Here is a 136,965-nt window from a genome sequence, read left to right as displayed (position 1 = left end):
ATTTTTTCATCTTGCAAATCGGATTCAACACCACCTCCCCCTCCCTCCTGCCCCCAGCCCCTGACACCTGCCACGCTGCTTTCTGTCTCTAAGCTTGGCCTCTTTAAATACCTTCATGAGTAGGTTGTGCAGTGTCTCTCTTTTTGTGCCTGGCCTGTTGCGTTTAGCATAACATTCTCAAGGTTTGTCTGTGTGGTAGCATGTGTCAGAACTTACTTTCTTAAGGCTGGATAATAGCCCACTGTGTGGATGGTCAGTAAGCTTATCCGCTCACCTGTCACTCTTGGCTGTTGTGACTAGTGCTGCTGTGTGCACGGGTGTGCAAGGGCGTCCCTCAGACACCGCTTTAAATTCTTCTGGACGAATGCCCAGAAGTGGGATTGATGGGTCATACGGTAGTTCTGACACGGACAGGGAAAAGGGACGATGTAGGTGATTAAATAGTTAATCCCACTAGGAGACTGCAAACAGAAAAAATACGGGGGACCCCTGTGAGTTAATGATTACTCAAGAAGGCAGGTTTGCTCAGCCACAAAACGAGCAGCCTGGCTTCGCAACAAAACCATTCCCCAAAAGAGCGGGACATGCCCCCAGACAATAAAACAATGGGGGCAGGAGACGCGCATCCTGCCCGTGAGCCAACTGAGGTAGCACAGGCTCTCTGCACGTATGAAAAACAATACCTTGTGGCCCTGACAGCTGATGATGGAAGCGTGACGTCTCCTCAACAATGAGGAAGAAAGCAGCCTTTTCTCCGTCCCCACATTTCCTCTGATTATAACTGTACCTGCTCGGTTCTCCGGGCACGGCATCCTCTTGCCTGCCTGCTTGTCAGCCTCACAAGCATCCTATTCTGATAAATCACTTGTCTATCGCTTTGCCTCTTGATGAATTTTTTATGCGCTGAGACATGGAGGACTGGAGCCTTCTGTGCGTGCTTGCTCAGTCGCTCAGTTGTGCCCGGCTCTTCGCGACCCCGTGGACCGCAGCCCTGTAGCCTCCTCTATCCCTGGAATTGTCCAGGCAAGAAGGCTGGAGTGGGTCACCATGCCCTTCTCCAGGGGATCTTCCTGACCCAGGGGCCCCACAAAACCCCACCAAATGGCTTCAGCTCAAGTTTTACTTTTTTGAGGGCCCTCCACACTGGTTTCTGTAGTGGCTGCCCCATTTTAAAATCCTACCAGCAGCACACAAAGCTTCCAGCTTCTTTACTGTCTCACCGATATTGGATGTTTTCTGGTTTTATTTTTATTTTTAATTTGGCTGTGTCCCATCTTTTGCTGTGGGCTGTGGGTTCCTCTCCGGAGGAGAGGGGGGCTGTGGGGGCTCCAGAGCAAGCCTGGGCTGGTTGTTGCGGCCTGTGGGGTGAGCTGCCCTACAGCATGTGGGATCTTAGTTCCCCAACCAGGGATCGAACCTGGGTCCCCTGTGCTGGAAGACAGGTTCTTAATCACTGGACCACTAGGGTGCCTTTTTTCCACCCCCACACCATTGGGTGTAGGGGGATATTTCATTGTGGATTTATTTACATTTCTCTAATGGTTAGTGAGTAGGTGCCCAATATACTACTGGAGATCAGTGGAGAAATAACTGCAGAAAGAATGAAGGGATGGAGCCAAAGCAAAAACAACACCCAGCTGTGGATGTGACTGGTGATAGAAGCAAGGTCCGATGCTGTAAAGAGCAATATTGCATAGGAACCTGGAATGTCAGGTCCATGAATCAAGGTAAGTTGGAAGTGGTCAAACAAGAGATGGCAAGAGTGAATGTCGACATTCTAGGAATCAGCGAACTGAAATGGACTGGAATGGGTGAATTTAACTCAGATGACCATTATATCTACTACTGCGGGCAGGAATCCCTCAGAAGAAATGGAGTGGCCATCATGGTCAACAAAAGAGTCTGAAATGCAGTACTTGAATGCAATCTCAAAAATGACAGAATGATCTCTGTTCGTTTCCAAGGCAAACCATTCAATATCACAGTAATCCAAGTCTATGCCCCAACCAGTAATGCTGAAGAAGCTGAAGTTGAACGGTTCTATGAAGACCTACAAGAACTTTTAGAACTAACACCCAAAAAAGATGTCCTTTTCATTATAGGGGACTGGAATGCAAAAGTAGGAAGTCAAGAAACACTTGGAGTAACAGGCAAATTTGGCCTTGGAATACAGAATGAAGCAGGGCAAAGACTAATAGAGTTTTGCCAAGAAAATGCACTGGTCATAACAAACACCCTCTTCCAACAACACAAGAGAAGACTGTATACATGGACATCACCAGATGGTCAACACCAAAATCAGATTGATTATATTCTTTGCAGCCAAAGATGGAGAAGCTCTATACAGACAGACCATGAACTCCTTATTGCCAAATTCAGACTTAAATTGAAGAAAGTAGGGAAAACCACTAGACCATTCAGGTATGACCTAAATCAAACCCCTTATGATTATACAGTGGAAGTGAGAAATAGATTTAAGGGCCTAGATCTGATAGATAGAGTGCCTGATGAACTATGGACTGAGGTTCGTGACATTGTACAGGAGACAGGGATCAAGACCATCTCCATGGAAAAGAAATTCGAAAAAGCAAAATGGCTGACTGGGGAGGCCTTACAAATAGCTGTGAAAAGAAGAGAAGTGAAAAGCAAAGGAGAAAAGGAAAGATATAAACATCTGAATTCAGAGTTCCAAAGAATAGCAAGAAGAGATAAGAAAGCCTTCTTCAGCGATCAATGCAAAGAAATAGAGGAAAACAACAGAATGGGAAAGACTAGGGATCTCTTCAAGAAAATCAGAGATACCAAAGGAACATTTCATGCAAAGATGGGCTCGATAAAGGACAGAAATGGTATGGACCTAACAGAAGTAGACGATATTAAGAAGAGATGGCAACAATACACAGAAGAACTGTACAAAAAAGATCTTCATGACCCAGATAATCACGATGGTGTGATCACTCACCTACAGCCAGACATCCTGGAATGTGAAGTCAAGTGGGCCTTAGAAAGCATCACTACCAACAAAGCTAGTGGAGGTGATGGAATTCCAGTTGAGCTATTCCAAATCCTGAAAGATGATGCTGTGAAAGTGCGGCACTCAATATGCCAGCAAATGTGGAAAACTCAGCAGTGGCCACAGGACTGGAAAAGGTCAGTTTTCATTCCAATCCCAAAGAAAGGCAATGCCAAAGAATGCTCAAACGACCGCACAATTGCACTCATCTCACACGCTAGTAAAGAAATGCTCAAAATTCTCCAAGCCAGGCTTCAGCAATATGTGAACCATGAACTTCCTGATGTTCAAGCTGGTTTTAGAAAAGGCAGAGGAACCAGAGATCAAATTGCCAACATCCGCTGGATCATGGAAAAAGCAAGTTCCAGAAAAACATCTATTTCTGCTTTATTGACTATGCCAAAGCCTTTGACTGTGTGGATCACAAGGAACTGTGGAAAATTCTGAAAGAGTTGGGAATACCAGACCACCTGACCTGCCTCTTGAGAAACCTATATGCAGGTCAGGAAGCAACAGTTAGAACTGAACGTGGAACAACAGACTGGATCCAAATAGGAAAAGGAGTTCGTCAAGGCTGTATATTGTCACCCTGCTTATTTAACTTATATGCAGAGTACATCATGAGAAATGGTGGACTGGAAGACGCACAAGCTGGAATCAAGATTGCTGGGAGAAATATCAATAACCTCAGATATGCAGATGACATCACCCTTATGGCAGAAAGTGAAGAGGAACTAAAAAGCCTCTTGATGAAAGTGAAAGTGAAAGTGGAGAGTGAAAAAGTTGGCTTAAAGCTCAACATTCAGAAAATGAAGATCATGGCATCTGGTCCCATCACTTCATGGGAAATAGATGGGGAAACAGTGGAAACAGTGTCAGACTGTTTATTTTTGGGGGCTCCAAAATCACTGCAGATGGTGATTGCAGCCATGAAATTAAAAGACGCTTACTCCTTGGAAGGAAAGTTATGACCAACCTAGATAGCATGTTCAAAAGCAGAGACATTACTTTGCCAACAAAGGTTCATCTAGTCAAGGCTATGGTTTTTCCTGTGGTCATGTATGGATGTGAGAGTTGGACTGTGAAGAAGGCTGAGTGCCGAAGAATTGATGCTTTTGAACTGTGGTGTTGGAGAAGACTCTTGAGAGTCCCTTGGACTGCAAGGAGATCCAACCAGTCTGTTCTGAAGGAGATTAGCCGTGGGATTTCTTTGGAAGGAATGATGCTAAAGCTGAAACTCCAGTACTTTGGCCACCTAATGTGAAGAGTTGACTCATTGGAAAAGACTCTGATGCTGGGAGGGATTGGGGGCAGGAGGAGAAGGGGACGACAGAGGATGAGATGGCTGGATGGCATCACTGACTCGATGGACGTGAGTCTGAGTGAACTCTGGGAGTTGATGATGGACAGGGAGGCCTGGCGTGCTGTGATTCATGGGGTCGCAAAGAGTAGAACACGACTGAGTGACTGAACTGAACTGAACTGAATGGTTAGTGAGGTTGAGCATCGTTTCAGGTCACTTGTGTATAATCTGGAAAAACGTCTATCCAAGTCCTTTGCGTGTTTTGTAATAGAGTTACTTGACTTTTGTTGAGTTGTAGGAATCTGCTACATAGTGTTACTGTTAACCCCTTATCAGATAGGCGATATGCGAGCGTTCCCTTTGTTTCCGAGGGCACTTTTCCACTCTGTCGACGGTCTCCTTTGATGCACAGAAGGTAAGTGTAATTAGTCCTGTTGGTCTGCTTTTTCTTTTGTCGCCTGTACTTTGGTGTTATGTCCAAGAAACCATTGTCGAGTCCAGCATCATGAAGCTTGCCCCCATGTTCTCTTCTAGGAGATTTTTAAAAAATTATGTATTTGTTCACTTGGCTGTGCCAGGTCTCAGCTGCAGCCCCCGCGGTCGTCGGCCTTCCTTGCTCCAGGCGGGCTTGTCCTCGTTGTGGCCCCTGAGCTCTTAGGTGCTGCAAGTGGGGTCCAGTTCCCCGACCAGGGGGTCAGACCTGAGCCCCCTGAACTGGGAACACAAGAGTTTTGGCCGCTGAACCACCAGGGAAGTTCTTCTTCTAGGAATTTTATAATTTTAGGTCTTATGAACCCATTTTGAGTTATTCTTTGTATGTAGTCTATTCATTTTTTTTAACAGTGTCTTGAGATGAACAGCAGTTTGGGATTTTGATGTTTATTTTATAATTTAAGATTTTTATGTTATGGTTAGTTCCTTTGAGTTTCCTAAGAAACCTTTGTCTAACCCCAAGTCACAAAGAGGCCCCATCTGTGTTTCCTTCTGGAAAAGTTACAGGTGGAGTGTTCGAATGACCCGCATCAGGGTGACTTCCGAGCGTGGTGAGATCGGGGCGGGGGGATGTCTTCTGGGGCGGGGGGATATCTTCCGGGCTGGGGGATGTTCTCCTTGGTGAGCTTCTGGTACAGCAAGCCACAGGGTCCGCTGTCCTGCCGGGCAGTGCTGAGAACGCCGTGAGGCTGCCCTGGCATCCTCTCCAGAGGACACACGTCCCATCCAACTGGCAAGGCCTTGGCTCTCAGTCCTCTTTGGGTATTGTTTTCTTTTGCTGAAAAAGCACTGCCTGCCCCAAGATCAGGCTTCCCTCCAGAGGCAGTGTGCGTGCAGTTGACCGGCCCACACAGGCTTGAGGGCACCTCCCTCTGACTCTGGACAGCAGCGCCCGCTGCCCCGAGGCCCTGGGGTCCTGGCGGCCACAGTCTTACGAGGTTGGGCCCCTCCCTGCAGGGTGGTGTCCCCAGAGGGCACCCCCCCAGCTGCCTCCCGGCCCCCAGCCAGCTGCCTGGTGGCCTCTGAGGGCCAGGCTACACCCCATGCCTCCTCCACGTGCAGAGGCACCTGCAGGGGCCAGACCCCCAGAAGGCAGCGGGGACGGCATTCCTCTCTGTCCAGAGCCCCCAGTCATGTGGGTGGCGCAGTCGTGTGTGAGATCCATCTGTCTGCTCTCTCTCTGCCCTCTCTCGGGTCCCTGTCCCAGTTCAAGCTCCCCCTCACCCCCAAAAGCGATCCTGGGCCCCAGCCCCAGCAGGTACCTGGAGGGATCCCTCCAGCCACCTGCATCTCAGAGCCCAGCTGCAAGGCCAGGTTGTCACCTGGGCCTCTGACCATCTGTAGGTCAGAGGGTCCACGACCCCCTCCTCGGGGTCACTGAATTTGCTCAAGTGGCCCACAGATCTCTGGGAAACTCTGTACTTCTGGGATGGGCAGGCCAGTACGGAAGGGGTGAGGAAAAGATGGGGGAACCTCACTGACGTGAGCCAAGGGGCCGGAGGAGCCCTCGCCTCGGGCCACTCGGGTCACGGCCGCCCCACAGTGGGGCTGGAGGGGGACCCTGCCTCGCTGCCCTTTGCGGGCGTGTGTTTTTCACAAATGGAAGGCCCGTGAGCCCCCGTGTTGACATCCGTCTGAACCGTGGTTCCGACAGCGTGCGCGCTCTGTGTCACATCCTGGGGACCCTCTCTCAACCTTCAAGCTGTATCACTGTCCCCACGGTGATGCTCACGGCGCCCCGCGATCTCAGAAGTTACATTCTCATTGCCTGGGGGCACCTCGAGCTGCCCGCACAAAGCCAGCACCTTGATGGGCACACAAGCGTGTGTTCTGACCGCCCCCCTGGCCGGCTGGCCCCCGACCCCACGCCGCGGGCCTCCCCGTCCCCTGCGATGCAGCAGCAGGAAAACGGTCCGACTCAGGCCTCCGAGCGCTCATGTGAGGGGAGGAGTCCCATGTCCCTGCAAGGCTGACGGAGCGTCCCGCACCCCACATCCTCCTGAGGCCTGCCCTGAGGGTGGGCACGCCCCCCTCTCAGGACTCAGAGAGGCTGGCCTCATGCCCGGCCCCCAGGTCCTTTCTGTGTGTCCTGTGCCCTCCAGGCTGCCCTTTGTCCGTGGACAGTGGACTGGCCGGCCACAGCTCAGAGAGCCCTGGCGCGGCAAAGCCAGCATCTGGTGCCGAGTTTGCCTCGCCAGCTCTGCCCTGGAGCCTGCAGCCTCCCTGCGGGGCGAGCCCCTGGTGACCAGCAGCTGCTCCCCAGTCAGTGGGCTCAGCGGGGAGCAGGGAGGCGCTGGGGTGCAGGGCCAGCATTCAGAGAGGCGAGGCTGAGCCGGGACCAGAGGCCTGCCCCGGGGTGGACCGAGGGGCGGGTGCCATCTGCCCCCAGAAAGCCAGCTGCCCTGGGGCCGCGGCTCTCTCCCAGCTTCTCCCCACCCCTCAGGGGACATCAGTGTGAGGGTGAGACGGCCCGGTCACATTCATTTAGGAGAACAGCCGAGTCCTGGTTTGCTGACCCCTGGTCCGTGCCCGTGGTCCACAGACTTGTGCCAGCATTCCCGACCCCCCCTACGATCAGTGCGCGGACTGTCGGGGCCCCTTCCCAGGATTTCTGAGCCAGGCGTCTGGGAAGCTTGCGTTCCCGGGGTTCAGGAGAGGCTCTAGGCCTGGACCGCGCTGGGAGAATGCTCTGGTAGATGCCTATGAGAGTGGAGGGGGCGGGAGCAGGTCAACCAGGTGGTGGGGGCCCTGGGAGGGGCACGCAGGGCTTTCAGGTCTCACAGCACCCTCCCCCAGCTGGCATGAGTGGGCGGGCATGTAAGGGGTGAGCTCCTGTGAGTGAAGGGTGAGCGGGGTGCTTGTGTTGTGAGGCGTGTCTGGGGGAAGCCGTGTGGGCATCTGATGAGTCACTATGTGACAAGACAGACAGATAGGCGTGTGGCAAGTCTGGGTAGGGTGAAGGGATAGGTGTGTGGTGGGATGGACATGCAGCAGCCAGAAAAAAAGAAATGACCATAAAGGAAATCAGTCCTGAATATTCATTGGAAGGACTGATGCTGAAGCTGACACTCCAATACTTTGGCCACCTGATGCGAAGAACTGACTCATTGGAAAAGACCCTGATGCTGGGAAAGACTGAAGGAAAGAGGAGAAGGGGACGACAGAGGATGAGATGGTTGGATAGCATCACCAACTCGATGGACATGAGTTTGACCAAGCTTCAGGGGTTGGTGATGGACGGGAGGCCTGGCGTGCTGCAGTCCCTGGGGTCGCAAAGAGTCGGACATGACTGAGTGACTGAACTGAACTGAGGATGGGTCCTAATGCAGTCTGTGTATTTTTTAATGTTATTTGTTTATTTTGGGCTGTGCATGGTCTTCACTGCTGCTGGGGCTGGTTTTGGAGCACGGGCGTCTCCTCGCAGTGGCTGGTCTTCTCGCAGAGCACCGGTCTAGGCGTGCGGGCTTCGGTGGCTGGGGCTCCTGGTCTCCAGAGCGCAGACCCAGCGGTCGCAGTGCACACACGTAGTTGCTGTGTGGCAGGTAGGATCCTCCCAAATCAGGATCAAACCCACGTTTCCTGCTTTGACTGGTGGATTCTTGATCACTGAGCCACCACGGAGACCCCTGACTGGTGTGTCCTTAAGAAGAGGAAGTGTATTTGCACAGAAGGAAAAAAGAGATGCATGTGCACAGAGACCCTCCTGAAGTCTACCACTGTCCCTCATGTCTCCCCTAAACTGGGGAGACGGTCATTCAGAGCTGAGATTTGATTCTTACATGTGTCATAAGATGAATTATGTTAGAAGAGGAATCAGGTATAAAAACCCAATATTCGGTATCATAACACCAGCATCGTAATACCAGTGCCCCCGCGGGAAGCAGTTAGAGCGCATTTAGGGCCACTTGCTTCTATACAGTGGGTTTTTTCATCATGAAGACTTCTGAACCAGACAAGCTAATGGTGTGATTACTGTCATTCAAAGCTTGCTGAGTAAATTTTGTTAAAGCCCCTGTGGTTAATCAACCTTGAATATTCAGTGGAAGGACTGATGTTGAATCTGAAGCTCCAGTACTCTGGCCACCTGATATGAAGAGCTGACTTATTGGAAAAGACCCTAATGCTGGGAAAGATTGACGGTGGGAGAAGAAGGGGACGACAGAGGATGAGATGGTTGGATGGTATCACCGACACAATGGACATGAGTCTGAGCAAGCTCCGGGAGATAGTGAAGCACAAGGAAGCCTGGAGTGCTGCAGTCCACGGGGTCGCGAAGAGTCAGACACGACTGAGCGACTGAGCAAAATTCCAAGCGAAGGAACAAAACTGCCACCAAATGGTCATACCATGGGAAAAATGATTAAGCCCGGTGCGCTCACATTAAAGGCAGATTGGCAGGGACTGATTCCAAAACTACCCATAGGTGGCCTTGAACCCGAGGGAGAAATACATTTGGTTCCTAAGCAAAAGTGTGAACAATAAGAAAGTAACCAGTACACACGCCTGGTTGAGCGTCTTGGGCCAGGTCTCCACTTCAGATGTTGCTGTCTTCTCGTCCTGGTCTGGAGGTGCTGGTCCTGGTTAGTTGAAGTGGGGCGTCAGAAACAGGAGTTGCGGTTCATTCAAGAGAGGAAGACTGGTAGATTCCTTCCAACCTGGTGCCTTTATCTGATGCCTTTTCCAGCAAGCATCATCTCCTGATTGCAGGTCATAGGGCCTCTAGTCTTCATCCAAAGATAGATTGCTGTGGTGTGCGTCATGTATTTTTATTTATTTACTTGGCTGCTCTGGACCTTAGTTGCAGCGCGGGATCGGTACTTGCAGCACGGGAACTCGTAGTTGTGGCATGAAGGGTCTAGTTCCTTGGTCAGGGATCAAACCTGGGCCCCCTGCATTGGGAGTGTGGAGTCTTAGCCACTGGACCACCAGGAAAGTCCCCTGATTGGCAAATTTAAGAACATCATGTAGAACCTAATTTCTTTCCTCAATAGGATACATGACCAGTCCAGTGAACAAAAATATCTTTAGCTTTTCTGTAGTAAGAAGATAAGAGTAGGTAAACTTAGACTTATTATCAATGAATGTTCCAGTATCTTGTTTAGAAATTATATTCAATGAATTCCCACCATTTATCTTAATTTAGCAGTTTCAAGTTACCAACAATCTGGAGGAACTATTTTTGATCATCCGTTATGTTATTTTTCTTGCTGTCAAATTTTGCAACAGGAATAAAATCTTAATTGATTTTTAGGTATAATAAAAGTTTTATACTTAATGTTGATGACCCTAAAGATATGCCTGTATTAATTATACCAACAAGATTAAACTTGGTTTCATTCATTAAAAATCAATCCTGGATAATTGCAACGGTTGCATGGCATCACCGGCTCAGTGCACATGAGTCTGAGCAAACTCCGGAGATGGTGAGGGACGGGGAGGCCTGGCGTGCTGCAGTCCATGGGATTGCAGAGAGTCGGACACAGCTCTGTGACCGAAAAACAGCACGTGTGAGCCTGAAATTCATTTGAGCTTGTTTTATATTTCTGAGCACTTACAGAGCTGCTCGATTCCCTTGAAGTCACTTAAATACAGTGCTCTTACAGGTTGGGTTCGGCAGTACCGCACACCGACAGCGTACACACGCATATAGAGACAAGACGCAGACACAGACCCCACGGTGCCCATCCCAAAATGGCAGCCATGAACCAGGCGCAACAGTACAAGACCCCACAAGTACATACAACACAGGGAATACAGCCGACATTTTATAATGACTGTCAGTTAAAAAATAATGAGTTGATCTAGGAAAGAAATGGAAATTTTTCTTCAAGCCAAACTTAAGGATTATAACTCAGGAAGAGCATTTCAGAGAGCTCTGAGAACTGTTCCTCCCGGTTAGAAGCCAAGGCACAGTTATAGAAACTGTTTGAGACAGAAGTTGTTGTTCAGTCCCTCAGTCGTTGTTGTCTGAGTCTTTGCGATCCCATGGACACCAGGCATGCCAGGCTTCCTGGTCCTTCACCAGAAGGCTGTACATCAAATGATGTATTATTGAAACAGTTTACATTATCCTATCTAGGCATCATACTGATGGGTGGCATGACCCCCCCTTACAAGATCAAGAAGGAATGAAATCATTTAAGGAGTTGTCTTGCTGATGCAATATCACGGTAATCCAAGTCTATGCCCCAACCAGTAATGCTGAAAAAGCTGAAGTTGAACAGTTCTATGAAGATCTACAAGATCTTTTAGAACTAACACCCAAAAGAGATGTCCTTTTCATTATAGGGGACTGGAATGCAAAAGTAGGAAGTCAAGAAACACCTGGGGTAACAGGCAAATTTGGCCTTGGAGTACAGAATGAAGCAAGGCAAAGACTAATAGAGTTTTGCCAAGAGAACACACTGGTCATAGCAAACACCCTCTTCCAACAACACAAGAGAGACTCTGCCATGGACATCACCAGATGGTCAACACCAAAATCAGATTGATTATATTCTTTGCAGCTGAAGATGGAGAAGCTCTATACAATCAGCAAAACAAGACCAGGAGCTGACTGTGGCTCCGATCATGGACTCCTTATTGCCAAATTCAGACTTAAATTGAAGAAAGTGGGGAAAACCACTAGACCATTCAGGTATGACCTAAATCAAATCCCTTATGATTATACAGTGGAAGTGAGAAATAGATTTAAGGGACTAGATCTGATAGAGTGCCTGATGAACTATGGATGGAGTTTCGTGACATTATACAGGAGACAGGGATCAAGACCATCCCCATGGAAAAGAAATGCAGAAAAGCAAAATGGCTGTCTGGGGAGGGCTTACAAATGGCTGTGAAAAGAAGAGAAGTGAAAAGCAAAGAAGAAAAAGAAAGATATAGGCATCTGAATGCAGAGTTCCAAAGAATAGCAAGGAGAGATAAGCCTTCCTCAGCTATCAATGCAAAGAAATAGAGGAAAACAATAGAATGGGAAAGACTAGAGACTTCTTCCAGAAAATTAGAGATACCAAGGGAACATTTCACTCAAAGATGGGCTCAATAAAGGACAGAAATGGTATGGATCTAACAGAAGCAGAAGATATTAAGAAGAGGTGGCAAGAATACACAGAAGAACTGTACAAAAAAGATCTTCATGACCCAGATAATCACGATGGTGTGATCACTGACCTAGAGCCACACATCCTGGAATGTGAAGTCAAATGGGCGTTAGAAAGCATCACTATGAACAAAGCTAGTGGAGGTGATGGAATTCCAGTTGAGCTATTTCAAATCCTGAAAGATGATGCTGTGAAAGTGCTGTACTCAATATGCCAGCAAATTTGGAAAACTCCACAGTGGCCACAGGACTGGAAAAGGTCAGTTTTCATTCCAATTCCAAAGAAAGGCAATGCCAAAGAATGCTCAAACTACTGCACAATTGCACTCATCTCACACACTAGTAAAGTAATGCTCAAAATTCTCCAAGCCAGGCTTCAGCAATACGTGAACCATGAACTTCCAGACGTTCAAGCTTGTTTTAGAAAAGGCAGAGGAACCAGAGATCAAATTGCCAACATCCGCTGGATCATAGAAAAAGCAAGAGTTCCAGAAAAACATCTATTTCTGCTTCATTGACTATGCCAAAGCCTTTGACTGTGTGGATCACAATAAACTGGAAAATTCTGAAAGAGATGGGAATACCAGACCACCTGACCTGCCTCTTGAGAAATCTATATGCAGGTCAGGAAGCAACAGTTAGAACTGGCCATGGAACAACAGACTGGTTCCAAATAGGAAAAGGAGTATGTCAAGGCTGTATATTGTCACCCTGCTTATTTAACTTATATGCAGAGTACATCGTGAGAAACGCTGGACTGGAAGAAACACAAGCTGGAATCAAGATTGATGAGAGAAATATCAATAACCTCAGATATGCAGATGACACCACCCTTATGGCAGAAAGTGAAGAACTAAAGAGCCTCTTGATGAAAGTGAAAGAAGAGAGTGAAAAAGTTGGCTTAAAGCTCAACATTCATAAAACTAAGATCATGGCATCCGGTCCCATTACTTCATGGCAAATAGATGGGGAAACAGTGGAAACAGTGGCTGACTTTATCTTGGGGGGCTCCAAAATCACTACAGATGGTGACTGCAGCCATGAAATTAAAAGACGCTTATTCCTTGGAAGGAAAGTTATGACCAACCTAAACAGCATATGAAAAAGCAGAGATATTACTTTGCTAACAAAGGTCCATCTAGTCAAGGCTATGGTTTTTCCAGTAGTCATGTATGGATGTGAGAGTTGGACTATAAAGAAAGCTGAGTGCCGAAGAATTGATGCTTTTGAACTGTGGTGTTGGAGAAGACTCTTGAGAGTCCCTTGGACAGCAAGGAGATCCAACCAGTCCATCCTAAAGGAGATCAGTCCTGGGTATTCATTGGAAGGACTGATCCTAAAGCTGAAACTCCAATACTTTGTCCACCTGATGGGAAGAGCTGACTCATTGGAAAAGACCCTGATGCTGGGAAAGATTGAGGTCAGGAGGAGAAGGGGATGACCTAGGATGAGATGGTTGGATGGCATCACCGACTCAATGGACACGAGTTTGGGTGGACTCTGGGAGTTGGTGATGGACAGGGAGGCCTGGCATGCTGCAGTCCATGGGGTCGCAAAGAGTCGGACATGACTGAATGACTGAACTCAACTGAACTGAACTTGTTGATGCTGGGAGGACATTGGTCTTCCTGCTATGGCAGAAGTCTTGATGCCCAGCAGGGCCCTCTGGGGCTCCCAGGCTCAGAGGCCTTTTTGTCCCCCATTTCTTATAGGCAAGACTCCAGCTTCCCTGACCTTCCCTTTGTTCCAAACAGCAGGTTCTAATAGTTGCTAATCAGGGAAGGAGCAGCCATGAAACCACCTACTGCTGCTGCTGCTAAGTCACTTCAGTCGTGTCCGACTCTGTGGGACCCCATAGCTGGTAGCCCACCAGGCTCCCCCGTCCCTGGGATTCTCCAAGCAAGAACACTGAAGTGGGTTGCCATTTCCTTCTCCAATGCATGAAAGTGAAAAGTGAAAGTGAAATCTCTCAGTCATGTCTGACTGCACGTGGCCCCATGGACTGCAGCCTACCAGGTTCCTCCGTCCATGGGATTTTCCACCTGAGGCAAGACTAAAGGGCGAGAGAAGTTCATTCAGATTAGGAGACTCACCACCTGAGACCTTGCACACACCTTGTCAGCCACCCGACCCTTCTGAAACTTTGCAGAAGGAAGAATGCAAGACTGTTACCGCCTTGATCCTTATCACATACCCCTTTGTTGTTGCTGTTAAATGCTGTGTCCTGTTAGACTCTTCGCAACCCACTGCACTGCAGCCTTCCAGGCTCCCCTGGCCTTCACTATCTCCATGGGTTTGCTCACACTCATGTTCATAGAGTCAGTGATGCCATCCAACCATTTCATCCTCTGTCGTCCCCTTCTCCTCCTGCCCTCAATCTTTCCCAGCGTCAGGGTCTTTTCCAATGAGTCAGGTGGAAAAAGTATTAGAGCTTCAGCTTCAGCATCAGTCCTTCCAATGAATATTCAGGGTTGATTTCTTTCAGGATAGACTGATTTGATCTCCTTGCTGTCCAAGGGACTCTCAAGAGTCGTCTCCAGCACCACAATTTGAAAACACCAATTCTTCAGCACTCGGCCTTCTTTATGGTCCAACTCACATCCATACACGACTACTAGAAAAACCATCGTTTTGACTGACTCTAGGGGCCTTTGTCAGCAAAGCGGTGGCTCTGGTTTGTGATATGCTGTCTCGGTTTGTCACAGCTTTTCTTTCAAGGAACAGCATCTTTTAATTTCCTGGCTGCAGTCACCATCTGCAGTGATTTTGTTGTTTTTGTTCAGTTCATCAGTCGTGTCCGACTCTCTGCGATCTCATGGACTGCAGCATTCTAGGCTTCCCTGTCCTTCACCATCTCCCGGAGGAGTTTGTTCAAACTAATGTCCACTGAATCAGTGATGCCGTCCTACTGTTAGGTAGGTAGAATAGGGAAAAGGAGTCCAAAATGGCGGTGGCTAAAAGACAAGGAAGGTCCGAGGACCAGAGTGAAGACTTCAGGCAGAACAAACAGAACAAACAGCACTCCTGGCTAAGCCCAATTTGCATAGGGCAGGCCCAGGTGGTGGAAAAAACATATAAAAGAAGGAGCCAAAGTGCTTTCTCTCGGACTCGCTTTCCTGCTTGCATGTGCGCGCTCTCTCTCTTTCTCTCTCTTTCTCTCTCTCTCTCTCTTTCTCCCTCCCCATGCACTCCTCCACTCTCTTCTCTTCGAGTCTTGGATTCTCCTGCTATCTTATAAATAAAATGGAGCTGTAACACTGATTTGCCTAAGAGCTGTAGCACAGTTTGTCCAAGACCCAAGAGCTGTGACTCGCCGAGGGCTTTAATGTCTGTTGCTCCAAATCTTTGTTGTGACGAGACAAAGAACCGAGGAACATACACTCGCGTGACACTACCATCTCATCCTCTGTTGCCCCCTTCTCCTCTTGCCTTCAATCTTTCCCAGCATCAGGGTCTTTTCCAATGAGTTTGCTCTTCACAAACTCATTGGCCATCTCTGATGGCCAACATATTGGAGCTTCATTTTGGAGTCCAAGAAAATAAACTCTGTCACTGCTTCCACTTTTTCTCCTTCTATTTGCCATGAAGTGATGTGATAGGATAGGATGCCATGATCTTAGTTTTCTTAATGTTGAGTTTCAAGACGGCTTTTTCACTCTCCTTTTTTACCCTCATCAAGAGGCTCTTTAGTTCCTCTTCACTTTCTGCCTTAAGGGTGGTGCATGCATAAGATAAAGACAAAGTTGCCCACCCCTAAAACCTGTCAGTTACAAGAGGGATTGGATTTAAACTGGGGTTCTGGCAGATGGAACAAGTCAACATCACTTGTTTAGATGGTTAGGCCCTTTTTACTACTATACAGGGAGAAGACACTTAAGATTTGTATTTGTCTGTGGTTCAGAAGGCAAGATGCAACCCACTCCAGTACTCTTTCCTGGAAAATCCCATGGACGGAGGAGCCTGGGAGGCTGCAGTCCATGGGGTCGCTAAGAGTCGGGCACGAATGAGCGACTTCACTTTCACTCTCATGCATTGGAGAAGGAAAGGGCAACCCACTCCAGTGTTCTTGCCTGGAGGATCCCAGGGACGGGGGAGCCTGGTGGGCTGTGGTCTATAGGGTTGCACAGAGTTGGACACGACTGACGAGACTTAGCAGCAGCAGCAGCAGCAGCGGTTCGGACGGTAAAGAATCTGCCTCCAGTGCAGGAGACGGGGCTCAATCCCTGGGTGGGGAAGACCCCCGGAGAAGGGAACGGCAACCCACTCCAGTGTTCTTGCCTGGAGAATCCCACGGACAGAGGAGCCTGGTGGGCTACAGTCCTATGGGTTGCAAAGAATCAGGCCTGAATGATTAACGCTGACAAGTCAAGTTCCAAATTAACCAACCTTTTGTTTTGTCTTAGGATAGGAGTTGGGCTTCCCTGGTGGCTCAGAATCTGCCTGCAATCCAGGAGACCAGAGTTCAATCCCTGGCTGGGAAGATCCCCTGGAGAAGGGAATGGTGGAATTTGCATTTTTAAAAGAGGGCCTAGATAAGGGTTCCTAGAAAGGACCAAGTAGAACATTTACATCTGAAAGACAGAGGAGGAGAAAAGCAAGACTCTCCCAAGAAGACTTTGATCCCTTAAGGCCAGACTTTTTTTTCCTCACTCTGTCTGGCCATAAAATAGAAATTTTATCTCATCACTTCCAGGAATCAGAATCAAATCCAGAAGGGCTCTCTCTGGAGAGGAATCAGTTTTCCACCCTGTGTGGTTCCCCCACAGGCCTTGGTGTGCTGCCCCCAGGGAGGGCTACAGAGACTGACTCCACTTGAGGGGAGTTCTTCCTGGTACTCCCCATCCTCCTCCTCCTTCTCCTGGACCAAAAGGCGTGTGTGTGTGTGTGTGTGTGTGTGTGTGTGTGTGTTCACACTCCGTTGTGTCTGACTCTTGGCAACCCCAAGGACTGTAGCCCGCCAGACTCCTCTGTCCGCGGGATTTCCCAGGCAAGAATAATGGAGCAGGTTGCCATTTCCTTCTCCAGGGGATCTTCCCAACCCAGGGATGAAACCCATGTCTCTGGAGATTCCAGCCTTGGCAGGCAGGTTCTTTACCACCAGCGCCCCCTGGGAAGCCGGGACTGTGAAGGGTGGGCTCTATTTAGCCCTGGAGGGGGTTCCCTCGGGCTCCTGGACAGTGTGAGTGGACCGGCTGGGTCTGTCTCTGCCTGCCCCACCTTCCAGGGCAGAAGACCCCAGGCATGGTCTACGGTGCTGGGTCGGGGGAGCGCCAGGGCCTGTGGGGAGGGCCACACGCCGTCCGCTTGGGGGTCCTCGGGCGCCGCCGTCGGTGAGGCCCATGGCCTTCGTGCCACAAGCCTACAGCCACTCAAAACGCCCGGGGCCACTGGGGCCGTAGGGACCTGGCCCCAGGACCGCCCCCTTGGGGGCCTGCCCCGCCACTCCCCGCGGGGACAGGTACAGGCCCGACCCTGCGGCGAGTGCCCGCCCCCCAGGCCCCGCCCCGCCGGCCCGCCAGTCCCCTCGGAGCCTGGGCGGCGGGCATGGCGCGCGCGGCGGGGCCGGAGCGGCGGCTCCTGGCCGTCTACACCGGCGGCACCATCGGCATGCGGAGCGAGCGCGGCGGTGAGTGGGGCGGGCGCCCGGCTCCAGGTGGGGGGTGGGGTGGGGTCGTGCTCCCGCCGGCCGGCATTTGACCCGTCCTGACCCCCGCTCCAGTGGGCACCCAGCGCCTCCCCCCGCGCTGCCGCCGGCTCCTCTCTGCCTGAGCCCGGGGGGCGTCGCTCCTGTCGGACCCCATCCCTGCATAGATGAGCTGGTGGGCAGGTGTTCAAGGGCTGCCCCGGCCTCTCACTCCGGACACCAGGGGCTGCGGGGCGACCCCGGCCACTCCCCGCTGTCCCTGGCCGGTCCGCTGGCTCTGGGCAGTGCTCACTGGCACCAGAAGACCCGGCGGTCGCGTTCCCTCTCCCCTGCCCTGGGGCTCTGACGGGATTTGGGTCAGGGAGGGGTGACTGCTGGGCAGGGGCGGGCCTGAGTGGGGGGGCGCCGGGCCCGCATGACCCCGGGGCAGGGGTGCCCCCAGGCCGGGCAGAGCACCTCGGGCAGGAACCTGGTCCGGGGAGCCTTCAGGGGTGGGCAGGGCACCGCACTCACCCCTGGAGTGTTGTAGCGTGGCCTCCACGTGGGCCCTGGGTCCTGGCTGTGGGGGTGCTCGCCCTCCAGGAGGGGCCCAGACAGCCCCTCAGCCTCAGTCTGGAAACTTGCTGCGCACTCTGGAGAGGGGGCGCTGGCCCTCTTCCACCTATGTCCCTCGGGCCCCCTCCCCAGCCCTCGGCTGCTCCCTGTGCCCCCAGGTCCCCTGCGGGCCTCACTCCTGGGGCCGCCCCACCCTGCCCTGGGGTGTCCTCCCACTTGGAGCTCTCCCAGCTCCCCAGGGCCCTCCCCTTCCCTCAGAACCAGCTGTGCCCCGCCACAACCCCCCGGGCCAACAGAGCATCCTCCACGCCCCCCACCCCGGCCACCACGCAGTTCCCCTGAAGCAGCTACTCAGATGCCACGAGCCCTTTCTCGCCAGCAACTGCTTCCTGTCCTCTGTCCCTGTTAATGCTTCCCTCCCCCAGCCCCGCCAGTTCACAGATGGTTCCAGGCACCATCTATGCTGGGTCCCAGGGCTCAGACCCCCAGAGAGCCCTGTCCAGGGGGGCTTTCCACATCCCTCCATACCCTGGGGGTCACTCCTCCTGGGCTGCAGGGCTGGGGCAGAGAGAGGGGAGCGGGCAGACTCTGCCGGCGTCCTCAGATGGCCCTGACCCATCCCGGTCGCTGCCCAACCCCCCAGGCTTGGCACTTGGCCAGCTGTGATGCCTGTGATCCCATTGAGCTCAGCTCATGGGTATCGAGGGTCCGGGCTGAAGGGACTAGGGGGACTCTGACCGTGACCCCATCTGCACTGTGTTGTGTGCCCTCCATCACCGCCCCCGCCACCCGGACGCCCACGGCTCACTCCCACAGGCCCTGCATTTGCCAAAGAGCTTACAAATCCCCGTGTCTGGAAGGGGCTCTAGAAGGATGGAGTGTGGTGGCAGTAATTTCCAGGCAGGCCAGTCTCCCAGGATCCCGCAGGGCAGCCCCCAAGCCGGAAAGTCTCCCAGGATCCCGCAGGGCGGCGCCCGAGCCGGGAAGTCTCCCAGGATCCCGCAGGGCAGCCCCCGAGGCCGGAAGCAGCGGGCGGGGGAAGAAGGGCAAAGGGGGCGCGCGGAGGACGCAGGCCTGGGGTGTGGAGACCCCGCTCCGAGCCCCGCTGGAGGCCGAGGCCGCCCAGCTGCTCCAGGCCCTGCCTGCCTGGGGATTCCGGTCGCGGGGTCAATAATTAACCCGCCTGGCTCTGCGGGTGCGGGCCGCCGGCTCCCGTGGCTGTTTGGATTCTCACTGTTGGGAGCATTTCAAGCGCCTGCTGGTAAACAGTGGCCCTCCAGGCACGCGAGCCCTGCCAAAGGTCAGGATGCTGAGGGGAGGGCAAGGCCGCAGCAGCCAGGGACAGCCCTCGCCCTCCCCCTCTCTGAGATCAGACATGGTGTCACTGGTCAAGGGGCATCGTGAATCTGAGATCAGCTGATGAGGCAAGCCCAGGGTCAGCAGCACCCCGGCCGGAGACCCTGATGCCCCGTGCGCCCTCTGTGGGCCCCGCTCCCAGCGGGCGGAGCCTCGGGGTCTGCAGGGGCCAGGACCTCCCAGGAGGCCACAGGATGAGGCCAGCGTCATCCTGAGAGGCAATGCCCACGGCTTCTCCTGCCCTTGGCCTGGACGCCCTTCACAGAACAGGCTGCCATGCGCCTGTCCTTGGGGCAGACTGGCCCTTACAGGGGAACCTGTCTGTGGGGCCGCTGCCGTGACCAGCTGCCCGCCTGTACAGCAGGGAGACGAGGCCCGGTGCGGCTGCTTCTGCTTGCGGAGGGCCTGAAGCTTGGGGGCTCTTGTTAAGAAAAAGAATCTGAATCAGAATTAGATGTGAAAGCAGGTGTTTGCTTACTAGCTGTTTTGTTTTTGCTGCGCTGCGTGGCAGGTGGGATCTTAGTCCCCTGACCGGGAATCGAACCTGAGCCCCCTGCAGGGGAAGTCTTAACCTTTGGACAGCCAGGGAAGTTTCCCAACCCCCAACCCCCTCCCGGCTTTTTTTTTTTTTTTTTTTTGGTAACAGGTGTTTACTTCGATTGATGAAGGAAATAACTTCCCGTTCTTAAAAGCCAATAATATTACAAAATCCAAAAATATATTTTTTATTTGTTGACTTCCTGACACTCTCACCACCGTTTCCCCCACCTTTTTGGCTGCTTTGTATGATGATGTGTCCGCAGAGTTTTGCCCCGGGAGAATAGAATGGAAGCAGAGTATGGCCTCCTCTTGGGCCATCCCGCTGGCCCTGGGGTGGGAGGTTCCCGGAAGTCAGGGCCCCCTGCGCCCACCCCCCCGAGTCCACCAGCAGTGGCCTGGCTCTGGGGTGGTAGTGACCATGCGCACCACCCGCCCCGTTCGTGGATCCTCAGATTTCCACGGCCATCCCCAAAGGCCACCCACTGCAGAGGAGCTGGCCCAGACAGTGGTGGGGGAGCCTCCTGCGCCTTCCCTGACCCAGGACCCCAAACCAGGGCCTCAGACAGCAGGAGGGCCCTCTGGAGACCTCCCGCATCCGGGCCAGCTCTGCTCTATCCTTCCTCCGCCCTCCCCTCGGGGCATCGAGCCCTCTCACAAGGACGCAGGTGGAGGCCAGGAGCTGGCATCATCTCCTGAACTCACGCCCACAGAGGGTTGCCTCTTGGTCCTGGGGCTCAGGTGGGGACATCCGCCGGCCATCTTGTCCCCTGCTGCAGGTGGGTGGGTGGCCCTGGGCCTCCCTCAACTCCCAGGTCTGAACTCGGGGCCTCCCCCCAGCAGCAGGGCCAGTGAGTCCAGAGCTTTGTGCAGCAGCTGTGTGTCCCGGCCAGCCTCCAGCATCTTGGGAGGGTGGGCTGCCGGCGGTCTCACACTGATGTTCCCTGAGCCACATTGCTTCTGCAGCAAAGCGTATGGAGCCCCCACGGAGGCTTTCTGGGTGGAAGAGGGGGTGGCTATTCAAGGTGCACCTTCCCCGAGGTATCCTTCTCTGGCTGGGGAGACAGCACCCTGAACTCTGAGGCTGTGCTCCCTGCAGGGCTGGCAGGAGCTGGGCCTGGGGTTTAGCAGGTGGACGTGTGGAGAGGGTGCTGGGGCGGGAAGCCCAGCCTGCCGCCCAGAGTCTGTGGCTTCTGGCCTGCAAACACTGCTGCTTTGGTTCCCTGGGTTTGTTCAGATTTGTTACTTGGCAGGCGAGGCACAGGGAAGCTGAGCCCTGCCCCGAGCTGCAGGGTAGGGACGGGGCATCAGTGAGCTGGGGGCGGGGGTTGGGGGGAGGGTCTGATGCTGGGCCCACAACCCCAGGGAGAGGAGCGCGTGGCCAGACTCACATCTGGGGAGGGATCCTGGCCGCCAGCCTGAGGAGGAGACACATGCCCAAGAAGGGGCTGGGGTGGGCGCGTGGGGTGAGGGTCGGGGGTGCAGGCGGGGCAGCTGTCGGGCTCCGCAGAGGGGAAGAGGCACAGGCGAGGTCAGAGAGGTTCAGTGTCAGGACCAACCGGCCGTTGCGGGGTCCCCCAGCCGGGGGTGTGGGCTGGGAAGGCTCCTGGTTGTTACTGGCATGAACCTGAGTTCTGCCAGCCGCCGGGTGAGCCTGGACCAGACCTGCTCCAGCACCTCCAGGAAGATCACGATCCCCAGCACCCGAGCTCACCCCACGCCCCACCTCCGGACTGAGATAATGAAGGGTGCTGTTTAAGCTGCTAAGCTTGGGGCAGCTTGTTACACAGCAGCAGGAGGCTGCTACACCTGACAGAGGGTGAAGACTGGGAGCAAGGTCTCCACCAACATGCCCGTTGCCCCTGGTCCTGGAGGTCTTAGGCGTTTCAGCCAAAGAAGCTTTTCTGGAATGGGGGGGGGTCAGGGTGCGTGTTGTCCTTGCTGCTGCGTCCAGGTGTCCAGCACGGCCAGGCATGTGGGCGATGCCCAGCAGAACCTCAGTGAGGAGGACTCAGCCCACCTGCCCCAGGTCGCAGAGCTTGCAGGGAGCAGGATGGGACAAGAGGCCAGGGCCTGGATGCAGATATTCCTCTGGGAGCCTCTGCTGAAGAAGTGGTTTGTTTCCAGGAGACACTTGGGGCTTCTTAGGCTTTTCTTAGGACATGTGCCGTTTCTGCCCAGTGCCTCCTTAGACGCGTGCTTCTGGCCAGGGAAGGAGAAGGGGTAACCTGCATGTGTGTGGCAAGGGCGCCAGGACCTGGACATCAAGGAGGGCTTCCTGGAGGTGGTGCCCTGTGCCTGGAGGGGGAGCATCTGCAGGGTGAGAAGGGGTGCGGAGCGGAGGCAGAGGCCTGTGTCCTGGGCAAAATGGTGCGGATGTTCTGGGAAGTCGGGGAGAGGGGTGCTGTGTGTGTGTGTGTTGTGAGCCTCGCTGGGGCCTTGGGCTCGTCTGGAGGTGGAGGTGTTAGCCAGGACGTGGCCGGAGCCCCTGGCAGACCCCTGGGCTGTCTGGCGGAGAGTGGTGACCCAGGCTCCGGGCAGTGGTCCACACTTGCCAGGGCCCTGGGATGGCTGCAGCCTGAGCACCCAGTCTGACTCCCTCAGGGCCAGAGCTCATCCACAGTGCCCAGCCCCCATCCTGCTTGGGGCCTGGCCCCCAGCGAGGAGCAGCGAGGGGGCCCTGGTGGTGGCTGCCAGCCCCTGACCCCCACCCGCTTCCCCGCAGTGCTCGTCCCCGGGAGGGGCCTGGCCGCAGTTCTGAAGATGCTGCCCATGTTCCATGACGAGGAGTACGCCCGGGCCCGCGGCCTCCCCGAGGACACCCTGGTGCTGCCGTGAGTGGGCGCTCCGCTGGGTCCTGGGCACGGACGACAGCCAGCTGTCACGGGGTGGGGGGCGCACCCTGAGCCTGGCCCCTGCCAGGCCAGCTTAGCGGGCTGTGGCTTCTTGGGGTGTCCACAGCGAGTTGCTGGAGGGCACAGCCCCACTTTGGTGGCTTTAGAACTGACTGCAGTCCCCTTTAAAGTCCCTCAGGGGTGGCAGGGGCTGGCCCTGGGGTCCCCCCACCCCCAGAAAGGTTCTGCTTCCCAGGTCGGGGCCCAGGCTGCCCGGTGCTCTTCCCTGCTGGGTGCTGACCCCTCCTGCCAGTGGCCCTGCTCCTGGGGGTGTCCTGGTTCACTTCCTGCCTTGGAGCAGCCCTTCCCGGGGACCATGGTCCTTGTTCCTGCAGCCTCAGGCGGAAGTGGGGGCCGTGGAGGTGCAGGGTCCAAGGCCACGGCCCTGGGTGCCCGACTGGGCGGAGGGAACTGGACTGCCGATGGAGGGGGTGCTGAGTGCGAGCCTGCTGTCCGCACCCCCTCAGGCCGGCCAGCCCCGAACAGAGGGTCGTCTACACAGTGCTGGAGTGCCAGCCCCTCTTTGACTCCAGTGACATGACCATCACTGAGTGGGTGCAGATCGCCCAGACCATCGAGGTGACCAGGGAGGGCGGGGAGGGCTGGGGGGAGGGGCGGGGGGCCTGGTGGTGAAGGTGGGGCTGGGAGGAGGTGCATGGGGGGGTCCCACCTCAGCCGTGCAGCTCCCACGACCCTCTTTCCTGCACCCTGGAGGGGGCGCATCGAGGCCCACGCCCACCTGTCCGGTGAGGAAGTGGCCCAGGTGGCTGTCTCAATTTGAAAACTTAGCTTGTCCCAGTCTGTGTCCTGGGCGGAGATGTGATTCACCTCTGCAGACTGACAGCTCCATGCCTGGCCCCCGCCCGCTCTGTCTGCCCCAAGCCCACCCTGGAGTGCAGTCTTAGTGGGTTTAGGGCTCGTGGTTTAGAGTACCGAGCAGACATCTTACCTGCAGCCAGAGCGTCCCACCCACATCAGCCCTCCTCTCCATCCTCCCACCCCACCAGCGCTGGCCCCAGCTACTGCCTCCCGGGGCGGGGGGCCCTCCTGGCCCATTTCTTACCTTCCCCCCGTAAGAAACCCTGCTCCCCAGAGAGAGGCTCGTTACTGAGGCACCCTTCCTGGCCGCCGGGGGCTGGCCCCAGGGGCCCTAGGCCTGGCCCCTGTCTCTGGATGTTTGCAGCTGTGTCTGGGGAAGTCTCCCTGGTCTCTGGCCAGCAGCACCCACAGTTGGGGCCTGACGGCTTTTCTGAGCACCTAGGACTGCTGTTCAGTTCAGTTCAGTTCAGTCGTTCAGTCGTGTCTGACTCTTTGTGACCCCATGAACCGCAGCACACCAGGCCTTCCTGTCCTTCACCAACTCCCGGAGTTTACTCAAACCCATGTCCATCAAATCAGTGATGCCATCCAACCATCTCATCCTCTGTCGTCCCCTTCTCCCGCCTTCAATCTTTTTCAGCATCAGGGGCTTTTCCAATGAGTCAGTTTTTCGCATCAGGTGGGCAAAGTGTTGGAGTTTCAGCTTCAGCATCAGTCCCTCCAGTGAATTTTCAGGACTGATTTCCTTTAGGATGGACTGGTTGGACCTCCTTGCAGTCCAAGGGACTCTCAAGAGTCTTTTCCAACCACTGTTCAAAAGCATCAATTCTTCGTCCTGCTGTCCAGCCATGCGCAATTTCCCGGTGTGGCCGGCAGAGGGCGGGCCAGTCCACCACGCGTCTCTGCTCCCATACAGCTCTGAGCCCCGCCTGGCTTGGTCTCTTGATAGGCTTCAAGAGAGGTCCCGGGGCCCCATGGTTCCCGGTGCTGTGCTCCTCGCAACCACAGCCCAGGCCAACTGCCCCCTGAGGCCTTGGCTGCTCCCATGGAGGCGGTGGCTGGGGGGTGTCCCTGCAGAGCTGGCCTGCGTGCCAGGGGGGCCTTCTGACTCCCTGGAGGGGCTGTGCCCGTGCCTGCTGTCCGCACCCTGCCCACCTCCGACATCTCATCTTCCAGCGCGGGCTGTGCCTCGTGTCTGTTGCTTGTGCGCATGCCTGGCCCTCCCACTGGACCGAGAGGCTGGTGGGCTTCCTCGCCCCACAGCCCCTGCTGCCCTCGGGGGCAGTGGTCATTCAGCAAGGGGCCCTCCGGAGCACTGAGCTGGGCCTGGCGCTGTCGTCCAGCTGACGGTGTGCTCAGGAGCCCAGGTCGGGCATTGCTCGGGGAATCTTCCCACCCCGGCATCAAAGTGCCTGGAGACCCCCGCCAAGATCTCTCGGGGCCCAGGGGTGTCACTAGGAGACCCCCAGGGGTTCAGGGGAGGAGGCTGTCCTGGAAGAGAGCAGAGCACAGGGGCAGGGGCTCCGTTCCCTGTGGGCCTCCCCGGCTGGCAGTGACCGGGGCCCGCCCGCGCGTCCCTGAGTTCCGCCAGCCGTGCGTGGGGGCACCAGCACCTGCTCCCAGGAGCTGGGCCGCCTGAGCTGGCTGCCGCCCCTGCAGAGCCACTACGCGCGGTACGACGGCTTTGTGGTCATCCACGGCACCGACACCATGGCCTTCGCCGCCTCCGTGCTCTCCTTCGTGCTGGAGAACCTGCAGAAAACCGTCATCCTCACCGGGGCCCAGGTACCTCCCCGGGCGCCCGCTGGGCAGAGGCCGCATGGATCGGGGCCTTTCCCAGGCCACAGGGCCACTGAGAGGGCAGGTGGGTCCCCGGCTCCATGCCCGGTCCTGCGGGTCCTGGTGGTTCCGCTTGGCCAGTGCCCGATCAGCGCCGGGATCCTGCCCGCTGCCAGCCTGCGGCCCTGCTGTGTCCTCTCCTCCCCCCACACTGGCCCCGGTGGGACGCTCCTGCTATCACCAGGGCAGATGAGGCGCAGAAGCCGGGCAGCCGGCCCACGTCCACAGGCCTTATGAGCGCCCAGGACAGTGGCTCAGCCCAGGGTGGTTCCATTGGAGGCCTTGGGGGCCCCTCCCCAGCCGACCCCTCTGCCCATGCCATGGCAGTCCAGCCCTTTTCCGCCTTCCTGGGTAGGTGTGGGGGAACTGGGTACAGGCCAGTCACCGCTGGGGCATTGGCCCCACAGCAGATACAGGGCAGGTCTGTGACCCGGTGCTCGGAGGCCCCGCCTGAAGCTGCTTGCCCTCGCTTGCACCTGCGGTCGGCCCCCAGCTCCCCTCTGCCTGCCCGGCCCAGGCACTGGCTTGGGCAGCGTGAGGGCCTGGCCTCGGTGCCCTGGGGGCCAGGGGGCTGGGCTGGGCAGTGACGGGTCCCAGGGCATCGTGTGCTCCCTGAGCGTGGGGACTGGCCAGCACCCGGCAGGGGGCATGGGGGTCTGGGGGGAGCAGAGGGGGCTGGGCCGGGCTGGAGGAGCGTGGTCAGCAGGTGCGGCCCCCTAGTGGCAGCACCCGCCGGCCCGAGCCTGCCCCGGCTTCTCCCCAGGTGCCCATCCACGCCCTGTGGAACGACGGCCGGGAGAACCTGCTGGGCGCCCTGCTGCTGGCCGGCCAGTACGTGATCCCCGAGGTACCGCCTCCTCCTGTGGGCGGGGCGGGTCTGGGTGCAGCGCGGGGTGGGGGCTGGCACCTGCCCTGGGGGATGCAGGTGAGGGGGTCGGCAGGGCTAAAGCTCCGTCTTTCACCTTGAGCGTGAGCTACACCCTCACCATAGAGAAAATGGGAAAGCAGCAGGCAGCGGGAGCCTGTGCCCGCATCCCACGCCAGACACCTGGGGCTGGCGGTGCGGAGGGCTTTCCCGGGCTCTGCGTGTGTGTGATGTGCATCTGTCTAACCTGTCCCGTGCCGAGGGCGTGGTGTGTGTGTCCATCTACATCACATACACGTGAACGTGCGTGAGCTTCCATAGAAACAGGCCATTCGGGGTGTGGTTTTGGGACCCCCCTCTGGTCCCTCTGCACCTTGCTCTGCCGCGTGTTGGCACAGAGACATTTCCCAGACTCTCCCTCACATCTCAGGGGAGGGGAGGAACCCTGGGAGGCGGGCCCGCTGTGGGGAGGAGCTTCACGAGTGCCATTCAGAGCCCCCGCCCCAGGAACAGCTCCAGAGTGGGGTGGGGGTTGCCTGCTGGGTGAGGGGAAGCTTGGGGGTGGCCCGGGCTCCCCGGTGCTGAGCTGCGGCCCCCTCCCGTCCCGCAGGTCTGCCTGTTCTTCCAGAATCAGCTGTTTCGGGGCAACCGGGTGACCAAAGTGGACGCGCGCAGGTTCGCGGCCTTCTGCTCCCCCAACCTGCCGCCTCTGGCCACCGTGGGCGCTGACGTCACGAGTAAGCGAGCAGGGCCCACAGCGGGGGCCTCCGCCTGGGGTCGTGTCCTGCCGTAGCTGCTGTGGGGCCTGTGGGCGGCCCTGGGTTGGGGAGCGCAGCCCTCAACTCTGCGGAGAACCCGGGATGGGGGGCCGCTCAGAATGCGGACATCCCCAGATCACCCCGGCTCAGAGCCAGGCTGTGTGGGGGCCAGCCTCTCGGGTGCCCCGCCCCAGCCACAGGGCCCCAGGCCCAGGAGTCCCTCAGTGGCCTCATGGGGACGTGGTTCCAGTGGAGTGACTGCATCCTGGGGACTTTCAGGGGAGTCTCTGCCCCAGCACCCCCTCCTGGGACTGTCTGATGCCTCCAGCTGTGGGTGGGTCCTGAGAACTCCCCCCGAGGCCCCCCACGCTTGCCCTGGGGAGGAGAGGATCTCTGCCAAGTGGCTGTGGGCCACAGCGGGTGGGGCGGGGAGGCCACTGGATCAGAACCGCACACCAAGAGGGAAGGGACATGCCGGGAGGTGTTGCAGCCCGAGACCTGAGTCCATTCCGGGGTCTTAGCCTGCATTTCCCTCCCCCTGCCCACCCACCCTGCTTGTCCACATGCCCTGGAGGTTGGGGAGGCCCAGAACACGTCTGTGTGTCTGAGGTGTGTGTAGCATGGCCGGGGTCTGGGGGTCAGGCAGGGGGCACGTGCTTGCTGAGGGTGAGAGTCAGGAAGGCTTCCTGGAGGAGGTGGCGCGTGGGCTGGTGCGGGTGGATGGATCCGCCTCCGGGCTGTGCTGAGTGGTGGCGCTCAGCCCCTCCTGCCTCAGTGCCAGCCAGCTGAGGAAGGAAGAACGGGCACGAAGGTGGGGTGGCCGCTGTGCAGGCCTGCCTGCCCCGTGGGGCTGAGTCACTCCTGGTCTGGGGCTCAGAGGGGAGCTTCCGGGATGTGGCCTGCTAAAGGGTGCAGAGGAGTTCACCCTGGATCCCGGGCCCCTGCTGGGGCCACGCCAAGCCCACGCCAGCCTTGAAGCACAGGGCACATTGGTGCAAGTGGCTGGGTGGGTGAGTGGCTGATGCTGGCCCTGAGGGGTGAGACGTGGACCCCCCACGCCTGTGATCCCGGGAGGAGCGTGTCCTCTGGCCCGGTGCAAGGGTGCCCATGTGGTATCAAGGGCCCCAGGCCAGTCCCAGTACAGGTGCTGAGAAACGCCAGGCTTTGCCCGGACCATGCCCAGTGGAGCCCCTCACTGCTTACTGCTGCATTTCCCGGCCCTCTGTGAGGCCGGGGCTTGGGAGAGGCTGAGCTGTGCCGGGAGGGGAGCACGGGGTGCTGCCCCCCACGCTGGTCCCGACACCCCCCCGCCAAGTGGCCGCAGCACGTGTGGTCACTGGGGTCTCCAGGAGCCCTACGTCCTCTCGGAGCAGAAACCCCGGCCCTGAGGAGGGGGAGTCAGGCCTCCAGGCTCTGGCCAGTGGGGGCCCGGTGGCTGCAGGGGACTCGGAACCACCGTCCCCCAGTGCACTGGGTTTGGCCGCATCAGCCTGAGGCCACGGTCAGGACTGAGCGGGAGCCCGCCCGGCCGCGGTGGGCCTCACACCGCCTCCCTTCCCTCTCGGCCCCTCTGCACGTGGGGCAGCATCCCTCGGTGTTTGGCAGGCCCAAGTGGAAGGACTCGGGGTCCCGTGGGCTCTCAGGGTATGGGCTAGTCGTGTGGTGGGTGTGGGCCCTCTTTGTCTCTGCAAACCCTCCTCTGCAGCCAGAACTCCTGGGCCCGGCCCTAAAATAAAGGACACCACTCCCTGCTGCTACCGCAGCCACCCTTCTTCTGAGCCCACCCCCAGCTCCCCCCCAACACTCAGCTCCCTCCTCTCCCACCCCCAGCTCCCCCCCACTCCCAGCTCTCTGTGAAAGGGCAGTGTGTCTCTGGAATGTTCCTTGGTTTATTATCACCTATTACTTTTGATTTACAAAGATGGGCACAATAAAGGACAGAAATGGTATGGACCTAACAGAAGCAGAAGATATTAAGAGGTGGCAAGAATACACAGAAGAACTCTACATGACCCAGATAATCACGACAGTGTGATCGTCCACCTAGAGCCAGACATCCTGGAATGTGAAGTCAAGTGGGCCTTAGGAAGCATCACTACCGACAAAGCTAGTGGAGGTGATGGCATTCCAGTTGAGCTATTTCAAATCCTAAAAGATGATGATGTTAAAATGTTACACTCAATATGTTAGCAATTTTGGAAAATTCAGCAGTGGCCATAGGACTGGAAAAGGTCAGTTTTCATTCCAATCCCGAAGAAAAGCAATGCCAAAGAATGATCAAACTACCACACAATTGCACTCCGCTCACATGCTAGCAAAGTAAAGCTCAAAATTCTCCAAGTCAGCCTTCAACAGTACATGAACCGAGAACTTTCACAGGTTCAAGCTGGATTTAGAAAAGGCAGAGGAACTAGAGATCAAATTGCCAACATCTGGTGGATCATTGAAAAGGCAAGAGAGTTCCAGAAAAACATCTACTTCTGCTTTATTAACTATGCCAAAGCCTTTGACTGTGTGGATCACAATAAACTGTGGAAAATTCTGAAAGAGATGGGAATACCAGAACACCTGACCTGCCTCTTGAGAAATCTGTATGCAGGTCAGGAAGCAACAGAACCGGACGTGGGACAACGGATTGGTTGTTCCCTATTGGTTCCAAATTGGGAAAGGAGTACGTCAAGGCTGTATATTGTCACCCTACTTATTTAACCTCTATGCAGAGTACATTATGTGAAATGCTGGGCTGGCTGAAGCACAGGCTGGAATCAAGATTGCCGGGAGAAATATCAATAACCTCAGATATGCAGATGACACCACCCTTATGGCAGAGATTGAAGAGGAACTAAAGAGCCTCTTGAAGAAAATGAAAGAGGAGAGTGAAAAAGCTGGCTTAAAACTCAACATTCAAAAAACAAGGATCATGGCATCCAGTCCCAATCCCTGCATGGCAAATAGATGGAGAAACAATGGAAACAGTGACAGACTTTATTTTTGGGGGCTCCAAAATCACTGCAGATGGTGACTGCAGCCATGAAATTAAAAGATGCTTGCTCATTGGAAGAAAAGTTATGACCAACCTAGATAGCATATTAAAAAGCAGAGACATTACTTAGCCAACAAAGGTCCATCTAGTCAAAGCTATGGTTTTTCCAGTAGTCATCTATGGATTGGAGAGTTGGACTATAAAGAAAGCTGAGCACCGATGAATTGATGCTTTCGAGCTGTGGTGTTGGGAGAAGACTCTTTAGGGTCCCTTGGACTGCAAGGAGACCCAACCAGTCCATCCTAAAGGAAATCAGTCCTGAATATTCATTGGAAGCACTGATGCTGAAGCTGAAACTCCAATACTTTGGCCACCTGAAGCGAAGAACCGACTCATTGGGAAAGACCCTGATGCTGGGAAAGACTGAAGGCGGGAGAAGGGGACGACAGAGGATGAGATGGTTGGATGGCATCACCGACTCAACGGACATGAGTTTGAGCAAGCTCCGGGAGTAGTTGGTGATGGACAGGGAGGCCTGGAGTGCTGCAATCTGTGGGGTGGCAAAGAGTCAGACACAATGGAGCGACTGAACTGACTGAGCATTCCTCTGGTGGAAACAGCAGGAGGCAGGCAGGCTTACCCCCACCACAGGACGGGCTGTTGGAGGAGCCCTGGTGGGGGTCCTGGAGCCCCTATTCCCCTCTGAGCTCTGCACCTGGCTCTGGGAAGCCTCTCAAGGCCCTGCCCCTCTGGGCCTGATTTCCCTGGGCTGGATGAAGGGGTCTCCTTGGCACCTGCTTCCTCCACAGCCTCTCGAGGGGTCTTGGCACCCACCCTCTGCCCGCTTGAGGGGCCAAGAGGATGGGACTCGGGCTCAATGCCATGCTCCTGAGGGTCAAAGGCCAGGCCTGCTGCCCAGATCCCCGCCCCGTCCCCCGCCCGTGGGTGCAGCAGGAGGGCTGGGCGGCTCTGGCGATGTGGTCCCTACAGAGCTGCCGCCTCTGGGCCCACGGCGAGCTGAAGGCCTGGGGCTTCCCTGGGGGGCGGGCACTGACCCCCAGGCGCTGCTGCTCCACTCTCCTCGGGGCTCAGGAGCCAGGAACCTGCCCTGGGCGTGGGGAGCGGGCCGGGCTCACGTTACCCCTGAGACTTTGGGGTGAATGACATGGAGGTTTCCCCAGAGGTGCGGGATCCTGAAGACTCACTCGTTCATTCATGGACCTGCTGGGCTCGGGGCCCAGCGGTCACCCTGCAAGGGGCCCATGAGTTTGGCTGGTCAGAGGCTGCTGCCCAGACTGCTCGTGGGACCCAGGACCCCGGATCCTGGGGCCCCACGCCCTGCCCTCTTGCCATTGCAGCCGCCGTGCCCTCGCCTGGGAGGCCCTACCCCCGAGCCACCCCCCCCCCCCAACTCCCCTGCAGGGTCCTCCTGCCCCCTGGATCCCATCCCACCACTGGGCTGGCTCGGGCTGGGTTGCGCCCATTGGCTGAGAGAGCTGAGAGGGGGAGGGGGCGCCAGGGGGGGCGGGGCCTGGCTGTGGCCCCAGATGGCCTACAGTCTACTCTTGGTCCGTCTGTCCCTGCAGTCAACCAGGAGCTGGTGCGCAGAGTCCGTGGGCAGGGCCGGTTGGTGGTGCACAGCAGCATGGAGCAGAACGTGGGCCTGCTGCGCCTCTACCCCGGGATCCCCGCCTCCCTGGTAGGGGCCCCGCCTCCCTGGTAGGGACCCCGCCTCCCTGGTGGCACCCCAGCGCTTCACTCCATGGGGGCTATTGGGCCGTCAGGGCAGGAACAGCATCGTCCAGCAGTGGGCCCCAGACTCCAGTCTGCTGGTTCCTGGGAGCTGCCAGGAATAGGTGAACTTTTACCTTTGGCTTCTACCTGGAGAGGAGGAGGGAGCTGATGGCGGTTCTGATGAGGGCTGAAGGCTATGGGAAGACCCTTCAGAGTCCCTTGAACAGCAAGGAGATCCAACCAGTACATCCTCAAGGAAATCAGTCCTGAATATTCATTGGAAGGACTGCTGCTGAAGCTGAAACTCCAATATCTTGGCCACCTGATGTGAAGAGCTGACTCATTGGAAAAGGCCCTGATGCTGGGAAGGATTGAAGGCGGGAGGAGAAGGGGACGATAGAGGATGAGATAGCTGAATGGCATCACTGACTCGATGGCCATGAGTTTGAACAAGCTCCGGGAGTTGGTGAAGGACAGGGAGGCCTGGTGTGCTGCAGTCCATGGGGTCGCAAAGAATCGGACACGATTGAGCGACTGGGCTGAACTGAAGGCTCTGAAGGGGACACAGCCAGGGGGCTGGACCCTTAGCACAGGCCAACAGCTCAGCCTCAGCGTGCCCTGAGCTCAGTGTGTCCAGCTGCAGGGCCCGTCCCCGCCCGCCGGCTTGCTGGGAACATCACCTGTCGTGTGTCAGAGCTTCGGGCCGGATGGAGGTCCAGGAGGGCGGTGGGTGGCCCAGCTGGGATGGGATCCCTGCCCTCGGCGAGGCCCCTGACGGCCCTTTCTCATGTCTGGCCGGCTCCCTGTGACCTCTGACCTGTCTCCACAGTGTTCATGGCCCTAACGCTCAGGAGGGGACGGGGGTCACTCAGGGAAGATGTGGAGGGGAGCGAGGTGGACAGTCCCTGCTGCCCGTGTTTGGTGGAAGCGAGTCCCCGCCTCCTGTCCCCACAGGTCCGGGCCTTCCTGCAGCCCCCCATGAAGGGCGTGGTCATGGAGACCTTCGGCTCCGGGAACGGGCCCACCAAGCCCGACCTGCTTCAGGAGCTGCGGGCGGCGGCCGAGCGTGGCCTGGTCATCGTCAACTGCACCCACTGCCTCCAAGGTGCCGTCACCTCTGACTACGGAGCCGGCATGGTGGGCGCAGGGGGTGCCAGGGCCTGGGGCGGGGGCGGGGGCGAGCCCTGGCCACCCGCCTCCTTCACGGTCCACCCGCACCCCTGCCCCTCCAGGCCTTGAGCGGCGCCGGGACCATGTCAGGCTTCGACATGACGTCCGAGGCGGCACTGGCCAAGCTGTCCTATGTGCTGGGCCTGCCGGGGCTGAGCCTGGACGGCAGGAAGGAGGTGCGTGTGCCTCTGGCGGCGACTGCGCCCCTTGGCTCGCGTGTGGTGGGTGGGCCCAGCCCGGGGAGTATGTGCCTGGGCTTTGCGGGGGGCTAGAAGTGGCCTCCCCGTCACCTCCCCCAAGCCCCACACCGCCCCACACCCCCACACTCTCTTGGGGAGCCCCACACCCCACACTCTTTCTCGGGGAGCCCCAGGTCCGCCCTGCTCTCAGGGTATCCCCACCCCGGTGCTTCCCCGGCTGGCCCCTCCGGCTGGGCAGAGGCCACCAGGGCCCAGGGAGACCCTAAGCTGGAGGCTGGAGAGTGGGCTGAGCTGCTGTGGGGACCTGGCTGGGTGAGGCTCTGGGCCCCAGGACGGAGCCTGATGGAGGCATTTCAGGTCTGGGGGCACCCTCTACTGGGGGCTGGGGGTGCCTGGCCCGCCTGGTGGGTCTGGACTGCTGGGTCCAGGCTCTGGTGAGCTGCCCGGCTCTCTCTGTGTGTATCCCCCTTCCCCACCCCGTGCGCCCCAGCTGCTGGCCAGGGACCTGCGCGGGGAGATGACGCCGCCTGCCGTGGACAAGCCCCGGCCCTCTCTGCGGGGCGGTGTGCTGGGGCGCGGGGTCGCCCAGCTCCTCAGTCTGAGACAGGTGCAGTGTGGGTAGGGGCCCAGGGGGACGGGAGTGGAACACCCCCAGGCACAGCCTGCTTCTGGGCTGAGAGCTGGGGGCAGGCAGGGCTCAGGGCAGCAGCCGGGAAGGCTGGCAGGGACTCGCCGGTGGGCATCCAGAGGGGGCTGGAAGGGGCTGGGCGGTCCAGAGGGGCGCTTGCAGCGTGTATGCAGTGTGCAGACTGTGGCGCTCACCTGGTGGAACAGCCCAGGGCTGGCAGGGTCAGCTGGGGCGAGAGGGCGGTCTGCTCCGAGGTCTCCCCAGAGGAGGGGCCAGACCGGGGCCCCTTCCCTTCTCGGCCAGGGTGCCTGGGCCCAGGAAGGGGCTGAGGGCTGGCTTTTGGGCCTGGGTTGTGGGATTCAAGCTGAGCCAGGCTCCCGGCGGTGACTGGGACCTCCTGGTGACCCTCCTCACCGCCCTGCCTCGGGGCAGTGTCCAGACCCGGCACGGGGGCACCCCGTCTGGTTGCTGCCCTGGGGCCCACCATGTGCCTCAGTGTCCCCCCTGTGGAGTGAGCGTGGGGACAGGACTGTCCGGGAGGGCGGTGGGGGAATGGGCAGCAGCCACGTGGGTACAGCGGAGGCCTCGGGGAGGGGGCAGGGGTCCAAGGTGTTGCTGCCCGCCTCTGCAGGAGGCCGACGAGGCCTGGGATGCCCTGGTGCCCAGCCTGGCCTGTGCCGCGGCCTACGTGGGTGACCTGGAGGCCCTGCAGGTGCTGGTAGAGCTGGTGAGTCTCTCATCCACCCTTGGGGACCAGCCCGGCCACACAGGGCCCTGGGGTGGGCTGGATCTCCCCTCCCGGGGTCTGCTCCCCTTATTGCAGTCGACGGGGCCTCGTGGCTCCGCTGGGATGTCCCTTCCCCGTGGCCTTTCCTCGGTGGGTGACGGGCCCCTATGTCCCCCCAGGGCAGTGGCCGGAGCCTAGAGGACTTCAGTGGCCAAACCCCACTGCATGCGGCCGCCCGGGCTGGCCAGGCTGGGGCTGTCACCATGCTGCTGCAGAGAGGGCTGGACGTGAACGCCCGGGACAAGGGCGGCCTCAGCCCCCTGCTGCTGGCCGTGGGGGGCAGGTATTTGACGGTGGGCACTGTGGTGGGGGCGCAGGCACGGGTGCTGCCCGGGGCCGGGCCCGGACAGAGCTGCCTCCGGGGGGCCTTCGGTGTGTCCGTGGTCACATGGCTTCCCCGGGCAGAGCCGGGGGGCACCAAAGACACCTGCTTCCCGGAGCCTCAGCCCCTTCCGGCCTGGGCCCTCGGTACCAACAGTGACCCTGCCGGTCGTGGGCAGGGCCCAGACTGCGAGGACTGCTTGGGGCAGGGTGGTTAGGGAGGGCTTCCTGGAGGTGACTTCCAAGCTGAGCACGCCAGGTCTAGCAAGACCCTGGCAGGGAATTTCTAACAAGAAAAGCAGAAGAGGCCTCGTGTGTTCCCTGCACCCTCTGCCTGAGGGGCTGGGGCGAGGGCGAAGGGGGAAGCCCTCCGCCCAGCACTGGGGCGAAGCAAGCTGCAGAGCAGCTTGCATAGTGCCAGGTGGGCAGGGTGGGCACAGGTGCCCTAGGGAGTGGACTCAGCATGCCTGGTATTCGGGGGGTGGTCCCCCAAGCTGGCCCTGTCTGACAAACCCTGGCTTTTTAAGGCAGGTCCCCAACCTGAGTGTTTCTGGGGAGGTTTCCCACCTCCCCTCCACAGGTAGAGACTTGCCGAGCCGAGTCCTTACTGAGGCCCTGGCGCCCTGAGCAGTGGGTTTGGGCACTTGATGCCCAGTTCCTTCTGAGGGTCAGAGGGCACCAAGGCCAGAGGTCAGGGCCACCCGGAGGGGTCACGCGTGCTGCGGGATGGCCCCTGGCAGGGCTGGCTGTGTGAGGATCAGCACGAGCTGGAGGTCACCCCTCAGGAGCCAGGGCCTCGGGCGCTGAGCCCAGCCCCTGGGGCAAGCAGGGGCCAGCATGAGGGCAGAGGTGCGGGCATCCGGCTGGCGAACACGTGTCCTGTGTCCTCTGCTGGGGTGGGGGTCTCCTCGCCTCCTCCCAGGCCCGCCTGGCCTCTCTCCGAGGGTCAGCCTCACCTGCTCTGCTGGCCCATGGGGACTCGCAGCGGCCAGGCACGTGGGGGGCCTGGAGGCCACCTGGCCTCTCCCTCTAGGGGCTTAGGTCCCTCGGAGGCCGGGCAGTGCTGCCCTGCCCTCCCCTCCCTCTGTCCAGCCGCCCAGAGCCGCGTCACGCACGTGATGCTGAACGCCTGTGTGAGTGTGTGTCTGGGAACTTTCCTTCCCGGCGTCTTTGCTGTTGATGAGTCGCTCAGTCGTGTCCAACTCTTGGCGACCCCATGGACTGCATGCCCACCTTCCCTGTCCTTCACCCCCGTCCTGCTTAGTCTGCCCCTTCTGAGAGCTGAGCTCCGTGTGGCGTCTGTGGCAGGCCCCGCGCCCCTCCCCAGGGGCTCTCAGCCTGTGGGAACCCGGCTTGTTGCTGGGGATTTTCTGAGTCTCATGGAGACTCCAAGCCACCAACCGCTTCAGGTTGGCCCTGGGCTGGGGTGCCTCGTAGCAACCCCCGCTTCCTGGGGGCATCAAAGGTTCTCAGAACAGGCCTGGCAGTGGGCAGAGGGGTGGGGTGCCTGTGGGGTGTGCCCGCGGCACCCAGGCCAGGCTGATTTGGCTGCAGACTCCAGGCTGCCCGTCCTGGGGCGTGGGTGGGTAGTGCGGTGAGCTCACCCCGTCCTGGCCCCACCCCCTCGTCCCGGCCTCTGTCACAACACCTCCCCTGCTTCCCAAACCGGTCTCACCCCCAAGAGGGCCCTGCTGTGCCTGGGCTGGGGGGTGGCCCCACCCTGGAAGGTTCTGGGCTGGTGGGGGAGGGGGGCCAAGCCTGTGGGACTCCCCTTCCTCCCCAGGCTCCCCAGAAGTGGGGTGACTGCAGTTGATGGTCCTCCCCCGGCCCCGGCTCTCTGTTCTCCTGCCTCACTGAGCTTCACCCCCACCCCACGAACCCCATGGAGGCTCACCCCGCACGTGGGGTTCAGGCTAGGTGCCCCTGGATGCCTGCAGTCATCTGGGCCCCGCTGAGGGCCAGCCTGTCCCCGCGTTCTCTGTTGGTATCTCCTCACCACCCCGCCCTCAAGGGCAGAGCCCGGGCCCAGTGGACTCAGTCTCTGCAGACTCGGCCCGAGCGTGCGCGAGCTCCACAAGGGCGGTCTCCCAGGCTGGGCCTTCCCGGTGCCCACAGCCGTGCCCTTGGGTGGGCCTGGGCCTTGAGCTGCTCGGCCCGGGCTGAGCCCCAGCGTGGTTCTGGGTGCGTTTGGTGAGGGTGGGCTCCTGGTCCTGGCCTGCTGGCGTCTGGCGGATGCTGCCTCGGGCAGGCGGTCACCCTGCTGTTTCTCACGGCAGGCATAGGGATGTCATTGGGCTGCTGCGGGCAGCTGGGGCCTGCCTGTCCCCCCAGGAGCTGGAGGACTCGGGGACGGAGCTGTGCCGGTGAGGCTCACAGGCGCACCTGTGCTTCCTGGGATGTGGCGGGGCCTGGGGCTCCGAGGTGGAAACCAAGCAGTGGGGAGGGATGGTGGGCTTGGGGGGGGCTTCACACGGGGAGAGCCCGCCCTGCCCTCTGTCTGCACCAGCTGGGCCCTTGGAGCCCTTGGGGGTAGGGGGTGGGCAGGCGGCAGCCCAAGGTCCTCTGCCCCCCAGGCCCTCCCTGTGGGGTGGCCTCCCCAGTGCCCACCAGCTCCTCCCGTGTCCAGCCTAGGGTGTGACGGGCCAGGCCCGAGGCCTCTAGGTAGGGAGGAAGCAAGGAGGGTCGTGGGGAAAGGGAGGTGGAGGCAGGAGAGGCTGGAGCACCAGCAGAAGCCAGGTCGGGGGGCTGGGAGCGGCACTGAAGTCAGAGCCCCCAGGGTGGGTGACCGGGGTTGCGTCTCAGGCTGAGTAGGTGGTTGGTGGGGGGTGGCTGCCTGCTCACCAGGACGAGGACCTGAAGCTCCGGCCCCCCGGGTCCCCGCCAGCCAGCCTCTCCCCAGCCCCCCTGCCTTGGTTCCAGAGAGGTCTCACCCAGCCCGGGGGGTCCCCATCCTGTACAGAGTAGGGTGCACAGACCCCACAGGTCCCCAGTCTTGGCCCCTCCTCCCTGGAGTTCAGTGTCCCCGAGTGGACGGATCCTGCTGACTTTTCAGCGATGACAGGGCTGGGGGTGGGGGGGTGGGGGTGTGACCTGCGGTGACGGGACTCAGGCAGGAAGGGCTTGGCTCCGGAGGGACTCCTAGGGTGACCCGGCTCGTGTGGGCCTCGACGGCTCCTCGATTGACAGCCGGGGAGGCAGGCGGAGGGGCAGGGACAGGTCCCATGGGAGCAGGTCACCTAACCTGAGCTGCTTGGCTGGCTTGAGGGGGCCCTTGACCAGCTCCCCAAGAAGCGAGTGTGTGTGGGAACCAGTGCGAGAGGCCTGGGGCCAGGTCCGAGGGCTGCTGGCGGTGCCTCAGCCTGATTCACCTTAGAGACGACCCTGTGCCCTGTTGTGGGGGGGCTGCTGCTGCGGGCTCCTGACTCAGAGGAAGTACCGGGGGTCGGCCCTGCCCTCCCCGCAGCCAGCTGGCTCCTGGTCCTAGGCTGGGGCGGGGGGGTGCCTCTGAGAGCAGGGGGAAGGTAGAGGGCCGCCCCTCGGTGCCCCCACCTCTCCAGGGTGGGCAGGCCCAGACCCGCTCCTGGCCAGCCTGCTGGTCCAGAGTCCCCCACCCCGGGCCCCCGTATGACCCTCTTTCCACCACTGGGCTGCCTCTGACTTTCCTCCCGCCCCCACGGGCCCCGCCTGGGGAGAGCTATGTTGTGAAAGATGAAACTGGCAGGCGGTGCTCAGCCGGTGGGGTGTGTGTGCACGTGCACCCGTGTGTGAGCACCCGTGTGTGTGTGTGTGTGTGTGTGTGTGCCCTCGACCTGAGTCACAGCCACCCCCACGGGTGACAGACACCAGAGTCCAGGCTGCTGGCCGGCCCCGGGGACCCTGGTCACTGCTGGGTCAGCTGTTCGGGGCTGGCTTTGCAAGAGAGCCGGTGGGCAGATGGCCGGGCACCCAGGAGTCCCCAACGGCTCCCCCTCCTCCCCTCCCAGGCTGGCATCCAGGGCGGACTGCGAGGGCCTGCGGGTGTGGGGGCAGGCAGGGGCCGACCTGAGGCAGCCCGGGTATGATGGGCGCAGCGCGCTGCACGTCGTGAGTGCCCCTGGTGCCCTCTCTGGGACCACCTCCTCCAGGAAGCCCTCCCTGACTGTGCCACCGGCTCCCCCTTCCCAAATGCCCAACCCCTGCCCTCCTTGCGGAGGCATTCCATATGCGGGAACCGTGGGTTGGGGAGGGGGCTATCCCTTCTCCTGTCCCAGGTCCCCCCCCCCCCCCACCAGGGTCCAGAGCTGTGGGAACAAGGAGGGGTGGAGGAGACACAGGGTCCTCGATGCATAGGTGGGAGCCCACCCTGGTGCAGGGGTGTTCAGGGCCAGCCTCCTGGTCCACCCGCCTGAGGCAGCCCCCCAACACCCCCCACAGGCAGAGGCAGCTGGGAACCTGGAAGTGGTGGCCCTCCTGCAGAACCTTCGGGGTGGGGCTGGTGACCAGGCCCCGGGCCCAGTAAGTCCCCTACTCGCTGTGGTCAGGCGCTGGTGGGGACGGTGTCCTGGGGGCAGGGCTCACCCTGTGAGGGGAGCTGCAGTCTCTGGATGGAGGGCTTCCCAGAGGGATGGCCAAGCTCAGACCCACACTCCATCTGGCCAGGCCACCCCACAGGGCAGCCGGCTGCAGCCCTGGAGGCCCGGCCATGGCCAGGAATCTCCCAAGCCTGGAGGGACCCTGCTGTGCCCGTCCTGCCCAACCCGCACCCGCCCGGACCCCAGCACCCACTGGGCCAGGTGGACTGTGCTCCCAGCTGGCTCCCCGCCCCCACCGTGTCAGCTGGCCTACTGGAAGACTCTCCCTCTGGTTGGCTTTGCTCAGGTCCTTGGGTCCCTCCCTCGTGAAAGGCTGGGCCCCACTGACAGGTGCCCGGGCTTGTCTGTCTGCCCTGCCCCCATGCAGTACCTGGGCCTCCACTCCTTCTCCAGAGACCTCCCTTTTCCAGGAAGTGCTGCCTGGTGTCTAACCTGAAGCCCTCCTGCTGCGGCGTGAGCTGTTCCTTCCTGTTGAGACCTGCTGGAGGGACGGAGCTACCCGGCACCCCCGGCCCTGACCATGCTGTGCACCCCCGGCCTCTGCCCCCCGCCCCCCACCCTGCTGCGGAAGCTGCTTCCCATTCTGTGTCCAGGACGCAGCCTGAAGGACATGGTTGGGGAGAGTGGCCATAAAGTCCTTCTGAGGACCGTTCTCCCCCACCAGCCTGGCTCCAGTGGGTCTGTCTGGTCCCGGGACCATGGGGATGTGTGTGGGGTGTCAGGCCTCAGGCTCTGCGTCAAAGGGCAGTGTTTTCGGCACCCTGGGGGTGAGGGAATCACTGCCAATCCTGCCTGAAGAGGTGGCAGGGTGAGCAAGTATGGGCCCCGCGAGGGGTGGGCAGGCCAGGCTCTCTGGCCCACACAGCCTCTGCCCCAGGCCCTTCCCTCCCAGTCCTCGTCTGGGAGCTTGGGGTCACCCCTGCAGGCACACCCCACCCATGTCCGCTCTGCCAAGCGCTCCACGCAGAGATTATCTCTCTGGTCCTCCCCGGCCCTCCTGTCTGGCTTTCATGGGGGCTTCTGCCGCCCACAGGCCCCTTGGCTGCGCTCATTCCAGGCCCACCCTGGGGAGGCAGAGAGGGCGGCCTGCGCCGGTCCTCGCTGTGACAGCCTGGGTGGGAGGCAGCTCCCAGCCTGTGGGCCAGGCGGGGCGGGCCACGGTGGGGTGCGGCTCTCCGAGGCCCGGCCAGGGCTGAAGTCAGGTGTCTGGACCTCAGGCCTCCTCTCTGGCCCTCGGTCTGGTGGGACAAGGACGCACCCTTGATCCTGGGCCGGCCCGAGGTCTCACTTCCCCACTCCAGCCCCCGAGCCCCTCCTGCTGAGCCTGAGGAACCGTGGAGGCCACCCTGGCCCACTCTAAGCACCCACGTTGTCTGTGTGGGCCCTGGGCTAGGGGCTCAGGAAGCCGCTGAGCCCAGCCCGTGGGCATGTGCTCTGTAGTTTTGGGGTAAAAGTGTGACCCCAAAGGGCTTTCCCTTGGCACCCACCACGCAGCCTTCTCTCGGTGGGGCCGGGCTGGGGGCGGCTCCACCCGCACCCCCAGGCTTCTCAGCCCGGTTCCCAGGCCCGGGCTGGCACCGCGGTTGGCACCATTCCAGATCTCGCCCAGACACGGGTGTGCCTGAGCCTTGCACAACCAGGTGACACCACATGAGGAGCGCGGTGGCCGGAACCCCTGCCCCCCCAACACCCTGACGAGGGCCGGGGGCGGGGTGGCCGGGAGCCTCTGCCCCACAGCCTGACGAGGGCCGGGGTGTGGTGGCCGGGAGCCTCTGCCCGCCCCCCACACCCTGATGAAGGCTGGGGCAGGGCTTCGGAGGGCCTGGGGGGCCCTGCAGTGGCCCGGGGGCTGGGACCCTCAGAAGGCTGGGGGCGGGCGGCAGGACCACTGCACAAGAGCTTGGAGGCCCCCTTCCACGTCCCAGGGCTGCTGGCGCCCGGCACACAGCCGCCGCTTTGACTGCTTCCAAGGGGACTGGAACGGCTCAGAGCCTTTGCTTCTCCCAGGCCCCGAGGAGCTGGGCTGTGAGAGCTGTGGTTGGATCCCCATGGTGCCTCGGTCCCTGAGCAGGAGCCACCTTGCCCCATAGAAATGCCCACGGAGCCTGGGGCCCCAGGGGGAGTCGCTGCGCGGGCTTCTCGCCAGGTGGGTCACTGAGGGCCGGGGAGAGGCTTCCGCCTGCTGGGAGGCTGCCCGCCGCTCTGCACTCCCAGTCCTGTGGGACGAGGGGGTTGCCCTGAAGGTCAAGTGCCTGGGGGCACCGGCCCACCTTCCCTATTTACAGCAAGAAAGCAAGGCCCAGGCCTGTGTTCAGGGTCCCAGGCTGGCACGTGGCGGAGCTGGGCTATGAGCTTGCTGGCACCTCTTGTGGGTGGTGGGAGGTGAGGGGGTCGGGGTACCCGTGGGAGGCGCTGGAGCCCCTCGGGGTCTCAGAGCTGCATGGCTCATGTCGGTAATTTCACTGGTGGGGCTCCAGCTCCTGACAGCGCTTCCCCAGTCACCGCGATCTCAGCGTTATCGCTGGACAACATCTCGCTCTCATTTAGGCCATTATCCACATTTACCCAGCGTCTGCCATCCTAAAATCAGGCTCGGCAGGCAGGAAGTACCCCCTCCCCTTTGCGGTTCACACCTCAACACCTCCTGCGGCAGGTGGGGGTCTCAGGTTGCCGCTTGTCACCGCTTCCTCCTCCGCACGCACTCATACCGGCCCCCTCTGGCGCTGCAGCAGGTGGACGGAGGGGTCCGCCCTGGACCGGGCTGGTCCCAAGTTCCTCGTCTGGGTCACACGCACGTCTCTGCCCCCCTGCCCCCAGGTTCCGCACACCCCACCCCGGTAACTGACACTCAGGCCTGTGGACTCAGCAGAGACGCCAGATGTGGAGTCCCAGCTCCGCTGTTTGACCTCTGAGAAGTCACGGCCTCTCTCTGAGCCTCGGTTTCCCCAACTGCAAATGGAAACAGTGAAACCTTTGCTGCTCCCTTCACAGGGCAGTGGTGCAGGAAAACACACACACAGCCTGTGTGAGAACGCCTGCAGGGCCCGGCCCAGCTTGGCGTCTGTGTCCCGGCCTGGGACCAGTGTCCAGCTGGTAGTGTGGCCGTGGGGGCTGCCCTGGACTCAGCCCAAAGAGGATGACCACCCTCTGCCTCCCACCCATCCTGAGGACTTCAGGGGTCACCTCCCGATTTTCTCTTTCCTAAAGCTTAAGCTCCCCCACTAGCCCCCAATGGGCAGCTCTGCTGTAAGGGAGTCTCTGGAGGCTGGCTAACCCCAACCTCCCCAGGTGACTCAAGTGGTCAGGCCTGAGCGCAGCGGGGAGGGGGGCGATAGGGGGAGGGGCAGTGCTGGGGTGGGGAGGGGGCGATGGGGGGAGGGGCGGTGCTGGGGTGGGGAGGGGGGCGATGGGGGGAGAGACGGTGCTGGGGTGGGGAGGGGGCGATGGGGGGAGGGGCGGTGCTGGGGTGGGGAGGGGGGCGATGGGCGGAGGGGCGGTGCTGGGGTTGGGGGGGATGGGGGGAGGGGCGGTGCTTTGGTGGGGTTGGGGGTGGAGCGGTGTGTGCCGGGAGGGGCCCGGGCTCTTGGCTGGTGTGGAGCAGAGCAGAGCAGATCGAGGGTAGGGTGTGTGGCGTCAGGATGAGGCCCCCCGACGTGAGCTCGGAGGAGGGCGGGGCTCTGGGAGGAGACCCACGGGGTCTGAGAACCAGAAACCTGCCTGCGCGTCCTCGCCCGCCCTCTGGTTTCACTTTCCTTTCGTTCGCCTCCTCCCCCTCCCACGACGCTCCCTTTGAAGTGAGAGGGACACTGTTGGGCGTGTCCAGCCCGGCCCTCCCGCCACCCATGAGCCGAACCGGCCGGGACCTCTGGCGGCTCCGGTCCTCATCTGGGCGCCAACTCGGCCCAGGGTCTCCCCACCCTCCCCGCCGTGAGCCTAGCGCCCCGGGTCCCTGGCAGGGCGGTGCCGCTGTGGGCTCCCCCCACCTCGGCCCGGGCGGAGCGCGGACCACAGGAACGCCGGGGACGCCAGGCCGGGCGCTGGAGGCGGGGGCGCCGGGCGGGGCCGGGAGGCCGGTGAGTCAGGGCCACCCCCGCGTGGGCGCGCCGAGCAGGTATCCGCGCCGCGGACGACCAGCAGCGCGACCTGCGGGCCCAGGAGCCGCCCCGCCCGGAAAAACCGGTCGGGCCGGCGCGGCGCGAACGCATTCCGGCGGCGGGGGAGGGCGGCTGCCCCGCTTAAAAGGCGCCGCCGCGCTGGCCGCCGCCAAACGGACGCACCGCCGGGCTTCGTGGAGGGGGCGCGTCGCCGGGACGGCTGGGCTCGCGGGGCTCGGCGGCTGCGGGCGGGCGGGGGGCTGGGTCCGGCGGCCGCGCTTCCCTGGCACGTCGTGGCTCGGGACCGAGCTCCGGGGCGGCGGGGCTCCTCTCTACAGAGCGCGGCGGACGAGGATCGCGCGCTGGGTCCAGTGGTTCTTAACAGTTCAACAGTTCTGTAGCGCAATTGTGAAATGTTTAGGACCACTAGACCCGGCGGGCCTGGCGCCGGCGACAACGACGGGGCGCCCCACGCGCGGCCCGGGAGCGCGGGCATGGGCAGGGCCGCGCCGGGACCGCCGAGGAGGAGCCCGCGGACCCGGCGCCGCGCACCTCGGGCCGGCCGTTCCCTGCGCGCCGCGCCCCGCAGACCCCGAGGCCGGGCCCCGGGCCGACAGCCGCAGGAGGCGGCCGGGCGCGGCGGCGCCGAGCGCAGGGGACGGCCGGGATGGGCTCGGGTGCGGGGAATGCCAGGCCCACGCTCCTGGCGCGTTGCCGGCGCAGAGACGCCACCACCGCCCGCCAGTGCCCCGGGGGCTCCCACCCTCTCGAAACTCCGCCGGCTTCCCAGCGCGGCCCTGGCGGTGGCCCCGCGGGATGGAGGCGCGCTCCTTGCCTCGGGCCTCCCGGGAGTTGGTGATGCGGCGGCCGCGCCCTCGAGCTGGGGGCAGAGGGTCGTGGGCTCGCGAGGGGAGAGCTGGAGCCTTCGCTTCGCAGGGGGCCGTGGGGGTCGAGCGCAGGGGCCGATGAGACCGTGGGGAATGAATGAAGGACCCGGCCGAGGAACTCGGACTCGCTGGGGTTGGGGGGAAGCTGGGAGCCCGCGCTCCAGGTAGGGGTTAGGCCCGCGGACTCGGTGGGCCGGGCCGCCCGGGCCAGAGTGTCACCCCCGCAGCCTCAGGCTCCGCTCTGCAATGGGACCCGGGAGCGCCGCCCGTGATCCCCGGGGACGGGGGCGCTGGGAGGGGCTCAGGGAAGTGCCGTCCATTCCCACCTCGCGCCAAGGGCGACGCTGCTCCTGCTCAGGATGACTGACCTGCTCCGGAGCCTGCCTGGCCCGGGTCTGGCCACACCCTCTGGGAGGAAAGGTCCCTGCCGCACGGCCCCCTTGGAAGGGAAACGCCGCAGGGCGGCCTGGCTGCTGGGTCCCACAGGCCTGGGTTTGGGGCCAGCGTCGCACCGAGCTGCCAGGTAGCTTAAGGGCCAGTCACGGCTCATGAGTCTGGTGGTGGCTAGGGGGCGGTCGACCGGAGAGGCGGTGCGGAGGGAGAGAGTGGGCTGCGAAGGATGCGGCCCCAGCCCGGGCGGTGGACCCCTCGCGGCCTGGGGGAGGGCGCCGTGTTCCCTGGAGGCGTGTCCACCTGCCAGAGGGCTCCTTCCCCCTTTTAACCAGCAACCCCCGCTGCAACCGCCGCAGGGCCGGGTCGGGTGCCCCAGGCTCCGAGGGGCCCAGAGGGTTTGGGCCGCGGTCCTGCCTCAGCCCTCGGGCAGCCAGCGCCGCTCTGCGGTGGTTCCCTTCCACCATGCTCCTGGGCGGTCCACGCCACCCCCCAGCAGCCCAGGGACAGCGCCCCCCGCGCTGGGGCTCAGGTGAGGGGTCCCGGGCTTCCCCAGTCTGTGGCTTGGCATCATTTTGTACAATGTGAACATGTATGCATCGCAGATCGATGACAATAAACTTTTGTCCTAAAGCGTCCCCGTGTCCGGCCGTCCTCTCTCCCCCGCTGCTCACTCATCTCAGCCTCCCCATCTTCCTTCCGACCCCAGAGGAGGAGGAAGGGGGACAGTCCCCCTGGGCCTGGCTGCCAGCCTCCCCTTGCCTCAGACACTGCTCTCTCATCCAGCCCCTCTCTTGGGGGGGGCGGGGAGAAGGGCCACCTCCTGAAACCTTCCCCTGCCCTGCTGCCCCACCTTCTGCCGTCTCAGGGAGCAGGCTGGGGAGAGGACTTGGTCTTGGGGCCCAGGTTTTGGATGCTTCCAGCTCACCCCATCCTGGCCCCCTGGCCAGCGGCTGCCATGCCCAGCCTGGCCGGGCTCCTGCTCTGGGGAGGGGCAAGCTTGGGGGGCTTAGGGGCTGAAGTGATGGAAGCCCCTCCTCTGCTGTCCCCTGCATCCCGGCCCAGACTGAGAGTCGGCCATGGTACAGCCTGTAGCTGTACAGCAAGTCTCAGCCCTGCGGGCCATGAGCAAGGGACCCTGGCACGCTTCCCCTCAGGGAGCCCATTTCTTCCTCTTGCAGAGGGGGGTGCTAGTACCCACCTCGCAGGGGCTTGCTGGAGGGGCCGTGCCCTGAGTGGTGATGCGGGCCAGTTAGACCTCATCCCAGGACCTGTAATACCTGGTTGGTGGTGGGGAGGTGCTGGGGGAGGATGCAGGTGGCAGTGGGGTGGGTCTCATCACAGGCCCCCTCAGCCCCTGGGCTTCCTGAGGACAGGCAGCTCCTCCTCCGTGACAAGCCTGTCCTTGCCGACAGATGGTTCCCCCACCCCACGCCCGGGTCAGGCCTCTGCTCTCTGGCTGCTGTCTCTGGCAAGTGGTGCTCAGGGTCCCCAAGACCCATTCTCTTTAGCAGTGGAAACCCCTGGCTGCACGTGGCCCCCTGAGCTGCTAGTGGGGGGCTCTGGCCTGCCCCTACTTTTTCCCACTTCCAGTGGAACCAGCCCTCCATGGTGCTGAGCCCACCCTGGCCTTGCAGGCAGGACCACCCTGGGCCAGAGCAGAGCATCCTGGATGAGGCTGGCCAACCTGTCAAGGTTTGCCTGGGACTGTCCAGTTTTAACACTAGAAATCTCATGTTCTGGGAACCCTCTTTGTTCTGGGCAAACTGGGGCCTGATCACCCTACCCTGGACTGGCTCAGGGGACCTGCCACTCTGGATCCTTGGACCACGTATCAACTTTTCTTTCCCACAAGAGAAATTAACCTTCTGTCTTTTTAAAGCTGCAGTTCTTTTGGTCTCTATTAAAGTAGCTAAACTGGTCTTCTGAGTGAGTGGTTCTCCAGATTGCTGTGTGGCTGTCACCAGGAGGGGTGGCAAAGACCCCCAGACCAGGCTCAGAGGGGTGGGGTGGGCACCTCGCGTCACCCTGGCCAAGCCCCCGGCCCGAGGCTGAGGATCACCAGCTTAAGTGGTAGATCTCGGCAAGAGAAAAGAAGTGAGCGGAGACAGACCCCTGAACCTGTGGCTTTTGGCGATGTCTGAAGCCTCTAATCCCCAGGGCAGCAAGAGCCCAGAATAGGCACAGCCTGTCAGCCCCTCTGTCCCCAGCACCCCTACTGCACTGGCAACCTCCTGGGGGCCCCCCGCCAGGCTGCAAGAGCCCAACTCCAAGTGCCTCTGAGGTTGAGAGGGGGAGGGTCCCGCCAGGCTGCAAGAGCCCAACTCCAAGTGCCTCTGAGGTTGAGAGGGGGAGGGACACTTTACACGCTTGGCGACTTGGTGAATGTCCACTCTGGGAGGACTTGGGGGCTGCTGTGACGGGCTGTCAGAGCACCTGCTGGGGTCCGTAGAGGCTGCGGGGGGCACGGATGGGGCACATGTCCAAGTGAGTTTTCTTCGAGCCCTCCAGTTGGGGATCACCCTCTCCTTCACTTCTCCAGTTTTTAGAGGTATGCTTAAGGTATAGTAAAAAGTGCAACAGGTGTTTAAAGTGCATGATCTGATGACTTCTGCCATATGCCTACATCCGTGAAACCCGCACCCTTAACAAGATAAGAAGCAGACCCACCACCCAATGGGTTTTGCCTGGCCCTTGGCAATTCCTTCCTCCCTTCCCCAACATCCCTAAGCCCCCTCCCTCACCCCAGCCCGCTCTGACATTTTCTTTCTTGGAAGGTTTTCAAATGCAAATACAGTATCTTTAATGGACATAAGACTATTCAGGTTATCTGTTTCTTCTGGAGTGAGTTTTATCAGTTTGTATCTTTCAAGAAATCTGCTTATTTAAACTAAGTTGTCAGATTTTTTGGTGTAAAGTTAAGTGTGACGCTCCATTATTATTCTTTCGGCATCTGTAGAATCTGTAGCAAAGTTCCATCTTCCCTTCTTTTCAAAAATTTTTTTTAAATTTATTTTTTGGCCATGCCTTGTGGCATGTCAGATCTCAGTTCTCTGACCGGGGATGGAACCCAAGCCCTCTGCAGTGGAGCTTCAGAGTCCTAACCACAGGACCACCAGGGAAGCAGCCCCTCACCTCCTAATATTGATGATTTGTGTTCTCTCAGTCTGCTAGAGCTTTGTTGTTTTATTGATCGTCTCAAAGAAGCCATTTGTCCCGTCTTCATTTGCTGTAGGTTTCGTTTGTTCTGCTTTTCTCGCTTCTTAAGGTGGTGTCTATAGGCCACTCTTAGGACGATCCAAAGCTGCCTGAGGCTCTGCTCACCGTTCAGTCTTATTTCTTGGTTTCGTTTTGGGTAGTTTCTATTTCTAGCTAAATATTGTTTCTTCTGAAGCGTCCAGTTGGCTGTTAATCCCGTCAGTGTGATTGTCGTCCTAGTTAGTCAGTTCAGTCGCTCAGTCGTGTCCGACTCTGCGACCCCATCAACTGCAGCACACAGGCCTCCCCGTCCATCACTGTCTCCTGGAGCTGGCTCAGACTCATGTCCATTGAGTCGGTGATGCCATCCAACCAGCTCATCCTCTGTCATCCCCTTCTCCTCCTGCCCTCAATGTTTCCCAACATCTGGGTCTTTTCCAATGAGCCAGTTCTTGGCATCAGGTGGCCAAAGTATTGGAGTTTGAGCTTCAGCATCAGTCCTTCCAATGAACACCCAGGACTGATCTCTAGGATAGACTGGTTGGATCTCCTTGCAGTCTGAGGGACTCTCAAGAATCTTCTCCAACACCACAGTTCAAAAGCATCAGTTCTTCGGCGCTCATCTTTCTTTATAGTCCAACCTCACATCCATACACGACCACTGGAAAAACCATAGCTTTGATAAGACAGACCTTTGTCGGCAAAGTGATGTCTCTGCTTTTTAATGTTTGTCGTCCTGGACGTTAGATTTTCCATCTGTGAAGTTTGATGGGGTCTGTTTAATAGTGTCCATATTGCTGCTTAATGCATTCAAGCATTCCTAGATCTTCTTGAACATATTGAAATAAAGTTACAAAAATAGTTAAAGTTCTTGTCAACAGATTTTATCATCTGCATCATTGCTGAGTCTGTTTCTTTTTGTGTTTTTGTGGTATTTATTGGGCTTCCCTGGTGGCTCAGATGGTAAAGAATCTGCCTGCAATACTGGAGATTTATTTACTGAAGTAGAATTGATTTGCGGTATTGTGTTAGTTTCAGGTGTACAGTAAAGTGATTTGGTATATATATATATATTCTTTTCCAGATTCTTTTGCATTATATATAGGTTATTACAAGAGATATTAAATATAGTTCCCCGTATCATTTAGTAAATCCTTGTTGTTTATCTATTCCATACAGAATGTATCTGTTAATCCTAAACTTCTAGTTTATCCCCACTTTCTCCTTTGTAACCATGAGTTTGTTTTCTATGTCTATGAGTCTGTGTCTGCTTTCTAAATAAGTTAACTTGTATTCTTTTTTTCAGATTTAAGATTTTGGATACCACACTTATGTGATATCATATAATATCTATCTTTGTCTGACTTACTTCACCTAGTATGACAATCTCAAGGTCCATCTATGTTGCTGCAGATGCCACTCTTTTATTCTTCTTTATGGCTGAGTACTATCCCTTTATATATATTATGTATAACACACACACACACACACATCTTAATCCAGCCATGTGTCAATAGGCACATTGCCTCCATGTCTTGGCTACTGTGAATAGGCTTCTGTGAACACTGGGGTGCGTGTATCTTTTCAAATTAGAGTTTTCACCTTTTCCGGATATATGCCCAGGAGTGTGATTGCGGGATCATATGATGTTGGGTTGGCCAAAAGTTCGTTTGTAAGATGTTACAGAAAAACCCAAATGAACTTTTTGGCCAACCTAATAGCTTTAGTTTTAGTTTTTTAGAGAAACTCCATAGCGGCTGCATCAGTTTACATCCATCGAAGGTGTAGGAGGGTTCTCTGGGCCTGTTTCTACTGACTGATTTTTCTCCCCATTTTACAGTTTTCTATTTCTTTTCAAGCCTGGTCATTTTTGATTGGCTGCCAAACATTGTGGCTTTCATGGTTGGCTGCTGGATGGGTTTGTAACTTACAGACGTTGTGAGCCTTGTTTTGGGATGCGGTTGAGCTACTAGCAGAGAGTTTTGATTCTTCCGAGTGTTGCTTTCAGTTTCGTAGGTAGGATCCGTTAAACGTTTATTCTGTCTCCCCAGCAGTGAAGCAGTCCCCTTGTGAGTCCTCTACTGCACGTCTTGCAAACGACTGAGGCTGTCCATTCTGCTTGCTGGGAACACGCATCGTGTCAACCATATTTAAAAGACTTTTTTTTTAATTATGGGAAAATATACAATAAGTAAAGTTTATTCCTTTAACCATTTTTTAAACATATAGTTCTGTGGCATTAAGTACACTCGCGTGACTGTGGAAACATCACTGTCATCCATCTCCAGAACTTTTTCATCTTATAAAGCTGAGACTCTGTCTCCATCAAACAACAGTGTCCTGTCTCCCCTCCTCCCAGCCCTCAGCACCACCCTTCTTCTTTCTGTCTGTAAGAACTACGACAGTTACCCCAAATGAGCAGAACTGTACAGTATTTCTCTCTTCTGTGACTGGCTCATTTCACTGAACAAAAGTCCTCAAGGTTCATCCATATTGCAGCAGGTGCCAGAATGTCCTTCATTTATTTAAGGCTGAACAATGTTCCTCTGGGGCTTCCCATGTGGCGAAATGGTAGAGTCCACATGCCAGTGCAGGAGACACAAGAGACATGGGTTCGATCCCTGGGTCTGGAAGATCTCCTGGAGGAGGACACGGCAACCCACTCCAATATTCTTGCCCGGAAAATCCCATGGACTGGCGGGCGACAGTCTGTGGGTTGCAAAGAGTCCAACATGACTGAGAGACTGGGCACGCATGCATGCGCATGTGTGCGTGTGCACACACACACACACACACACACGAGGTTCCACTGTGTGACTGGACCACAGCCTGCTGACCCGTTCCTCCCGGCCACTGTGAGCGATGCTGCTGTGGACGCGATTCGCGTGTGTCTGTTTCAGCTTTGGGGCGTCCTTTCTTGCACACAATGAGGGGCTCTTGGCTAGAGGCTCAGGGGTCTCCGTTGCCCACCAGGACCATGGAGGTTCTGGCCGCTCTCCTCTCCGAGACTCTGCCCTGTAGCCTTGACTTCCCCAGGCTTCCGACAGGACCACTCTTTCCAGCAATGCCCGGGAGCGCCTCCTGTGCCTCCTTCCTGTGAGGATGCCAGTCAGCCATTGCTGGGCAGTGGGTGGGGCCGGTGCAGGTCCAGGGATCTCTGTCCTGGCGGGCCTGAGACTACATGTCCCCGTGAACTGTTGTTTCATCTATGTTCTCCCTTTAAGGACGTTTCTTGTGGAGGTGTGAATCTGGTCCCTGATGCTTTATCTTGGCTCAAAATCACCCCCTCCTCTGGTTTCCCCAAGAACACCAGCTCAAATCTCCCCCAGCAACTGTTGACACTCTGCCACGGTCCTTTCCCAGAAATGCTTCTGGCTGTCCCTGAGGGATGACGGGTTATTTCAGACACACCCCAGCGGTCTCCAGCCTGCCCTCACCTGGAGCTCCATCTCTTCTGGGCTCCTCCTGCTGACCACCCCCAATGCTGGATTCTGCCGGCTCAGGCTGGAGCCTGGAGGACTCCATCACAGATAACCTAAATCCACATGTAGGTCATCACACATACACACAACTTCCCTGAGGGCCTGACCTCCGCAGAAGCGTGTGAGACGGCCACCCCCAGGAGTAACTCCTTGGGGGTGGGGTTGTCTAAGGGGCAGAGCCAGCTCAGTCCTGGGAGAGGGGACTCTCCAGGTACTTGGTCTTCCTCCCTCCAAGATTCAGCCTTTCTTTAGCTCTGGGCTAAATCTCCACCATGCCTGAAGAGTGCCTTGGGAGGACACCCCAGCATACAGCCCCAAGTGACATGCCACGGGCAAGGTGACACTTGGCCTTTTTGCAAAAGCTTTTATTTATTTATTCGGCCATGCAGTGCAGCATGCAGAACCTAAGTTACCTGACCAGGGACCAAACCCGTGCCACCTGCATTGAGAACATGGAGCCCTAACCACTGGACCACCAGGCAAGCACCTTCCTTGTTTTGGACACATTCAGATAAGGATTCAAGCTTCTTTGACGTCCCTTTGGCCTCAGCCCACGGGTGGTGACAGAAAGCCCTCCACTGCTTTTGGTGTAGTTTCCTTCAGGGTTTTCCTCTAGAGTTGTTCAGGAGTGTGTTTTCACTTTCATTTACATTTCTAAATTAAAAATGAACCCCAAGCATTTATATAATTTAAAAAGTCAAATAATAATTATCAATGTAAAGCTTGTTAGGAAAAAACAGGAGCCTCCTGCCCTACATATTCTCGCCCCACGTTAGCATGCTGTTGCCTAGTCACTCATTCGTGTCTGACACGTTGTGACCCCATGGTATGTACTGTGCCAGGCTCCTCTGTCTGTGGGATTTCCCATCAAGAATACGGGGGTGGGTTACCATTTCCTTCTCCAGGGGATCGTCCCAACCCAGGGATCAAACCCCTGTCTTCTACTTGGCAGGTGGGTTCTTTACCACTGAACTACCTGGGAGGTCCCAAGTTAGCATGCTATGTCACCATTCCTTTCTGCTACAGCTTTCTAATTAAAAAATAATTGCCTCATTTTATTAATTCCTCATTTTTAAAATTTGCATAGTTTTCTACACAATAGTGACTAACTCCATCCTCTGTGATGAAAGTTTAAATCTTTCCTAAATGTGTCCAAATACATTACATAATTTATTTCCCTCCCTCCCTCTCTTTTCTTTAAGGCCTTCGTGTAGATGCTGTGAATGCCTGCTCCAATCTGGATCCTCACGACTCAACAGACACCTGTGAACCTCTGCTCACCATCCTGGAAATGCCTTTCATCTCTTTCCTGGGTTGGGGTCCCACTTCCCTGATCCCATGTTCCCGTTATCCTTAGTTTAGCTCCTTATTTGTGGGGAGTCCATCTGCCGGGAACTTGGAGAAAGGGGAAAATCAAGTTTTTTTTGTTTTTATTCTACTTTTTCTGGGGTCTTTATTCTAGTTTTCCACTCAGTTGATAGTTTAGCTGGGTATAGAAATCTATATAGGGAATTATCTTTCCTCAGAGTTTTGGAAACTTTGCTCCATTCTCTCTCAATTTCCACTGCTGCTGCTGAGAAGGTGGAGGCCAATCTGCAACTTGTTTGCCGTGTGGGTCCCTCCCACAAGCTTTTAATATCTTGTGGTTTTTCCTGGTGTTGTTTTGAAATTTCACAAAGATGTTGATCTTTCTTTCTTTCTATCTTGGAAGCCATCAAATCCTCAGTCTTTAGTTTTGTTTTTCGTTTTTCACTATTTCCTTACCCATACTTTTTCTGTTCTTTTTTCCCCTGCAATTACTATTATTCAGGCATTGAACTTCTCACCTCAACCCTGAAATTTTTTTCTTTTTTCCCACTCTTATTTTTCTATTTCTTTTCCCTCTACTTTCTGGGCTATTTCCTTGACTTTATCTTTCAGTCTTTCTTTTGAATTTTGTCTCATATTCTTATTTTCCAAGAGCTTCATTTTATGTTATCTGAATTTCATCTGTACTTTAGTTCATGGAACTCAGCGTCTTTTCTGCTTTCTCTGAGGAACCCCCATGCCACACCCAGGTGGGCTATGGGGTGGGGCTCCTGAGGCATGAACTAGACATGGTCAGTGGTGCTGCCTGGACCCCAGGGTCTGGGGGGTATGGCTCCTTCAGTGTCCCTGTCTTTATTCATTCAGCACACTGGCTCGTGATGCTTTCATTCTCAGTATATGTAATACATCATACTGTACACACACACACACACACACACACACAGAGCCTGTACTCACAAGGCCACCACCTTTGTGTCCAGTCCTGGTTTCTACAGATCCAGTGCTGAGCTGGACTCTGCCCAGGTGATGTCCCAGGGCTCTTTGTGTGGGACAGTCACCCAGACAGTTTCCTCAGGAAGCAGCAAGCCCTTTTCTGGCACGTTGGCACAGCGGTGATACGCCTGCACTAGGGGGTTCCCAGAGCTTTCCAGCTTTCCCCCCTGACCTCCGGGTCCCTCTGCCTCGGTCATTGCCTGCCCTTGAGCTAGAGGCTGAGTCCAGGTCTCTGAGGGTTAGGGGGAGAGGGCGCAAGAACTGGGGGATGGGGAAGAGAGAGTTGGGGGTTGGGGGAGGCCTGGGGGGTTGGCAGGCCTTAGTGAGCAGCAGGTGGGCAGGGGACACCAGAAGGCACACGGAGGGGAGGGCTCGGGACTGGCATCTCTCACTCTCTGGGATGCTGCGGCCCCTCTTGGGGCCTCAGTTATCCCGTCTGTATAAGAGGGAAACCAGTTTCTTAAATCCAAGTCTTTTTCATCAGAGACTGCGGCCAAGAGGCGCCCTCTGCTGGCCGTGAGTGGCAGTGTCCCTGTTGCATCCGTGGCTGTGCCTTCGCAGGAGATTGGTTTCCCCGAGTCCTGCTTTCTCCTGTCTCACCCCACCAACCCAGGGAGCCTGGGAAGCGGGGCTCCACTCCTGCTACGTGGTGACCTTTCGGGCTGATTTCCCGCCTCCCTTAAACATTCACTGACACCCGGGAGTCTGTGCCATGTGAGGCAGGAGTGCCAGGACTGGTTCTGCCTAGGCTGGAAGCCTTCCTGGAAGAGGTGGCATCTGCTTGTGACCCGAAGCTGGAGTTGGCCAGCTGTGAAGGGGAAATCTAGGCAAAGAGGACAAAAGAAGCAAAGGAGCTGAGCCCCGAAGAGGAGGAGGAGGTCCTGGCTGGGCACCTTGTGGGCTCACTGGCTGAGAGGCTGCCACTTTAAGTGGGGCACCGTGGAAGGGCCCAGGATTTCTAGCAGGGCTGGGAGCCCTGGCTGGCTGAGATGGTGGGCCAGAGTGCACCTGTCACAGTGAGGCCACTGGTTACAGGTTTTAGGGACCTCTCAGTGTCACGCACACCCCCTCTCAGGAGCTGGAGAGGTGCAGACAGATCAGAAAGGCTTCCATCTGGGCCAGGACGTGTCCTCAGGCTGGTCAACTCAGGGCTGGGCTGGGTGGGTCTGGTCAAATCATCCCAGGGTCAGTGTCTGGCCCTGTGACCTTGTTCTGGATGGGGTGGGAGGGAGGGAGGAACCAGTGAGGGGCCAGTGAGGAGGCCAGAGCAGGCATGCAGGCAGGGGGCTGGCAGGGGCTGCAGCTAGGTGGGGGTGGAGGGCAGGGACCCTCTGCAATAGGAAATCACCCAGAATTGGCAACAAAAACCACGCCTGGGAATCACTCAGGCCTTTGTTTCTTCAACAGCTATCAGTGTGTTTCCACTCTGTGTCAGGTGTGGGAGGAACAGCTGCTATTCTAATAAGGATTGTTGTTCAGTTGCTCAGTCATGTCTGACTCTTTGTGACCCCATGGACTGCAGCAGGCCAGGCTTCCCAGTCCTTCACTGTCTCCTGGAGCTTGCTCAAACTCATGTCCACTGAGTCGGTGATGCCATCCAACCATCTCATCCTCTGTCGTCCCTGTCTCCTCCTGTCCTCCTCTTTCCCAGCATCAGGGTCTTTTCCAATGAGTCGGCTCCTCGCATCAGGTGGCCCAAGTATTGAAGCTTCAGTGTCAGTCTTTCCAATGAATCTAATGGGGATTATAGACCATAAACAAAACAAAAAAGAAACATTCACAGTAAGCATGGTAGGTGCTGAGGAGGAAAATTAGAGCATTGGAGTGCTGGAGAAAGTTGGGAGGGGTTGGGGATTTAGGTAAGGTGGGTAAGGAGGGTTTTGCTGTGAAGATGACCTTCCAGAAAAGAGAGAGAGCAGAGTGGATGTCTGGCGACCAGCGTCCCCTGTGGCGGGAACAGCAGAGTGAGCCCCAGAGCGGGCGTGCCCAGTGACAGCGAGGAGTCTGTGGGATGCGGGGGCTCCCGGGGCATGGGAAGGAAGCAAAAGGTTGTGAGCAGAGGCAGTGTGAGCTCACTCACCTGCTAAAAGCCCCTCCTGGCTGCTGAGTTGAGACCAGATCCAAGGGGATGGCAGTGGTCACAGAGCCTCCAGAGAGAGGCCTCTGCAATAAACGTGAGCATGGCTGAGAGGGAGCCTGGGCAGCGCAGGCTGGGAAAAGCAGTCCGACTCTGGACATTCTGTCAAGGGAGCAGGAAGAGGAAATGCTGATGGATAGGACCCAAGGGTGGTGAGAGCCAGCAAGAGTCAAGGATGGCTCCAGGGTGATTGAACTGAGTGAATGAATGAGCAGGTGGTGATGGAAACCAACACCCAGGACCACCCCCCCCCCCCACCTTGTCCGCTGCCCTTCCCTGAGCCCACCCCACCTGACTTGTAGAGAGAGTGGAGGGGCGGTTCTGGGTCAGCTGGAGCCTCTCTGCTGGTGCTGGCCGAGGTGCTGAACCCACCGTGCCGGAGGGGGTCCCTTTGCTCTGGGCCTGAGGCTCCTCCTGGCCTGGGGTGCTGGGCAGGGGTGCAGGGCGGAGGGTGGGCAGGGGGCAGGGGCTGGCCCCTGTGAGGGTCCTTGTCCTTCAGGGAGCCAGCCCCACCCTGCTGTTCTTGCTCTCCTACTGCTTGACTGCCTTATCCTGCCGTTCACTCTGGCGGGGTGTGGGTGGAGTGGGAGAGGTGACCACCCTCACCTCCTCTTCTGACCGCAGGAGGGGAGCCCCCAGGCCAAGGTCCTGTCCTGCCCCACACAGCGGCACTATTGAGGCCAGGCCCCAGGGGGAAGGGGTTCCCTGCACACATTCTCAAACCAGACTAACCGGGATGCAGACTAACTGGCAACTTCACACTCTGCCTGTTTCCTCTCCTGTGTGGTAGGGGTCGAAACAATGCCTGCTTCTAGGGTTGTTGTAAGAATAAGATGAGTGCCTCCCCCCTCACCCCAAACCCTGTCACACACTCAGCCACCCCAGGAGAACTGGCAAAAAGGCTGACTTGCTCCCAACCTGAAGCCTGCCCCACCCCACCCTGGGAGCTGAGGAGGAGGAGGAGGGACAAAGCCTGGCCAGGGGCCCCTGTCCTGAGCTGAGGTGGGCTTCTCTCACGGACACAATGGGGCTGTCATCATGGGCTGCCCCCTGGAGGCAAAGTTCCCGCTCCAGACATGAGCCCAGCCTTCTGGAGGGGCGCTGATGGGGAGCCTGGGGAGCTGACCAGACGTGGGGAGGCTGGGAGGGTTGCAAGCCCCCTTTTCCTCCCCCACCTTGCCCGTGGAAGGGGGAGGAGGGGCTGCTCCATGCTGACTGTGGTTCTAGGTCTCAGACCTCAGAGCGTTTTATGTCTGGCAGCGTAGGCACTCCAGCCCCTCCTGACCTCTTGATTAAATACCCAGACTCATGGCTAAAAACTGGATGAGGGTTAAGGCCACATGGCCTCTCCCTGGCCCACCCTCTCCTCTGTACTGAAGCAGCAACTCCTACCTGTGTGCAGCATCTCCCCCAGAAAAGGCCTGGGCTTTTATGGGCATAAACGCTCTCCAGAAGCACACACTTGACCACGCAGCGCACACGGGGCATCTTTCCAGGAGCCCCGGTCTCTGACCTGTGTCCACTTTCACCAGGGATCAGCTGTTAGGGTTTGTTGCCCACTGCCCCACTGGTCCAGTTTCCCACCATCACAGAGAAATGGCTGCAGGTGTTCATCTTCTGAAGTGCAATGTGGATGCTGGGCAGGGTGCCTGCACAGCTCTCAGATTGCTGGCTGGAAGGGCTTGGCCCCTCTTTGAAAGGCTGGCTGGGGGTGGACTGGAAACCTCTGGCAGGAACTTGGGTGGCATGTGGCGCTGTGTGTGTGTATGGGGGTGTTTCCAATGTCCCAAGCAGATCATGGTGGCAGTGGTATGGTGAGCTTGGGTTCCCCACATCCAGTTCAGGAATCTGACCACTGCAGCCTGGTGTCCTCCCGCCTTCCTGAAATATTGCCACGTGGGGTCTGATTGGAAGCTGAGTCCCGCAATTAATCCTGTCAGAGCTCTGCTCAGTTGCAGGGGTTTTTCTCTTTTGCTCCCTTGGCCTAGATTTCCCTGGGGACAGCTCTGACTGGCCGCGGCGTGCTTGGTAAATTAAATGTTAAAAAAAATCCCCATGATGGCTTTAATCAATCCGCCGAGATGGTGGTGGCCGCCTCCCAGAAGAGCAGGGCTCACTGGAGGAAGCCCCCTCAGGCTCAGGGTGCTGGAGGACAGGGGAGGCCGGACAGTCCTCTGCAGAGCCTGTCTGAGTGGGAGGGAGGAGGCTGGGAGGTCCCTGGGGTGGCCTTCTGGAGCAGAGAGGAGGGGACTGAGGGGGCTGAAGGGGGAGAGTAGGGGAAGGGGAGGATAGTGGCCCCCTTTACGGCTTGTCCCGATCTCTGCCCCAGGCCAGGGTTGGCCTCAAGGACAGGGAGGCGGGCAGCTCCCCCGGGTGTCTCTCCTGACCCGAGGCCCTGGTGGGGCAGAGCAGTGGTCATGCAGTCCTGTGTCTGGCAGATAAGGCGTTTATGGCAAGCCCATCGGTGTAGTCAGGTGGAGATAAAGTCTTCCGTCTGCCACTAGGAATGTCAGCGGTGGAACTCCGGGAAGCAGGAGGGTCTCCTGGCAGACGAAGAGTGGGGGGCGAGAGATTCATGGTCCTTCCCAGGGCGCAGAGGGGGCTGCGAAGCTGGCCCGGCGACACGTCAGGCCAACAGCACGTCTGCGCCTCTGGAAGGTCCCGGCGCTGAGACCTCCAGGTCCTCGGTGCTTCGTTCGTCTCTCTGCACCTGCTTACCTTCCAGGTCCTGTTCAGGTTCATCTCCCCCTGGCGGGGTCCCTAATACCCCCCTCCCTTGCCTTAACTCCCAAAGACCTCCCCGTGGGCCTAACTTATTTAGTCTACCCTGTCCTGGGGCGCCATCCTCCCCAGGCAGGCGTCCCGCCGCCCGGCCTGCGCCCCTGCGAGGCTGGGGGCTGCGCATAGTAGGAGCGCGGGATTCCGCCCGAGTTGTATCCCGGTAGAATCCACCCCCTGCTCCCAGAGGGTCCTGCTACTGACTCCGACCCTTGGTCACGCCCGGCGAAGAGCAGGGATCCTCCAGCCAGTGGTGCGTCCCAGGATCGGCCGGAGCGGCCCAGGTCAAGGGCAGAGAAGGCTGCAGATGGGTGCGGAATCAGGGTCCCTGGAGTGGAGGCACTCTGAGGTCCTGGCGGGGCGGGCTTTAGGAGTCCGTAGGCTCAGGCTGGGGTGTGGGATGGAGGGCTTCCGAGGAGGGACCCCGGACAGGGTAGCTGTGGGCAGAGGAGGGATCGCAAGGTCACTGGGCTCCCTACACGTGGCCAGGGACTGGGGACCCAAGGTGCGGGGTCCCCTGGGCGGATTGGAGGTCGGTTTGGCGGAATCCCGCTTGGCGCGGCCTCCCGGTCGCTGTGCTTCGCAGTCAGAGCAGCGAGTAGGAGGCGCGTGAAGCAGAGGGGTGCAGACCCAGGCCAGGTCCTGGCCCTCATCCTCGGCCCCATGGCCTGCAGGGTTTTCACCCCTCGCCAGGCTCCTCGAGTCTGCGTGTCCGGGAGTCTAGCTCGCCGCGCGGGCGAAGGGGGCGCTGTCGGCGCGGGCGGGAGGGGCCGGAGCGCGGGGGCGCGCGGCACGGAGCGAGCGCAGGGGCGGCGGGCGCGGGCCGCCGAGGACTGGGGACACGGCGGGCGGTCCCGTGCGGAGCGCGGCGGCGGCGGGAGCGCGGCCAGTGAGCGCGCGGGCGGGAAGGAGGCGGCAGCTGCAGCCGCGGGAGGAGCTCGGGCCAGCTCCCCGCGCTGCGCTCCCCGCGCTCGGCTCCTCCATGGCGCTGCCGGGGCCGCCCGAGCCGCCCCGCGGCGCGCCCCGCAAGGTGCCCAGCCTGCTGGAGATGGGGGCGCTGTGCCTGGACTCGGAGATCATCCTGGGGTTCACCAGCCACCTCCTGCGGCGCCGAACCAAGGTGAGGGCCAGGCAGCAGACCCCCGCGGGCGGCAGCGGCGCCGTCCCGCGACTTCGCGGCGCGGCTCCCACGGCTCGCGGTGCGGGAAAGAGGTGGCAGGTTCCGAGCAGCGTCCAGCAGGCCGGGCCGCACTTTCCCGCGTCAGGGCTGATCTGTCTCCGCTCAGCGGGACCGCCGGCGTCCCACCGCGCGCCTTGCTGGGGAGGGCGAGGCAGAGGGCCGGGGGTCTCGTGGCTGATCCTGAGTCCCGAGGTGGTCCAGATTCCTCGGGGCTGAGTCTGATCACTCCTGGGAACCCGCGTGCAGGGTGCGAGCGTGTGCTTCTGGAAGCGTCGCAACCGTGCGGACAAAGTTGCGGGCGTGGCCGGTCCCGGACACAGGACCGGGGCTCCTGAGCCGACGTATTTCTCGAGGCGCAGGTGGGGAGTGTGCCCGTAGGTGTGCTACGGATAGCCACGCTTCCCGGGCCTGCGTGTGTGTGTGTCCGTGTCCCGGAGCAGTTGCGGGGCGGGGGATGCGGACGGGGTGCTGACGCCCCTTGTCCTTTACGAGGCTTAGAGGAGCTGGGAAAGAGGGGATCTTCGGCCGCCGGGCAGGGTGGAAACGGGCTGGACGGCGTGGGACCGTGGAGTGAGAGTGGGGAGCCTCTGTCCACTTTGTGCGCCCCCCGCCGCGTTGCAGGCCATTAAAGACTCGGAGAGGCGGGAGGGGCATGATCACCGCGCTCCTCTATTTTTGGGGAGTGAGGCCCGTTCAAGCGACAGGGAGGGTGGGGGCAAAACATAAAGGAGGAGTCGCTTTGAGAGGCTCAGGAGAGGCGGGGAGCGGGTGGAATCTGTGTGAGGGTCTCCTTGCGTGCCGGGGAGAGCGCAGCGGCTGAGGTCTCCACCAGGACTACGGTTTTCCTAGGCGCGCCTCTCCGCCCGGGACGCGTGGCGCGCGGTCGGTCTCCCCGGAGCCTGGCGGCGGCGGGGGCGCGGCGACCAGCAGGGGGCGCCCGCGTCACGAGCAGCCGGGCGGCCGCGCCCGCCGACCCGGACCCGGGGCTTCGGGCGGATCCGGACGCCGGACGCCGCGCAGCCCGCCGTCTCGGAGAGCGGCGACCCCGAGGCCCGAGCCGGAGCGGGAGCAACTGGTCGCCGGAGCAGGGCGGGGGGTGCGGGGCGACCTCCCAGCCGGAGACAAACAGGCAATTAATTCCGCAGCTAAGTTCCCATCTGCCAGGCCGGCTGACAACAGGTCCCGCGCGCACCCCCGGGGCCACCTCCTCCCGCTTCCCGGGCGCACGGCGCGCACACTCGCCTTCTTGCACGCGCGCGGCTGCGAAGCCCCGCGTGCTGTCTGCCGACACGCCTAGACACAGCAGATGCACCGGCGTGAGCGGCGCATGTTCCGGGGCGTAGACCGCGGCGACCCTCACCCACGCGCGACAGACCCAGACGCAGAGTGCCCTGGATTTTCGGGGGAAAGCGATCGGGAGTCCGGGAGCCGGGGCTTGTCCCCTTCCACTTCGATGTGTGACCTTGGGCAAGATTTTCCCCACGGCGGTCTCAGTTTCCCCGCTTGTAAAGTGATGAGTGGGTTGGTGTCTCCCAAGGAGACCCCAGTGTCCTGGGAGCGGAACGGCCAGGCGCGCGCGCGCGCGTATACAGGGTATCTCACCGCGGGCCCCCAGCGCCCCTCCCTGGGACTAAGACTCGCCTAACAGGTTGGGGGGCCTTGGAGCGGGTGGGGCCGCGCTGCGATGCGGGACCCCTTCCCCCACGCGCTGCGGAGCGAAGGCCTGCAGGGCAGGGGCGGAGGCGGGGGGGGGTCGCGCTCCCGGAGCCCCGCCCCTCCCCGCCCCGGAGTCCCCGGCCCCGCCCCGGCCCCGCCCTCGCCTCCGTGCGCGCCCGCCGCCGCCGCAGCTGCGGAGCTCTGTTCTCCACTCGCCCGTGCCGCGAACTTCGGAGCGACCGGACGGGCCATGGGGGCGTCTCTGGGCCGGATCACGTAGCCGCGGCGCCCCTGGAGAGCCCGGGTGGCCCCGAAGCGCCCGCCCAGCCCTTCCTGCGTCCGGGCCATGGGCAGCCGCGGCGGCCCCCTGTGCGCTGCGCAACCCGCGGTACGCGCTGAGGGCCCGAGAGGAAGGCGGGCGACTGCGGGCCTCCGGGCGGTGCGGGACCGATCCCGGGACCCCGAGGATGCTGGCGGGCGGGCGGGCGGGGGGCGCGCGGCGTTCCCCTGGGGGCGGGGCCTGGAGCACCGCGCGGGTGGCGCCGGGCCTCCTGCTGGGGTGGGGGCAGCCCCATCAGGATCTCCTGGGATGGAAGAACGCGGTGGGCTGCAGGTCGGCGCCCAGCGCTCCTAACTTTTGTCGAGCGCGCCGCTCTCGGGCCGGGGCGCTCTGAGATCTGGAGTTACCGGGCCTGGGTCCTTGGGGTGGCCCCGCCCAGCGACTCAGGCTCACTGTCCCCTTTCCCCCCGGCAGGTGGCCGAGGGCGGCCCGGCCCGCGAGCCGCTGCAGCTGCTGGAAGTGTCCCCCCGCAAGAGGCTGACCTCCGGGCCGGAGCAGGACCCATGCGGCAGCCGCCCTGCGCCCGAGGGCGCCGGGCCGGGCGCAGAGCAAGGCCACTTGGCCGGTGGAGGCGGATGGTGCCGTCACTGCCACACGAAGCTCGCCGAGCTCAAGCGACAGGCCTGGAAGCTGGTCAGCGGGCCTGGGACACCCCTCCGGGTAAGTGACTCTTCCTCGGGCCGGTCCCCAGGGCAGGGCCCATGCTGGAACTTGGGAGACTCGGGTGCTGGAGGCAGGCGCAAAGCTCCACCGTGGATTTTTGGCCAATCTCCTGCCTCCTCGGTTTCCGTCTGTAACACCCCTGGGGGGCTTCATCCTCAGAGGGTCCTACGGTCTGATTGGAGGGGGCTTGGGCCGGGTTCCTGCTGCAGACAGGCAGCTGGAACCGTCTGTGCGTGGGAGGGGGAGGGGAGAGAGGGAGGTGGGGAGGCCTCCACCCTGGGCGGGACAGCTCCTGCCCTGCCTGCAGAAGAGGTCACCCCGTGCGTTGTTGCCCTTGGGGCACCTGGGCCCCCAGCCAAGTGTCTGGAAACTACACACCTGGGGCAGGAGGGCTTGGAGGGCCGGGGGTGGGCCCCCCGCTGTGAGGGGGCCCTCGATGCTCCCTTCCTGCTTCGTGGGTGAGAGCCGTGTGAGGGACACACTCTGGGGCGCTGCCACTGGGGGCCATGGTCACCCGAGTGCTCTCCCAGGCTCCGGTCCAGCTGCCAAGGTGTTTGCCAGGGGCCTGGGCCCTGCTGAGATCTGCAGCCAATGGGCTCGCCCTGGTCTTGGAAGGAGCGGGGACCATTGTTCCAGGAACAATGCGCCCTGGAAGTTTGCACAGCCTGGGAAGGTGGGGGGGTGGGGGTCTCCAGAGGAAGCCCTTCCCGCCTGACCTGCAGCCTTTCTGAAAGCTGTCCTGGGAAGTAAGGCCGAATAATCCCAATTGAATCTAAATATAGTTCTCCAAGGAGGCCCTGCAGTCTTGGGCGAGACCCTGGCCTCCTGGAGTCCAACTGTGTTCCCTGTAGTGTGGGCGTGGGCAGGGGGCAGGAGGGGAACGTGAGTCTGGTGTGTGTCCGGGGCACCCTTTCTTGGTGGTCAGGGGAGGGAGGGGCCTGTGGCCTGGCCTGGGTTGGGGCTGGAACCTTCCACATCTGCTGTTCTGAGCTGGGGGGGTGGGGGGGTACAGTCTAGCCAAGTTCTGTGCCCCGGATGGCCTTAAGAACACACCACCTTCAGGCCCCAGGAGAGCATGTTTGCGGATATACGCTGGAGACCTGTCAGAGCCACAGGGCCATCTTGCTCCCCCATTAGGGGCAGACGAGGCCATAGAGAGGAGGGGCTTTATTGATGGAGCCAGGCTTTGCCTGGTGGTGCTGGACGTGCGGCTGGCGGGTCGCAGGTGGGCAGCTGATCCTGGTGGCGAGAGCTCCAGGTAACCAGTCGCTGGTGGACTCAGGGTCCCTCACCTGGGAGGTCTCAGCGGTCTCTTCCTGCAGACAAGCTCATCAGGAAAGGCCCCGATCACCCAGAGTGCTCACTTCCACCTCCCGTGGCCTCTCCAAGTTTGAGTTTGGCAACAGGTACCCCTAAGTGCCAGCTGAGGGCTCACCCACTTCCCCAGCTGTCCCTGGCAGCCAGCAGACCAAGGTCCTAAGCTCGGTTCCTCTCTATGGCCCCCTCCCCCCCGTTTCCTCCTTTGTCAGATGGGGGTAGCCTCCAGCGGTCTTTCTTGGGGTGCTGTTCAATCTGGGGGTGCTGTGCCCGGGGGAGGGAAGGCCCTGTTGTTCTCTGTTTCTCCGGAGGGTTTGCAGGCAGGCCCAAGGGGGCTGCAGGCTCTCCAGCGGAGCCTCCCGGGCCCTGGGACAGGCGGTCAGGTCTCGGCGGGTGTTCTTGTCCTGGGTGAGCAGGCCTTTCCTGGCCTGCCCAGAGCTTCCCTTGGGGCAGCGGGGCAGGTGGTGCCTGGATGGCTGCGTCTGCTTTCGGAGTGGGAGGGATGGCGGGGCATCCCTGGGTGATGGCCGGGCTGCTGGAGGGCTGGGTGACCGGCTCTGGCTGAGCACCTGCGGGTCCTCCCAGGAGTCTGGCCCCAGGGTCCAGGGGCACTGGGCTCTGCTCAGAAGTTGAGGTGCTGGAATGCAGAGGTGGTTCCTAGAATTTTCCTGGGGGGCCCTTTCTTGCTTCTGGTCCTGAGGAGATGAGCTTTGTGGGGACAGCGCTCAGCAGTTCACAGAGAGCTTTGTCGGCTGTCATCTCACCCAGTCTCACGCTCGGGGCATCTGGGGATGCCCAGGGCAGGAGGTGGCTTGCTGGGCTCCCGGGGCAGGGGGTGAGTGAGGGTGCAGCTGGGGCCCCCACCTGGCCCAGAGGCCCTCGCCTCAGGGGTCCCTGCTGGGTCTCAGGTGTGGACAGAGGCTGATCTTTCCACCAGCCCGCAGCCACCCCATCCTCTGCCCTCAGAATCCCGGCCAGGACTTGACTCCTTGCTGGCTTCTCATACACCATCCTGCCAGTAGACGGACGGCTCCCTGCTGTGGGACCTCGGGCAGGTTCGCTGAGAGCTTGTGGCCTCGATTTCCCTCTCTGTACCGTGACCAATACTTTGGCCACCTGATGCAAAGACCTGACTCATTGGGAAAGACCGTGATGCTGGGAAAGATAGGAGGGAGGAGAAGGCGGTCGCAGAAGATGAGATGGTTGGATGACATCACCGACTCAATGGACATGAGTTTGAGCAAGCTCCGGGAGGTGGTGAGGGACAGGGAGTGCTGGTGTGCTGCAGTCCATGGGATTGCAAAGAGTCGGACACGACTGGGCGACTGAAGAACAGTGCCCAGGACCACCTTTACACCCCTTCCCCAGGTGTGAGGGGCCATATCTGGCATACGTGTGCCCGCATGCCTTGGCCCTGGCTGCTCTTCCTGGGATGTGGGCTCAGGGTCATTCTGCGTCCGGGTCTTTGATGCCCACCGGAGGTGGGTGGTGGTTGAGGCCTGCCCAGCTGTTGGGTGACCTGGGTGGAGAGCTCGCGTCTCCCTGGCTGCCTGTGCCCCCTTCTCCTCTGCGTGCCTCAGTTTCTCCATCTGGGCAGTGATGGTAACTGAGGTTCCCGTCCAGGGACCTCCTCCCCAGGGTGGATAGGACGTGTCCCCTGTCCCCTCTGAGCCTCAGTGCCCCTGAGGACACGGGGGAGGGGACACGCTCTGCCTGCCCAGGTTGGAGCCCACCCAGAGGCTGTCCGGCCTGGACCCAGACGGGAGGCGGGCCTGGCGGGAAGGGGCCAGGCTGGGGCCCCTGGGCCCCTACAGAGGCACCTCTCCTCTCACAGGTCCTGGGCCTCGTTTCTGAGTGACCCCTGGGGCCCTGCAGGGCCCGGAGCCTGTGGTTTGGACTGTCCCGTGGTCTTCCCGGGCCGCTCCTCCCCAGTGCCCCCACCTCCCCGGGCACTGCTCTGTTCTCCCTGCCCCTGCCTCTGAGTGGCCTCTGCTGGGGGCTCCCAGCGCCCCCCCGCCCTGCAACTAGGGCCCGAAGCTGGGCCTTTCTCCTCAGCCGCAGCCTAGTGCCCTCCAGCTTAGCAGTGGCCGCTCTGTGTCCGGGGTCAGAACTGAGGCCCCGTCCTCCCTTGGCAAATTGGTCCCTGGGTTCCCGCAGACCACTTTCATCATCCCTGTTTCCCACCGCCCCCTTTCCTTCACGTGGCTGCTGTGTGGTCTCTGCGGCCAGTGTCCCTTTCCCAGGCCGGGCGCCGTGTCAGAGCAGACACGGGGCCGGGACCCCAGAGAAGTTTGCTGAATGACGGAGGGCCCCGACTGTCCCTCCCACGCCGGCTGGGTTCGCCTGGAGGGCTGCTGAGCTGGACCCTGGGCCCAGCCCCGCCCCGACGAGCGCCCCAGGGAGGACAGCGGGCCCCGGCTGCCGGAGCGGGGAGGGCTCCTGCTGCCATCCAGATGCGCCATGCTGAGGGGGCGACTCGGGAACCATGACTTCCATGTGTCAGTATCAGCGCTGAATGGATTATCGCCCTGATGGGGAAAAGGGATCAACCCTCCTTTCACGCTCGTGACTCTCTCGCTCACCCGGGCAGGGGGGTTCTTGTCTTCCCTGGCCCTGCGAATTCCAGAACCACTGCCCAGCCCTGCGGGCCCAGCACTGCTTCATGTTTTCCCCGAGCTGGACGTTGAGTCTGAAGGCTGCCAAGGAGGCTGTGGGCTCGTCCCGTGCACGGCCCAGGGTGATGTGGCCAGGTTTCTAAGATTGGAGGCCGGGAGACCCTTCCACCTCCGTCCGGGAAGACCCATCCACCCTGGACAGCGTTCCATGCTGGCTTGGGGGTGGCGGGCCTCTGTGTGCCCTGTCCCCACGGCCCCAGCTGTGACCACACTGGCGTGCAGTGGTGGGCTCTGGGGCGGGCCGGGGCTAGGCCGAGCTGATGCTGAGCCACACTGGCGTGCAGTGGTGGGCTCCGGGGCGGGCCGGGGCTAGGCTGATCTGATGCTGAGCCACACTGGCGTGCAGTGGTGGGCTCCGGGGCGGGCCGGGGCTAGGCCGAGCTGATGCTGAGTGTTTGCTGTCTGCAGTCAGATCCCTGGATCCGGCCCCCCGTGCTGTCGGAAGCCTGGCCAGAGCCCCACCAGCTTCCAGGGGCTCCCTGGGGCGGGGCGCCTGCCGTCAGCAGCTGAGCCGGGTGTTGGCAGGCCCCAGAGCAGCGGGGCGGTGCTCCCTGGGGGTGGCGGCCAGGCATCTTCCCAGCTGGCAAGGGCCTGGTGACTCAGCTGGGGAGGGCGCAGGCCGTGGGACCTGGAGGCTCCTGGCTACTCCGGGGCTCGAGCCTGGGCCGCCCCTGCTCCCTGGATGAATGGCGGTCTGGCTGGTGTCTCCTGCTGTCTCTGGGGGCTTCCTTGGGCCCCGTGATGAAATGACGGGCTCCGTGTGTCCGTCCTGTGTCCTTGCTGGTCTGGGGTTAGGGGGTGAGGCCAGGCTGTGGGGGGCGGGACTGAGCTTTGGGTCATGAGCCCTCTGAAGCAGGGATGGGGCTTCGGGGCCGGGGTCTGGTGAGGGGGCTTTGCGTCTTGCAGGAGGGAGCTTCCTGAGGGAGCCAGCTGCGGTCAGTGGTGGGGCCCAGCAGGGGAGTGTGAGGTGGCTCACTGGCCCTCTGCTGAGCCGGGGAGCCAGCGGTCAGCCCGGCCTCTCAGCTGCTCAGAGCCTCGCGGGGGCTTGTGTTGGTCTGAGATGGGGGTCAGGGGGTGAGTGTATTCTTGCCCACAGAATTTCATGGACAGAGGGGCCAGGCAGGCTCCAGTCCACAGGGTCACAAAGAGTGGGGCACGGCTTGGGGACTGACACTGTCACTGGGGCCTCTTCAAGGCCCCATCAGGTGTCCTGAAGGAATCTTGAATCTGGAAGTCAGAAGAGCTGGTTCTTGTCTTAAATGGTGAGCAAAATCTGGTTTTCTTTTTCCTTTGCCTGCCAGGAAGCTCACAGCAATGTACTCTTCAGCGTCTGCCCGTCACATGGGCCCTTTCTTACTTGTCTGTCAGAACTGGTCGCTCCTGCTTGTTCTAACATGAATGGTCATTAGCCACGTGGTTTTGCTTCCAATTCATGCCGACTAGTTCCTGGAAGCCACTGCAGTTTATGTGGAAGGAGAGGCAGGGTGTGAGTAAATAAACAGGATAGGAGCGGGCCCAGCGTCCCTCAGGTGGGAGCGGGCCCGGCGTCCCTCAGGTGGGAGCGGGCCTGGCGTCCCTCAGGTGGGAGCCGGCCCGACGTCCCTCAGGTAGGAGCGGGCCCGGCGTCCCTTGGACGGAAGCGGGCCCGGCGTCCCTCAGGTAGAAGCAGGCCTGGCATCCACTCATCTGTTCCCTGGGGCTGGGGACCTTGGGCGGTGGTGGTCAGGGCGGGTCGGCTCCTGTCAAGCTTCTGGAAGCAGCCAGGCTGGGAGGCCTGGCCTCTGGGAGCTGCCCCCGGCGTCCACCCCGGAGCTCTGACCTCCGTGGTTCCCCTTCCCGCTGGGTGGACGCGGGGCTGTCGAGACACTCTCCTGGTCTGTGGCGTGGCTGCTCCCGGGCAGACCCTCCCCGTCTGGGGACAGCGTCCTTGGCCGAGTAGCCCTCTGGCCCCTCCGGGTGAGGGGGCGATTTTGCTTCTGGTCTTGTGCGTGAGGGACCGTGTGGACTGGAGGGTTCCTGGCCCTCTGGGAGCTCCCTGGCCTCATCTGGTCTGGCCCCTGCCCTGGGTAGCTTCCCTGGCTTCAGCCGTGGGGGCTGGACTGGCCCAGGGATGGCGGACTTAGAGTCCTCCATGGCACAGTGCCCGCTGCCCAGCACCTGCCGCGCCCGCCTCGGTAGGGGGCTGTCCCGGCCCCGCCGTGCCCGCTCCCCTCTGACCCCATGTGATGGGTGTGGGCCGGCGCTGTTTCTGGGTGGAGCCTGCCAGGCCCTGGGGCTGCTCCTTCCTAACAGTCCCGTCCTAGGCGCCCTGGCCCCGTTCGCCCCCCATGGCCTCGGTGCAAGGCCGCCCCCAACTTTGCCTCCTGGAACCCTCCCGCCAGCCCCACACGCCTGGCCTTTTCGAAACCAACCCAAGGGACTGTCCGGAAGCCCTCTCAGCTTGACCTGCTCGGTGGCTACCCTTGACCCAGACACAGACCCCCCGGTCTCCTCCCTGGGGCCCCTGTCCTTGGCCCCGTCCCTTCCCGTGTGGCCCACCCTCTAGGCCTCAGGTCTGCTCCCCAAACTATGTGGCCTGGCCTCAGGGTCTCAGTGTCTCTGAGCCTCCGTCTGTAAAGCAGCCGCGGGTAGGGTGGTTCCCAGGTGGTGGTGCCTGAGAGGCTAGTCATCCTGGAGCCCCGAGGGCACTCTCCAGCCAGGGCAGGCGGCCTGTGGGAGGCCTGGGCTGCTGGTTGTCGATGTGATGCCAGTCGTCCTGCCGGGCACCTGTCCTCCCTGCGAGGTGGCTGGTGGGAAGGGTCGGGTGCCCAGCCATGGCTCTCAGACCCCCCAAGTGGTGTTGGGGGGCCTGGGCCGTGACTGGGCTTGTGGGGGGCAGCACACCCCACCCTGGGTGGGTCTGGGCAGCCCGTGGAGGTGCTCTATCACCTGGTGGTCCAGATGAGGAGACTGACGTCCATCGCAGTGCCCGAACCCAGGGTGGATGGTTGGACTGAAGGCCGTGTCCAGCTGTGCTCCAGGCACCCTGCCCACTGTGCCCCCGCCCCCAACAGCCGGGGTCCTGACGGAGCTGCTTCTCCATCACCCTTGCCCATCTGGACCCTCCTGCCCGTCTGGCCTCTTGCCCCCTGGGGCACCCGCCGGGAGGAGGACAGGGAGGCCATTGAGGGGAGGAGGTCTCAATGAGCTAGTGTGTACCCCGAGCTGCCCAGCTGGCCGGCGCCTGGCACAGGGCCTTGGGGATGGGTGCCGGGCAGTGCTGGGTGGGCCAGGCTGTGCCCCCCCTGACCCCCCTCCAGCGCCAACTCAGGGCCTCAGAACTGCAGGCTTGCAGGTCGAGGTGGCAAAGGGAGGCTCAGGTCTCCCCTGGGTCTCAGTGGGTGGCAGGGCCCTGGGCTGGGGGCGGGCCCCTGGTGAGGCACCCTGCGGTGGGAGGACCCGGGATGGCTGAGGCAGGTGGCTGGAAAGCTGAGCCCCCGACCCGCAGCCCCAGCCCGCCCGGCTGCACGGGACCTGGGCACGTCCTCGACAGCAGCACCCGGTGGCCTGGGATCCCTTCCTGGACCTGTTGTCAGCTCGGGAAACGGGGGCCGCACAGGGTCATGGCCCAGCTGCTTTGTTTGCGGAGGGAAGGGGGGTGGGCAGGAGGGGTCTGTGGCCGACGGGCTGTGCCCGGTGCCCGCTCGCGGAGCCTGACCAAGCAGCGGCCTCAGGCGCTCATCCAGACCCGGCCTCTGGGCCCTGGGCCTTCTGGCTGCCCCGCCAATGGGGGCCGGGCCCCCTTTTAAAACCCAGCGTGATGGGGGCTCAACAGGGTGGTCTCACAGCCCTGAGTCCTGGGGCTTTTCTGACCTGATCCCCCACCCCTTCCCGTGGGTCGCTCATGGGGGCGGGGGGCAGTTGCTGGTCACTCCCACCCACCTTCTGGGTGGGCCTGGCCGGCCTGGGCGGGGGCAGCCCGTCCTGGCAGTTGTGGTGGGGCAGCGTGACCACCCCCCTGAGGCTCCCTCACAGGAGAGAATGGAAGGATTACTTAAAGCAGCTTGGAGACCCTGGAAACAAGATGAAGAATGGAGAGGCATCATTTTTAAGTGGGGGGAACTCCCCGAAAGCCAGGCAGCGTGCAAGGGTGGGTTATACTATGCTAAATTGAATCAAATGAAGAAAAACATTTTCCACATGCAAGTAAAGTATCTGTTTAATTAGACCATAAGGAGGAAATTAACAGTAATATTTTGTGGTGGGGTAATTACTGTCTTTCTGAAGGTGCAGGGCTCCTGAGGGGAGGGGTGGGTGCCTTGGCTGGGCCTTTCAGGGTGGGGGGTGTTAAAATTGTGCAACTTGAGGCTGTGACCCCTCAGGGGCCTGGGCCCAGGGTGCTGCCCTGAGCTGCCCCAGGGTTAGGGGAGGAGAGCAGGCCCAGGAGGGTGGGCCGCCCCTCCCGTCCGCCCCCAGCTCTCGCTGTGTTGGGCTCTGCTGGGACAGGGGTGTGGCTGAGGACGGGGGAGGGCTTTTGTCTCTCTGGGGGCTGCCCAGCGTCAGCACCTCGCGTTCCTGTGTCCGGGAGGCCCATCTTGGGAGTGGCCAGTGCCAGCCCCCAGGAGAAGCCCCCTCATGGAGTCCCCGAGCCCCAGGCCAGGGTTCTGGGGGCAGGGGGTCTGCTCTAGGTCAGTCCCGCCCGAGGCTCGCTGGTCCGCAGGGGTGGTCTCCAGGGGTGGGCTGTGGGTCCGAGTGAGCGGAGGGCAGTGACTGTCCCGGGATGCTCAGCGGCCCAGCTTCCACCCGAGCCGCCCTCTGGCCCCCGTGGTGGCCCAGCCCACGCTGCCTGGCCTCGGTGAAGGGCTCAGGGCTCCCTGCTCTCTGTGTGGTCATCCCAGACGGGCCTCTCCTCCTTGCTGGTGTCGCGTGTGTTACAGGGCTTGGAGCGGTGGGCCTGCCCCACGCTGGGAGCCCCCCGAGGACTGGGGGGCTCAGTGGGCCCTATGCAGTGATGGTGGTGAGGGTCCCCTAGGGGAGTGGGCTTGGCTGCTGGTGCTAGAAGAGGGGCTTGGCCCCTCACGGGGGCTTTGGCCACAGGATGGGGCCTGAGTAAGTTGTGGCCGGCCCTCCTGGGAACTCCGGGGAGACGTCTGTGGTCTGGGGGGTTTCCACAAGCACGGAAGCCCCTGCAGTTGGCTTGCAGAGCCAGCCTAACGTGGAAGGGGCACCAGGGCATGCTCCCTGGGGGCCAGGCTCCCCACGGCAGGCAGAGGCCCTAGAACAATGGGCGGCTGGGCCTGGGGCGGGCGGGGCGGGGCCGCCTTTCAAGTCGGGTTAATGGCTGTAGCAGGCGGCCCTCCCTTCCCCTCGCCAGCCCACCATTAGCCGCCTCCCGCTGAGTGGAAAAACCAGAGTCATCAGAGTCAGGTCTGGAAAAAACGGGCAGGGGGGTGGTGGGGGGACAGTGACAGCCGCGGCCTGTCTGAGCCCCGTGTGGCTTGGGGATGGGGCGTCTGGCTTCCATCTGTGGCCTGTGGACAACCTGAGTGAAGTCCCCGAAGCGTTTCCAGGGCTCCACGGGGGAGCTGGGGGGCAGGGGTATCTGTTAATTGGGACCAGGCCCGCCAGGCACTTCAGAGGCTCTGGGGCCCGCCAGCCCCGGCCAGAGCAAAGCCAGGCCTTCCGGAACAGCCCGTGGATCAGTCAGCTGGCGAGGCCGGCCTGGCCAGGTCAGCCCTCCTGCGACCTGGTCCCGGGGAGGGTGGGGCGTTCTGAGGGGACAGCTCTGTGGCCCAGCCTGCAGGGAGCGTGGGCGGCACAGGCTCACCTCGTTTCATCGAGCTTTTTGGATACGGCGTTTTTGCACAAACCTGTGGCCACCCTGCGTTGAGGAAGTCTATCAACGCAGTTTTCCTAACGACTTTGTTTTCTAATTCACGTTGGTTTTCAGCCTTGGATTGTTTTTTTAGACTCGATGCTGTTGCACGCCGAAGAACCTGTGGTAGAGTGTGAACATAAAGCTTGTGAAATTGGGAAACTAAAAAAGTCACCTGATTCAATTTATTTCAGTCCTCACTCTATCACAGTGATGTGGACCGAACCGGAACTATTTCTGAGTCTACCTGTCCTGGGGACACAGAGGAGGGCGATCGCCAGCTAATGCTGGACCAGAGACTGTCCCCTCGTGGCGAGGCCACCCGACCTCAGCCGTCACCCCCGTGAAGCCCTCCCAGGTGTCTGTGGACACTGGTCTGGCCGGTCGCAGGTCAGGCTCGGGGGGTCCCAGCTGGGGTGACTGAGGCACCCCCATTTGCACGGTGCCATTGGTCTTTGCATCTGAGGGTTTGAGGAGGTCATAGTGCCTTTTGTGGCCAACTGGGCAGCTGGACTGCAGCCAGAGCCGGTATGATCAGGGACAGGGAGGCCCCCATTCTGCAGACTGGGGGTGACAGGGAGGGCTGAGCCCACCAGCTGCCGGAGTGGAGACCCCGGCCCACATGTGGGTTTGCAGTGTCAGCTGGTGGTGGGAACATCCTGGGTGGTCACGGAGGGAGTGTTCCGACCCTGCACGTGGTTGGGGCTCGTCCCTGGGGAAGGGCACAAATGCTGAGGGGCTGGCCCTGGTGCAGACGCTGAGCCCGGTGGGACTGACCCCGGGGAGGGGCTGAGGCAGAGCCCGGTGGGCTCTTGAGGCACTGGGCCTGGGCCCTGGGAGTGGGACTCTTACTAGCTTCCCTCCAGTGAGGCTCCTTCTGAGAACTGGCTCCCTCCTCCTCGTATTTTTTCTTCCAGAGATGTCACCTCCTGCAGGAATCCCTCCCTGACCCTCCAGGCTAGGTGAGGGCCTCTGCTGGGCTCCCCAGCTCCTGTTCTTGGGCTCCTGATACTAGGCTTGCAGTTACAAGGAGACCCAGGTGTCCCCTTCAGTGCAGGGCAGGGGGTGGGCTGCAGGGGCCAAGTCCACACCTGTGGTGAAGCGTGGCGGCCATCTCGTCGGCCTCCTGCCAGCCATGCCCAGCCTCGGTCCTCCTGTGGGCCTGGAATTGCCCACTCGGTCCTGTAGACCAGGGCCAGAGAAGGCGCAAAGGCAGGAAGAGGTGTCCAACCCCACAGTCCCACGTCCATGGGCTTCGGAATAGATTTGCTTCCAGCTGGGGCCCTGGCACCGGCTGCCCCCAGCCCGCTGTGGCCGCCCCGCTTCTGCCAGCCCTCTGGCTGCTGCTTAGGCACGCGGCCTTGGCTGTTGGAGGTGGGTCGTCTGGGATCCGCTAGATGCCTGGTTAGCCAAGAGTGGGACGGTCATGACCGGGGAGGAGGTGGGCAGTTGTCACGGGCACTGAGGGCGTCTCAAGCCCTGATGATTGCTTTCTGGTGGGTTTGGTGGGCAGCGCTACTCGAGGCTTATCAGTCAGTTATGGATGGTGCGGCGGCTGCTGTGGACCTGAGCACTGGGCGGTGGGTCCTGGCGCCCGGACCCTGACTGCCCCCATCTCTTGTTCCCCCAGGACCCCTGCCTCTCGGCTCTGCTTCTGGACAAGCTGCCCGCGTGTGGCCCGGAGGCTGAGCGCCGCTGTGATGTCTGTGCCGCGCACCTGACCCAGCTCACGCAGGAGGCCCTGCAGCTGCTGCAGGCGCCCGCCAGCCGCGAGGACCCTGACGCCCCGGGAGGCCCCAGCCCCGCGCCCCCTGGCCCCAGCACCGCCCCCAGCCCCAGGGACGGACCGGCAGCGGCGGGCCCTGCGGGGAGGCAGTCAGGCCGGGCGGGGCCCGACAGGAGGAAGGGGCTGGCCTGGCCTTCCGGGCCCAGCGTCCAGGTGTCGGTGGCGCCCGCTGGCCTGGGCGGGGCCCTGAGCACGGTCACCATCCAGGCCCAGCAGTGCCTGGAGGGCATGTGGAGCGTCTCCAGGGTCAACAGCTTCCTGCCGCCAACGTGCCTGGTGAGTGCCCTGCGTCCGGTGGGCTGGGGGCCCCCGGGACACCAGGCAGGGCTGGACTCCGCCGGGCTGAGTGCCCAGGTGCGAATGGGGGCCCCTCGGTGTGGTTTCCGTGAGGGCAGGGGGGCTGTGCGTGTTGGGGGAGGCCCCAGACCTTCCCACGGCGCACATCAGGTGTGCGGGCAAGGTCACGTGGGCAGGGCCCGCTCCCATCCCCTGGAGCCTCGCTCCTGCCCTGCGCAGCGCACCTCCGAGGTGGTCCGGTCACTCTGAGACCCCCTGTGGCACCGGGGCTTGGCAGAAGGGCCTGCAGGCTCCTGGGAGGAGGTCAGGCCGCCATCTAGCATCTCCCCTGGTCCCGCCCCGTCCAGGCCTCTGCTGCTTGGAGCACAGGCGTCCCTGGGGTCACACCTGCCCCGTGGACAGGCGCCAGAACCGAGAGAGTCAGGGGGGCCGACCCGGGGCCTGGCCTCCTCTTTTTCCCCGGCGTCCTCTGACCCTGGGACGCTCCCCTGCCCCCCGCCCTCCAGGGCTCCCCGCCTAGGGCCGCCCGATTGTCACCCACAGCCGTGGAATGGCCTCGTGGAACCAGCTCTGGGCACCAGGGGGACTGTGTGTGCTCGGGGGGGGGGCCCCCAAGGTCTGAGGAAACCCCAGCTCTGGAGGGTGGAGCTGGGTCCTCACCCCCGTGGGTCACAGGGCTATGCTGGTGGGAGTCTCTCCCCAGTGTCTCCGTGACCCCCAGTTTCCCATCTAGGAGGAGGGGGGTACCAGGACGGGGTTGGGCAGGAGAGGATGGGTTGCAGGACAGGGATGCTGGGGGGTTGGTTTGGATTTGGTGGTACACGGGGCCAGCTGAGGGCCGGGAGGGTCTTGCCCCAGAGGGCTCCTTGCTTCGTAATGGGGTGGGGGTGCCTCAGCTGCACGGCTACTCAGCTGGGGGCTGAGACCCAGGGCCCAACAGACCCTTGTAAAGCGGACAAAGTAGGACGAGCTCTCCCAGCGGAGGGCAGGGTCCATGTGGGGGCCTGGAGGCCTCACCAGGAGACAGCGCTGAGGGTCGTCTGGCCAGCCCCACACGGGTGTCTGTGGCTGTGTCTCTGCCCCGCCCCATGGAGCCCTGGGGATAGGAGGTCAGATCTGAAGTGGCCGGGGAAACTTCCCAGTTGCCCGAGTGGGCTGCACCGTCTCGCCAGTGGGCGTCTCTGAAATAGCACCAGGCAGACACCTCCTGGGGTCCGTATGTCACCCGAGGGGCTGTGGGGGGTGGAGGCCCTGGAAAGGGCCCCCAGCTCTTGGGACCAAATCCCACACAGCCCCCGCTGCAGGGCAGACCCCAGCCGGCCCCACCTCTGGGCTGGCTGGCCCCTCTGAAGGCGCTGAGCTGTGCTGACCAGACATTGCCGCCTTCCCTGTGGCCTTTGACAAGATCCTGCCGGAGCTGGGAGCGGGCCCCTGGGCACTCGCTGCTGGGGCCAGTCTGTCTGAGGCTGCCCTGTCCTGGGGCCCTCCCTGGCCTTTGGTAGCTGGGGGCACAGGGGGCTTCCAGGAAGAGCTTCTGGTTCTGAGCTAGCCTTTGGCTGGCTTGACGGTGCACCTGGATGTGGCCTCGCTGCGCCTGACTCCTGCATTTGCTGAGGCCTGGGGCGAGACCAGGGAGAGGGAGGCGGCCTCTCTGCTGTCCCGTGGTGTCTACTGGCCGAGAGCGGGGCTGCCCGGGAGGAATGTGCCGCGAGAGCTCCAGAGAGCTGGGCGGCTTCCTGGAGGAGGTGGTATTGAGCTGGGCGTGGGGTAAGTGTCAGAGATGGTGGGCCAGAGGTGTGTGAGAGCAGCCAGGGGGCTCCTTATCTGGGGAGGGAGCTGAGCGCAGTCTCGCAGGTAGAGAGAGACCCCCAGGAGGCAGAGGTGTGTGTGAGCTGGCGGTGGGAGAAGGCGGGTTGGCACAGCCCCGTTGGCGGTCTGTTTGCCTCTCTGTGCCTGGTGCCGGGTAGCGGGGGGTGGTCACTGGGCTCTTGCTGGGCAGCCCCCTGGCGGCCTGCACATCATAAAACGTGAGCGTTTAAGGCTCGCTCTTGGTTTTATGTGTGCATTGATTGTGTTCAGGCTGGGTGGGAATGGATTTATAATTAGACAGCAGTCCTGGCGATCAATAGAGAGATTATTAGAACCATAAATAGAACTTTAGGACTGAGATGAGGCTATTTCCCCTGAACCCGGGCATTGATCATTAGAGGTGGCCCTGGAGTGTTAAAACACTGGGTGTTAGGCTGTAGAATTAAATACTTCTGGAGGGACGTGCTGTGAATCCCGGCCACAGCCCATCAGGCGCAACCCCCCGCCCCCCACTCCGGCGTGACTGTCTCCAGGAGGATGTGGGTCTGGGCCGGCCAGGTGGGCAGTGAGGGTCTGGCGTGTTCTGGGTGCCTGCCCCGTGGACTGCCGGGGGTTCTTCTGTGCACATGGCCGTCTAGAGGGCCCCGTGTCGGCCAGCCATTCTGTGATCGCGACTGCAGCCCACACCGCGGTCTGCAGCACAGAACTCGGCCCTGTCTGGGTCATCCACCTCCTGGAAAGTGTCCTGTGATGATTCCTGGTGGCGGGGGCCGCCCAGGGGGACAGTTGGGCGGTTGCTTTCCAGCAGCTTTGCCGCTCTGGGGGTTGGAGGTGCCCGTGGGCTGCCCCCACCCCGAGATGCTCTGCCCCAGCCGGCCACACGGGGACACAGCTGTGAACCATGGGGTCTCCCCGAGGAGCGCAGGGTCCCTTCAGGTGTTCGTTCACAGGACACCTGCGGTCCCTTTGCAGCCAGATGCCTGGAGATTGTGGCTTTGGCCTCCTGACCCCACAAGTCGGCTAGAGGTAGCATAGCCTGGGGCCACCGAGGGTGCGGATGAGTAAGACGGTGAAAGGTGCAGCCACCTCCGTTCCCTGCCAGGGACTCTTCCGCAAACCCTCTGTAGTCTTGTAGACATGGGCCAGGCCGCCCCCCAGGGTCCGGGGGAAGAGGACTTGGAGCGGAGGGCTCGCAGTCAGCCACGGGGCCCGGAGCAGTGCAGGTGCTACAGGAGGGCTTCCTGGAGGAGGTGCTGCTCTGAGTGGGAGGTGAGGTCGTTTCTGGTGGAGCGAGGATTTCCTTCTGTCTGTGGAGGTAGGCTGGCACTGGCTTGGGGACCTTGCTCCTGCTGCCCCTGTGCCAGCCGGCGTGCTGCCCCCACTTCCTGTGAACCCTGGCCAGGTCCCTGGTGGGTACCCACCTGTCCTTGGGGATGTGGTGGGGATGGTGTGGAGTGGGGGGAGCTCTGACCTGGCCAACTGTCACGGGTGCCCCCTCTGAGCCTCAGTTTACCCACCCGAGGAGTAGAGTTTGGACTAGATGCCCCCGCACTTCCACGTGAGGCTGCTTCTGTGATGTGGGGGAGGGACAGTCTGAGCCTGGGGCCCCGGGGTGACCAGGCAGGGCTCTGAGGGGGGCCCCGGTGCCCAGCGCAGGCCCCGTGCACCCTGCAGGGCCAGGTGCAGCTCTGTGCCCCTTGGCCGCCCCTTCCTCTGCCCTCCCCACCTTTCGGCACGAAAAAGCCCCTGAGGGAGCTGGGGAACGCTGTCTTTCCTGGGCCCCGATCTTGCCGATGTGGAGTTCAGGCCCAGAGGGCTCCTGAGGAGTGGGTTAACTTGGTGTTTCCCAAACGGTGCTTGGTGGAACCCTGGCGCCCGGTGGCGGGCACCCTGCAGAGACGGCGGGCCCCCCTCACGCTTTCCTCTCTTCACGCTTTTCTTTCGTTGCTGCCCTGGCGCCTCCATCACGCTTTCTGTTCGGCTGCCCGCCCGCCCCGGCCCCCTGTCTCCTGTCCCCGTGTATGTGTGGTCTCCCCCTCCGCCCTCCCCGCTGCCCTCCCCTGCCCCCCCGGCTTCTTTTGGCGCGTCCGGGCTCTGCTTCCGGCAGGAACTGGCAGCGGCCTCCCGGTGGCCGGAGCCGGGTGTCGGCAGCTCACCGGCCGGCGGAGCCGCGGCGCGTGCGGGACCCCTGACAGGTCAGTGTGGGGCCCAGCCGGCCGCAGGCATGCCGCGTGGCTTGCACCATTGCCCGTGGGGCCGGACGTTCCGGCTGGAGGCACAGATGCAGGCGTGGGAGGTGGGCTGGCTCGGGCCCCACGGGGGTGAGTGGAGGGGCCCTCGGGGGCCGTGGCCGCCGTCCAGGTGGTCGTGCGGGGCAGCGTGGCGGGGCGGGCCTGGGCTGCTGGGTGGAGTGCACACCTCGGGCTGCTTGGAGCAGTAGGTAGCAGGGTGCTGTGGGGGGTGAGCCTCGGGAGCCCACAACCAGATTCGGCCCAGGCCCTGAGGATGCCGCAGCTTTTAACGTTAGTCTGGTTCTCCACCACTCTGCTCGACGGAGGCGTTTAGAGCTGTCAAGGGGAGCACGTCTGTTAGGTGACAGAAGGGACTGACATTTGAGGCCTGGACGTGCTGCATGGAGCCCTGGGGGGCTGCAGGGGGGCCAGGCTGTGCCCAGGCCGCTGGCGCCTCGGTTGCCCTGTCACTCATTTGCCTTGAGCCCCAGCACCGCTTGGAGGAGGAGAAACAGTACCCAGTGGCCCAGGTCTGGGCCTGGCTGACCCCTCCTCGGGAATGTTCCCTAGGAGCGGGTACCCCTGTGCCTGCAGCCTCCTCCCCCAGGCCATGGGGCTCACCTCCCGGCTGTGGGCCCTGCGTGTCTCGTGCCAGGCTGTGCACGCCTGGAGGGCAGGTGTATTGAACAGCTGCTGTGTGCTGGGCAGGGTAACAGGGATGTGGAGGCGACCAGGCAGGCATAGAGGCTTCCTCTGGGCCTCTGGATTCCTGGCATGCGCTAGGCGCTTGTGCAAGCTGGGGGTGCTAGGGGAATGCAGTGCTGAGTAGCTGAGCGCGGCCTGGTTTCTCTGTGAGTGGGCAGCCCTGGGTAGACCGGGAGAAGCAGGGGGAGGTCTCAGGGCTGCGGGAGGCCAGGGCAGGCACAGGGAGTGGCCTAGAGGAGAGGGCTGGCTGTTTTGGGTTCTGAGGGATGCATAGGAGTTCCTGCCCTGTAGGCAGGTGGCAGGGCGTGGTGCATCAGCACAGGGCCTGGTGGGGGTCTGGGCCGTTCCAGGCTGGGACCTGTCCTCGCAGCCTTGGGGGAGCTGCTGGTGCTGTGGGGGTGAGGGTGGGGTGCTGGGCTTCCTTCCAGCCCAAGCTCTGGGGCTCCCTTTGAACTTCCTTTGCAGACGTGGTTTTGCTGTGTCCCAGGGGAGGTGTCAGGAGCTGGTGCTGACCGTGGGCTGGGGGTGGTGGTGAGACCCTCCACCCTGGTGAGGGGTGTCCTGTGGGGAGGCGGCCAGACTTCCTGCTGGGACGTTCTTCCTGAGGCCTGTGGGGGCTTATTCTGCTGAAGCGTCACCTTGGCCTGTGGCCGTGTCACTTGGGAGACCCCAAGGACGCTGGGCCCTCTAGAGTGTGGCTGCTACCTGGGCTCCTCACCCGCAGGGTCACCAGACAGACCCTTGTCCTCTGCCAGGCCGAGCAGAGAGGACGCCTTGGACGGTGGTTGTCATCGCACTCAGGGCCACGTGTAGCCAGGAGCCCCCAGACCAGGCCTTGGTGCCTGGGGAGCCCTAGAGGCTGGGCCCTTGGGGAGGGGCTGGGGCCAGAGTAGCCGGGCTGAGGCAGGCCGCTTCCCTTCCCTGCCAGGGGGCCATGTCCACCCACCCTCCGAGGCCAGGTCCCGCTGCGGGGTCCAGCGCCCGACACACATGCATAAATGTAATATACGGTGGCCAGGTCTCCAGTTGGCCAGCGCCGTCCTGGGGAGCGGTTAATTACATTTGTGCTGTGTTACGAGGCTGTCTCCCTTTCTGGAATTTATTTTAGCTAATTAGTTGGAAATGCCAGAGTAGTATTTCAGATGATGGGAAGATCATACATTATCATACACGGGGCAATTAGCGCCCCTGACAAATATTTATGGTGGTATTTTTCTCTAAGCGTGCCTCTGGGTGCCCCAAGCCGGCCGACCCGGGGGTGACGGAGGGTCCCTGTCCATCTGCCTGACCATGTGGTCCCTGCGATTCTGGAGCTTGAAGTGGGGGGGGGGGTGTCAGGCCTCCGGGCGGGAGACACCTGTGCCCACCTCTCCTCCACAGGGCCCCGAGCTGGCGGTCCTGTGTGCGTGGGGTTCAGGGAGCATGCTGGTCTCCAGGGACCAGGGGTTTGCCCCCCCCCCGGCTCCCTGGCGAGGGGAGGGCGCCCGAGCCTCACGCCGGCTCCTCCTTCCCTCCAGGCTGAAGCAGCGGTGGCCGCCGTGGCAGTGGCAGACACGGTCCGGGACGGGCCCCCTCCCGTGGGCTCCGATGGCGCGTCGAAGACGTGGGGCCTGGTCAGGCCTGCCCCGGGCGCCCCCCCGGGGGGCTCCACGGGCCCGTCAGCTGCAGCCTCCTTCTTCCTCAGGTACGTCCTCCTGGGGGCCTGTGCCTGGCCTGGGGGTGGCCTGTCGGGGGCCCTCGGGCTCTGGGCCTGGCGGCCTACGGGCCTCTCCGGGGAGGGCTGTGGCCTGCCTGCCGTCCAGCCGAGCGGAGGGGGGTTCTCCGGGCCTCCCGGGGCACTGTGTCAACTGCACGTCCAGAGGCCTCTTGCCCGGCATGGGGTGCAGCCAAGGGCGGGGTTCCCCGCAGTCTCCACCCCTCCCAGCTGGGTGGTCTCAGGCAGGTTGCGTCTGGTCTCTGGCGCTCTGTGCCTCGGTTTCCTCATTTATCAGGTGGCGCTTCCTGGGAGGCGTCGTGAGCTGACAGCCAGAGGACCTCAGCCGCGGCCGGTGGACATCCCCAGGTGGTCCTGGGCCGGTGCCGGCGGCAGGGGGTGGGTGGCATGGACGGGAAGCAGGGGCAGGCAGGCCTCGAGACAGCGGCCCGAGGGAGCGTCCCTGGGCCACTGGGGAGGTTGGCGTGAGCCGGGGAGGGTGTCCTGGGGGGGCCTTCTGTTGCCCGGGGGCCCCCAGCACATCGCCTCACTGGTGGTGCCCTTGGGTGCCAAGCGCCCCCTGCGGTTGGGGGTCCTGGGGCATGGTGGTGGCTATGAGTCGTGATGGCCGGTCCTGCAGGTCGCTGTCCCATCAGCAGCCCCTGTGGGTGTGATAAGCGCGTCCCTGTATCGCAGGAGCCAGCGTCTTATCAGCGCGGCCTGCGGCTGTGGGGCTGACTGGGAAATGGGGGGCGTGGTGGGGGCGCTGGGCCGGTGGGCACACGTGTGGGCCCACAGCCCCAGGTGGGTACCAGGCGCCGGGCAGGGCCTTCTGCTGTGGGGTGGGTAGGGCCTGCCTCGTGGGCCAGGAGCCCCGTGAAGGGGACAGAGGGCCGATCTGGACGCCTGGGGGTCCCGGCCCTGGTGGTCTCTGCGGTCTCTGCCCGGCCTTTGGGGTAGCGGTCACGCCCTGCCAGGCCGCGCTTGCTGGAGGATTGCCAGCCTGAGGGCCCCTGGGGAGGAAGGCCAGTCCTGGGGATCTGGGGCCACCCTGGCTCCTTAGCGACCCAGGGCCTGTGGGATGGGGCGCTCCTTTTGTCTCCAGCAAGCGAGGCTGCCTCCGCTGACCTTGGGAAGTTACCATAGAAACAAGCGTGGGGGCTGGGGCTGGGGGCATTGCTGGCAGTCCTTACTGCCAGCCTGTGGGACACCCCTGCTCGCAGCGGCTTCCTGAGGGTCGTGGGCCGGGTCCAGGGGTGGTGTTGCAGCTGGGACACCGCCCTGGCTCGCGCCTGATTTGGTCCTGAGGCCCTCTGCTCGTTGGGGGTGTGGATGCTTCACCGTCAGCCTGAGAGGGGTGGTCTCAGTTTTGCGTGCCCCTCTTTGTTCTGTGTCGGGGAGGCGCTTGTCCGGAGTCCCTCGGAGGTGAGGAGCTCCTGGACCCCTGGGCAGGGGAGCCTCAGGAATGAGCTGAGGGCACATTCTGTGGCCCGTCACTGGGCCCCCGGGGGACAAAGCTGACCCCGAACCTGTACCCTGGCCCTGGAAGTTTCCGGTTGGTCGGGGGCAGGGTGGCTGCATGCCGTCTTTGAAGGCGCCACGCGGCGTTGCCCACGCTCTGAGGGCACAGGCGGGCTTTGAGGCTTGAGTAGGAGCCTGGTGTCTGCCCAGTGGAGGCAGAATAGGGTGGGCTCAGGGGCCAGGGGTCCCTGAGCACCCCCTGGGGGCCGGCACACTAGCCTCGGGCTCTCCCGGGTCTTCCCGAGAGCCCCTTACCCGCCGTGGGTGAGCCGCGGCAGAGGGTGATTCTGGGGGGCGGCTTGGGGACCAGGCCTGTGGGACACAGGGCACGGGTGAGGCCTGGCGCCCTGCACGCCCTGCTGGGCCCGGGTGGGCAGCTCGGTCATGACTTGGGCATGGCAGCTGCGGTGGCGACCGAGGGCTCCGCATGCCAGCCCCCCCCAGGGCCCTGCACAGGCCGCCCCCGCAATTACGTTTCTCTGGGAGCTCTGGTAACCTTGACGCCCCTTTAGAGTCCCCCCCAAGGCTGTGTAATGTCCTTCCTGTCTCTGCAGTCTCCCCCCTGTCCTCCTCTGGGCCTTTCTTGGGTGGGATGCCAGGGCGGGGGGGGTCCCCTCCCAGACCCCTGAAGCTAGAGGTGGGATACAGTGGGGTCATCCCCTGGACCCACGAAGCTCGACGGCATGGGAAGGACAGCTGTGAGCCCCCTCGGCAGGGCAGTGGTGGGCTCCCTCTGGGCGGCGCTCCCAGGCACCCCCCATCTGCTCCACTGCCGCCTCGGGGGCACCCCCCCCATGTCTGCCCGGATGGCCAGGCCACAGGACATCAGGTTGGTACCCGGCAGGGGCCCGGGGTGGGAAGGGTGCTGAACAGAGGCCCCCGCCAGTGGGGCTCCACAGAGGTGTCCCTCACCCGCAGGGCTGGCGAGGAGCCTGGGAGCCTCAGGGTGAAGGCCCCAAGTGACAGGAGAATGCAGGCAGGCACGGCATGCGTCAGGGTGGCTGGGGCTGTGGGCCTTGACCTCAGGGGCTCCAGCGCCCCCTTAGCCGCCCTGCACCCGTGAACCCTGAGGGCCCCTCCGGGGGTGGGGCAGGCCAGGCATGCGGGGCGTGGCCCGGTCCTCCTGCCTCCTGGCGGCCCAGGTCGGAAGCTGGTAACTGAGCCCCACTCACATCCACACGGGCCCTGGGTCTCCTCGGGGTGAGTAAAGGCCTCACCGTCAAGGCCAACTGTCTGTGAAATTACCTTCTTGTTTGGAAGAGGCAATTTTTCTTTGTAAAAAGGCAAATATTTTCCTTCCTGTTCACATGAATCAGCGAGCAGGGCCTGCGAGCCTTGGAAAGGGCTCTGGGATTCAGTGAGAGGGCTGGGGGCTCAGGGCGATGCTTGGAGGGCTGGGGCCCTTCCTCCCTCACCCGTTCTCTCACGCCTGCCCTCATGGCCCCATCCTCAGCTTCCCCTGGGTCCTAGGCCTGGGCCAACACCGGCCCTGCAGAGCCCCCTCGGGTGGGGCACAGCTGTGTAAGCTCAGGGCAGAGCGGGGCTCCCGTGTAGCAGGCGGCACAGGGTTTGGGGAAGCCAAGTGTGGGGGCATCAGGACAGGCTTCCTGGGGGAGGTGTCCTCTGAGGATGAGAATTGTGGGTGCAGCAAGTCTTCCCTTCACAACCGGACCATGCGGAGGTGCCCACGCCGAGGTGCCCACACAGCCCCCATGGGTCCCACCTGAGTCCCCCTGCCCACGCTCCCCAGCAGAGCAGTGGGTGTTCGTAGTCCTGAGTGTGGGGTCTCCTCCCCCATCCCCACTGCCCAGAATCCAGGCCTGTGCCCCTAGCGGGCCGGCCCCTGCAGAGACGCCCCCCACCCACCCCAGGCTGTGTGAGCTGAGACGCAGTCCCTAGTGGCTGATGGGCTTGTCCTGGGTGTGAAGGGCCCTGGATTTCATCAAAGGGGAGCATGCTGTCCCGGGGCACTCTGAGTCACCCCCGGTGAGCTGAGCCTGTAGGAGCGGAGACCTGGAGGGCCGGCAGGCTGGGGCGCAGCCTCTTGGCTCCCCGCCCTGCGGGGGCTGACCCAGGGCAGGCAGGGAGGAGGGGGCACCTGAGTTCCATCGGACCAGGGGGCAGAGACGCTGGCCAGGGACGTTCCAGCCTCCTGGGACTTGTGGGGCCGCAGATGGCCGAGGGCCCAGTGTCTGTCTAGTGGTGAGACCTGGGCGTGTCCAGTGGGGATGGACACCTTCTGGGGCGCTGCCAGAGCCATGGAGGTGTTGGGGCGGGGCTGAGTGAGACCCGTGCCGGAACTTGGGCTCCCGAGAGGGTCACGGAGCGGGCAGGTGCCCCAGCAGGCCGAGCCCTGCCCGCTGCTTGTGGGCTCCACTGCCGCATGGTGTCCGGCCTCCCCCAGCGCCCCACCCGTCCTCCTGGTCTCCACGAGCTCTCGAGCCTGGGGGGTGCGGGTTCTGGATGTGCCCCCAGCCTTGGAGGAGGGGGCCCGGCTGGTTCTGGGAGGAGCAGGGAGCTAGCTGTGGCGGGGCGGGGGACTCACCTCAGCTGTGGGCGTCTGCCGATCTATCTGGTCACCCTGAGGGCCCAGCCGGAGTCCCCCGGGCAGGCTGGTTCTGGGCGGTCCTCGTGATGCCCTTTCCTGACGTCCAGGCCATGGGGCCCCGGCGCCCACGTGGAGGCGAGCCGACCCCACTGGTGCACATCTGTGGCCCCCTGTCCTGTCCAGGCAGGCTGGGAGCCAGCCCACCTGCCCTGGTTGTCCCTGGGCAGGGCCTGGGGCAGGGCTGCCCGCTGCACTGCAAGCCTCTGGGTCGGGCGGTCGCGTCTTGCCGTCGGGGCGGTGGGTGGGGAGCTGTGGCCTCACTCAGGGTGGCCGGGGTCCAGGGTAGCAGGCTGGGCTGGGGAGGGGGCAGGGTGGGAGGAGCCCCGAGAGTTCAGCTGGACGGGCCCCCTGCCTGGTGCCCTGGCACCCACCCAGCCCAGTCCAGCCGCCTCCACAGACAGTCGTGCTGCGGTTCCGTGCAGCCCCGTCCTGCCTTCTGAGTCCTCTGGCTTCTCGCTCTGCGCCTGCAGACACTCTTAGCCTCCATCCTGCCCTGGGTGTGATGCATGTGTGGGGAGGGGGACGCGGGACTCCGCTGTCCAGGAAGCTTCAGGTTTAGGACACACGGCCTCAGGTGAAAACTGGGTCTACGTCTGCTCGTGGCCGGAGAAGCCGCGGCCCTCCCTGGCTGAGGGTCCCGGCCCGCTCATGCGCCCCGGGCCCTCCCCGTCCCGCGCGCACCGGCCGCCCCACCACGCTATTAAGGAGCCGCCACGCACCGTAGATTACTTTTATTTTCCTGGATGACACCGCGCTAGGAGGAAAGCTGTCCCTGGGGTCTCTTAAAAGACAACTCCTATTAAAGATGAGAGGAGTTCAGCAAAACGCCAGTCGCTGCACCAAGCGGGAGGCTGACTGAGGGGCCACGCTGCCCGCACTATGCGGGGCCTCCTGTTGGGACCTTTGGAGGCTGACGGGGGGACCAGGGCCGGGGCTGTGGGACGAGGACGGTGTGTGTGGCAGGAGCAGGCCGGGGAGCCGGGCTGGGCGGGTTCTTCCGCCCCGAGCCTGGACACGCCCTGGTCTCTGGTCCCTTTCGCTGGGAGGTGGGGGTGGGGAGGTGGAGGGGTGCTGGGGAGGCGTGTGGGGGTGGCTGATGGAGGTGGGGGGTGGTGCTGGGGAGGCGGGTGGGGGTGGCTGATGGAGGTGGTGGAGGGGGTGCTGGGGAGGCAGGTCGGGGTGGCTGATGGAGGCTGGGGCCCTCTGGACCCAGGCCCAGCATATGTGCTTCCTCTGTTGCCTGGTGTCACCTTGAACGCATTAGATTATCAGGGCCGCTCACAAGGGCCCCTGTGGGGGGGGTCACGTCCTCCCACGTTAGAGGTGGGGAGACTGAGGCACCACGTGCGGTCACACGGCCTGTGAGTGACAGAGCCCAGCAGCTGAGTTGGGGGAGGACAGTGGAATAAAAAGGATGTGCTTGGCGCTTGGTGCAGGAGGGTCCGGGTCCCGTGTCTGCCCGGGCCCGGTCGCCTGGCCTGAACGGGCCGAGCTGCCAGGGGCTGGACGTGGCTGCCCGCAGCTCCGGAGGCCTCTGCGTGGCTGATGGGAAATGAAGTGCGGGCCGAGCAGCTGCTTGCAAGGCGGGGCAGGCATCAGGGCAGCACTGAGTGCCCTGCCCCCTTGTTCCCCCCAGGGCCGCCCAGAAGCTCAGCCTGGCTTCCAAGCGCAAGAAACCCCCCCCGCCGCCGCCCTCCGCCCCGCGCCGGGCCTCCACCTACCCCACGGACTTCAGCGGGGTCCTGCAACTGTGGCCGCCCCCCGCACCCCCTTGCCTGCTCAGGGCCACCTCCAAGGCCAAGGACAACCCAAGCAGTGTTGGCAAGGTAGGCCCCACCCCGAGTCGGTGGTGACCTGGGGGTGGGACTAGGCTTGGCTATCTGGGCATGAGCGGGGTGGGGGAGTGGGTGGTGAGAGACCCTGCTGCCTTCTCTGGGGCTGGATCAGGGGGGGTCTGTGTCCAGATGGGCTGACTGAGGCCCGGGCCGCCTGGACACTCCAGACGGTGGCGGGGAGCCTGGGGGACTGGGGGTGGGGGGGGCAATACGGGAAATGGGTGGGGGGGTGTCCCAGGAGCACTAGCTACTCCTAGAGTAGGGTGGGGCGACCAAGCCTTCCTGGGACTCAGGGCTGGGGTCCGACTCCAGGAACCCCCGTGCCTTGTCTCTCAGGCAGGGCGGGGGCACGGCTGGGGCCCCTCGGCTTGCCAGAGTCTGGGCAAAGCCCCGCCGCATCCTGACACGATAACTGGGGAGGGGGGCCAGGCCCACAGCATGAAGGGCCCTGCCCGTCACAGCCGGCCGGCTCTCAGCTCCTGTCCCTTCTGCTGAGACGGTTTCCGTCCGGGCGGCGCCTGGGCTGCTCGTGACTGCCCCCAGACCCGCGTCCAGCTGCGTGAGCACCTTAGTGCGGGGGGGCTCTGGGCTGTTTTAGGCGGGGAGCCCGAGCCGCAGAGGGCCGCGGGGGGAGGGCGGGACCCTGGCCCTGAGGATGGACCCCTTCGGCCCCCTCTGCGCCTCCCACCCAGGCCCTGGGCCCGGTCTCTGCAGCCCCCAGAGGCCCACACCCCTGGGCTCAGTCCATCCTGCTGCCTAGGTCGCGCCCCAGGGGGCTTCTGCTCTGGGTCTGGAGAGGGAACTGGCCGTGGGGAAGGGGCTTTAAACACTATGGGCCTGGCTCTGACCTGGGCCTGTCGCTGGACCCTGGGCCCTGGGCCCATCCCGGTGGGGCCGGGCGGCTGGAGGGTTGAGGAGCCTCAGGCACAGACCTGGCTTTCTCCTGCTGCCCTGTGTTACTTGGGATGCACAGGCCTCCCCCTCCCCCGGGGGGACCAGCCCCCCCAAGTATTCCAGGGCAGGCCCCTGCCCCCGCTCTCTGGCAGACCCCCACCCCCGGAGGCAGGAAGCCTGTGGCCACTGTCCTAGCCCTCTCCCCACTCCCCTCCCCCACCAGGCCCCCCTCCCTGCCTCCCTGGACGATGTTATTTGCACGAATATCACATAGTCAGAAATGCCTTCTGAAAGGCATTTAATATTGTCAGAGAAAAGAAGTTAGATTACACTCGATTCTTGACATTAATGTGCCACTTAAGATAATTCATCATTGTGCGGAATTACAGAAGACGGTCCCTCCCCCCATGCCCGCCCGGGGCCCCTCTTAGGAGTGGAAGCCCGTTTTTATGCAAAATGTATTTGTTCCCTACCTGGAAGCTACTCAGCGGGTGCTTTGCAATAGCTGAACATTTAGGGGGAGACGTGCTTGTCTGGTGGGGAGACCCTGTCATTTCCCCTGGTAACGAAAGGCCCTCACAGACCAGGACCCAGCCATGGGGCTGGCATGGGGGTGGGGACCCCAGTGGGGCAGCCCAGTCGGGCTTTTCCCCGCAGGGAACACGCTCCAATCTGCAGGACCCATTTGGCTCCTGAAGTGGCCTGGTGTTCACGCTGAAAAAAAATTGCCAAAAATTACTGGAAAGTGCACATTTTCGTCTGCTTGGCAGCGGCGTTTGGAAATGAAATAGTTTTGTTCGTGTCGTCAGGGAATAAAAGAATCGATTCTCGCCTAATGGAGCCCGGGTTGGAGGAGCTCAGTAGAGGAGTATTTCTCCCTGCGTCTCCCCCAGGACTGCCTCTCCTTAGCAGAGCGGTTTGCATGTCAATTTGCCACATGCCGAAGGGGTGTCGGTGGCGCCTTGCGCGAACTACCCACGGTAAACCAATTTTGCCGGCGTTATGTATCTGTCACTTACAATTAAATCTGTGAAAAATACTGGCTCTGAGATGAGCCTGGTAATTTGATTTACACTGTGGTGGAGAAATCGGAGGTTTCAGCGGAGGCCTGTGTCCTCCTGCGGAAGCCGGGGTCTAATGCTTTCTCCTGGGGGGTGGGGGGCTCACCCGGGGCGGCTCGCCCGGCAGCTCTGGGCCCCTCTCAGCCCGGGGTCTGTGTTCTCTGTGCAGGTTTTGGGGTGTCTGCAGTGCAGCTTACTCTGGGCTCTTGCATCTTAAGTTTCTGGGTCCCCCGCCCCCAGGCTCCTGTTCGCCTGGGGGCCTTGGGGCTCAGGGTCCAGCTCCGGAAGCTGGGCATAAAGGCAGATGGGCAGCACGGGCGAGCTTTGCATCTGTTTTGGGTTTGGGGGACACATGGTGGCAGAGGCTGCTGGGTGGCCTGCTGGGCCCTGAGCTCAGCTGAGCCTGTCCCGCCCGGTCACCCCGGCCTCGGTCTCCCCATCAAGTCCCCTGACCCCTGACCTCAGAATACCCGTCTCCTCCTGGATCAATCTGCCCTCTTCCTCCCGGTCCTGTGCTGACGGGTTTGCCTCTGGGTCCTGCCTGGTCCTGAGTGTGAGTCTGGCCTCCGGCGGCTCTGGGGTCAGAAGTACCGGAACCCGTTTCTCCCGGGGGCCGCGTGGCCTCAGCCTGTCCTGCTTCGTAGTTTGTCCCTTCGTTCCCCGCGCTCTTGCTGCCCACCCTGGGCCGCGGGCTGGGGAGGATGTGCTCAGGGCCCTGAAGGCCTCTGGCCTGGGGCTGGGAGCTGGCCGGAAGGGCTCCCTGGAGGAGGTGAGGCTGGACCGAGATTGGGGTGGGGCGTGGCCCACGCCCTCCCTCTGCCCTGCATCCGCGCACCACCATCTCTCTTTGGGGCTGCACCTTGCTGTGTGCAGAGCCTGCCCGAGGTCGGGAGTTGGGGGTGTGGGGAGGGCCTTGCTCAGGGGCAGCCTCTGTCCACCCATGGCGCGGGAGCAGGGGGTTGGGGAAGGACACGCCCTCGGGAGCACTCCTGAGGCTCTGATGGGGGCCCTGTGGGAGGGCCCGCGTCTTGCTTCCACTGCCCCCTCTCCCCTTCTCGCTCCATCCTCAGATTTGGGGTTCGGGATTTCAGGGGACCTGCTCGCAGGCTGTGTGATGCAGGTGGGACAGTTGACCTCTCTAAGTGGGTTTCCTCCCTTCTCAAGCCTGCGCAGGCCTGGGGGAGAGGAGTCCCTGTAATGGCTGGCGAGGCCGGGGAGCTGGCAGAGCTGGCGGGGAGCCCATGCAGGTGACTCTGCTCTTGAAGGCCCGGGTCTTGGGGCTTACTCCCCTGGTCCTGGCTCTGCATCGGGGCCAGCGAGAGGGTGTGAGGACCCCTGAGTCGCGGGGTTGCCCTCTGGGTCCCGTCCTCGTCTTCTCTCTCTGCCCACAGGAGCAGCTGGGGTCTGCTTCCTCTGTCTGCCCTGTGCCCCCCTTCATGGGCTCCCTGATCTGTGCTGGCGTGCTCCTCCCGCCAGGCCTCACCGCCTCCCTGCCTCGCTGACCTCATGTGGGACGTGCTCCCGCCTGGGGCTGGGGCGCGGATGCCGCATTCCTCCGGTGGGGACCCCGTGCCGGCCGGGCCCGCTGTCCCGACTCGCGCAAGGCTGCCCCTGCCCTGTAATTAGCGCTGCTCAGAGGCCCGCTCCGCCCGCCTCCCCAGGTGAAGGTCATGCTGCGGATCTGGCCTGAGCAGGGGGCCCAGCGCTCGGCCGAGTCCACGTCCTTCCTCAAGGTGGACCCTCGCAAGAAGCAGGTGACCCTCTACGACCCGGCTGCCGGGCCCCCGGGCAGCACGGGCCCCCGACGTGCCCCTACAGCTGCCGTCCCCAAGATGTTCGCCTTCGACGCGGTCTTCCCCCAGGACTCGGAGCAGGTGAGGTGGCGGGGCGGCCTTGGGCGGGGCGGGTTGGCAGCGCAGGACGACGGGAGATGGTCAGACCTGCACCCCTTCTCATGCAGGGTGGGCAGGAGAGGATGAGAGGAGGCCCGGGTGCAGGGGGCTGGGTGCGGCTGGCAGACCGTCTGTGTTTCCCCTTCCCTGCTGGCCTCCCCACCCTCACGTGCATCCACCAGTTCCTGGGCTGCTTCTCAGGCCGTTTCCAGAGCCCGCCCTCCGAAGCTTTCCGTGCAGAGCTTGTTTTCCCCAGGATGCTCCTCTGTGTGTCCTGTGCGTGCCGTGATCATGCGTGTGGTGTGCTGTGTGTCCGCTGTGATCACACGTGTGCTGTGATGTGTGCCTGCCGTGATCATGCATGCGGTGTGTGTGCTTTCTGTGATCACATGTGTGGTGTGGTGCGGTGCGGTGTGGTGTGTGCTCTCTGTGAATACGTCTGTGGTGTGGTGTGTGCCCACCGTGAACACGTGTGCTGTGGTGTGTGCCTGCCGTGGTCATGTGTGCAGTGTGGTGTGTGCCCGCCGTGAACATGTGTGGTATGTGTGCCCGCTGTGATGACACATGTGGTGTGCTGTGTGCCCACTGTGAACACGTGCAGTGTGTTGTGTGCCCACTGTGATCACATGTGCAGTGTGGTGTGTGCTCTGTGAACACGTGTGTGCTCACTGTGATCACGAGTGTGGTGTGGTGTGTGCCCGCTGTGATCACACGTGTGGTCTGGTGTGTGCCCATCGTGATCACACATGTGCTATGGTGTGTGCTCTCTGTGATCACACGTGTGCTGTGGTGTGTGCCCGCCGTGATCACACGTGCAGTGTGGTGTGTGCCCGCCATGATCACACATGTGCTGTGGCGTGTGCTCTCTGTGAACATGTGTGTGGTGTGATGTGTGTGCTCACTGTGATCACACGTGTGCTGTGGTGTGTGCCCACTGTGATCACACGTGTGGTGTGGTGTGTGCCCATCGTGATCACATGTCCGGTGTGGTGTGTGCTTTCTGTGATCACACGTGTGCTGTGGTGTGTGCTCTCTGTGATCACACGTGTGCTGTGGTGTATGCTCTCTGTGATCACGCAAGTGTGGTGTGGTGTGTGCTCTCTGTGATCACACGTGTGGTGTGGTGTGTGCCCATCGTGATCACACATCTGGTGTGGTGTGTGCTTTCTGTGAACACGTGTGTGGTGTGTGTGCTCACTGTGATCATGCATGTGGTGTGCTGTGTGCCTGGTGTGGCCACAGTGGCAGTGTGACTTCTGTGTGTGCGCATTGTGTGCCTGTCAGCTGTGTCTGTCGGCTCACGCTGCGAATGTGTGTGTCTGTGTCCGGTCCGTGTGTGTTATGTGTCCACGTGGAGATCTCTGTGTCCTTGGTCCTGGTGACCTCCCGGCCACCTCGTGGACTCACTGTCCATGTGTGATGCGATGGAAGAGGCAGGAGGCAGGGTGGCGGCCTGACTCTGTGCCCCTCCCGCAGGCCGAGGTCTGCTCGGGGACCGTGGCCGACGTGCTCCAGTCGGTGGTGGGTGGGGCTGATGGCTGCATTTTCTCCTTTGGCCATGCAAGCCTCGGTAAGTGCCCCTGACCACCCGCTCTGCAGTCTCTGGAGGCCATTTCGGGGGGGGGGGTGGCGGGGCTGGGCTTGTCCCCTACGGGCAGTGGGAGAGGAAGCCCAGACTACAGGCCTGGACATCAGGCGCCCAGTGGAGCAGGTGAGAGCGGGCCGCCAGGGTGCCGGCCCGGCTAGCTCTGAGGACCCATCCACCGGCCCACAGGCAAGTCCTACACCATGATTGGGAGGGACAGCTCGCCGCAGAGCCTGGGCGTCGTGCCCTGCGCCATCTCTTGGCTCTTCAGGCTCATGGACGAGCGCAGGGAGAGGACGGGCGCCCGCTTCTCCGTCCGCGTCTCGGCCGTGGAGGTGTGCAGCCGGGGCCAGAGCCTGCGGGACCTGCTGGCCGAGGTGGCCTCCGGCAGCCTGCAGGACACCCAGTCCCCGGGCGTGTACCTGCGGGAGGACCTGGCGTGCGGGGCACAGGTACCCTCACCGCACCGGGGGGCGGGGCTGCGGGCTGGGGCGGAGGCGGGGCCGCGGGCTGGGGCGGAGGCGGGGCCGCGGGCTGGGGCGGAGGCGGGGCCGCGGGCTGGGGCGGAGGCGGGGCCGCGGGCTGGGGCGGAGGCGGGGCCGCGGGCTAGGGGGCGGGGCCGCAGGCTGGTTAGCGAGGCGCCGTGGGGACAGCTCAGCCCCAAGTTACTCTGGTGCCTACCCCACTGTCCGTCCATCCGTCCGTCCTCAGCTCCAGAACCAGAGTGAGCTGCGGGCGCCCACGGCCGAGAAGGCGGCCTTCTACCTGGATGCGGCACTGGCCGCCCGCGAGGACGCCCGGGGAGGCTCCCACGTGCTCTTCACGCTGCACGTGTACCAGTACCGCGTGGAGAAGTGCGGCAGAGGCGGAAGTAGGTGGCCGTGTGCCTGCGTCGTGGGGTCGGGCGCCCTGGGTCTGGGGGCCCTGGGGCTGAGCCTTCACCTCCCGCCCTGTGGTTTCAGTGTCTGGAGGCCGCAGCCGCCTGCACCTCATTGACCTGGGCAGCTGTGAAGAGGCCCCCGGGGGCCCCCCATCACTGTCGTTGTCGGCCTTGGGCAGAGTCATTCTGGCGCTGGTTAGCGGAGCCAAGCACGTGCCCTGCAGGTACGTGCGGGCTCCTGGGTGGGCCTGGGGAACCGGCCCAGCCCACGTCAGGCGTGTCCACTGTGCCCATGGTCCCTGACCCCTCTGTCCTTTCTTCCTCATTGTGTGACCGGCTTTGCTACCCAAGGGCTGGCAGGGAGTCCTGCTCCCAGGGCCCGGGGGGCAGAGGTGGGTGTCAGACCCAACCCCGGGGCCCCAGGCATGGCCCATGTCTAGCTAGAGGCCCTCCTCCCCCCTCCCTCCAGCCCTGTAGCAGCCCTCAAGCCCAGTGGTCCCCCAGCAGCCCCCCAGGCCCTCCGCCTCTGAGCCTCGCACCCCCCGGTCCCCAGGGAGCACAGGCTTACTGCACTGCTGCGGGAGACCCTGGCCACCGCCAACTGCCGAACCACCATGATTGCCCATGTGTCCGATGCGCCAGCCCGCCACGCCGAGACGCTCAGCACCGTGCAGCTGGCTGCCCGTATCCACCGCCTACGCAGGAAGAAGGTCAAGGTTGGTTTCGCTTCCTGGGCCCCTGCCTACATGGCGGAGGTGCCGGCGCTCCTCCTGCCCCAGAGGAGGCCGGGTCCGTGCCCATGGTCGCCCCCAGGAGAACCAGAGTGGCTCACGTTGGGGGCTGTGGTGGCCTGGTCTCTGTTCACCCGGCCCCGGGGAGGTGTGTGGCCAGGGCAGCCTACCGGACCACCGTGGCCTGTACCCTCCCAGGCCTGGTCCTGCAGGGCACGCCCTGGGACCCTCACTGGGTCTGGAGGATGGAGTTGGGGTGCCCTGGGGCCCGGGCCCTGGGTCTGAATCCTGGGTTTGCAGTTGACGCTGTGTGTGCCTAGGGCGTATCCTTGCCTCCCTGCGACTCAGCTTACCACTTTCTAGGGTGTTGCTGAGAAGGTCCGGTTGTGTTGGGAACCTGAGACCTTGCTGGGGGCAGGGACGAGTCTGGTGGCCACGCCATCACTTCTGTCCCTTGAGTGTGGCGCGTGCGGCTGGGGGTGCTGGGGGAGAGGGGCAGGCGGGATGACGCTCAGGGGGGCCCTGCTCTGTCCCCAGTACGCATCCAGCTCCTCCGGTGGGGACAGCTCGTGTGAGGAAGGCCGTGCCCGTCGCCCCCCGCACCTGCGCCCCTTCCATCCCCGCGCCGTGGCCCCGGACCCCGACCACCTGGCCGCCAGCTCGCCCGGCGACCCCGACTACTCCTCAAGCAGTGAGCAGTCCTGTGACACGGTCATCTACGTGGGGCCTGGCGGGACGGCGCTGTCGGACCGCGAGCTCACGGACAGCGAGGGCCCGCCTGACTTCGTGCCCATCATCCCCGCGCTGAGCCACCCCCGCCCCACCCCGGGCCCGCGGGAGGCCGACCACTTCCGCTGCAGCACCTTCGCGGAGCTGCAGGAGCGGCTGGGCTGCATTCCCGGCACCGAGGGCCACCCTGGGGCCCAGGCCGGCCCAGCCCGCACAGGCAGGAAGCCCTCGCCGCCCGAGGCCGCGGCCCCCAGGACGCCCGTGGGCGCTCCGCTGGCCGCCAGCACGCCTCGTGGCAGCCCTAGCCCAGACACTCAGCGGGGTGCCCCGGAGCCCCCCAAGGCCAGCGCTGACCAGAAAGAGGAGGGCACCACCAGGCCTGAGCTGCCCACTCTGCCAGATAAGACCACGTCGGGCGGAGGCAGGAGGCTGCTGCCCAACCCGGCCCCACCCCCGCCTTGGCAGCCGGAAGCTGGCGGGGCCTCTGAGGAGCCTGGCGGGGGTGATGGTGGGGGTGCGATACGGACGCCCCCCGTGGGCAGGAGCGGGCAGGCCGAGCGCCGCTGCCCGCCTGCACGCGGCCACCGGCTGGAACGGGGCCTGCTGACCACCACGGTAACCCTGCAGCAGCCCGTGGAGCTGAACGGGGAGGACGAGCTGGTGTTCACGCTGGTGGAAGAGCTGTCGCTGGGGGGCCTCGCCGGCCCCGGGCGCCCCTCCAGCCTGGCCAGCCTTGGCAGTGACTGCTCCCTGCAGGCCCTGGCCTCGGGCTCGAGGCCAGTGAGCATCATCAGCAGCATCAACGACGAGTTCGACGCATACACCTCACCACCCCCCGGCGGGGCCCTGGACGGGGCAGCCTGGGCGAGTGGCAGCCAGAGCTCGTCTGGCAGCTCCTGGCTCAGCGAGGTCAGCATGTGCACGGCCGACAGCTTTGGCCGCACGCCAGCGGGCCCCCCGGACTCCGTCGGCTCTGAGGTGCCGGCAGGGGCCCCCTTGCTGGGCTCCTCCGTCCCGGACGGTGGGTCTCCGGAGGACAGTGGCCTTCAGCGCTCAGAGCGTGGCAGACTGGACAGTCCCTTGCCCGCCCAGGGTCCTTGTCCCACGGAGGAGGCCGTGGCAGACCCCGGCCGACATGGCCGGGAGCCATCTGCTGTGTCTCCCCGGGGGCCAGCCTCTGCACAGACCCTCCACTCCAGCCTGCCCCGCACACCGAGGACTACCTCCGCAGCCGGTCGCGTGGGCTGCCCCCGCCTGGCCACAGGCCCACCTGGCCCTGGAGGCCTCTTCGAGGACCCTTGGCTGCTCCGGGCTGACGACTGTGGCCCGCCACCCCTGGCTTCAGCCGGCAGGGCCCCCAGCCCAGCCCCGACGCTGGCTTGTGCCCGCAGGGTGGTGGATGGCTGTGAGGTGGGCCGCATGGCCCACAGGCCAGAAGTTGTGGCCCCAATCCCACCCCTGCGGAGGGGGGCCACCACACTGGGGGTGAGCACGCCCTCCGCCTCCTTTGGGGACGCCCCGGCAGAGGCAGCGGCCTGCCTGGGCAGCCCCAAGGCCACCCCCGCCAGCAAGAAGAGCGCGGCTCCCAAGGGGGGCTTCTGTGCGAGGCCTGGAGGTGTGGCCCCCCCAGCACCCCCCGTGCGCAAGTCCAGCCTGGAGCACAAGACCGGCCCCGGGCTGTCCTCTCCGCAGGCCGGGAGCCCGGCTTGGCCCGGGGCTGCTGCCTTCCTCCGAGGGGACGGGGAGGCCAGGCCTGGTGGCCGGGCTGACCACTCCATCCCCAGGGCCACGTCCAGCCTGAAGGCCCGGACTGGCAAGGCAGAGACAGCGTGCCGACCTGCCACCCATGGATCTCTGGAGCGCTGTGAGGGCCTGGCGCACGGCAGCAGCAAGGCCAGGGAAGCCCCCGGTCGGCCAGCCCGCGCAGTGCCCCGGCTGGGTGTCCCACCCACCAGCCCCACGCCTGGGCCCGCGCCTGCCTGTAGGAGCAGCCCCGCCAAGGGCGCCGGGGCCCCCAAGCCCCCCAGCAGCGGGAGCAAGGGCCGCAGCGTAGCGGCTGGCGGGCCCCGGGCCCTGGGCTCTTCGGCGAAGCCACTGGCCCCCACGGTGGGGAGGGCCCCTTGCGGCCCCGTGACGGGCCCCAGGGCAGCCCCGCGGGTGGCGCCGGGTGTTGGGGCCAAGGCCAGCCGGGGCACCATCATGGGCACCAAGCAGGCGCTCCGGGCCACCCACAGCCGCGTGCACGAGCTGGCGGCCGGGGGCGCCCGCGGCCGGGGCGGCCCCTCCTGGGGCTCGGCCGACTCGGACAGCGGCAACGACAGCGGCGTGAACGTTTCGGAGGAGCGGCCACCCGCCAGCCCGGCGCTGCCCTCGCCGTACAGCAAGGTGACGGCGCCGCGGCGGCCTCAGCGCTACAGCAGCGGGCACGGCAGCGACAACAGCAGCGTGCTGAGCGGGGAGCTGCCGCCCGCCATGGGCCGCACGGCGCTCTTCTACCACAGCGGCGGCAGCAGCGGCTACGAGAGCGTTCTGCGGGACAGCGAGGCCACGGGCAGCGCCTCCTCGGCCCCCGACTCCATGAGCGACAGCGGGGCTGCCTCCCCGGGCGCCCGCTCCCGCAGCCTCAAGTCCCCCAAGAAGAGGGCCACAGGTGGGTGTCCGTCTCGGCCGCGGGCCACCCTGCACCGCCGGGCATCCCCTTGGCGGATCCCAGGTGTAGGCAGCCCCTTGTCGTGGTCCGGGCGTGGGTTGGGAAAGAATTTCCAGACGTGAGACAGAATGAAAGAAGAATAAAGTTTATTAGAGCGGGAGACGCCGTTAGAACAGTGGGCCAGCTCAAGGGAGAACCAACGACGCACAGGGGTCTTTATTCCGCTTTTATACCCGGGGTACAGGGGGTGGGATAGGGGTCTTGTGGGTCGTTTGCTGATTGGATGAGGCATGGGCAGGGCAGACCCCTTCTCCCTGTGGGCCAGGAGGGGAGACAGGCTATACTGCTCCATTAACAGCAACACCACCGGGGACGGAAGGGTGATGAGGGTCTGGTATTTCGGTTCCCGCGTTCCCAGGCCCTCCTGGGTTTCATCTGCCCTTCTGTCTGTGGGTCGCCGCACCCTTGACGGGTTCAGACGCAGGCCGAAGGGATAGGCGTGCCCCGCCCTCTGCGGTTTGTAAACGCACCCTACGTGTGTCCTTCTCTGCCCCCCTGCGCTGCCCCCAGGCTGGTCCCCATCCTGTCAGAGTGGGCTGGTGAGGGTGGGCCCCCTGAGGTTACCCTGCCGAGGCGTGCAGGGCTGGGAGAGGATGGGAGGCTACCAAGTCCACTGGCTGTCTGGAAGCCCCGTGTCCGTCCCCTGGACCCCCATCTCTGCGGACCCAGCTAGGGTGGGCTGTTTTGCAGGCCGAGTGTGGCTGGGGTATTTGGGCACTGGTGGACGTTTTCCAGGGCATTGTGAGTGAGGCACGCACGCTCTGAATGAAGGAAGGTGCATGGGAAAGCCGGAGGCTGGCGGAGGTGGTAGAGAGGGGCGTCCCGGGCGACGTGGGGGTGCCAGTGTGGGCCTGGCTTCGCGGTCTGTCCGGGGGCAGTGGGAGTAGAGACTCCTGTGAGTTAGGAGGCCATGCAGCCCATTAGGGTGTTCAAGGGTGACCGCCAGGGGTCACGGGCTGTGGCCTCGAGGCTGTGCCATGCGAGGAGGCTGGTGTGTGGCTGTCCAGGAGGGAGGTGCTAGGGGGCGGCTGGAGTCCTATGTGTTCCATGGGGCAGGGCTGGTCAGGGTTTCTGGCCAGCGCTAGGCTGAGCATTTCGGGATGGGGCCCCTGTGGGCTCTGCCCGTCAGAGCCGTGGCCAGGCTGGGGGCTGGGGATCTGGCCTCTGCACGCCCAGCGCCTGGCTGTCTGTTCCAGGTCTGCAGCGGCGACGGCTGAACCAGGCCCCCATGCCCGACACCGCCGCCCTGGGCCGCAAGCCCAGCCTCCCGGGGCAGTGGGTGGACCTGCCCCCACCCCTGGCCGGCGCACTGAAGGAGCCCTTTGAGATCAAGGTGTACGAGATTGACGATGTGGAGCGGCTGCAGCGGCGCCGTTTGCCCCCCAGGGAGGGCCCGGCGGAGGTGGGGACAGCGGGGGTGTGGCTGGGAGGGCAGGGGGGCTTCTCGGTGCGACCGGCAGCCCGCCAACCTCACCTTCCCCTCTCGTCCACAGCCCTCCCAGAGCTTGGAAAAGGTAGGAACAGCCCCACTGGTCCTGAGCCCCTAGCAGTGGAGGGGGTCTGTGGCCACCTCCCTTGTGCCCTGGAATTGTGCTCGGTGGGGGGCCTTCCCACAGCCACGGCACTCATCCTGGGCCTGGGTTCCTGGGTTCCTTGTGGGCCCATGGTCTGAGCCCCATGCGGGTGGGGAGCGGGGTGGTAAGGGAGGGGCAGGGCCTAACCCCTGCCCACCTTGGAGGCCCCACCGTGCGCCTGTCCAGGCCTGGAGGGTGGAGCGGGGCTAGGGTCAAGTCTGGGGTGCCGGAACCCTGGGGAGCAGGCCGTCGTCCATGCCTGAGCCCCTCCATGCCCCCACCCCCATGCTCAGGGCCCGGTGTGCGCCAGTGCCAGGCTGCGGCTGGCCGAGCGCAGGCTGCAGCGGCTGCAGGAGGTGCGGGCGAAGCGGGAGCTGTTGCGCGGGGAGCTGGCCGAGACCCAGGGCCGGCTGATGCTGGAGCCCGGCCGCTGGCTGGAGCAGTGTGAGTCTTCCAGCCCTGCCTGGGGACCCCGGACTGCCAGCCCTGCCCAGCACCCTGGTCCAACCATTTCACCCCAGGCCCAGGGGGCGGGGGGTGGGGACCTGGAGGCTGGGAGAGGGAGGGGCGACGCCTCGGCCATGTGGGGACCCGGGCCTGACCGGCTCTCCTCTCCCCCCGACCCCTGCAGTCGAGGTGGACCCGGGGCTGGAACCCGAGTCGGCTGAGTACCTGGTGGCCCTGGAGCACGCCACTGCCGCCCTGGAGCAGTGCGTGAACCTGTGCAAGGCCCACGTCATGATGGTCACCTGCTTCGACATCAGCGCGGCCGCCCCCGCCACCGCCCCAGGGCCCCAGGAGGTGGACGTCTGAGGCTGGGCCACGGGCCCTTGGGGGAGGGCACAGGGCATCAGGGGCTCGTGGATGGGACCTGGGATGGAGCGAGGATGTGCTGGGGGTCGGAGGGAGGAGGATGTGCAGGGTCCCTTGCGGGACGGGGCGGGGAGGGGTCTTGGAGGCGAGGGAGCGTGAGGGACGGGAGGGGCTGGCCGAGCCCGCGGGCGGAGGAGCGAGTGTGCAGGACTCGGGAGGACTGTGACGCAAGTGCCTTTAACCTTGGACTGGGTTTCTCTCCTTTCTGCATTTGGTGCTAAGGACTCAGGCCACCAGCATACAGCGGCCCCTGGTCGGTGCCTGCGGCCGTCCGGGGGCCGCCGGACTGTGTCGGATCGGATCACGCCTTGCGTACAGCTAAGCGGTTTCAGTGCAGCAGAGCAGCCCTGGGCTCGCCAGGCTCTCTGCTTTAGGTTCAGGGTTACTTTTCCTTCACAGCCGTTTCCTCTCGACAGAGCCGACCTTAGGGGTCTGCAGACCCCCTGTGTGTTCTCTCTGCTGATTTCGGATGGAGCCTGGAGAGGGTGGGTCTTCTGGGCGGGGTGGCTGACTCTCCGTCCCCGTCCCCGGGACCTGCTCTGTCCTGACGTCACCAGGAGGGCAGCGCCCAAGGGCTGAACTGAAGGCACCTGGCGCCTTCTTCCACGGCAGGAATTCTTACCAAACCACAAGCAAAAAAACAAAACAGACCAACCCACACACACAGATTGGGGGATGAGGGTTTTGTAAAGGTGCTGTCAGGCTCATATTTTTGTATCATTTTGCCTACAAATGCGGTATTTGCAGTGGGAACTTGAAGATAAATGATCTATGTTTTTATGGTTTTCTATGGAAGGTGTTCCTGCGGCCGGGCTCTTGCCGGGGCGGGGGAGGTCCCTGGGCAGGGCGAGGGTCCTTGGGAGGCCAAATGCAGACCGGGATGAGCCTGCTTACAGGAGCGGGACGTTCCCATCACGACGGGTTCTTTTTTTCTGACCGTTGTGGATTTTCTAGGGTCGTCCGAACCTTTGTACAAACATGTAGATAACAGCTTGCTGCAGTTTTTATTTGTGAATAAAAGATGCATCCCTTGTTCACGAGGCTCCTGAGTCCACCTGGCGGGCCGTCCTCCAAGGGTTCCGGGGCGAGGTGGGGCAAGGAGGCTGCGGGGGGCACCTCCCATCCACAAACCCCACAGTGGGGGCCAGCCGTCGGCAAGAGGGTGCGGATGGGGAGGAGGCCCTGCTGCAAGCCCGGGGCTCCAGCCCCTATCTGCGCTCTGTCCCTGCTCCCAGCCCCTTTGTCTGTAGTTGCCCAGACCGGCTCAGCTCCCGGGGGGCTTGGCCGACAGGAAACAGCGCTTTCTGGGGGTCCCTGGCCTCTTCCCAGAGGCTGTGTTAGCTGGGAACCCTGGCAGTGGCGAGGAGGAGCCCCTCTGGGACACCCAAGCTCCTTCCTTTGCCCCCCACCTCCGCACCCCATCTGCTTTTCCAGAATACAAACCCCCGGACACTCCACGGGGTCAGGGTCCAGGACCACCTGAGCCGGCAGGAGCCCCTCACCCAGCACCGTCACCCTCCCCTCTCCTGTGCTCAGGCCTCCTGTCCCGTGGCCCTGGGTGCTTCCCGGTGGCCGCGCTCGTCTCCTCTGGGTGCCCCCATCCCATGCACCCAGGCAGGCACCTGGAGGCTCCTCCCAGCCCGCTGGGCCTCTCGCAGACGCTATGCCTGGGACCCCCACCTCCAGCCGGCCAGCGTGGGGCCCACTGCTCGGTGGCCTCGCTGTCCCGGGGTGCAGCCCCCGACCGGGGCGTCTTGTGTGTGCTCTCCGCCTGTCTCCTGGCGTCGTGGGGGCCCCCCGGGGGCGTGGTGAGTGACTCACTCTTGCTCCCCTCATTGGATGCAGGGCTGGGCCCCGTGGGCCTCGGGGCACAAGCTGAACAGACGCGTGAGCCCCGTGATCACGGCCTCTCCCAGAGGAGGGTCCAGCGGCCCTGAGCTCTCCAGAGTCTGCAGGCCCCTCCCCATCCTTAAGAGGGCCTGGTCCTTCCTGTGGACCCCGGTCCACCGCAGGGGCGCCCGTACCAAGCCCCTGCCCCAGGCTGCCTCCTTGCTCTCTGCAGTCGATGGCACTGGGACCCCTGGGATCGGGGTCACATGTTGGCTGGGAGGTTGGGGGACTCTGGACACCCACCCCCTCCACTCCCTGCAGGTGTCTGTTCCGGGGTCAGGTCTGGTTTCCAGAGGGACCCAGACAGGCACCTCCCAAGCTGCTTCTCCATCACTGAATTTGGGGGTCGTGGGAGAACTCACGGTGATGTGGGGGCCTTGCTGGGTAGACCCCTTCCTTGTGCACAAGCCCCTCCTCCCCACCCCCCTCCCTCAGTCACTGAGGGGCCCAGAGCCTGCTTTACACCAAGACCCACCCCCCCCGGCCCCCTACCCCAGCACCCGTCCTGGGCGGGGTCCTCTGTGGAGCCAGCTGAGGCTGGGGCAGGTGACCTTCAGGGCCAGTGGAGCCCACTTCCCCAGTCCGGGGGAGGCTCGGGAGGCGGTGCCTGCCTGTCCCGGGAGAGGGGAGCCCCCATCCTGGGGCCCAGGAGCCTGGGCAGCCTTTCATCCCCGGGAGAGGGGAGCCCCCATCCTGGGGCCAGCCCGGGAGCCTGGGCAGCCTTTCATCCCCGGGAGAGGGGAGCCCCCATCCTGGGGCCCGGGAGCCTGGGCAGCCTTTCATCCCCGGGAGAGGGGAGCCCCCGTCCTGGGGCCAGCCCGGGAGCCTGGGCAGCCTTTCATCCCCTGGAGAGGGGAGCCCCCATCCTGGGGCCAGCCCGGGAGCCTGGGCAGCCTTTCATCCCCGGGAGAGGGGAGCCCCGTCCTGGGGCCCGGGAGCCTGGGCAGCCTCTCATCTGGTCATCAAAGCCCTGTCATTATGGGCAGGGAGCAGCTGAGGGCGAGACGCCCATTTTACGGATGGGAAGGCAGAGCCGCCTGGACCCAGCCGCCCCGGAAGGCTGTGGGCACCCCGCTCGTTCAACACCCGGGGAAGCCGAGACCCAGGGCGGGCGGGGTTGCTCAGGTGTCCCCTCTCCTGGGAAAGGAGGCAGGGCTGGGAAGAGGGCCATTCCCACTGGAGGCGGGGATCAGCCAGGCCTGGGAGCCAGGCCCCCCAGGGAGGCGTCTCTCACGGCCTCTGAGGCCGGCCTGGCGCACCTCCAGCTGGCTCCCCTGGGCGAGGTGCCTGCCTGACTCACCCCGCCAGTCCAGGCCTGCTCTGCTCGCCCTACCCGCAAGGGGAGGAGGAGCCAGGCGGGGGTCGCGCTGGGCCGGTGACAGGGTCACGGGGCTCAATGGGCCCAGTGCATGGCTGGGAACAGGCCGGAGCCAGGGAGGGTGGATGGGTGGGGGCAGGAACTGAGCTCTGGGCCTGAGCCCCCCCAGGAGCATCCTGCCTCCTTCCTGGGCTGTGTCTGGACCAGGGGGCCCGGCGACCATGCTCAGGGTCAGAGGCTGGGAGAAGAGTCCGCAGAGTGAGCCTTTGAGCCCCGCCCGCCCCCTCCCCCCACCCCGTGCTCACCCATAGGGGCCCTGGGGCCGGGAGCAGTGGTGAGGATGGTGGTGGGGCAGGGTCAGAGGTGGGGTGCCGGCAGACGGCCTCCTGGAGCCCAGATCGCTGGGGCCTCCTCTGCCCGTGGGGCCATCTGTCTCCTGGGCTCCGGCCCCAGGGAGGCCAGCTGTGAGGCCTTGTCCCCTCCTGGCCCTGTTCCCCCGGGAAACGGGGCTGAAGTCACGGCAGCAGCCTCTGTGCGGCTCCCACTGGGCCTGAGGGCGGTGGTCTGGGGGACCTGGGGCCCTAGATAGGCAGCAGGAGGTCTCTGCCCAGTGCCCACCGGCCTGCTCCCCACCTCGTGCTCTCCTGAGGTCTGGGGCGGGAGGGCGGGGCCCTCTGTTGGTGTAATTTGTGCGTTCGTGACTGGGCGTCAGTGCTCCCCCTGGTCCCCCCTAGTGCCAACGCCTGCCCAGCCTCCTGCTGTGCAGGGCCACCCAGGGGTGCAGGCCAGCCTCAGGGTGCACGGCACTCACGTGGGGTCCCTGGCCGTGTGGTCCCAGGGGGTCCTGCAGCCCTGGGTGGGGGAGGGTTTGTCTCGGCTGGGAGGGGGGTGCCCGGAAGCCCCCAGGGGCTGGAGTCTGCTCCCAGCAAACAGGAAGCTCAAAGGGTGATCTGTCCCTCCTGACATTGTGTTTACCAAGGCAGGATCCAGACCCGTTTCCACACAGGAAGCCTGGGAGGCTGGGAGGGGGCCGGGAAGGAATTCCCTGGGCTGGCCAAGAAGCCGGGCTTCCTGTGGGTCTGTGGAGTGCCGGCTGGGGGAGGGTCAGCCACGAGCTGAGAGAGCCCCTGGGCGAGGGGTGGGGGGGGGGGGGTGCCCGGGAGGCCTTGTGTTTCACAACGCTGAGGCCCAGGGACTATTATTTCCCCACCAGGTAGGGAATGGGCCCAGGGGCATTGCGTCTCCCCATCCCGAGTCCAGCACGGCCTGGCCTAGGGGCAGGTGGGCTCAAGGGGACTTCGGGAGGTCTCAGGGGAGGCCATCCGGATGAGGTGGGGCCCCGGCGGGGGCTTCCCTCCAGGCCCACTGCCCTGCCTGAGGGCCACCCCCTCTGCACTCCTCTCCCCCTGGGGCAGTCAGGAGTGTGCTCAGTCACTCAGTTGTGTCCGACTCTGTGACCCCGTGGACCGTAGCCCGCCAGGCCCCTCTGTCCATGGGATCGTCCAGGCAAGAATGCTGGAGTGGGCTGGCATGCCCTCCTCCAGGGGGTCGTCCTGACTCAGGCATCAAACACCATAAGTGCTCTGCTCAGCCTTCCAGACAAAGGGGGGCCTGGCAGCCGGCCCGGACCCCCTCCCTGCCCCCATCTCTGTACCACCAGGAACAGCCCCACAGACGCAAGCGCAGAACTTGACTATGTGCCGAGCACCCAGCTGCACCCAACCTTAGCCTCCCTCAGTCCTGTTTTTGTTTCAGAATCATCTTCAAAAATAAACGTAATCTTCGGTTTATAGCAAAATTTGAAAGCTAGAGCAGAGACCTCCCATACACCCGACACTCCTCTCACGTTGACACGTCACGCCAGAGTGCTGGCTTATAATTATTAGTGACTGGAGTCCGTACTTGCTTCAGATTTCCCCGCATGTCCTTTTTCTGGTCCAGGGTCCTGCCCAGGATACAGGGAGGAAGGACGAGAGCGCCTCCATTAATTACTGTCCTGCACGAGGGGGCAGGCTCTTCTCCCCTGCTGGTTTACACCATCACTCCCGTCTATAGGAGTGGACTTGAGGATATTTGTTTTATACGCTGGGCTGCACCCCAATACTACTGAATTTTGTGACTAAAATCCTCCATCTTTGGCCCCTGGGAGCCCTTGTGTTTGGCCGGAGTCATGTTTAAGGTCCTTGACGATTGCCTGGAGGCCCCTGTACCTTCCCCGTGTGGTCCGGTCTGGACCGGGGGGCCCACCAGCCATCTAGGGGCAACTCTGGGCCCCCTCCACCCAGCCTGGGCTTTCTGCTGACTCCGTTGGTGGCCACACTTGACAATCCGTCTGCAAGCACGGTCCGGGTCACTGGGAACCTCCGGGGCACTGGGGAAGGGGGGCTGTGATCTCTGAGTGTCCAGGTCCGGGGAGCAGTCGACGTGGGCCCTCTCCTGGGGCTCCCCAGTTGGGGGGAGCTTCCAGGGTCAGGGGCTGTGCTGGGGAGGCAGCCACGGAGACCTGGGAGTGGTGATGGGGTCCCTGGGGCCTGTCTGAGGCTGGGTCTGTCCCCCACGCGGCCGCAGCCCCTGCCAGGCTCTGGGTCTCACCGGGAACTCAGTGGCTGTCCGTCGGGGAGGGGCACCCAGGAGCCTGTCTGCCAGCTGGAGGGCTTGGGGCTGCATCCTCAACGTCTGTGATGATGCCTGTCTCATTGCTGCTGTGACCTGGCTGCCCGGCCCGGCCCTGGGGCTGGCGAAGGGGCAGTGGCGTCCCTGAGAACTCACAGGGCGGCTCTGGGTGAGGTCACCCGATACCTGCCTGCATGCTGCCGCCACCTGGGGAATGTGAGGTCAGCCGCCCACCCCTGGGCAGCCATCAGCCAGCTGGTCTGCACGTCCCCACCCCATTCCTGCCCAGTCACCTCCAGGGGCAGCCGTTTGCCCCCACCCCCAACCCAGAGCAGGGCAGCGTCCCCCATCTGTACTGACTTCCGCTTTTCTCAGCCATCTGGGAAAACGTGGTCCAAGTGAGTAACTGGTTCAGCTGTCCTCAGAAGACGGCCCAGGTGCTCCACTGAGAGAAAACTCCCGACGCGGGGGCTGCCAGTCAGCCAAGCAACCCTAGGACCAGACCGCCGCGGCACGTGGGTCCCGGCAGCTCCCCCTCTTCTGCTTTGGTTTCCCCTCCCGTGGAAGGAGGAGCCGCTGCGGGCTGTGTCTGAGCCGCCCCGACAGTGCACACAGCCTCCTTGGTTTGGAATAAATCTCTCCCGTTTCTCCAGCAGCCGAGACGTGCAGCCGTATTTCTTGCGGCCTCGGTGGCCGTCTGCCGAGGCTGATCCGCCTGGCAGAGGGGTGATGCTCTAAATCCAGCGCCTGCTGCTGATTTGTGGGCCTGCCCGAGCTGGCCCGGGGCTCGCTGGCATCTTTACGAGGCGGGATGAGCCTCAGCTGAGAACTTGGGACAGGACGGGGGTGATCTACAGCCCGAGCCGGCCCTGCCCATCCGCTCACCGTCCCCAGTGTGTCCTCTGAGCCGGGCCCAGATCAGCTGCCGTCTGGGCCCCAGACTGAGGGTGAGAAGAGGCTGGTGCTTGCTCCAGGGACCTTGAAATTTGGCTTCAGGAAGGAATTCTCCTGGGACACAAGTCTTTGGTGGGGACTTCCCGAGCCCTGTGTGTCCAGCTCCGTGTGTCCAGCCGTGTGTCCGGGGCTGAACCCAGGGGAGCAGATTTTGAAGACCCAAATCCAACAGCAAGGGACAGGGCTTCCTGGGCATGGGGGCAGCAGAGGTCTGTGGGGGTCTGGCCTGGAGCCTGGGGGCCTGAGGAGGGCGTCCTGAGCAGTGCTTCCCAGGGACGCTGACGCCACAGGTGGGCTCTGGCACTGCGCCTGGGCGTGAACCCCAGCTCTGCACCTGGGATCTTACTATCTCCAAAACGGAGATGTGGCCAGGCGAGGATCATGGGGGCTCCACCCGCACAATTCTTCACGTGTGTCAGCAAGCACCAGCGCCCGAGAGGGTCCTGGACTCACGGTCCTGCCCCCAACCCTGCCACCTGGGGAGTGCAGCCTCCTGGAAAGCTGGGCACCCCCCTCCGCCCCCCAGGGGTAGGGCTGGGGTGTCGCTTCCCCCCCGACCCCAGAACCTTCTACCTCCTTCCCAGAGCAAAGGGCCCGCTCCAGTCTGTGGAGGCTCACCTTTGGGTGACTTGATTTGCCCAGAAGTGGACACAGTTCTAACGAAGCGCTGAGCGGCAACCAGTCCTAAGTGGATGCGTAGAGGCGGGGCCTGGCGCATGTGGGCGGGGCCTGGCGCATGTAGGCGGAGCTTGGCGCCTGTGGGCAGGGCTAGAGGCGGGAAGGTGGGTCCTGCGTGTCTGCCTCTGACAAGTGGGCGAGGAGTGCCAGGCCTGGGACAGGGAACTGCTCTAGGGAACTGCTCGGGGGACTGTCTCCAGGACACCCTAGTTCCCAGCTGTGACGTCACCTACTGGTCCCTGTGGTCACCGCCCATCAGTGACATTCCAGCAGGACATGTTCGGAATCCTCTGAGCCTCCATACCACCTGCCCGCCCCCCCCCCCCCGCCGCCCCTCTCCCCGGGGCTCCCACCGAGCCCCTAGCATCCACCCAGTACAACAACCTCAGCCCTGCGGGGGACCTGGCCGGCTATCTGCCTGGACCGGCTGCAGGGAAGGTCCCTGCCTGGCACCCACTCTATCCCCAGGCCTGCTGGCCACTCCTGACTGCGAGACCACCCTCTGCCTGCAGTGTGGCCCATATCTGGGATCCTGCAGATGGGGGGGCGGGGACCCCGCGCTTGCCTCTGTGAGAGATGGTCTGCCGGGGTCTCTTTCTGGCTGAGCCTGAGACTTTGCTTGGGAGGGAGACAGGCTCAGCCGACACGCTCACCCCCCGAGCCTGTCACAGAAGGCTGGTCTGTGTGTGTGCTGGCGGGCATCGCTCCCATGCCAGGGAGCACAGTTCTGCCCCCGACTCTGGAGCAGGACAGAGCCAGGCTGGCCTGGTTCCTGCCCTTCCTGCCGTATGGGGGTCAACTTCACCTCTCTGAGCCTCAGTCTGCTCACTGGGGAAGTAAAGAGGATACGCAGCCTGGCCCTCAGGATGGCAACAAGGGACCCAGGGAGCACTCAGCCCCCCAGGGTCTGACCTTCCCGGCCGACACCTCTGGGCCCTGCCAGGGCTTCGGGGCGAAGCTCAGGCAGCCATGGGCGTCCTGACACCTGCTTCTCGGTTGGAGTTTCTGGGGCCTTCTGGGGGTTTCTGGGCTTTCTGGAAGCCAGGCAGGACTGTCCCTTTCAGGAACATATGCCTAGATGTTCATGTATCTTGCAAACGTCTGAACCCTGAACAGGTCCCCTTGGAGGGGGGCACCGGGCAGCGGGAGGCCTGGGATTTGGACTGTTCTGGGCTGTGTCATGGGCTGGGCAGGGGGGTGCTGAGGTTCCCTCTGGGCCTCATGAGCGTCAGCTGGGGGCTACTGTCCTCAGGCCCTTTGGCCCTGGAGACCCCAGCCTGAGGGAGACCCTGAAATCGTGCCTCCTAGTCCCTAGATCCCGGGGCCTCGGAGCAGCAGAGCAGACGGCTGTGACCTGCGCACCTGGCAGGTACCCCTCCTCCGAGTCCCGGGTCCTAGGGAGCACAGCAAGTTCCCATTGGCTTGGGGCTCCTCCCACCCCCTCCTCCTACACCATCCGGAAGGGAATCGGGGGTCCGGGAGGCAGTGGCCGTGGTGCGGGTGGGCTGGTGCCCCTGCCAGGCCTGGGAGGGCAAGGCCGGCCTCATGCTCCAGCCTGAGGACCCTTGTGAGAGCCGAGGCTGGACCCTTCCACACATACTTTACTGCCTCCCTGCAGATGCCACAGTGACACCAAGGGCCTGCTCTGAAGACCCTCAGTTATCTTCATGCAGGGGCATGGGCGGGGGCAGGTTCCCAGGGATGGTGGATGTGTGAGGGGAACTAGGGTGTCTGGGGGACAGTTTCAGGGGTCCCAGGCTCCCCCCATGGGCCTCGACAGGCAGTGTGGGCTGAGAATCAGGAAGGTTGTGAGCCCTGGGAGGAGGGCCCGGACTCAGCCAGTCCTGCGGCAGGGCCCCGGGGTGGGGGTGGGGGTGGGGGTGGGGGGGTGGCTGGGCGGGGAGGTGGCCCCCGGCCGAGTGTGGCCTGAGCATCCCAGTGTTTACTTAGTTCACATTATGTTGATTTGGTGGGGAGATTTAGTCCCGGGGGAAACGCGTGTCAGACCATGCAATTTGTTAATAAGCCGGAAAGGGAATAGCTGGTGGGAAGCACGCCCCCCAAGAAGGACAGATGCGTTACTTGGTATGCGGGGCACACACACACGCACGCATGTGTGGAGTTTCCGCCCCTGAGCTCTGTGCTCAGGGCTCTTGGAATCCCCACCAGGAACCCCGGCCTCTTTTCCCTCCTGCCCTGGTCCTGGTGGGACAGCTGGCCGCCGGCTCAGGGGCTCTGCGGTGACCTCCGATCAGTGAGCGTGTGACCCTGGGGCAGAGGGTGAGTGGGCTGAGGGTCCCAAACTTGGCATGGCTGGATGCCTGGGGCTGTAGGGATGAAGGGTCCATCCAGGGTCTGGGGCAAGCAGGTAGCAGGAGGGCCCCTGAGCTGCTGGGGGGAAGGGGGCTGGGGTGGGTTTCCACGCTGCAGAGGGGTGGGCAGGGGTCCCGGCTCCTGGCAGCCAAAGCCGAGGTGAGGAAGTTCTTCAGGGGAACCCTCCTTCCCCCCAGTCACCGCCCCCGCCTCTCCCGGGGGACCACTGGATCGTCAGGCAAGTCCTGGCACCCTTCCTCTCTGGAGGCCCAGGGGCTGGGAGGAGCAGGGGTCAGGGAGGCTGCAGAAGACGGCACTCCAGCCTCTGTCTGGCTGGCTGAGTCGGTACTGTCTGGAAGGCACGTACCTTTTAAAACATGAGTATTCCTCCATCCTCTATCCAGGCTTGTTTCTCCAGAAGCGTTTGTCTCTGGAATGCAGGTGGCTCCATGGGCAGAGAGGGGCCCGGCTCCAGGGAGGACTCCCCGCTGCCCACCCTCCCCAGGTTTCTGTAGTTCCTGTTGCTTTCCCGGGGTCTGGTGGGGGCTGGGGGGTGGGGTTCAGCTCAGAACGGCAGAGTCTGGACATCTCCTTCAGCAAGGGGAGGGCAACTGCGGCCAGGGGGTGGGGGTGCGGGGGGCCGGGGTTGCCCAGGCAGTTAGAGGGGTCAGGACTGGCTCCCAGGCCTCCGGGTCTCTGTCCCCTCTCTTATCCATCCTGCCTGGCCCCCAGCCCTTGCCCGCTGCCGCTCGCCCCCTCTCCTCTGTCGCCGGCTGGTTTAGAACCCTCCCAAGGAGTGGCCACCTGCCCAGCCCCTGGCCGGCCTTCCGCGGGTGCTGTGAGTGAGGACGGGTCCTGGCACTTAGAGCACAGAGTGGCCACTCCCCGGGAGGCCCCCGTCTGTCCCTGGGCCCCAGGAATGGGGCCGGGGAGGAGGGGGGTGTGGGAGGGGGATGGGAGACGGCTCTGGCTCAGGCCGCTTCCCTCCCGGCCTCCCACAGAGCCAGCCTCCTCTCGCCCTGCTCTCTGGCCTCCCTGCCTCCCTCTCAACCCCCAGCAGAACCCCTCCTGGAACGGGGCCTCAGGGAGCAGGGGAGGGTCTCGCACCCCTGACTGGCAGGCCCCTGTGTCCCCCAACCCAGTGCTGGGGTCAGGACAGACTGCCTCGCAGGGAAGGAGGTGTAGGTGAGGGGGTCATCCCTTTAGGTGGGTGATGGAAGCTTCTAGAAGCTTTTCATCTACTCCAGTCCTCCACCCTGAGCTCTGCTCAAACCGCTGACTCTATCCCACTGCTCCCCAGTGGGGCCCAAGCTCTGACCTGTAGGAATGAGAACTTCTGCCTCTGGGTGTGGGAGCCTCTGCCTGTGACGGTCTGGGGATCTGGGGCTCGGGGTCTGGGGCCTGAAGGCCTGCGTGAAGGGGGGTCTGGGGTTATAGGGGTCTGGGGTAGGGGGGCAATGAGGTTCCAGGTGTCTCAGGGTCTGTGAACTGAGGGGGGCAGATTTAGGGGAGTCTGGGGTCCGAGGGTGTAGCTCAGGGCCTTGGGCTCTTTGGTCTCCCTTGTACCTTGAGTTTTGTACAAGGATTTTCTCTTAGAAGCTTCTATTGGCCACCACTGACCGTGGGCTGGCACCCAGCTGGCCGGGCAAGGGTGGTGGTCTCCAGGGGCCCTGGCCTCGCAGTGTAGAGTTCTGGGCAGCCTGGCCCAGAGCCCCCGAAAGGCGGTGCCAGTGGGCCTGCGTGAAGGCAGCAGGCGTAGGGCTCAGGGGAGGGGCAGGGAAGCTTCTAGGCTGGAACGGGTGGAGGTGGCTGGAGGGGCAGGGTCAGGACTGGGGCAGCTCGGCCGCTGCGCTAATGCTCAGCTGCGGCCACCTTGAAATTCTCCAATCCTGGTCCTGGGGGAGGGAGGCCCCACCTGTTCCCTGCTTGAACCCCGGTCCCTCCTCTCCTGCCCTGTCCCCTGCCCCTGAGCCAGGCCCAGAGCTGACCCAGCAGACTCTGTGACGTCTAGAGGGTGGGCTCCAGTCCCAGACGCGTCATCAAACACAGCTGTGTGACCTAGGAAAGCGCCCTGACCTCTCTGACCGTCCTCTGTGATGAAGTGAGAACACTGACCCTTCGGTCTCAGCGCTGGCTCTGATCTGTGACCTCAGCCCTCGAGGCCTCGGTTTCCCTATCAAGGACCCGGGGACCCTGAGACAGTGGGGTGGGGAGGCCCCTGGACTGGGGCCCACACGCCGGGCTGTGTCTGCCCCTGGAATGTGTCAGGTAGAGCCGCAGGCCACTGCGGGGGAGCAGAGGGCCTCCTCCGCTTGGCCAGGGCTCTGCCCCTGCTCCGCTGAGACCTGGCAGTCCCCGGGGGGCTGGCCCAGGGGCCGGGTTCCCGTCAGTTCCATGATTCCTGGGGCAGCTCGGCCTCCGGAGCTGAGCTTGCTGGGGGACTTGAGGCCCAGCAGATACTGCAGGAGGCCTGGGATGAGGGCTGTGATGGGGGAGGGGGTGGTCCCGCTGTGAGCAGTGGGAGGTGGGGAAGCAGGGTGGGGAGAGAGCCCTACCCTGGCTTCTTCCAGGCCCCCTCCTCCTGGAAGCCCCTAGGCCCCAGCCTGGCCTGGGTCCTCTCCCCACACCTTCCTGCCTGCCCCTGGTGGGGGGGTGGCTGGCTCCTGTGTGTAAGTCAGGTGAGGAGGGGCCCCCTTACTTGTGGGCTCACCCAGGTGGCATCTCTGCTGGGGGTGCCAATATATGGGGTGTGAACAGGGAGCAAGGCAGTTAGACTTGCAAATGGACCCACAGCCCAGGAGCGGGGCCCAGGGTGAGACTGGTCCTCCTAGCGGAGGTGGCACCCCATTGCAAGGCAGGCAGGCGGGGTGTTCAGGGGAGAGGGGCTTGGGGGGGTTGAGACTGAGGTGGGGGCCCTCTTTCAGGGCTGCCCCCCTGCCAAGGTCACAGGCTGCAGATGAAGGCGCCACACGGGGCCGCTGCCCCTGACGTCTGGGCCCCTCCTCCTGGATGCTCCCGACTCCCGGCCCTGTGGGTGTCCTTGCCCAGTCCTTGCAGGGACCCTCCTGCCTCTCCCTCTCCCCCTGGACCTCCTTGTCCCGCCTGGTGACTTCACGTCCCCTGATCTGTGATTCTGACACCCCTCCCCCCCCGCCCTGTGCCCCCTCAGACTCCCCAGACCTGCAGGATCAAACCCAGGGCTTCCTCTTCCCTCAGCCTGCCCTTGCCCCTTATCCTGTCCCCCCCCACTGTGTCAACTCCATCCTCCCCCCAGAATCTGGGGTGACCTGGGCTCCCTCTGCCCATGAGGCCCCCCCTCCACCACCCACAGCCAAACCCGCCCTGCCCCTGGCCCCCAGACACGTGACAGGTGGGGTGGGAGAGAGCCCGGTGTCTCGGCTCACAACGTAGCGTCTCACAGAGAGAGAACACGTATTTCCCGTGAAGTCTGGCCGGCTCTTGTCGGCCTCCTTTCGGTCATCGCTGCGTTTGCTCATCGGCTGCTCATAGTGGACCAGCCGGGTGGGCCTAGAGTGGATTTCGTGGTCTGTCTGACAACTTCCTCAGGGATGCCCTGAGGGTCTCCTGCTGTTTCAAGGAAACAGACATTTGCTCTGTTATCAGCTCAGCCCCCTGGAGGGCCTCTGGCCAAGGGGGATGCCACGCCCTGTGCAGGGAGTGGTCAAGGTCTGGCTAAGGCTGGGACAGGTCAGGGAGAACCATTCACAGAGACCCCACCTCTGCCCCACACGCCTGATCAATGTGGGGGTGAGGCTGTGTTGCGGGGAGAGGTGCCTGCCACCTGTCTCACCGCTGCCCAGGCTGAGCGCCTGTGGGTCCAGAAGCAGGAGGTACGGTCCAGCAGGTGACCTGCCATCAGCCAGGTGACCTAGGCTAGGAGAGAAGCAGAGAGCATAGGTGGGACACTCAGGGGAAGGGGAGTTCTTCCGCCTGAGGCAGAGGTAGTTGGATCCTGGGGGGCAGAGGATAGACTGGCAGGGGTGAGGGTCCTCCTGAAAGCAGGGATGTCCCTGGTGAGGCGGGAAGCTCTGTTCCACTCCTGCCTTGGTTGCAGGAGGAGGGGGGCCCATCGGGGGTGGCCAGGCCGAGAAGGGGCCTTGGGAGGACAGCAGCGTGCAGTCCGCTGAGCCCCTGAGACCTCATTCAGCCTTCGCAGCACCCCTGCCCATGGCTCCAGCTCTCTCCTAGACCCTCCACCTAGGGAGGACAGGGACGGGACCCAGCACAGAGCCGGTGAGCTGCATGCAGGGCCTCTGGGCATGGCCTTGTCCTCAGCTATTCTGGGGTAGGAGACCGGCCAAGTGGGCAGCCCCAGAGTATGGGATTGCCAGTGCTCTTTTGGGAACCTGTTTGGTCTGAATACGGCTTCCCTGGTGGCTCAGCTGGTTAAGAATTTGCCTGCGATGCAGGAGATCTGGGCTTGATTCCTGGATCGGGAAGATCCCCTGGAGAAGGGAACGGCTACCCACTCCAGTATTCTTGCCGAGAGAATTCCATGGATACAGGAGCCTAGCGGGCTACAGTCCATGGGGTCACAAAGGGTCGGACATGAATGAGCGGCTCTCACGTAGTCTGGAATGTTTTAGACATTCCAGGGGACCCACAGAAGGCTTCAGAAGGAAGCTTTGGGCTGAGACCAAAATTCGTCATTTCATTCATTCACTCACTCACTCATTCACTCACTCATTCATTCATTCACTCATTCACTCACTCATTCACTCATTCATTCACTCACTCATTCATTCTCATCCATTCATTCAATTGCTCACGCCAGGCAGGTGTGGAGGTAGAGGTCGAGCTGAGGGCTGGGTCCTCTCAGCCAGCGAGAGCTGCGACATTTTCAGGGCTTTTGTGAACCATCTGTGAAGCACATTTGTCATTGAATAATGTGGAACGGAGTCACGTCCCAATCCCTGCCTTGGTGTGGAAAGCTGATAACCGCAGGCCTTAGTGCTGGTGCAGAAAGAGGCTTGGGCTGAGTGGCTGCCCCTTGCAGGAGGGCAAGAGACTGTGGGACCGTGGCTCACATGGCGGACCTAACGACCACAAGCCGAGTCTGGAGAGTTTGGTGTGGGACGTGGCCTCGTAGGTGGAACCGTGGCATCCACGGGGTTGGCGCTGGAAACTCGAGGAGCGGGGAGTCGTCCAGAGGCCAGGTGGGAATCAGAGGGCAGAGTGGGGTGTCCTCTCCTGTTGTCTTTAAACTGCACGTGCACGTCCTTTACGGAGGTAAGGTTGGTGATAAGCTGTGTGCCTGTGTTGGGCAAGCCGTTTTCTTGGCCAGCTGATTGTTGGACTTAGCACAGGTAGGGGCGGGTAGAAGGAGCTGCTTCCCAGGGTGCTTGTCACTCAGTCGTGTCCAACTCTTTGCTACCCTCTGGGCCCGCCGGGCTCCTCTGTCCATGGGAGTCTCCAGGCAAGAATACTGGAGTGGGTTGCCATTCTCTTCTCCAGGGGATCTTCCCGAGCCAGGGATGGAACCCGCGTCTCATGCACTACAGGCGGGTTCTTTACCGAGTCACCTGGAAGGTATTTGGAGGCACCTAGCGCTGATCGTGGGGAGGGTGGTGGGGATAAATCAGAGACAGGACTTGCTAAGGGGAGGGGCCCAGACACGGCGGGGCTGACTTTGGTGGGGTCAGGTGGGGAGGGGTGGGTGGGTGGCAGGGGCCCCAGAGACTCACTGTCTTGCATTCTCTTTTTGAAACCGAGGTGGCTCATGCCCAAAGCGCCATCCAGTTTCCCTGCAGGCCATTTCCAGCCGTCTCAATCTCCCAGCTTTTGTGATGACAGACATCAGCCCAGCCCCCAGACGGGCAGCCTGCCCTGCCCGCCCTCGGCCGCCTCGGCCTGCCCCCGCGCTGACAGGTGCCCCGCCGAGCTCGCTGTGAGGAGCGGCACATCTGACTGAGCCTCGTGACTGTGATGAGACATCAGGATGCCTGTCAGTCAGGGGTGTGGCGGTGCCCTCCAAGGGGCAGCCGTCTGATGGCCTCAGGGGTCTACCCGGCCCTCTTGCCTGCAGTAGGGCCTCCAGGGGGTGAGCAGAGAGTGCGGGGTCTCTGCCTCCAGCGGCCCCCAGGAGCTCATGGCACCAGCTGAGACCCGAGCAGCAGGAGGGGCGGCAAGTAGACCAAGAGGCCGGGCTGGGCCAGGGGCCACGCTGGCCACTGATGTGGCGGGGCCTGGGGAGCTGGCCCTGAGGTCTGCTCCAGCTTCGCCCTCCACCACTGGGGGGAAATTGAAGGGTCAGAGCCTTCGATGGGCTCTTCTGTTGTTCCAATGTGGTGAGAGGGGTGGAGTTGCTGCTCCAGGGGCCCACTTCCACCTGGGCGCTCATTCGCTCATTTGATAAATATCTACGGAGCACCAGGACTCCGTGGACCACGCTCCCCATACGCCCATCTACCCATCTACCCAACTACCCACTCTTCCTCTTGTTCTGTCCAGCACTCACGGACACTCTGACCTCTCTGTTCCTTGTCCTCCAGTTCCTTGGCATGCAGCTGTGTGTCCAGCTCCCCACTCTTTCCCATATCCTCACCTATCTATTCAGCCACCCACTTATCTACCCTTCACCCTTCCATCCATCCACAGTCCACTCATCCGTCTGTCATTCATATACCCATTTATCCATCCACCCATCCATCATCTCTCCATCCACCTATTATCCATCCATCCATCCATCCATCATCCATCCATCATCCACCCACCCATCCATCATCTATCCATCCATCCATCATCCACCCACCCATCCATCATCTATCCATCCACCTATTATCCATCCATCCATCATCCATCCGTCATCCACCCACCCATCCATCATCCATCCATCCATCCATCATCCACCCACCCATCCATCATCTATCCATCCACCTATTATCCATCCATCCATCATCCATCCATCATCCACCCACCCATCCATCATCCACCCACCCATCCATCATCCACCCACCCACCCATCATCCATCCATCCATCCATCATCCATCCGTCCACCCATTATCCGTCCGTCCATCCATCATCCATCCATCATCCACCCACCCATCAATCCATCATCCATCCACCCATCCATCATCCACCCATCCACCCATTATCCATCCATCCATCCATTATCCATCCATCATCCATCCATTATCCATCCATCATCCATCCATCATCCCTCCATCCACCTATTATCCATCCATCCATCCATCATCCATCCATCATCCATCCATCATCCACCCACCCATCCATCATCCACCCACCCATCCATCATCCACCCATCCACCCATTATCCATCCATCCATCCATTATCCATCCATCATCTACCCACCCATCCATCATCCATCCACCCATCCATCATCCATCTATCCACCCATTATCCATCCATCCATCCATCCATCATCCATCCATCATCCATCCATCATCCACCCACCCATCCATCATCCATCCAACCATCCATCATCCATCCATCATCCATCCATCCACCCATTATCCATCCATCCATCATCCATCCATCCATCCATCATACATCCATACATACATACATCCATCATCCATCCATCCACCCATTATCCATCCATCCATCATCCATCCATCCATCCATCATCCATCCATCCATCCATACATCCATCATCCATCCATCCACCCATTATCCATCCATCCATCCATCCATCATCCATCCATCATCCACCCACCCATCCATCATCCACTCACCCATCCATCATCCATCCATCCACCCATTATCCATCCATCCATCATCCATCCATCATCCACTCACCCATCCATCATCCATCCACCCATCCATCATCCATCTATCCACCCATTATCCATCCATCCATCCATCCATCATCCATCCATCATCCATCCATCATCCACCCACCCATCCATCATCCATCCATCCATCCATCATCCATCCATCCATCCATTATCCATCCATCATCCATCCATTATCCATCCATCATCCATCCATCATCCCTCCATCCACCTATTATCCATCCATCCATCCATCATCCATCCATCATCCATCCATCATCCACCCACCCATCCATCATCCATCCACCCATCCATCATCCATCTATCCACCCATTATCCATCCATCCATCCATCCATCATCCATCCATCATCCATCCATCATCCATCCATCATCCACCCACCCATCCATCATCCACTCACCCATCCATCATCCATCCATCCACCCATTATCCATCCATCCATCATCCATCCATCCATCCATCATCCATCCATACATACATACATCCATCATCCATCCATCCACCCATTATCCATCCATCCATCATCCATCCATCCATCCATCATCCATCCATCCATACATACATCCATCATCCATCCATCCACCCATTATCCATCCATCCATCCATCCATCCATCATCCATCCATCATCCATCCATCATCCACCCACCCATCCATCATCCACTCACCCATCCATCATCCATCCATCCACCCATTATCCATCCATCCATCATCCATCCATCATCCACCCACCCATCCATCATCCACTCACCCATCCATCATCCATCCATCCACCCATTATCCATCCATCCATCATCCATCCATCATCCACCCACCCATCCATCATCCATCCATCCATCCATCATCCATCCATCCATCCATCATCGATCCATCATCCACCCACCTATCCATCATCCATCCATCCACCCATTATCCATCCATCCATCCATCCATCATCCATCCATCCACCCATTATCCATCCATCCATCAATCATCCATCCATCCACCCATCATCCATCCATCCATCATCCATCCATCCATCCATTATCCATCCATCCATCCATCATCCATCCATCCACCCATCTATCCATCTGTCATCCATCATCCATCCATCTACCCATCTATCCATCTGTCATCCATCCATTCATTCCTTCTGTCCACCTGTCCACCCACCCACCCTCCCAAGTACCCACCCATTCACTTATCCAACATCAGTTAGGGCTCCTTGGTGCTGGCCTCAGTGCTGGGAGGAGGGCACAGGCAGGAGCTGGACACCACCCCATCCTTGGAGACCCCTCTGCCTGCAGGAGAAGCCCCTGTGGGAGGTGTGTCTGTGGGGTCTGTGCAGTTCTGAAGGTGTTCAGGCGACATGGGTCCTGAGGGAGCTGGGGCTGAGCTCTGGCCAACCTGCCAGCAGGAGAGGGTCCTCTGTGGGGAGGTGGGTGGGCAAGGGTCCCCTAGGCACTGACTCCATGGGTTCCTATGAGGGTACATCATGGACCGCTTCCCACCTCCCTGACACCCAGCCCAGGGGACACGGAGGGTCAGAGAGGCCCCTGAGAAAGTGGAAGTCGGGCCAGAGAGGGGAGAGCCGTGATTAAGGTCACACAGTGAGCCCAGGCCTTGGTGCCACCCTCTGCCCCTAAAGGCAAATAGCTGGATGCCACTTTCCATTCAGAGCAGATGTCCCTGGTCCCCACAGGGGCCCAAAGCAGTGCCTGTGCCCTGGGCTCCCTGCCCGGCCTTCAGGACCTGCTGCTGGGTCTGTCTCACCTGACCCTGCTGTCCAGCCCTGCCTCTAGAAGTCTCCAGACGGTCTGCAGAGGTGGGGCTGTGCCACCCGGGCGTGTGGCCTCAGGCAAGTCTCATGAGCTCACGAGGTTCCATTTTCTCATCTATAAACTGGGGACAGTGACCCAGGAGCTCAGGGCACTTAGTGCTTCTTGGAACTGACTGCATGGGTGTGTATGGGGGTAGGGGGCCCAGAAGGGCCCCTAGGATTTCAGGGGCTCCAGAGCCCGGATGCAGGAAGCCTGGGGGCTGTGTGGCTCAGGGAGCCACTCCTGGGGGCTCAGAACCCTCTGCTGCTCCCTGGACCTGAGGGACTGAAGCCCGAAGTTTCCTGCAGGGGCTGTGGGCGGTGGGTGTGTGCACACAGGCACCTGTGGACTTGGATGGGGCAGGTTATCTGCACTGAAGACGTCTGATCAGGAGCCTCTTTCCAGTCGGGGAGAAGCAGCGCCAGGAACAGTCATTTGTGCCGACCCAAGGACCCCCGTTTCCACTCTCCCAGCGAGGGCGCGGAGGTTCCCGGCAGGAGACGTGCCCGTCCTGGACACCAGGGCTGCGGGCGTTCATGCGGCCGTGCCGGGCCCCGGCTGCCGGCACTGTGATGCCCGAGGCGGGGCTCCGAGGAGAAGGAGGCGAAACGTGGTGCCGTCTGTCTGATCGGGTGATTTGCTGTGAAGCTGGCGAGGAGCTGCGTCCTGAATCATGTCGGGGGTGTTACACATGTATCGGGGACAGACTTGTTCCTAAATTATCTTTTATGATCACCCTCGCGTCCGCGGGCGGCAGGTGTCGGTGCCTGAACCCAGCCGTTATTTGTGGCAGCGGACCAGGCGTTAATTATCGACGCGCCTGCCCACCTCCTCGCCACCTCCAGTTAAAATTCATGGTCCGGCCACTCGGCAAATATTGATTCTGACCCAAGTTGATGTTTTCCCCTTAACATTATTATAATGAGGGATAAAAATCAAATTGCCTTCCCTGAAACTCAATCATTCTCCTGTCCCGTGCCTCATCGATCTTCCTTTCCCCGGGTTTTACCATAAATTATTCTATTCAATTAAGTAAACTCACACATAATGGCATTTTGCAAACTGAATAATTTATTGACTGTGTTTGGCAAAAGGCTGCTTTGGGGTGGGCCAGGGAAGGGAGGGCATTAGGTCCCCCAGCTCTCAGAGGCCCATCTGAGCGGGGTTGGGGTGGGGGGCATCCGGGGGTGGCTACCTACTCCCCGAGGGGCCTGGGGCTGCGGGGTGGACAGGACCCAGAGTGGTGTGAGTGAGGTCCCCGGGAGGCTCCGAGGAGGAGGGCTGGACCTGGGTGGGTTTCGGGAGGTGAGGGACAGGAGGGGGCATTCAGGGGCTGGGGCTGGGGTCCTGGAGGAGACCCCTGAGAGGGGCTGAGCGCTGTCACCTGGCTGTCCTCTGCCGGGACTTGGCCTCAGCCTTGTTTCTTGATGTGAAAAATCTGTGTCCACCTTCCCCGTGTCCCCCCAAGTCCCCTGGGAGCCAAGTATCCAGCCCGGGTGGCTCAGATGTCAGACGGTGGTTCTCCTGCAGTCCTGGAGGCCGGAAGTCTGAGGTCAGGTGCCGGCAGGCCTGGTTTTCCAGGCTTCTCTCGCGGCCTGCAGCCAGCCGTCGCCCCCCGCGTCCTCACAAGGCCTCTCTCTGCACCCCGAGCCCCTGGTGTCCCCCGTGCGTCCGCCTCTCCCCTTATAACCAGTCACGTTGGTCTGGGGTCCCCCCACAGGACCTCGTTTTCGCCAAATCACCCCTTTCCAAGGCCCGCCTCCTCCTGCAGTCTCGTTCTGAGGGGCTGGGGCTCAGTTAGGACACTCAGCGAACTCGGGGGGACACCGCTCAGCTCTTGCCAGCCTCCTTGTGACTGGCCTTGGTGTCTGGGTCCACCTGACTTCTTCCAGCCTCCAACCTCCTCAGCCGCAGAAGCAGAGGAGACGGAGGTGAGGGTTTCAGCTTGTCCCTAGGGGCCTGGCTGCCCCGAGGGGCCCCCTGTCCACTCAGCTGTGTCCCACCCCAGCATCTCCTGTGTCCTGGCCCTCTGCCCCGCCGTCGCAGGATGCGTGGTGGGGTCTGCCCACAGCCATGGATGCTCTGCCAGGTGGAGGACACGCAGACGGGCCCCAGGCTTCCTGAGAAACAGCGTCCATGGCCCCTAACACCCAGCCTGGACTATCCCTCCCGCCCCAGCCCTGGACTGTCCTCTCCCCACACCTCAGCCCCGGACAACAAGACTGTCCCCTCCCCCAGCCCCAGACTGTCTCCTCGGTGTCTCTGCTGCCTGCCCGCGCCCCCTGCCCCCAGCCTCGCCGCACAGACCCACGCACCCTGCGTCTGGGTCCTCGGGGAGCAGCAGCCTCACCTGGGCTGTGAGTCTCCACCCCCACTGCCAGCGGCCCTGCTGATTTAGCTCCAGACCAGGTATCCAGCTGCCCCTGGCACATTCCCCTGGACACCCCTCTGTTGCAGCATGTCCCATGGCAGCCCTCAGCCTGCCCTGCCCTTTGCCTGGGCCCTGGGGCCAGTGGAGGGTCACTGTTTATCCATGGTCCAGGGTGGGAAGCTGGGGTCACTGGGTGCCTCCCTTTGTGATGCCCTCCACCCTCATGGCCAGGGCCGTGCCAGGGTGGCAGGAGGCAGAGACCCACCACTCAGTCACCCCGGTCAGGCGTGAGGCTACCCTGCCCATCGCCTGGCTCCACTCCATCCCGGAGTGGTCCCCCAACCTCAGACTCTTGTCCCTGAGATGGGGCCGGGCCTCCTCCTCCTTCCTGTCATCTGAGGCCTGCGATGGCGTGGAAGGGCGCTGAGACACAGAAAGTGCTGGTGGGCAAGGAGCAGGGGCGGTGTTGGGGGCTGGCACCCCTTGGGGGGTGGTGGGTGGGGCTGGCCAGGGGGAGCCAGCCCGGCCTTTCTGGAACTCTCTTCCATCCCCCCTTTCCCACCCATGGCTGAGTGGGGTCTGAGGGCCCCTGCAGAACGCGGGCTGCAACCTGGGGGGCCTCATGTAGCGCTGACGTGTCTCCTCCGCGGGCTGGGGAGGGGCTGGGGGAGGGGAGTTGGGGGATTGAGGATAATTACAGTTAATTGCTCCTGGAACCGGCCCTGCAGAGACTGCCCAGGAAAGCTGTTAGCACTAATCACAGGGATAATGAGCCGCGGTTGGCAGGGCTCTTTCGCTGCCATCTTTCCTGGGGGGCTCCCCTCTGAGCCTCCGTACACAGGCAGGCCTCCTCTCACCTGCCGGCCCCAGCGTGGCCCTGGTGGGGATGGCCTGATGAGCAGGTCCTGGGGAGCAGGGGCCGAGGGGAGGCTGGGGCTCACCCCAACCCCCAGAGCCCTCAGAAACGAGGCACACCCTTGGGGGGCCCTGTTGCTGCTGTGGGCTGAGGGAATGACTGAATGACAGGGTGAGTGAAGCTCGCTTGGACAGGGAGGGTCCCGAGAGGCGGGGGCCCAGATTTTCTAGTCTCTGCATTTTGCCTGGGGCTGACCTTGAGCTCGTGGGCAAGGAGAACCCTGGACTCTGAACTCACAGTGGAGCTCAGGGCCTGGGACATTCTGGCCATGGAAGCTGCTGGTGAGAGGGGAAAGCGCCCCACTGCAGGGCAGGCCGGGGCAGGGGGCTTAGGCTGCCGAGGGGCTGGGGAGCGGGCGGGTTTCCCGGGGTACGGTGGGCGGCATGTGGCCCACCATAAGCCGCTCGGGCTGAGAAATGTGTGTGAAACGCTAATTACATAAACACTGGGCCTCTGGAGCCACACTTCTCCAGATCAGCAGGGTGGGGGCTGGAGTGGAGCCCCGGGGGGTGGGGCGGGCTGGGGGCTCCTGGCTGTCTGCACCCCTGACGGATGCCAGTGGCTCAGCCGGCCTTCGTTCCTCGACGGACTCAGCTCTGAGCCGAGACAAGCCGGCCACCAGTGACGCTGACCCGAGGGGAGGTGTGCAAGGGGCTTTGGGGGTGTGCGGGCCGTATGTGTGGCCCAGCCTAGCAGCCCAGCACGGGGGCAGCGCTGAGGTGTCCCCTGCTGCCGTCCTTTCTATCGCCGGCCTCACTGCCAGGTGGGCAGTCTCTGTGACCTCTGGCTTCAGTGCGCAGACCCAGGGCAGCCGGTACTGCCTGCCTGCGGCCTCACCTCTGCGGGTGCCTGTGGAGTTACCCCTGGGACAGACCGGGGGTGACCCGTGGAGTTACCCGGGACAGACCCGGGGTGACCCGTGGAGTTACACCCGGGACAGACCCGGGGTGACCCGTGGAGTTACACCCGGGACAGACCCGGGGTGACCCGTGGAGTTACCCGGGACAGACCCGGGGTGACCCGTGGAGTTACCCGGGACAGACCCGGGGTGACCCGTGGAGTTACCCGGGACAGACCCGGGGTGACCCGTGGAGTTACACCTGGGACAGACCCGGGGTGACCCGTGGACTCACCCCCGGGACAGACCCGGGGTGACCCGTGGAGTTACACCTGGGACAGACCCGGGGTCACGTGTAGAGTTACCTGGGACAGACCCGGGCCGGCCCTCTGCCTGGATGGCGGCTGTAGGGAACTCGTGTCCTGTCTCTGTGTTTTGATTTTTGAAATCTTATTTATCTGTTTATTTTTGGCTGTGCTGGGTCTTCGTTGCTCTGCGGGCTTTTTTCTAGTTGCGGCGTGCGTGCTTCTCTTGTGGTGGCTTCCCTTGCGGGCTCTTCAAAAGCTGTAGCTCACGGGCTTAGTTGCTCTTGCACGTGGGATCCTCCCAGACCAGGGGTCAAACCTGCGTTGGCAGGCAGATTCTTTACCACAGAGCTGCCAGGGAAGCCCCTCTTCCTGCCTTTGTTTAAGGTGCCCCTGGCAAGTGCAGTCTCGGAGCTGTTCACGTGTAGAACAGTGATGGAAGGAGGCAGGAGCAAGATGCCAGGAGAGGGTCTCTGTCTGCCCCAGACTCTGGTTCCCAGGGGTGCAAAGACCACAGGGAAGGGGAGATGCTGGGCAAGCATCCTGGAACATAAGATTTCTCCTGGGACTGCATGGCTGCCTCTTCTGTGTGTTTGGATTTCCTACCATGACCTTGAGCTGTGTTTTTAAATAATGTCTATGTATTTTTGGCTGCATCAGGTCTTGGCTGCAGCCTGTGGCATCTCAGTTGTCACTTGCGGGCTCTGTAGTGGTGGTGAAGCCTGACTTGCCCCACAGCATGTGGGACCTTATTAATACTTCCCTGACCAGGAATCGACCCTGCTTCCCCGCATTGAAAGGTGGATTCTCAACCACTGCACCACCAGGAAAGTCCCGGCTTGAGGTGTTTTGAAACAGATGAAACAAATGAAAAGAAATTTAAGGGATTATATCTAAATATTTGATTTTAAAAAGAGGATTTCTTTTCTCATGCCCAGTAACATCTCACTTATTCCGGGCAGGCCTGGGCATAGGCAGCCTGACCGACTCAGCTCCCAGGTTGGCCCTCAGACCCACAGTTTCACCCGAGTGGTGATGGGCTTGGTGACATGTTGGGGACAGCTGACGGGAGCTTGCAGTGGCCGGCACATCTGCTCATCAGCCGAGTCGGGGTGGGGGAGGCAGACTGAGCCCCCAGTCCCTGGGTATCTGAGCTCCTAGAACGTTCAAGGTTGCTGCAAGCACAGGACACAAGAGCGGCTGGGTTTAAGCTGAGTGGTGGGCAGAGTCGCAAAGAGTCCTAATTTCCAACCAAGAGACTTAGAGGCCTGCAGTGAAGCCCGGCACTTGGGGAGCGTCTGGGCGAGGTCTGGGATCTTTCCTTGTTAACTCAGTCATTCTGGGAACCACAGCGCTCCAGGTTGGGGCTCAGCAGGGCCCTCCTTGTCCTATGGGTGAAAACGTCCTGTCTGCCTGAGAAGGAAGGTGGCCTGGGGTGGGGGGGCACGCTCCAACCTGCCCACCCCCTGCCTCCCTCTGAGTATCTGTTGGGAGGAGACGAGTACTTTGAGGAAAGCTTTATTTCAGGTATAAAAAGGCCCCTTGGGCTTGGAAGCTTCCTGACCCCCCAGGCAGCCCAGAGTGGGGCTCACCCAGTCCTGCCCCTCTGGCTGTGGGGAGGAGGGGGGCGTTCTGCGGGGTGGCCACTTGCTCCCAGACGATGGCCTTGAGCCACATATCTGAGCAGACCCGGATGTCCACGGGCTGTGGGTATGCTGGGGGCAGACAGATGGCAGTCTGTTTGGTCTGCTCTGTCAGAATGAGCTCCCAAAAGCACGGCTCTGATTGTGGCCCTGCCCTGCTCACACACCATCCGTGGCTCCCTAGTGCCTTGGCCACCCGGGCCAGTTTCCCATTATTCCTCCTCTTCCTTCCCCAGCCTGGAGTTTGCTTGGCTCCTGCATAGGACAGAGGAAGCGGCCTGGGGCTGGAATAGCAGACATCTGCATCTCAGCCTGAGCCCTTCTGTGCTGTGAGCGTTAGAACTTCAGCACGCAGTTCTGGGCACATGTTCCAGCCTACGATGCTGGGTTTGGCCAGATCGGGCAAGTAGCCCCTGAAGCACGTGACGCATCCCGCCCCCTCCTGGGCTCTAACCTTTGTCCCTGTGGAGGCAGGTGGCCGGGGGCAGCAGGCCTGTGGGGCGGGGTCTGGGGTTGGGCTGAGGCCGTGGGCAGGGGCCGTGGCTTCCTGTGCAGCCGCACAGACTCTGGAATTCCCTGTATCCTTCGGGAGGAAGGGGGTGAGGGACCAGCGGGCTGAGCACCATCGGTCAAATCTGATCGGCCGTGGGGTGCCATGGCGACAGGCAGAGGGCTGGGCGGGCTAGGAGGCCCCCACTTCAGAAGCCCCTGCGGGTGTGTGGCTGGCCTGCAGGTCAGCGTGCCCAGCTGCGTTGTTCCTGGGCCTGGAGCTTGGAGGATGGTCCCCAGAGGAGCCCAGGGTGGACTTCCAGGGCGAGGATTAAGTTGTTCACGGTAATCAAGCCCCAGAGAAGCCGTTAAGTGAATTTTGCTGGCGGATCTGTCCTGCGGGGGCTTTCCTCTCGCCGTGCCCCCTCTTAGGGGGTCCCGTAGCTCTGCCTGCCTTTTGGTCTCCTGGGGAGGGGGGCAGCTGTCCTGGGGGTGCAGCCTGGCAGGTGATTTAGGGGAGCCTCCTGGCCAGAAAGACCATTAAGGAAAAATGGGTCTTGGACCATCTTTTGGTTTTTCCATTAAATCCTGTTCGTCTCCATTTCACAAAATGGTTTTCTAATCCTATTTGCGACATGCCTGTCAGCCACAGATAAAAACGGGACATTTGCATTGGGGGGGGGCGGGGGGCAGCCGCTCCCCTAAAGATGATACTAGGCTCCTTAACGCGCTTGCACTCCTGGGGTTTACGGTTTTTATGTGGAGGTTTAAATATTCAAAACCAGGTAGGGCTTTCCCCCTTCTGCTAACTATTAGAGGCAGATTACACTGAAAAGAGATTTAATTTGTCAGGTTGTCGCTCGCACTAATGGAGGATGAGTTACGCGTGTGGAGGGGAGCGTGCCGCCTCTGTCTGGGGTTAGCGGTGGGCACGATGACTGGGGAACAGAGGCAGGGGTCTCACGCTCTTCCCGCCCCCTCCCCCCCGTCTGCACCAGGCTTCCAGGGACCTCTGGGGTAGCTCCCTTATTCAAAGCAGCGCCAGCGACACGGCCCATGAACTGCTGGCCGAGGCGTGGGCACCCCCGGGTGTCCAGCCGTCAGCCCCCGCCCCGTGTGGAGACGCTCAAGGGAGGGCACTCATGCAGGTCACACCGAGGGATGGGGTCAGGGCTGGCCCTGAGCACCCGTGCGGCCTCTGTCTCTCGGGCACGCTGGTGGGCAGGGCACTCGATCCGGGAGTGCGTCTGTGTGTGTGTGCACGCGCCTGTGTGCCTGTGAAAGGTTAGGCTCTCTGTTGACCTGGGAGCGTGGCCCTACTGGGGACTGCAGCGTGGCGCTGTGGGGAGGAGGTGGGGGGTTGTGTCCCCGGGACTGGGGAGGCAGCCGCGCCCTCCAGCGGGGCAGCAGTGGATCCAGGGGGAGGACTCGGCAGGACCACAGTGGGGATAGAGATTTGGGGGTGGCTCAGATCACCTTTGAGAATGGGAACTTCATCCTCCAGGAGGAAGGGCTTGGGGGGTCACAGTGTGGGGTGGAGGCGGCAGGGAGGCGTGGTGGGGCCCCTGGACAGAGGATGAGTCTGAGGGACAGACTGGGGATGCTTACCGAGATGGCTGGGCCCCGTGGGAAGAGGGGATCTGGGGGTCCTGGGCTTCTGCCTGGAAACTGGGGGCTGGGTGCCCTTTGGGGAGCCTGGGGGCAGAGCAGGAGCCGGGATGCTCATCTGGTGCCCCTTCCTCTCCTGGCTTCCCAGATGGAGTCCGGCACCAGGACTCTAGTGGGGTCTTGTACAGAACCTGCATTCTGGTGTCGGGGTCAGACACACTGCAGCTCAGGAAGGGGCCTCGGTCTCCCCATGGATGGGGAGGTATGGATGCCTGGTGTCCAGGGGCCTTAGTCTCCCCACGGATGGGGAGGTGGTGGATGCCCGGTGCCTAGGACACCTGCTGAGCCACCAGGGGCCCCATCTGCCCTGGGGAACCAGGCAAAGCATGAATCCATCCCCATTCCCATTTGTCAAGAGGCCCCATGGGGGCCTCTGCTCCCCACTTCCGGGATGTGGATGAGGCTGCCAGGGCCTGGATACACAGCCCTTACCCCCAGCCCTGGGCCCATGACAGACGCTTCAGCTTCACAGTGGGGGACTGGAGGCCCCGGCCCTCACCCTTCCACCTGCGCTGGGTGAGCTCCCCCAGGGGCTGGCCCGTGCTGGGCCTCCAATTAGAGCCTCTTAGTCAGGGCCTGGCCAGGCCTGGGCACCTGGGCACCCTCCAGGGACAGGACGAGGATTAGGGGCCCAGCCCAGCCTGGTCTTTGCTGGGGGATCAGCTGATGGGCCCTTTGTCCCGGCAGTGGGGCCCGTCTGCTCCTGAGACTCCCATTACAGCTCCCTCGGGAAGGTGGTGGCGGGTGCAACGGAGTCCTGGCCCTCTGCCCTTCGAGGAGCCCCCCAAACTCCTTGTCTGCAACCTCGGCTGTAGTCAGCCTGAGCCCCGCCTCAGTGCCACCAGAGCACAGAGGCGTCCTGGCCAGGGCCCGGGGCCTGGGCTGGTGGTCTGTCCTGGTGGGGAGTCCAGGCCCGGGGCCTGAGCTGGTGGTCTGTCCTGGTGGGGAGTCCAGGCCCGGGGCCTGGGCTGGTGGTCTGTCCTGGTGGGGAGTCCAGGCCCGGGGCCTGGGCTGGTGGTCTGTCCTGGTGGGGAGTCCAGGCCCGGGGCCTGGGCTGGTGGTCTGTCCTGGTGGGGAGTCCAGGCCCGGGGCCTGGGCTGGTGGTCTGTCCTGGTGGGGAGTCCAGGCCCGGGGCCTGAGCTGGTGGTCTGTCCTGGTTAGGGGGGTCCAGGGCCTGGGGCCTGAGCTGGTGGTCTGTCCTGGTGGGGGATCCAGGCCCTGGGCCTGAGCTGGTGGTCTGTCCTGGTGGGGAGTCCAGGCCCGGGGCCTGGGTTGGTGGTCTGTCCTGGTGGGGGATCCAGGCCCTGGGCCTGAGCTGGTGGTCTGTCCTGGTGGGGAGTCCAGGCCTGGGGCCTGAGCTGGTGGTCTGTCCTGGTTAGGGGGGGTCCAGGGCCCGGGGCCTGAGCTGGTGGTTTGTCTGGTGGGGGGATCCAGGGCCCGGGGCCTGAGCTGGTGGTCTGTCTGGTGGGGGGTCCAGGGCCCGGGGCCTGAGCTGGTGGTCTGTCCTGGTGGGGGATCCAGGCCCTGGGCCTGAGCTGGTGGTCTGTCTGGTGGCGGGGTCCAGAGCCCGGGGCCTGTCCTGGTGGTCTGTCCTGGTGGGAGGGGGTCCAGGCCCGGGTCCTGAGCTGGTGGTCTGTCCTGGGGGTGGGGGTCCCCAGCAACCAGGAAGCCTGGGCTGAAGCCGCCCTTCCCTGGGTTGGCGCCTCTGCTGAGCTGGGGGCTCGAAGGACCACAACCTGATGTGCTGGGCCCGGGGTTTCTCCGACGGGGTCTGGGGATATGAGTGGCCCAGTGGGGGCGGCCGAGGCTGTGACTGCAGGTGCTAAAGGCAGGAGGGGCTGTCTGAGCCCTGCTGGGCCCCCTCCCCGGCAGACCCCAGGGGCAGGTCTGGGCTCGCCACCCCCCACCCTCGCGCTGTGTAGATGGTCACCAAGGGTGCGAAGCCGAGGACCAGGGCAGCTGGGCAGGCGTGGAGGAAGGCCCGCTCAGGCCGTAGGGCCCTGAGCCCTGCCCTTGCACCCCAAACACGTGGTGTTTCTGGGGTGGGGTGCCCTCAGAGAAACAGGAGGCTGAGCCCCTTTGCCTGGGCGGCTGGGCGCCATGAGCCCCCTGGACGTGGATGTTGAGAGAGGCGGGGGGCTGGGGTGCTGTGAGGGAAGAGGGCCGGGGCGCGGGCCTGGGGCCGCTCACTGGGCTGGTGGTGGTCTCGCTGGACAGAGGCCCCGCGGCCCGGCTGCAGCGAGCACTCCGGCCCCTGCTGCCCCTTCCGCCCGGAGGTGCCCGCTCACTGTCCCCCCGGAGAAGCCCCGCCCAGCCGGGGCCGACGCTCTCCTCTAACCCGGCCCCTGCGGCGTCCCCGCAACCCCGCTCTCCGGCCGTCGCAGGGGGAGCTAGCTTGCTCTCTGGGAGCTCTGGGCAGAAGGGCTGGGAGGACGCAGCCTCCCCAGGACCCCCGAGGAGAGACGCCTGCCTGCCCCACATGCCTGGCCAGTACACACGCCCGCCCCTGTGCGGGGTGGGGGCACAGCTGGCCCAGGCAGGCGGGGAGCGGGCACGGTGGCCGCAGCAGCCGGGCAGGTGTGGGGTTTACGGGGAGCCCCCCCCTGTCTCTGGCCCCCGGTGCTGACTGTCAGAGGTCTCCTTTGCCTCCTCCAGGCCCGGCGCTGGCCTGGGCGTGCTGGGCGCCCCTCCCCATGGAGGCAGGTTGCTCGGTGCTCTGCTGCTATCGTGTGGGTCCAACCAGCCTGGGGGCTTCTAGGGGGCATCGGGTCTGGCTAATCCCTTAATGGGACGTGCCTGTGTGTGTGTGTGTGTGTGTGTGTGCCGAGTGAACACACACAGGCAGACGACAGTCGAGCAGTGCCCAGGGTCACCTCCCCTCCAGGACACTCCAGCACTGTCCCCCTGCTGACAGGCACCCTGCAGTGGGTCTCAAGGCTGGGCCCTGGGGTGGCTGTGAGACCAGGACGGCTCCAGGGGCACAGATTGCAGGCCCAGGTGAAGCTGGCGGGAGGAGAGAGCGAGGCACCAGGAAGGGTCAGGAAAAGCTCTGGAGAGGGCCCCCTGAGCTGGGAGAGCCCGGGAAGGCGCCTGTGGCGGCCGTGGGCCTGCACCCCACCCTGGGCTGTCTCACTGCCCCCCGGGGGAGCCACTGGACTCACCGTCCCTTGCCCAGCTCCTCCCACCTCCAGCCCCAACCCGCCGGCCCCCTGTGCCTGCTGGGCCACCCAGCTGAATGCTCCCATTTATGGGCATTCGAGGAAGCGGTGGCTACAGGAGGCACAGCTGTCTGGGGTCCTCTGGATTCCCACTACCCAGTGTGGGGTGGCGGCCCCCTGGTCCCTTCGACCCAGCCCAGGGGGCCATGGACAGAAGGGGAGGAACACGCGCTGGCCTCAGGGGACATTCAGCACGGAAGGGCACTGTGGGGTCACTGTGCCGCTCGTCTCAGGGGGCCGGAGCAGCAAGGAGGCCGGGAGGGGGTTGCCTGCCGCGGTTAGCCTGTCCCTCCTTCCCCCTCACCGGGGGTCCTGCCTTCCTTCTTTCCATCCGTCCTTCCCTCCCTCATCCATCCGTCCACAGCTCATCCTCCTTCCATGTGTCTGGTGACCCACCCCCTGGCCCTCAAGCACCTACTCCTCCCCGCTCCCATCCGGCCTCCCACCTTTATCCCTTCCAGCACAATCCCGCCCAGCTTGGGCCTAGCCTGCAGGGTCACATGGTCAGGCTGTTGTGGTCCAGAGTGCTGCAGTTCGGAGAGGAACGCCAGAGAAGACCCCAGCGCATCGTGGGGCCCGGGAGGTGGTCTCCCCTGGGAGGGCAGTGGCGCCTGGGCCGAGTGTGGGACAGTGAGTTGGGCCAGGGCACTGTGGGGCAGTGAGGGGTCTCCGGGGGGGACGTCCCCTTCATAGGGGAAGGCCAGCCCCTGGGCCTGGGGACCACCCCTCCTCGGGGTGTCTCCGGGCAGGGCTTGACAAGCTGTGTGGGCCCCACGGAACCCAGTGCCTCCCCGGCGATCCTCTCTGTGTCTTGTCCTGCCACTTACCCATCCTCAGGATGGTGGGTGGACCCCCTCGCAGCTGTCCAGCAGGGCTGGGGCCTGAGGCAAGTGGAGACGGATGCCCCATCCACAGCGCGAGGAGGAGGGAGGTGCAGATGAGTGTTTAGGGCCGGCCGGCGGGGCGCTGCTGCTAGGCCAGGGGCCAGGGCAGGGAGAAATGCCCCCCACCCCCGCTGCCGCACCCCGGGCTCCTGAGTATCAGGGATCAGGGGGTGGGGCTGCAGGGACGGGGGCGGTGGGTCAGCCTGTGGGCAGGCCAGGCCATGCAAGCCGCAGCCGGGCCATTTCTCTGCTCCGGGCCCACAGAGCTGGGTCCTGGAGCCCCGCCTGGCGTGGACGATGGCCTTGCCCGTCTCGGAGTGTGGGCCTGCTGGGAGCTGGGGGCAGGCGTGGGATGGCCCGAGCTCTGGGCCCTGGATCAAAATGACAGCAAGGCCCCCATTGCTGTGGCCGCCAGGTCACTTCTCGGGCGGCAGAGCCTGGCGTGGGCGGTGTTGTCAGGACAGGCACCGGCTGGGCTGGACCAGCCCTGGGGTGACTGGATGGGGTGACTGCAGGCAGGGCCGTGTCAGCCACCCAGGGCTGTCTCGTCACAGCGTGCTCCCCGCGGCCTCCGTCCGGCTTGCTGACCCCCTGCCCGTGGCCTCGGAGCCTGGCTCCTCTCTCCCAGCCTCAGTCTCCTCTTCCATGCGAGTGTGAGCCTTCAGCAGGCCAGTGCAGACACGCTTCTGGGCCCTGGTGGAGCGGCCCTGACCAGGCAGGCCCGTCCTGGCCCCATGTACGGGATGGTCTTGCGGGCGAGAGCCGTCGGTGACGAGGGCCACGGACAGCGTCCGCCCAGCTGGCCAAGCCCCCCCAGACCAGCAGGTGTGGGCGGCGCAGAGACAGGCGGGCTTTGCTCCTCCCTGTTGGGGGCTGCTGAGAGCATGGCCCCACCCGCCCCAGGGGGAGGCAGCTGGGCAGACCCTGGGGCAGGGTGGGGGGAGCTGCCTGGGCCCCCTCCCGTGGGCGTCTCCCTGGGGGGGCCCTCTGACATGGGGTCAGCCTGGAGGGGAGAGGCAGGGCCTGGGGGAGCCCTGTCATAGGCACGCTCTGGGGGCTCCTGGGCGGTACCCACTCTCGCCCCCAAGCCGGTGGGTCAGAGGGGCTCCGTCGTCCCTCCTGCCTTACCCCGACCATCAGACCCCTGGGCTGGGATACACGGGGGCTCAGGGACTCACCAGCCAGGATTCCACACGGGCCCTCCCTCCTCTGGGTTCTGCCCCGGTTCCCTCATTGGCAAAAAGGGTGACCACCCTGAGTTGGCCCCTCTGGGCGCCAGTGGCCTCTCTGCTTGTCTCCCCGCCTCCCCGTGTGGCCTCTGGGCCCCTTGTAAAGTGTGTGTGTGGGTCACATGGCCGCATGGCAGGGGCGGATCTCATGGGGTCCCTGACAGGGCGCTGCAGAGGCGCTGAACCCCCGGAATGCTGATGCCAAAGGCCCGCCTTTGCTCCCTCTGCAGAGTCCGCCTCTACAGCCGTTCACTCTCTGTCCGCCTGTCCGTCTGAGTGCGGCCGCTGGCCAGCACGCGTGACCCCGCCGCTCTGCGGGGAGCAGGGTGGGAGGCTGTAGACAGCAGAATTATTCTGGGGGAACCCAGGGCATCCTGCCAGGCTGGGGCAGGGGGCTCTGAGGCCCGGCCCCTTCCCAGCCTGGTGCCATCCCCTCTTGGGGCCAGGGGGGCCGCCCTGATGCCCTCAAGGGGGGTTCAACAGCCCCAGGAGAGGTGTCAGGCAGTGTGCCCAGCTGGGTGGCGAGTCTGTTAGCTGGACTGTCGGTGGCTGGAATGGAGCCGGTACTGGCAGCCGGCTCTGCGAGCTCCTGTCCGTCCAAGGCCACCAAGGACGACAGGGACCCCGATCCTTCCGTTACAGCTGACGGGTCTCCATAGAAACCCAACAAGCCCTAACCGATACAAGTAAGCGCTTCCTAAATGCATGTTAATTACAGCGCTGCCAAGCTAAACGTCAAACCAAGGCATCAGTTGCCACGCACGTGATCCGAGTCAGGGCCTTTCCACTCTGACCGACCGTCAGGCTGCCCTGGGATCCAGCAGGACCTCAGGACGCTTGGGGTGGGCCCAGCCAGGCCTGGGGGGGTGGGGCAGCAGCATCTGGAGCTCAGGGAGCAGTGGAGGGGGCCCTGGGCTCAAAGGGTGAGGAGTCTGGAATCCCGGGATTGGAGGGGTGAGCGGGCAGGTGGTGGGTGATGGGGGATGGGCTGAGGAGGGGTCAAGAGGGCCAGCCAGTCGGGGCAGGAGCGGGGAGCCGGGCAGGGCACCCTGGGGCCTGCAAGTGCCAAGGGGCTGGGGAGTCCCTGCAGCGGCGGGTCTGGGCTGCGGGTCACAGCTGGGTGTCCAGGAAAGCGGCCGACCCCACACTGGCAGGTGCAAGTCTGGGGAGCGGGTGAGGCCTGGAGAGGTTAGGGGTCTATGGACTCAGAGGGTTTTCCTTCCTCCACGTAGAGAGACCTGGGGCCTCTCAGACGTCACCCGAGGAGCTGACTCCAGCGCTCTGGTCCCTTCTGAGTGGGGTGTGTAAGTCGCAGCCCGCACCCGTGTGCCACCCCCACCCCCCCACCAAGCCCACCGCCCCAGGCACGAGCCTGCCTCCCACTTGCGTGGCGGACTTCTGATTCCCGGGAGACGCTCAGCAGAAAGGAGGGCCCGGTGCTGAAGGGGCGAGATTGCTCCTCAACGGCTGTCAGCTTTGGACGCAGACTCTTCAGTACATAAATCCCGTGCTCCCGCCTTGCCGATCAGCCCGGCCCATCTGTCTGGAGGGCGCAGGGGCACCAGGCTGAGTGGCGTCGGGGGTGCGGAGACGTGCTGATGCTACCTGCGGGGAGGCCCTGAGCCCCTGCCCTGTGCTCGGGTCTGCCGGGGCCTTGCGCCCGCTGGCCAGCAGGGCCCGAGCCGTCCACGGGCTGCTTCTACGGGGGCCGCGTGCGTGAGTCAGCCGCCGACTCTCCGGGTGGGGCCAGGGCCCAGGGAGGAGCGGCCTCAGCGAGAACACGGGACGGGTGGGTTAGAGGCCGGGCCCCCAGGTGGGGTCGGTCGCCGCTCCTGCAAACGACCAGCTTGGCTGCCCCAGTCAGGGATTTCGGGTCTGTGCCATCAGCAAAAGGGGCTGCGTCTTCAGGACCCAAGCTCTCAGTGCTGGGTTGAAGTTTCCCCAGAAGCCTGCCTGGAGACTCAGGGCGAGCAGTGCATTTGAAGGGTTCTGGGGTCACCAGCAGGTAAGAGGGGGCAAGATATGGGGGGAGCAAGTCAACACAGAGGGGCGGGGCTGGAGAAGCCCTCAGTGGGAGGGTCGCAGGAGCTCTGAGGGCCGAGGGCTCGAGGGCTCGTGGCTGGGACGAGTGTCTACACCCAGGGACTGAGTAGCACATGCAGGGTCCCCACTCACACCCTTAGCGTCCTGAGCACACAGCCCCCGATGGGGCGGATGCTCCACTAGCCTGCACAGGCCCTGAGGCCCGCGGCCTGCACAAGGCTGAGACTAAGCCAGGCCCTCAGGACCCCAGCCCCTCCAAGGACCGGACGGTCAGCTCAGGCCCGGGTGGACCCAAGTGGGGCTGGCTGGGGACAGTGGGAGGCAGGGTGGGGGCTGGAGGCGCAGCTCTGGGGGGTGGGGGTGGGCGGCCTGGCTGTGCGCCAGGCAGGCTGGGACCGGATCCCGAGGTCCCGTGGTTGTAGCCTGAGGACATCTGACCCTGAGTTATTTGGCCTTATTTCTACGCATATTTTCAACAGCAAAAGGTTTCCAGGACGGCCCGTGGCCACCATCTGTGACGTGACCCTGGGAGCTTGTGAATCCGCTGGCCTCAACACAGGGACATTCTCCGGGGTCGGGGGTGGGGGGTGGCGGTGGGGAGGGCATCTACCGAGTCACATGGCCTTTAAACGCAGAGGGTTCTCCCTGGTGGGTGGCAGAGAGGGGTCAGGGGCAGGAAGCAGAAGTCCACTGATTCCTGCCACTCAAGGTGGGCAGGACCTTGGGACAAGTGACCTCTGCTTGCTGAGCGCGGCTCCCTGCCTCTGGCTGATAGCCAGCGCAGGAGCAGGGCCTCTTGCGTCCTAGGCCTCCAGGAACAGAATTCTGCCCAGACCGGAAGAAGGGGCCTGGCTGGGGGCCTTCCCAGGGGCTTTTAGGTGAGAGCTCAGCCCAGCCTGAGCACAGAGCCAGGCCAGGCTGAAACCAAGGTATTGGCTAGACTCAGCTCCTTCCAGTCTCTGCTGCTACTTTCACAGGGCTTCCTCTGGGTGTGAGCAAATCTCCTGCCTCGTCCCTCAGATAAAACACACATGCTGCATTTAGGGATCCCCCTGACCCCACCGCCAGAAAATCCGGGGCCGCCTCCCCATCTCAAGATCCTTGACGTAACCACATTTGCAAAGACTGTTTTCAAATTAGGTCATATCTCAGTTTGGGGGTTGGGATCGCCCGTCTTTGGGGCTACATTCAGCCTCAAAGACAATCGAATTCCCTGATTGATCTCCCCTGCAGGAGCGTTGATTCAGGGTTCTGGTTTTCCTTGTAAACATCTCCATCCCCCGAAGCCTGTGTCCTTGGTGGTCTTCTGGGCACGTCCTACGCCGCGCGTGGGAGCTGAGGTCACGCCCTCCCAGCCCGGAGGCGCCAGCCCGGAGTCCCAAGGGGTTGCCAACACTGCTGCCAGGCTTTATCCGAGCGTCTCCCAGGAGAGCTTTGGCTGCCGCCAGTTTTGTTTTGTGTTAATTATTCCTAACAGTAAGCTTTGCTGTGAACGGGACAAAGGCTGTGGGGGTTGGTTTCTGGCACCGGAGGGGTGGAGAGGGTTAAGTCCTTGCTTTTCAGCCCTTCACACCCAGTCCTTCGGCACTGCCTCTTAACACCTTAGAATGAGCTGCCTCTTAACACCTTGGAATGAGCTGGAAGGAGTGGCTGGCAAGGCCAGTGGGCAGCTGACCCCTCCTGCAGGTGGAGGAGAGGGGTGAGGTGTGGGGTGGGGCTCGTGGGGGCCTGAGGGGTCCTGGCTCCTTTCCTAAAAGCCCCCCCTCTCCAACCCACCCAGTAACAGAGCCTGTTGGGCAGCAGAAGGGCCTGAAGGGCCTGAGACTGGGTTTTAGGACCCGCTGGGTCAGCAATGACTTGGGAGAGGCCTGCCGTCAGCTGGGGACACCCCTGCCTGCAGCAGCCTGGGAGGGTGGAGAAGAGGAGTGCTGGAGGCCCCCCTCCAGGGCACTTGGCACATCTGAACCACTGGGGCAAAGGGCTGTCTGCAGGGTGACCCCTTCCTGTCCGCGGGCATGGAGGCCCCGGGCCCCCGCTGTGAGCAGGACCGACAATTGGATTTTGGATTTTGATTTTCACTTGCGTGAA

The 136,965-nt window shown here is 62.3% G+C and overlaps 2 protein-coding genes and 1 long non-coding RNA gene across 16 annotated transcripts; 2 read left to right on the top strand and 1 right to left on the bottom strand.

Moving 5' to 3' along the window:
- Positions 1 to 17,379: 17,379 nt before the first annotated feature.
- Positions 17,380 to 40,247, top strand: ASPG (asparaginase). Of its 13 annotated transcripts, none has more exons than XM_025271129.3 (17): positions 17,380 to 17,533; positions 22,725 to 22,833; positions 23,361 to 23,472; positions 25,372 to 25,497; positions 26,315 to 26,398; positions 27,027 to 27,153; positions 31,744 to 31,856; positions 32,846 to 33,028; positions 33,124 to 33,237; positions 33,752 to 33,868; positions 34,521 to 34,616; positions 34,796 to 34,959; positions 37,274 to 37,360; positions 38,981 to 39,052; positions 39,411 to 39,491; positions 39,636 to 39,854; positions 39,979 to 40,246. In XM_025271129.3, the coding sequence occupies exons 1-17, from the start codon at positions 17,452 to 17,454 to the stop codon at positions 40,199 to 40,201; spliced, it is 2,109 nt and encodes a 702-aa protein (XP_025126914.3). In that variant the 5' UTR covers positions 17,380 to 17,451; the 3' UTR covers positions 40,202 to 40,246. The 13 variants fall into 13 exon arrangements, with proteins under 13 accessions (XP_025126914.3, XP_045019663.1, XP_025126916.3 ...); XM_045163728.1 differs by having other exon boundaries at positions 38,981 to 39,080; positions 39,979 to 40,134; XM_045163720.1 differs by lacking the exon at positions 17,380 to 17,533 and adding an exon at positions 18,469 to 19,406 and having other exon boundaries at positions 39,979 to 40,247.
- Positions 40,248 to 61,831: 21,584 nt separating this feature from the next.
- KIF26A (kinesin family member 26A) lies at positions 61,832 to 100,969 on the top strand. Its single transcript, XM_025271074.3, has 16 exons — positions 61,832 to 62,059; positions 62,426 to 62,671; positions 74,151 to 74,582; positions 80,866 to 81,032; positions 86,807 to 86,996; positions 90,622 to 90,834; positions 92,329 to 92,422; positions 92,627 to 92,889; positions 93,149 to 93,308; positions 93,400 to 93,541; positions 93,871 to 94,033; positions 94,586 to 97,427; positions 98,684 to 98,889; positions 98,981 to 99,001; positions 99,355 to 99,505; positions 99,693 to 100,969. The coding sequence occupies exons 1-16, from the start codon at positions 62,018 to 62,020 to the stop codon at positions 99,872 to 99,874; spliced, it is 5,514 nt and encodes a 1,837-aa protein (XP_025126859.3). The 5' UTR covers positions 61,832 to 62,017; the 3' UTR covers positions 99,875 to 100,969.
- Positions 100,970 to 104,875: 3,906 nt separating this feature from the next.
- On the bottom strand, positions 104,876 to 107,646 carry LOC112580944. Of its 2 annotated transcripts, none has more exons than XR_006547060.1 (4): positions 107,328 to 107,646; positions 106,116 to 106,247; positions 105,735 to 105,899; positions 104,876 to 105,087 (listed from the first exon to the last, which is right to left on the bottom strand). It is a non-coding gene; the product is annotated as an uncharacterized LOC112580944 (long non-coding RNA). The 2 variants fall into 2 exon arrangements; XR_006547061.1 differs by having other exon boundaries at positions 105,735 to 105,876.
- Positions 107,647 to 136,965: the final 29,319 nt, after the last annotated feature.

Source organism: Bubalus bubalis, chromosome 20 (genome assembly GCF_019923935.1).
Source record: "Bubalus bubalis isolate 160015118507 breed Murrah chromosome 20, NDDB_SH_1, whole genome shotgun sequence".
NCBI classification, from domain to species: domain Eukaryota; kingdom Metazoa; phylum Chordata; class Mammalia; order Artiodactyla; family Bovidae; genus Bubalus; species Bubalus bubalis.
The sequence above is the reverse complement of the archived record's forward strand: the minus strand, read 5'-3'. Positions and strand labels throughout refer to the sequence as shown.

What these genes read in the sequence shown, in the direction of transcription:
- ASPG (XM_045163720.1), top strand. Translation starts at nt 18,980, where the DNA reads ATGGAGTGTGGTGGCAGTAATTTCCAGGCAGGCCAGTCTCCCAGGATC. An exon ending in AGCTCCTCAGTCTGAGACAG is followed by an intron (nt 33,869 to 34,520) that starts GTGCAGTGTGGG and finishes CCGCCTCTGCAG; the next exon opens with GAGGCCGACGAGGCCTGGGA. An exon ending in TGCAGGTGCTGGTAGAGCTG is followed by an intron (nt 34,617 to 34,795) that starts GTGAGTCTCTCA and finishes ATGTCCCCCCAG; the next exon opens with GGCAGTGGCCGGAGCCTAGA.
- KIF26A (XM_025271074.3), top strand. Translation starts at nt 62,018, where the DNA reads ATGGGCAGCCGCGGCGGCCCCCTGTGCGCTGCGCAACCCGCG. An exon ending in TCCCCCAGGACTCGGAGCAG is followed by an intron (nt 90,835 to 92,328) that starts GTGAGGTGGCGG and finishes CCCCTCCCGCAG; the next exon opens with GCCGAGGTCTGCTCGGGGAC. An exon ending in ACCTGGCGTGCGGGGCACAG is followed by an intron (nt 92,890 to 93,148) that starts GTACCCTCACCG and finishes GTCCGTCCTCAG; the next exon opens with CTCCAGAACCAGAGTGAGCT.